At 41.7% G+C, this 121,896-nt stretch overlaps 1 protein-coding gene and 1 pseudogene across 3 annotated transcripts; both read left to right on the top strand.

Annotated features, from left to right (window-relative positions):
• Positions 1-4,715: 4,715 nt before the first annotated feature.
• On the top strand, positions 4,716-109,802 carry LOC137323711 (neurabin-1-like). 3 transcript variants are annotated; one of them, XM_067987535.1, is made up of 18 exons: positions 4,716-5,116; positions 5,812-7,629; positions 45,650-45,782; positions 48,282-48,402; positions 49,414-49,518; positions 50,114-50,252; positions 50,737-50,880; positions 54,796-55,025; positions 55,860-55,956; positions 59,012-59,159; positions 63,728-63,778; positions 69,051-69,202; positions 83,725-84,082; positions 86,173-86,254; positions 89,596-89,667; positions 89,945-90,143; positions 99,295-99,483; positions 107,779-109,802. In XM_067987535.1, exons 2-18 carry the CDS (start codon positions 6,004-6,006, stop codon positions 107,947-107,949), a joined length of 4,017 nt encoding a protein of 1,338 aa, XP_067843636.1. In that variant the 5' UTR covers positions 4,716-5,116; positions 5,812-6,003; the 3' UTR covers positions 107,950-109,802. The 3 variants fall into 3 exon arrangements, with proteins under 3 accessions (XP_067843636.1, XP_067843635.1, XP_067843637.1); XM_067987534.1 differs by lacking the exon at positions 4,716-5,116 and adding an exon at positions 5,236-5,366; XM_067987536.1 differs by lacking the exon at positions 4,716-5,116 and having other exon boundaries at positions 5,769-7,629.
• Positions 109,002-114,519, top strand: LOC137324003 (GPALPP motifs-containing protein 1 pseudogene; annotated as a pseudogene).
• Positions 114,520-121,896: the final 7,377 nt, after the last annotated feature.

Here is a 121,896-nt window from a genome sequence, read left to right as displayed (position 1 = left end):
AACCAGTGGATGTGGTGTATTTGGATTTTCAGGAGGCTTTTGATAAGGTCCCACATAGGAGGTTGGTGAACAAAGTTAGAGCACATGGAATTGGGGGCAATATGCTGGCATGGATTGAGAATTGGCTAACAGACACAAAACAGAGAGTAGGAATAAACGGGTCTTTTTCAGGTTGGCAGACTGTGACTAGTGGGGTACTGCAGGGATCGGTGCTTGGGCCCCAGCAATTCACAATCTATATCAATGATTTGGATGAGGGGACCAAATGTAATATTTCCAAGTTTGCTGATGACATAAAACTAGGTGGGAATGTGAGTTGTGAGGAGGATGCAAACAGGCTTCAAGGGGATATAGACTGGCTAAGTGAGTGGGCAAGAACATGGCAGATGGAATATAATGTGGAAAAATGTGAAGTTATCCACTTTGGTAGGAAAAACAGAAATGCAGAGTATTTTTTAAATGGTGAGAGATTGGGAAATGTTGATGTTCAAAGGGACGTGGGTGTCCTCGTACATGAGTCACTGAAAGCTAACATGCAGGTGCAGCAAGCAATTAGGAAGGCAAATGGTATGTTGGCTTTTATTACAAGAGGATTTGAGTACATGAGTAAAGATGTCTTACTGCAATTATATAGGACCTTGTGAGACTGCGCCTGGAGTATTGTGTACAATTTTGGTCTCCTTACCTAAGAAAGGATATACTTGCCATAGAGGGAGTGCAACGAAGGTTCACCAGACTGATTCCTGGGATGGCGAGATTGTCGTATGAGGAGAGATTAAATAGACTAGCCCTGTATTCTCTAGAGTTTAGAAGAATGAGAGATGATCTAATTGAAACATACAAAATTCTTACAGGGCTCGACAGGATAGATGCAGAGAGGATGTTTCCCCTGGCTGGGGAGTCTAGAACCAGGGGTCACAGTCTCAGAATAAGGGGTAGGCCATTTATGACTGAGATGAGGAGAAATTTCTTCACTTGGTGAATCTTTGGAATTCTTTACCCCAGAGGGCTGTGGAGGCTCAGTCATTGATAGCAAAGGCATCAAGGGATATGGGGATAGTGCAAGAAAATGGCGTTGAGGTAGAAGATCAGCCATGATCTCGTTGAATGGCGGAGCAGGCTCGAGGGGCCGGATGGCCTACTCCTGCTCCTATTTCTTACGTTCTTATTTGAAAACAAGGTGCTTCTCTTAACTTGCGCTGCAAACACTTTGTCTTCCTGTTTTCCTTCACACCTCTGGGAAATGGTTTTTGATGTTTATTTCTTTGTTAAAGGCTCTATATAAATACGAGTTGTTGCTGTTTTTCTCATTTGTTTTCATTTAAAGACTTGAATGAAAGACCTGTGGGAGCACTTTTGAAGGCCATTGTTACTTAATACAGTGTCTTGAAATACATTTACCAGGTTTGTAAATAGAAGACTATGCAGTGACAACATTGCTGATATCCAAACCTCAGGAAAGATATATTGGCCTTGGAAGCAGTACAATGCAACTTCACCAGAATGATACCAGGGCTTAAAGGGTTAAATTATACCCTCACTGTACACACCACTGTCTGATTGTACATTCACTGTGCACACCAGTCTCTGGTTGTACAAGCTAGCCTCCAAACCAAGACTGTGTACATCAGTCTGACTGCACACACAAGTCACTGTACACAGCATCTGCATCTATACCCTGATTCTGTATATGCTGGTCTCTGTCATTGCACCCTGTATATATACCCAGTCTCTGTCTATATCCTAACTCTGTATAAGTCAGTCTATGTTTCTATACCTTGATTATATATATATCCCAGTCACTGTCTCCATTACTACTTTTCGTCTGTGTCTATCTTTCAAATTCCCGACTCTCTACGCCCTTGCTATAAGTCCCGCCAGTGTTATATCTCGGTGTATATCTCAGTCCCTCTTCAATTTAGAAGGTTGAGGGGTGATCTAATAGAGGAATTTAAAAGAATTAAGGGATTCAATAGGGTAGATACAAAGAAACTATTTCCTCTGGTCGGAACATCCAGAACAAGAGGGCATATTTTAAAATTGGAGCTCAGCCATTTAGGATTGAAATTAGGAAGCACTTTTTCACATAAAGGGTAATGGAAATCTGGAACTTGTTCCCTCAAAAGGCTGTAGATGCTGGATTAGTTGAAATTTTCAAGACTGAGATCGACAGTTTTTGTTAGGTACGGGCATCATGGGATATGAAAAAAAGGTGGGCAAATGGAGTTGAGGTACAGATCAGCCATGATCTGCTTGAATGGCAGAAGGGGTTTGTGGGGCTGAATGGCCTGCTGCTATTCCTACATTCCTATATCATATTGCTGATTGAATGTACTACTAATTTAAAACAAACATAAAAATATATAGCAAAATTCTGTGCAGTGTGGCATATGTAGTGCCTGCAATGCCTGTGAACGTGCACCCATGATCAATAGTCAGGCATTTCAGCTACATTTTCAGAGAGGGAGGTACCAGGAACTGAATCTGATCAAAACCTTCCCCAAATAGCAATATTTAGACAATGTAATGTACAAAATAAGTTTATATGTATAAGTTAAGAACTGTTCTGGCTAATATATACAGTATTTCAGTTTAGTTATGATTGCACTGACAAAACCAGTAAACTAATAAGACTAAGCAGCTACATGCTGAAATTCTTCTTTGGTCTTTCATCTGATTAATTGCTCAGATACATAGTAAATGATAATTGTAAAAATGCAGATATTTTGAAGATGATAGCCAATTCTTCAGTATTTATTTGATACTCTTTAAATGAAGAACCATACAATTAAGAAGAACTTGTTACACGTTTGCTTCATTTCATTAAAATTAGCCATTACATTTTCAAAAGTGTTAAGCAAAACATAGGTTTCAGTACACAATACAGCACATAGGAACTGCAATCATGTGCATTTGGCAGACCAGCATAGCATTTGTGAAACCACAGATCTACCCACTCAGAAAGTCAGATTCAAACCTTTCATCCTCTTGTTAGTTGGCTTCCACTTCAATATTCTATCCTATTGCCACTACATCTAAGGCTGCGCTTATACTGTGTCCTTAGACTCAGACTGGTTGCTTTGGAATCAATTTTCAGTCAGCAATGCCTGATTTATATTATGTCTGGAATCACAATCACACAGCAAGTAGGGATCCACTTCCAGCTGGGAAAGTTTGAACATTTTGAGTGTGAATGGGAATGTGGGCTTTCTCAAAACATTATAAAAACTCTACTAATGGTTAAGAAGTGCACAAGCTTGACAGCACATTGCCATTATACTCCTTGCTATGTCAAGCCCCAGATAGGTTTCACAACATTGGATTCCGTCACTTTTGCACTTCTGTGAATTGAAACCTCTAAACAGTGACTCAAAAGTGGCAGTATATTCGTCTCTCTAGATTTCTTTTCAAGTATGTTACTATATAAGTTTGCATTTTAAAATGAAATGACAACAACAGAAATTAAGACGCATGTTTATCAGGTTTATCATACCAGGCTGTTTTAACACTCAGCTTCATCTGATCCCAAAACAATTATAATTAATCTCACATGCACTTTATCATTAAAAGCTGCCTAATCATAGTTCTCTCTCCACTGAATAAGACACTTACAGACATCTGAACTAAGGTGATGGATTTTCTTTTTGTTAAATTAGTAGTGGCCCAGTTAATATCATTTGCAACTATATTTGTGACTATTCTTTGCATTTCTGGTAAATGTCATGCATTCATTGCTGTTTTGGAGTACATTAAAAGCACTACTTGATTTAGCAGACAAGGGCCAGACTGCCTTTAAAATCTGAGGAAAGGTCCATACCTGAAATGCCTTGTTCTCTGCATAGAAGCTGCCTGACCTGCTGAGTGTTTCCAGCGTATTCTACCTTTAAAAATACTCTAGCCTTTACAATTAGGTCATCAATACACAAGGGAGGTGCCACAGAAAATGGCTAATTCATCCCGCAAGGAAAATTTAAAATAGTCACACAAGCTGCACAGATTACATTCCACGTATGACTTCTCGTCATTATAATGTTATGATGATTGTAATATTAACCAAAAACTGCCATTTCAGCACCTGCATCTGCATGACAGCATTTATGGTAAGCATATAGTAATTTGAGCTATCTTAGCACAGATGTTATCAGTAAATCAATGCAAGCACAGTCACCTTCCGAATCAAATATATCACTGTGGTATGGCTACTTTTATCATTTTCCAAATTGTATTAACCATAAGAGGAAGCACTGCAAATCCAAGAAAATGGTTAAGAAAGACATACGCCACCGAACCAACATGCTAGTTTATTCACTTGCAAGCTATGGTGCGAAATGCCTGTTACATATTCCTAATAGCAATTAACATGATTTAAGCTTGCGTTAATTTAGCTCCCTCACACACCTTCACGCTCAGTAATCTTTTAAAGCGAGGAGGCCGCGACTGTTGTTATCATTCCTTCTTTAAACAGACACGTTTTTAAAAAAATGACCAAGATTGACAAAGGAAAATAATTTGATAATCAAATTTCCTCCTACTTGTTTGATTTTTAAAAGGGGTATTGACGGTGAGAGTCTCTCAAGGCACTGCTTGTTCTATACTAAACCCTTGATTGTATTTTTGTGTCACTGCTCCTTCCATCTATACTGTCGAAAATCTGTGGCATTCCATTGGTGCCCTTGACACTTCGGAGGCAAGCTTACGTCTCTGGTTCCGACTGGATTACAGACAACTTGATAAGGAAGGAATGGAGGAGCATGTTTTAAACAAAATTGGAAAAACAAATGGCCCTCATGACAACATAAGTAACTGTTTTAGCTCGGTTGCCAAAAAAATAGAATTATGAAGAAGTCCTGTATCATGGCTTTGACACGATCACCTAACTGGAGAAAGTAAAATTATTTTGAATCGAAACTTTCCTTCCAAAAATTGCAGTACTATACTTGGAAAGGTCTTTTCATCGGGATTCATTCGAAAACTTTAATGATGCCTCCTTCAGGTCTCTAAGGACAATTCCTGCCGAACTGTTGGCAAACAAAATTATCAAAGAGGAGCAACAGCCGGCCACCATCAGAAGTGGACGCGGCAAAGCAGAGCAGCTTCGTCCCCTCCGCCTTCACAGGTTCGTGGGAGTTTATATTTTTAAAATGGTTTATTTCTTGTCAACCTGATAAGCAGCAAACCAACCCCGAACTTCGCGTCTTCCCGTCCCTCGTGAGTGCAGAGTGCGGGGCTCGTGGCCGCGGCTGGCGCGAGAGCGCGCGCCTCTGGCCCCGCTCGAGAGTTGGGAGGAGGAAGCGGTAATGGCGATGGCCCGGAGTTAGAGAGTGGAAGGAAACGGCACTGGCACGGAAAGTGCGGACTAACTCCCGGTACTGATGTATTTTGAGCGGAGTGCGGGCGCGCTGTGGGGTTTGGGGGTGGGAGGGCGGTTTATAGTTTTGTTCCCCCCCCCCCCCCCAAAGTTTCGAGCTGGTTGGGAAATCGAGGAGACTTTTCCGAAGCGGTAACGGGAGCTCTGATTCTGGGCAAAGGGGACAAACCGGACCGGCAGCGGCCGAGCGCCCCCCGAGGAGGAGGAGGAGGAGGAGAAGGAGGAGGTGGGCGGTAAGAGTCGGTGCCCCCGTTTGGAGCGCGGGGAGGCGCTGCTGCCTGTCGGGACAAGGCGCCGTTTGGTTTGGGAATGTCTGAATCCGTTCGGGCCGCCCTACAGGGCTGATTTCTCTTCCCTCGCCCGGGCCGCGCAAAGCGAGTTTAACGCCCCGAAGTTGCCGGTCGTTGGTGGTAACTCTTCTTTCGGCTTTTTCCTTTCTGCAGATGGAGAGTTTCGAGCCGCTGAAGTAACCGCCGAGGCTCCAGCCGTCGTTGCGGTTTCTCGTCCAGAAGTCGTCTCTAACGTTTTGTTTTGTGGTGAAGGAGCCGATGGTAACCTCCCGGGGCGGCCGCCTAGACTTTGCGAACAATTCCCATCAAATCGTAGTTGCTTAATGGTCAAACAACTGATCTAATATGATGAAAGCTGAAGGTAAAGGAGAGAGGACGTTCCGGAGCGCTTCGCCGCACAGGAATGCATACAAGGCGGATTTTCAGGCTTTAAGATGCACTTTTGATGGAAGCAAACAGGAAAACATTTCTAAAATGGGTGTCCAAAAAACGAATAGAGAAACTGAACACAGGGAAGAGATGAGAGGAAGGCATTTCGGTAATCGTGTAAATAAAATTAAAAATCTGTTGCTACAAATGGGCAACGCACCAGATGACACGACTGAAATTAATGAAACCAGCAAGTCTGACTTGCATCCAGTTTCTCCACAAAAGCCATCAATTGGAAATGTATATAATAATGTCCATAAGTCATGTCAAAAAACATCCAGTTCTTCTGATAAAACGAATAGTGAAGATGGGGATTTGGATAAAACTAGCATGGCTGAAAAATTCTCAGAAACGAGAAAGCTTTTTGAGCGTCAGATTGAGGAAAATGTGTTTGATAAAGTCCCTCATAAAAACGAGAACAAAGTTTCAGTAAGTAGTCTTTCATCTGAGAGTAGAAGGAGTGGCTCATCATCTTCAGAAAGTGGAGGAAGAAAAGTTAAGAGCGACTTAAGTCCCAGTGCTGTGTCCAACAGCGATTTGAGAGATCGAAGTAATCGGAAAGCCGTTGGCGATTTAAAACAAAATCTACCTCGCTCGTCTCTAAATGCTGGTCCAATTTCTAGACGATTAGAAAGCTTTCTAGCGGATAGCGACAGCGATGAAACAAACAAAGATAACAAAGCAAAACCCCCTGCAACTGAGTGTCGGATTTCTGAAAGGCACCAAAAGCCACCTATCACTACATTTATTAGTAAAAGTACGTCCCCTGGAGGAGATGATATGAAATCGTCTCGTTCGACTTCAGTGAATACACCTACACAGAAAAGTAAAGTTCAGAATGAGGCAGAAATACAGACTTATAGCGGGAATTTCAAGACGCACGAAAGTCTTCTTTTGGAAGCAGACAAATGTGACGAAGATTACCTCGGTTTCTCTGAGGCATCTTCCTCTCATAAAACGATTCCTGTAAGCAGCAGTGCCCTCAACAGTGAATTGGACAGCCAGGTTCCAAATGTGGGTCCAAACAAAATAGGAGTAGTTCGTGCAGAATTGGTGGAAGTTCAAAATGAGTCTTCAGAGAGCGAAATTGAATTGGATAATGTTTTTGTTAAGCGTGAGGTAGAGAAATCACTGGAGCCGCTTTTTGCTCAGGACATTAGCCATGAGGTAGGGCAGAAATATGAAACTTCCAATTGCAAAGATGATGGGGATCAGACATTTGAAGAGATAGCAAACAAATCAGATGACAGTGTAGGAGAGGAGGATGATGAGGATGCTGAGAACATTGAAGAGGAAGAAATAGTTAGTGGAAACTTGTTCTTGGGGTCAGAAGTGTGTGGGATAGAGAATGCTGCATTTGTAGATGATAAAGATATTGAGGGATCTTTCCAAGAAGAAAATCAAAGCAAGTGTGATGGTGACTACTTAGCTGAAGAGATGAACTATGCCCTTGACGATGACTACGAGGAAACATCTGGGCTTTCTGAGGAAGAAGAGCCAAAGCTACAAAGAAAGGTTAAGTTCTCTACAGCTCCAATCAAGGTAGGTGTCTTGATTTTCTTATGTTATAAAATATTGATAGAAAGAGGAAGCAAACCTGAAAACCTTAATGTCAGGGGGAAAAGCCCTCTTCATCTTCATCCTTGAATCATAGACATTGGATATATTGGTTTAGTGACCCTTTCTGAAGTTACATTCACTTACAACTGGATTGCAACCGGCCAAGTCTATTTCTGTTTGGACCCTTCTTCCCAATAGTTTGGATTTGATTTCAGCCCTAGAGGTACACCATTCAGTTCCTTGGGATTGACAGATTTCCTCCTGGGGGAGCTTTCCATCAGCAATATTATATAAAAATAGGACCAGAATACAGGACTTTAAAATGGGGACTGAAAATGTCAATGTTTTATATTATATTTCTATATCTGATTAAAACATTTTATCTCTGTTCATCCTCTAACCCCGTATCACTTGAAAACTACACTTTGTCATGACTTTGCATGTACCATGCCATGTGAAATTGGCTAGTATAAAATATGAATTTGTTCTGCCCCAGGCATTCTGTACGGTTAACTGTGTTAAAGGTGGTTGTTACTGAACATCTGGCAAGAATGACCTCGATTAGCCAAGTGCTCATCATTTTGTTTGTGATTGAATCGTTTCAAAATCATTTCAACCATCAGAATTATATATGGCTCCTTATCATTAAAATCCTAGTGAATTTTGATGGTAGTAAGAAGATATGTGAATTTTGTAAATGTGATGATTTTGAAATTGTCAACTGAGTTGCCACTGACTTGTGACTTTATCAGCAAAATCTTTTTTTATAAACTGGTTATGATCTGATATCCAAGATGGCTGTTGGCGGCATGTTTTCTGATCAAACGTTAATCTAATTTAAATTTCAAAGATGGTTTACTTATCAAAAAATCTCACTACTTTGAAAGTGTTGCAAGATAGAATAAAATCCAATTATGACCATCATTGATGTTTTTTCCCTCAATATCTCAAATTCATAGAGGAAAAAATCTTATTGGTTCACCTTTTTCTGTTAAGTATGCCTGCACTTTTTAGAGAGGCCATTAGATAAATGTAAAGTAATTCTTGTGGTCAAAATACTAATATCCCTGCATATGTCAAGTACTATGGGTTGCCTGATGCATTATTGTGATGTTTTACAAGCTATTTCTAAATTTTGTCATAAATGTTTAATTTAATATTCTTTGTAGGGTTCTGTAATTACATTCATGTCACCGCAGAACTAATATGTGCTGACTATATCTTGAAAATATTAGATACTTTAAGTATTTTCTACCTTTTTTACTGTATTCTGTAAAATTACCAATTAAATAAAAATTCTAGTGACCCCATTTGGGAGAGGTTGCCCTAAAAGTTGAAATGCCTTAAAATGCAACATTTGAAAAGTACGTATTCATTTGAACTTTTGTTCCAAAGCTTCCACATTCTTGTGCAGTCATTTGAAAATATTTTCCTACATTTGACATGTGTCAGAAATATTTTGTAAACAAATCTGCTGCTGGTTGGAGTGAAGGCAGTGAATTCAGGTTTGTTCAGTGGTTGGCCGTGAGACCAGAATGACAGCTAATGGTAAAAAGGTTGGCAGTTACATAAATTATGAGTAGAGTGGGATTTAACCCTCAATTTTGTTTTTGATATGAGGAAATGTTCTGAACCTTTTTAAAAATGTTGAGCACTTTTAGGAAATGTAATATTTTTTGACTGAAATATGATATCTTGCAATTTAAAAAATGTAGATTGACACTTTTCCAAGTAGTTTGTGCAGATGAGGCTCACAGTGTGCATGTGTACATGTACATGTATGTAAGAGTCTTGTGAATAGTGTGGACTTCCTGCCGGTATCATGCTTGTGTTTTGCACTCTTTTTTAAACACCCTGTTGTTTAGCTCAAAGTAAAACGGCTGCAAATTAGACCTGAAAAAGTAGAAAACATGCAAATCTAAAGCGAGGAAATCAGCTAGAAAACTTTCAGTGAGAGATGACTGTTTTTATAAGTCTTCAATCAAGTCAGGAGAACTCACCTATAAAAAGGCACAAGAACCAATTGAATCATTCAATGTTTTTGAAAAAAATTTCCATATGTTTTTTTCCCCCAACAGTTACTGAAATTTCTCATGTTCAAAATAAGGTTTTAAACATGAATTGCTTATTTTATAATAGCCTGATTGAATTTACCAGTTGAATTGTTTTTGTGTCTTTTAAAGCCCTCCTTAAAGTTCATATTTCAAGGCCTTGGCCTGTCTCAAAGGAAGGGTGGCAGGGCACACGTGCATATGCAGGTCAGAAAACCTTGTGGTTCTGCTCCTGGGCCTGACCAAAACATCCATCCACAGGGCCAGGATGTGTGGAATCTGTGGGGGTGATCACTCTGACTACCTGTCTCTCTTCCTCAGTCTTGTGCGTGCCCAGGTGGCACTGGAGAGGGACCATGCGGTGTCTACCGGTATGATTGAGGCCTTCCGCGACTGATGGGCACTGCAGGACATGAACTGCATTATTGATCACGACAATGAGATTGTGATATAGTTTTATTTTGAGCTTCTGTTAGTTTGATTGAACCATTTGTTTGAATTAGTGGTGCCCTCCTCAGATTGAGGGATGCTGATTTCTGTCTCTGTGACACTGGACTACCCAGTTTTTGGTTCAATTAAATTAGTCCTATCTCAAAAGCCTAGACTGGGATTGGATATTTTTTTCTCAGAACACTTGGGAAAGTTTCCAGCCACATCTATGCATTCTGAGCATTTGTAGTTTGCAGAAATTCCCAGCATGCAGTAGTTTTCCGAGTTCAAGCAAAGGGTGTGTTTTTCTAAATTACTTTAAAAGAAGTACATTGAATTCTACAAGCTTTATTTCAGGCACGTCTCACGTGAAAATATTAACAACTGCTCCAATTCTATTAAGAGCTGCACAACACTTGTGATTAAGACACCAATGATTAGTAGCAATGCTTTCTTTGTTGACAAAAAGCAAAACAAAATTGTTTATTTAGAATATATTTCTTTTTCTCAGTCGAAAGGTTAAAAATTCAATAACATTTTTATTTTCTGAACTATTTTGGGGATTAAGGGTAATTTTGTGTATATATAAAATTTCCTCTACTCAGAAACCTCTTTGATCCCAAGATCTTGGGATTTCACTCCCCAATGTTACCAGGACTCCCCTTCAATGCTCTCGATTCTTAGGACTCTTATTCCAGGTTCCCCTCATCTGTAGTGTTCCCAGAATCCCCTTTCCTAGTGCTTTCAGTCTTTGGAACACTCCCTTAAAAATCTCAGTATAACACTTAATACAAGTGGAATATGACGCTAGTTACTGTAAATCACTCGTTATTCTCTACATGGCATTAACTGCTGTTGTAATAGAACGGAATAACCTCTGGCTCATCATGAGCAACAACATGGGTGATCTATTTTCTGTATATTAAGTCTTGCGTATGACATGCACTTCCTGTCATCCTCCCTTGCGTCCTCTGTACAAGATTTTTCTGTCAGCAATTTATAGCAATATTTATAATGGACAAATCCCATAGGAACATGTCACTTTTTTAAAGTTCTAAAATACACATTTGTCACGCTTTGTTGATGAACCAACCAAATCGCTCAAAATGCTTTTCTGGGTAAAAAAAATGCCATGTTTTTTCTTGGTAACTGAAATTTCTAAAATAAGAGTTTAAACAAAGCAAAGTTAAATAATTACATATTTCACAATAACATAATTAAATTTATCCATTGAATTGACTTTTCTGTCTTCATACAATACCTTCATAATGAAAGCCTGAACTTCTCCCAAAATCCTTGGCTTGGACTTGATATTTTTGCCATGCTCTGTCTCTGTTAGATGATGGCAGATGCTGCAGTCTAAATATGTGTGTGCTCAGCTTCCCAAGATCATCAGTGGAATTTAGTTAGCCCCAGTGTTGGAATGTTTCTCTTTGGTTTCCAACAATTTATGCTTGGTTGTTTTTCAGAATTATTTGAAGAAAGGCTAATTGAGACCTTTCAATAATTGTATTCAGATAAAGTTTATAGTGATTTTTTTAAATAGAGACACTGTGTTTGGGAGGGAGAGAAAATAAAAGCCCAATTTCAAACATGACCTCATTGATTACATAGCCCTATTTCTTATGATCAAATTTGAAACATTAAATTATTTTTCTCAGTGGAAAGTCAAATTATGTCTATTATAGCTTTTGTGCTTTTTGAAAATTATTTGAATGCAAACTGGATGATGAATTTGAATAGGTTTTCAATTAACTTTATAAATACAAGCTATTCATGTTTTACTTCGGAAAGGATACAAGCTCAGAGACTTATATCATGGGCCGTATCTTACTTGAAAAATAATGGCATATTAACGGCACACGCCGTTATTAACGTGCCAATCGGCCAGCAAATTCAGGGGATTGAGATGCACTGCGAGTTGTGAATCTCAAGAACTTGCTGGTCGATATATGCCACTCCACCATTTGCTTCACACAAACGGCATCTTGCCCTCAGCATCCTTGTTTTTAAGAAATTTGCTTTATTTGCACATTGTCCATTAAACTCGCCACAAAGTTAATTCTGGTAATTAAGCGCGTAAGTACTCTTTTAATGACGTGATAATAGTTAATGCAATGCCAATCAACCTCTCTGGCCCAGATTTAAATGGCGCAATCTCATTCCTGCATGTAGCCAAATGTTGTTAAAGATTTTAAAAATGTCATATTTTAATTTTTTTTCTTTTCCTGTCTGTCTCTTTTTGCTCGCTCTCATAATTCAATCTTTCTTGTCCTCTCTTTATTTCTCTTTCTGTGCCTGATTTGACTCTAATTCACCGACTCTAATTTATCCTCCTTCCTGTTTCTTTCGCAATCCTTAAAGCTCATTGGTTGAGGAGATACTCTGTTGCTCCCATCGTTCACTAATGTCCTAGATGCTCCTTTGCCCTCGCCACGCCATTATCAGCTTGCACTTCCAGCAAGTTATGGCTCAAAACATTTTTGAGCTGAAGGGTGCAGAAAAAAGTCTAACTAATGGCGCACACTGAGATGCCCCGCTCCAGCAAGATCTGGCCCAATCTTTCTTTATTCTAACACTTTCTTAACAAACGAATTGCATTTTGAAATATTGTCTGGCAAACAAGCTATGAATGGTGTTACCTATGTTTTGTTTATAATTAGGAAATGTCGACATTATTAGGGACACCTGCCTGAGAAAGAGAAGACACTGAATTCATTTTTTTTTCTGATTGAGACATGTGCAGAACCAATTAGAAAAAGATGAATTCAGTGAATTTAGGAACTTGTATCCAGTCCCAGCCCCCTCCTCTCACTATGATGGATATCAGGAATCCAGTTGTGATCCAACCCCTTCATTCTCCTTTGCAGTGATACCAAACTTCATTTCCTATTGACTGGAGCTGGAGATTTACAAGCAGTTGCCAATCTACAAACTTCCCTCATCAGTAGTAATTATTCTGTGTCTATTTACAGCAATGGGCATTACGGCCTTAATGGGACGAGCTAGATTAAATTCAGCTCCACTCTAGCAGCAGAATAATGAACTGTGCATTACATGGTATAACACTTCTGTTATTAAACAGTGTATCCTGCAACAGTTTGCTGCTTAAGGTGTAATTCTATTCAATTTGCAAAGTGTGGCATGCAGCCGGTCAGATGTCCAGAAGCCCCGAGTCACATACCAAAGTGTAGGCCCCCAACCTGCTGATAGGGACTTTAGAGTCCTTTGAAAAGAAGGCAAGGCTGGAGCCCTCTGTGATTGGTTAGTGGGCAGAGACTTCATCTCACAGATTGATATTAGCAGTTCTCGGTAAAATACAGATGGTGGTCACTGTTTGAAACTTGTGCCCAGCAGCCAAAAGACAGATTTTTAAACGGCTTAACCAGGAGGAGTTAAGCAAGTATAAGTTTACAGTAAATGGTCTTTTGTTTTAAGGCCTATGTTTAGAGAGGAAGTGAGATGTGTCTGTGTTATTTTATGTATTGGGAAATATGTAGCTGTTAGTGTTAGACTGTACCGTTTATGCATATACCTTAAATAAAACCGCTGATTGGTTCAAGCCTGTGTCTCAATTTGGTTTGGGTGATTATCCAGTCTGCTGTCCATAAAGAAAGGAAAATTCATGTGTCTGCATGTAGTGCATTCCAGTAGCTGGTGTATGGCTTTGGTTTTCTGTTACAATCCCTGGATCATGCTATAGTTAATCTAGATAATTGGGCTGAATAGAGATACACTTGAGTTCTTCTTACAGGATTGACCTGAAATACAGAACCCGAGAAAATATCTAGCGTAAAAACACAAAAACATGAATGTCCTCCTGACTATTGTAACCCAATATTGCTAGTATCCCATACAATTGCTATGATTGGCAAAGCTTCAAGAAAGCTAGAGTGTAATTATCCATGAAGAGTGAGATGAGGTTGAGTATCAGAATTGTCTAATGCCGTTGAGTCATCGCTGCAATTATTTTTTTTCTTTATCCCTTGTTAAGGAAAATATATAACATTTATTAGGTTAATATTCCCTTATCAGGTCTTTTTTTATTCGTACATGGGATGTGGGCGTCGCTGGCAAGGCCAGCATTTATTGCCCATCCGTAATTGCCCTTGAGAAAGTGGTGGTGAGCTGCTGCTTTGAACTGCTGCAGTCTGTGTGGTGAAAGTTCTCCCACAGTGCTGTTAGGTAGGGAGTTCCAGGATTTTGACCCAGCGACGATGAAGGAAAGGCAATGTATTTCCAAGTCGGGATGGTTTGAGACTTGGAGGGGAGCGTGCAGGTGGTGTTGTTCCCATGTGCCTGCTGCCCTTGTCCTTCTAGGTGGTACTGTCGAAGCAGCCTTGGTGAGTTGCTGCAGTGCATCCTATGGATGGTACACACTGCAGCCACGGTGCACCGGTGGTGAAGGAAGTGAATGTTCAGGGTAGTGGATGGGGTGCCAATCAAGTGGTATTGCTTCATCTTGGATGGTGTTGAGCTTCTTGAGTGTTGTTGGAGCTGCACTCATCCAGGCAAGTGGAGAGTATTCCAACACACTCCTGACTTGTGCCTTGTAGATGGAGGAAAGGCTTTGGGGAGTCAGGAGGTGAGTCACTCGCTGCAGAATACCCAGTCTCTGACTTGCTCTTGTAGCCACAGTATTTATGTGGCTGGTCCAGTTAAGTTTCTGGTCAATGGTGACTCCCAGGATGATGTTAGTGGGGGATTCAGCGATGGTAATGCCATTGAATGTCAAGGGGAGGAGTTTAAACTCTCTTTTGTTGGAGATGGTCATTGCCTAGCACTTGTCTGGCGCGAATGTTACTTGCCACTTATCAGCCCAAGCCTGGATGTTGTCCAGGTCTTGCTGCATGCGGACACCGACTGCTTCGTTATCTGAGGGGTTGCGAATGGAACTGAACACTGTGCAATCATCAGTGAACATCCCCATTTCTGACCTTATGATGGAGGGAAGGTCATTGATGAAGCAGCTGAGATGGTTGGGCCTAGGATACTGCCCTGAGGAACTCCTGCAGCAATGTCCTGGGGCTGAGATGATTGGCCTCCAACAACTGCTACCATCTTCCTTTGTGTTCGGTATGACTCCAGCCACTGGGGATTTTTCCCCGATTCCCATCAGCTTCAATTTTACTAGGGTTCCTTGGTGCTACACTCGGTTAAATATTGCCTTGATGTCAAGGGCAGTTATTCTCGCCTCACCTCTGGAATTCAGCTCTTTTGTCCATGTTTGGACCAAGGGTGTAATGAGGTCTGGAGCCGAGTGGTCCTGGCGGAACCCAAACTGAGCATCGGTGAGCAGGTTGTTGGTGAGTAAGTGCCGCTTGATAGCACTGTCAATGAGACCTTCCATCACTTTGCTGATGATTGAGAGTGGACTGATGGGGCGGTAATTCGCTGGATTGGATTTGTCCTGCTTTTTGTGGACAGGACATACCTGGGCAATTTTGCACATTGTCTGGTAGATTCCAGCTGTACTGGAACGGTTTGGCTCGAGGCACGGCTAATTCTGGAGCACAAGTCTTCAGCACCACAGCTGGGATGTTGTCGGGGCCCATAGCCTTCGTTGGATCCATTGCCCTCAGCCATTTCTTGATATCACGTGGAGTGAATCGAATTGGCTGAAGACTGGCTTCTCTGATGGTGGGGCTATCGGGAGGAGGCCGAGATGGATCATCTACTTGGCCCTTCTGGCTGAAGATGGTTGCAAACGCTTCAGCCTTGTCTTTTGCACTCACATGCTGGACTCTGCCATTGTTGAGGATGGGGATATTTACAGAGCCTCCTCCTCCCGTTAGTTGTTTAATTGTCCACCACCATTCACGACTGGATGTGGCAGGACTGCAGAGCTTTGATCTGATCCGTTGGTTGTGGAATCGCTTAGCTCTGCCTATAGCATGTTGCTTCCGCTGCGTAGCAAGCATGTAGTCCTGAGTTGTAGCTTCACTAGGTTGGCACCTCATTTTTCAGTATGCCTGGTGCTGCTCCTGCTCCTGGCATGCTCTTCTACACTCCTCATTGAATCAGTGTCGATTCCCTGACTTGTTGGTAATGGTAGAGTGAGGAATATGCCGGGCCATGAGGTTATTACAGATTGTGCTGGAATATAATTCTGCTACTGCTGATGGCCCACAGCGCCTCACGGATGTCCAGTTTTGAGCTGCTAGATCTGTTCTGAATCTATCCCATTTAGCACGGTGCCACACAACACTTTGGATGCTGCCCTCAGTGTGAAGACGGGACTTCATTTCCACAAGGACTGTGCGGTGGTCCAATACTGTCATTGACCGATGCATCTGCGACAGGTAGATTGGTGAGGACGAGGTCAAGTAGGTTTTTCCCTCTTGTTGGTTTGCTCGCCACCTGCCGCAGGCCCAGTCTGGCAGCTATGTTCTTCGGGACTTGGCCAGCTCGGTCAGTAGTGGTGCTACTGAGCCACTCTTGGTGATGGACATTGAAGTTCCCCACCCAGAGTACATTCTGTGCCCTTGCTACCCTCGGTGCTTCCTCCAAGTGGCGCTCAACATGGAGGAGGACTGATTCATCAGCTGAGGGAGAGCGGTAGGTGGTAATCAGCAGAAGGTTTCCTTGCCCATGTTTGACCTGATGCCATGAGATTTCATGGGGTCCAGAGTCAATGTTGAGGACTCCCAGGGCCACTCCCTCCTGACTGTATATCACTATACTGCCACCTCTGGTGGGTCTGTCCTGCCAGTGGGACAGGACATACCCAGGGATGGTGATGGAAGAGTCTGGGATGTTGGCTGAAAGGTATGATTCTGTGAATATGGCTATGTCAGGCTGTTGCTTGACTACTCTGTGGGACAGCCCTCCCAATTTTGGCACAAGTCCCCAGATGTTAGTGAGGAGGACTTTGCAGGATCGACTGGGCTTGGTTTGCCATTTATCGTGGCAGGTGCCTAGTGGTCCATTGCCGGCCATTGTTCTTATGACTTTTTTTAGCGAGATTGTATAACTGAGTGGCTTGCTAGGCCATTTCAGAGGGCGATTAAGCATCAACCACATTGCTGTGGGTCTTGAGTCACTTGTAGGCCAGACCGGGTAAGGACGGCAGGTTTCCTTCCCTAAAGGACATTAGTGAACCAGATGGGTTTTTACGACATTCCGGTAGTTTCATGGCCGCCATTACTGATGCTAGTTTTTTTTATTCCAGATTTTATTTAATTAATTGAATTTAAATTCCCCAACTGCCGTGGTGGATTTGAACTCATGACTCCAGATTATTAGTCCAGGTCTCTGGATTACTAGTCCAGTAACATAACCACAACACTACTGTACCCTCATCTATCCTATCACCAGCTGCTGGGAGGGGTGTAAGAATTATGAAAGACTAATCCATGTGGTGATGGTTTCAAATACAAGGGAACACAATTTATAAATTAGCAAGTTAAGAGCTAGAAGGGAAGTCAGGTGGGACTTTTGTTTTGCAAAAAGGTTACTAGATTTGTGGAATAGATTATCTTTGAGGCAAATAGTATAAATGAATTTAATACGGTGTGTTTCAGGAGAGAGACAGGATGAGAGAAGGGCAAAGAGAGCATATCAGAATAGATTGGTGGGTAAGAATATAAGAACATGAGAAATAGGAGCAGAAGTAGGCCATAAAGCCCCTCGAGCCTCCTTCGCCATTCAATCAGATCATGGCTGATCTTCAACCTCAACTCCACTTTCCCGCCCGATCCCCATATCTCTTGATTCCCCTAGAGTTCAAAAATCTATCCATCTCCGCCTTGAATATATTCAACGACTGAGAATCCACAGCCCTCTCAAGTTGGGAATTCCAAAGATCCACAACCCTCTAAGTGAAGAAATTCCTCCTCATCCGTCTTGAATGGCCGCCCCCTTGTCCTGCGAATATGCCCCCTCGTTCTAGACTCTATAGCCAGGGGAAACAATCTCTCAGCATCTGTCCTGTCAAGCCCCCTCATAATCTTAATGTTTCAATGAGATCATCTCATTCTTCTAAACTCCAGAGAGTATAGGCCCATTCTACGCAACCTCTCTTCATAGCACAACTCTCTCATCCCAGGAATTAATCTAGTGAACCTTAGTTGCACCGCCTCCAAAGCAGGTACATCCTTCCTTAGATAAGGAAATCAAAACTGTATACAGTACTCCAGGTGAGGTCTCACTGAAGCCCTGTACAACTGTCATAACACTTCCTTACTCTTGTACTCCAACCCCCTTGCAATAAAGGCCAACATGCCATGTGCTTTCCTAATTGCCTGCCGCACCTACATACTAACTTTTTGTGTTTCTTGTACGAGGACACCCAAGTCTCTCTGAACACCAACATTTAATAGTTTCTCACCATTTAAAAAATATTCTGTTTTTCTATTCTTCCTACCAAAGTGAATAACCTCACATTTCCCCACATTATACTCCATCTGCTATTTCTTGCCCACTCACTTAATCTGTCTCTATCCCTTTGCAGACTCTTTGTCTTCCTCACAGCTTACTTTCCCACCTAGCTTTGTATAGTCAGTAAACTTGGATACATTACACTCGGTCCCTTCATCTAAATCATTGATATAGATTGTAAATAGCTGAGGCCCAAGCACCGATCCTTGTGGCACCCCACTAGTTACAGCTTGCCAACCTGAGAATGACCCGTTTATCCCTACTCTCTGTTTTCTATCCTTTAACCAATCCTCTATCCGTGCTAAATATTACCCCCAGCCCCATGAGCCCTTACCCTGTGTAACGACCTTTTATGTGGCACCTTATCGAATGCCTTTTGAAAATCCAAATATACTACATCCACTGGTTCCCCTTTATCTACCTGTTAGTTACATCCTCAAAAAACTCTAATAGATTTGTCAAGCATGATTCCCCTTTCATAAAACCATGTTGATTCTGCCTAATCATATTATGATTTTCTAAGTGCCCTGTTACCACTTCCTTAATAATGGATTCTAGCACTTTCCTGACGACCGATGTCAGGCTAACTGGCCTGTAGTTCCCTGTTTTTGCTCTCCCTCCCTTCTTGAATAGCAGGGTAACATTTGCTATCTTCCAGTCCACTGGGACCGTTCCAAAATCTAGAGAATTTTGGATGATCATAACCAATGCATCCACTATCTCTGCAACTGCTTCTTTTAGAACCCTAGGATGTAGGCCATCGGGTCTAGGGGATTTGTTGGCTTTTAGTCCCATTAGTTTGTCCAGTACTTTTTCTCTAGTCATATTAATTGTTTTAAGTTCCCCACTCTCATTTACCCCTTGGTTCGCAACTATTTTTGGGTGCTTTTTGTGTCTTCAGCTGTGAAGACTGATACAAAATATTTGTTTAACATATCTGCCATTTCCTGATTCCCCATTATAATTTCTCCTGTCTCAGCCTCTAAGGGGCCAACGTTTACTTTTGCTACTCTCTTCCTTTTTACATACTTGTAGAAGACTTGCAATCTGTTTTTATATTTCTTGCTAGTTTACTTTCATATTCTGTTTTCTCCCTTTTTAATCAATTTTTTGGTCGTCCTTTGTTGGTTTGTAATACTTTCTCTATCCCCAGGCTCATTACTTTTGGCAACATTATAGGCCTCTTCTTTCAATCTAATACTCTCCTTAACTTCTTTAGTTAGCCACAGGTGGATCACTTTTCCCATGGAGTGTTTATTTCTCAATGGAATGTATACTTGTTGAGAATATTGAAATATTTCTTTCAATGTTTGCCATTGCTTTTCAACTGTCAAACTCTAATTTAATTTCCCAATCTACCTTTGACAACTTGCCCCTCATACCTATGTAATTGGCTTTATTTAAGTTTAAGATTCTAGTTTCTGACTTGGGTACGTTACTTTCAAACTCAATGTGAAATTCTATCATATTATGATCGCTCTTCCCCAGGGGTTCTTTTACTGTGAGATTACTAATGACCTGGACTTGGGTATTCAGGGGCATAATTTCAAACTTTGCAGATGACACGAAACTCAGAAATGTAGTAAGCAGTGAGGAGGATAGTAACAGACTTCAGGAGTTCATAGACAGACTGGTGAAATGGTCAGACACCCGGCAAATGAAATTTAATGCAGAGAAGTACGAAGTGATTCAATTTGGTCGGATGAATGAGGAGAAGCAATATAAACTAAATGGTACAATTTTAAAGGGGGTGCAAGAACAGAGAGAGACCTGGGTGTGCACATATGCAAGATTTTGAGGTGGCAGGACAAGTTGAGAATGCTGTTAAAAAGGCACACGGGACCCATGGCTTTATAAATAGAGGCGTAGAGTACAAAAGCAAGGAAGTTATGCTAAGCCTTTATAACACACTGGTTAGGCCCCAGCTGGAGTATTCTCCTTGGAGCAGTGAAGTTTAAGAGGAGATTTGATAGAGATGTTCAAAATCATGAAGGGTTTTCATAGAGTAAATAAAGAGAAACTTTCCAGTGGCAGAAAGGTCAGTAACCAGAGGACACGGATATAAGGTAGTTGGCAAAAGAACCAGAGGTGACGTGATGTCAAAAATTTTACGCAGCGAGTTGTTATGATCCCGAATGCACCCCCTGAAAGGGTGGTGGAAGCAGATTCAATAATAATTTTCAAAAGGGAATTGGCACGTGTTTTTGCCCAGCTGGTTTGCACACTTCATCTACTCCCCTTATGACATAGCAAGTTGCAGTACCAATTGTGCTGTCCTGCTGTATTAGTTTTGTCCAGCATTCTGGCTTGCATGCTACTGAGGCCTGGGAAATTTGAATTATTACAGATGTTTCAAATTATGCTGCAGTTAGGGTTTATTACATCACAAATTGCTATGTGACCTTAAATCTTTTCCTTTCATATCATGGCAGTACTGTTGAGAGTCTCTTGCTTCAACAATGAAGCAAGTGTGAAGGCTTGCTGCTAAACTCTAGGAATGTTCAGTTTAAAAAAAGATTTGTTAATGACAGTTTGTGCAATAAAATAAAATGTTTACCTCTCAGCTCAAAACTTGCAGGAATAGCACCTTTAAAATCTGTTATTTGAGACATTTGATGGGCCAAATGGCCATTCATGGATTATGATCCTATGACATTTTTTCTTCTATGGGAAGGGGTAAAGAAACAAGAAAGGAAGCTGACTGTTGCCTATTTCAAATTACATGCTTATACCAGAAATAAGCTTGGTGGTTAGCCTTCTAAGGGGTTTAGCCAAACTTGAATTTGGATCCCTGTACTGCCCTCCCTAAACCTCTCCCTCCAAATAAACTGTCCTCCATATTCATGGCCATCTCCTCAACGATATTATCTCATGTGGTCTGTGCCGGCTGAAAAAGAGCCATCCAGCCTAATTCCACTTTCCAGCTCTTGGTCGGTAGCCTTGTAGGTTGCAGCACTTCAAGTGCATATCCAAGTACTTTTTAAATGCGATGAGGGTTTCTGCCTCTACCACCCTTTCAGGCGGTGAGTTCCAGACCCCCAACACCCTCTGGGTGAAAAAAATTCTCCTCAACTCCCCTCTAATCTTTCTACCAATTACTTTAAATCTATGCCCCCTGGATATTGACCTCTCTGCTAAGGGAAATAGTTCTTTTCTATCCACTCTATCTAGGCCCCTCATAATTTTATACACTGCCACTTCCTTGTATCCCTCACCACCCATATACCTCTTCTACCTTTCAACCCCATTTCCATTTACATCTGCCCCTGCAACAAATTCTTCCTCCTAGTTGCTTGCAGCTACACTTTCAAACTCGGCTGCCTACCATTTGGCCCGGCATTTGCCACAATACCTCTGCAGTTGTTGTTTTACTCAACCACTCCTGCACCTTCACACTGAGTCCCTTGTCCCCAACAAAACTTTCACCGTCTCCCATCGTGGTTCCCTCCCTCGGTATAGCTTCTAGCTTTGCTCCCTTGTGTCCAAGGGGCATGAGGCTTCAATGTATCTTGTGCACAACTGGCTTAGTGATCAATCATCACTTCTGACTGGATCACAAGAAACTCTAGTGGGCCTCATTCTCCTCTGGCAAAACTGCCCACTACTCTAGAATCAAAGATAAAAGAACAAATCCTTGCCTTTGTTCTCTCCAGACTTGACTATTCCAATGCTCTCCTGGCCGACCTGCTACCTGCTCCACCTACCCCCACCCCGCCCCCATAAAATTTAGTTTAGCCTATCCAGGAAGCAGAGAGTTGGGATTAATGGTTCATTCTCGGACTGGCAACCAGTAGCCAGTGGTGTTCCGCAGGGGTCGGTGGTGGGTCCCCAACTCTTTACAATCTATATTAACGATTTGGAGGAGGGGACCGAGTGTAACATATCAAAGTTTGCAGATGGTACAAAGATGGGAGGGAAAGTAGAGAGTGAGGAGGACATAAAAAACCTACAAGGGGATATAGACAGGCTGGGTGAGTGGGCGGAGATTTGGCAGATGCAATACAATATTGGAAAATGTGAGGTTATGCACTTTGGCAGGAAAAATCAGAGAGCAAGTTATCATCTTAATGGCGAGAAACTGGAAAGTACTGCAGTACAAAGGGATCTGGGGGTCCTAGTGCAAGAAAATCAAAAAGTTAGTATGCAGGTGCAGCAGGTGATCAAGAAGGCCAACGGAATGTTGGCTTTTATTGCTCGGGGGATAGAATATAAAAACAGGGAGGTATTGCTGCAGTTATATAAGGTATTGGTGAGACCGCACCTGGAATACTGCATACAGTTTTGGTGTCCATACTTAAGAAAAGACATACTTGCTCTCGAGGCAGTACAAAGAAGGTTCACTCGGTTAATCCCGGGGATGAGAGGGTGGACATATGAGGAGAGGTTGAGTAGATTGGGACTCTACTCATTGGAGTTCAGAAGAATGAGAGGCGATCTTATTGAAACATATAAGATTGTGAAGGGGCTTGATCGGGTGGATGCGGTAAGGATGTTCCCAAGGATGGGTGAAACTAGAACTAGGGGGCATAATCTTAGAATAAGGGGCTGCTCTTTCAAAACTGAGATGAGGAGAAACTTCTTCACTCCGAGGGTAGTAGGTCTGTGGAATTTGCTGCCCCAGGAAGCTGTGGAAGCTACATCATTAAATAAATTTAAAACAGAAATAGACAGTTTCCTAGAAGTAAAGGGAATTAGGGATTACGGGGAGCGGGCAGGAAATTGGACATGAATTTAGATTTGAGGTTAGGATCAGATCAGCCATGATCTTATTGAATGGTGGAGCAGGCTCGAGGGGCCGATTGGCCTACTCCTGCTCCTATTTCTTTTGTTCTTATCCTACACCAAGTCTCACTCGTTCATCACTGCCTTCACCGCTCTCTGTTCCATAATGCCTAAAATTTAAAATTGTCATAATTGTTTTTTAAATCCTTCCACAGCCTCACCCCTCTCTCTCTCTAATCTCTGTTAATTGTATAATCCCACCCCTACACTCTCTCTTCCTCTGATACTGGCCTTTTGTGCATCCCCACACTTACTAGGGCCTATCATTGGCGGCCATGCCTTCAGCAGCTTAGGTCCCGAGCTCTACTATTTCATCTATCTATTTCATATGCTGCAAAATACTGTTCTTGCTCTTTTTCACTGTGTTGAAATCATGACTCATTGTTTCTCGGTACCCCAAAAATGTGGAATTGCTAGCCTCCCTACATTTTTTTTTTCCTTCCACAATCTTTAGGTTTTCAAAACTCAGGCTTAGAATCAGCTAATCACTATTTCCTTTAATGTTTTTTATTTTGTCCTGCGAATGCTGCTTGTACGCTCTGGGGAGTTATGCTGTGCTAAGTTTTGAAGGATAGTGACATTGGCTCAGTGTAATAGCTGGAAGAAGGCAGAACTACCAGATATGCTATCCAATGAGGTCTTTGTTTACCAGGAATCCTGACATAATGGCAAGCAGTAGGCTGCTTTTTGAACCCTCTTGGGTGCGACAATTTTTAAGTAGTGTTTTTGGATAGAGTACTTAAAAAAAAAAAAGTATTTCTCTCTTAAATATAGACTGATGGAGGCGAGGAGTGGCGAGAGAGTATCCCCAGACTTACCAATCATGTTTGCATTAGATGTTCTAGGCAGAATGTGGCAATAGATGCATCAACATGTTGGGGATGCATACAGGCTAAAACTGTGAAATATATGCAGCTGGCCACTTAAAGATCACGTTGTGCCACCTAATTTGTTTTGCACTACGGCACATAAGATCCTGCGCACAGTAGAAGCAAATATAGAGTCCAGCTCGTGGTCTGGTATACGAAACCATTTTAGATATCTAGGGGTTTGCCATTTTACGTTTTTTTTAAGGATATTATTTTGTACTGTAATGGACCTGTATTTTCCACACACAAGGCACAATTGTAACCCTTTATAACTTCAGCTTGAATGAAACTTGGTTTTCCATTGTAAACATTAGTTACACCTACTGCATTTTGGATATAAATGGGCATTGTTCAAATTAAGTTTCCATGGTAACTTTCTTTAAGAATGCTGAAAGGACTTTATCTCTGGGCCACACAAGCTCCAATATCCAAAGCAAGTCATTGTAAATGCATGATATAGTGTGTTATACAGTAATTTCCAGTATACTGTACACAGATGCACATCACAATGCATCCAATGTACTATAACCCCCGGATGGAGTTCAAATTTTGTTTACTTTGTATAAGTAACTTAAGTAAAGTTTACTGAACATTGATCATTCCTTTGTTTGTTTTTACTGCAATAAGTCGGCAACTGTTAAACCAAATCTAGGAGATTATTTGAGGCCTGGTCATGAATAGGAAGTATCAGTGCAACACTGGAAGTTAAGACAAGGATTGAACTAATAGCTGTAATTAATTGATGTGACATTTAACTTAAGTTTTTATTCAATGCATGGGAAGAAGATTGCTCATAGAATTGTTGGGTCTGCACCAGGCAGCAATTTGATGTTTGCTTGTGAAACAACGTGATCAAGAATTTTGCAAGAATAAGCTTAAGTCTGACATTTTTTTCTTAATTTAATAAATTACGTTAAACGGAAAATGTGCAAACTAGGGCAGTGATATTATAACATAGTAAACATGCTAATCTTGGTGAAATGTATAATTCCCACCTTTAACTGGTGTAAACATTTCTTTATATTAATGTTCATTTCAGTCATGAAAACAAGAATCAAAAATACAGAGCCAGGTCTATGATTTTAAAAAAAAAATTTGCTTGGCATCCAATTTTACAATCATCCCCTTAAAATACTTCTTTCAAAATCATTTTTAAGGATTTCTGAAACATTTTTCAAGTGTTCGAATGCTTTTAAAGTAAAATATAATAAACTATACTATACACATTGTTATAATTTCTCAGACTTGCTGAGTTGACATGTCCTGGAATAAATAGACTACAAATATATAATTGTTTTAGAGCGATAAAGTTAATAAAGTCTAGGGTTAAAATTTTAATTATAATCTACACAATATGATTCGAGGTGTCTTTTCAACAAAAGAAACTTTCCCAGGATTTTGACAGAAACGCTTGCGGCGGGTTTTTAAAAAAACTATACATACTCCATTGGGGGTAAAGTTACTTGGTCTCTTTTTCTGTTGTCTCCTGCTCGGGCTCTTCCTCCTCCTCTTTCTGAGAGGTTGGAAATTTGTCCTTGTTTTCTTTTTTCCATTTCATTCTCCTATTTTGAAATCACATCCTCACCTATCTCTCAGTCAGTCCCAGAGCGTGTGAAACCTCGATCCTTTGCTTTTGAGTCAGATACGGATTGAACAGGAATTCCTTTGAGTTTGGAGTCTGGTGTAAGTTTGTCTCCCTCTGCGTCTACCGGGTGCTGCTAATGCACATGAGAAACATGAGACAGTAAATATCGGATAAATGCACACAATCAAATAACGACAAACTAGGAATAAGGGCACAATAAATTTAAAACTTCTGATTTAATATATGGAATTGTATTGGTAATGTTAGCAATTGCATACCAGTTTTGTATACAGAGGAGGTTTGCTGCAATCAAGTAGTGCAGGGGTGTTTGCTTTATATTTATCTTTTAAACTTCCTCAAGTTAAAGGGGGGGGGGGAAACTGCAGATGCTGGAAACTAATAAAAACAGAAAATGTTGGAAATGCAAAGCAGGTCATTCAGCATCTCTACGCTTCTGGTATAAGACCCTTCTTCGGTAAGGTAAGCAAACCCCTTTGTTGGGTGGAAGACAAAAAAGGGAAGTTGGGGGCGGGGAGGGGGGTTGGTGAAGAAAAGACAACTGATACTACAGTCCCCAAGAGGAGTTCATGGATTGAAGCACCTGCAAACTGCTTTAATAGAGCAGCAGGAACCTATTAAGTGATATGGGAACATCTCAGTAAGGTAGGAACAAAAGAACATCCAAATAGCTTAATGGTGAAATAATGAGAAGCACAGATAGGAGATCTGAGATGAAAACAAAGTATTGGAAGCACACGATAGGTTGGTTAGACCTGAAAAGAGAGAAAACAGGCCAACGTCCCTGGTGCAGAACCCCTGCCGGAGCTGTGTTTTGATGAAGTAGCCAAAGCGTCAAACTCCATCCCTTTCCCCGGATTGTCAACATACCTACTTCAGATCCCCAGAGCCCCCAGTTGAAAAGAAATGGGGGATGTAGCTAAGGTCTGAAGCTACTAAAGAAAGAACTTGCATTTATATGGCACCTTTTACAACCTCAGGATATCCCAAAGCGCTTCACAACAACAACAACTTGCATTTATATAGTGCCTTTAACATGGTAAAACATCCCAAGGTGCTTCACAGGAGTGTTTTCAAACAAAATTTGACACCGAGCCACATAAGGAGATATTAGGACAAGTGACCAAAAGCTTGGTCAAAGAGGTAGGTTTTAAGGAGTGTCTTAAAGGAGGAGAGAGAGGCGGAGAGGTTAAGGGAGGGAGTTCCAGAGCTTAGGGTGTAGGCAGCTGAACGCACGGCCGCCAATGTTGGAGTGATTAAAATCGGGGATGCGCAAGAGGCAAGAATTAGAGGAGTGCAGAGATCTTGGAGGGTTGTAGGGCTGCAGGAGGTTAGGGAGGGGCAAGGCCATGGAGGGATTTGAAAACAAGGATGAGAATTTTAAAATCGATGTGTTGCCAAACCGGGAGCCAATGTGAGTTAGGATACGGGCAGCAGAGTTTTGGATGAGCTCAAGTTTATGGAGGGTGGAAGATGGGAGGCCAGCCAGGAGAACGTTGGAATGGTCGAGTCTAGAGCTAACAAAGGCACGGATGAGGGCTTCAGCAGCGGCTGAGCTGAGGCAGGGGCGGATACGGGCGATTGTTATGGAGGTGGAAGTAGGTGGTCTTGGTGATGGAGCGGATATGTGGTCGGGAGCTCATCTCCAGGTCATATAGGGTGCCAAGGTTGTGAATAGTCTGGTTCAGCCTCAGACAATGGTCAAGGAGAATGATGGAGTCGGTGGCTAGGGAACGGAGTTTGTGGCGGGGACCAAAGACAATGGCTTCAGTCTTCCCAATAGTTAGTTGGAGGAAATTTTTGCTTATCCAGAACTGGATGTTGGACAAGCAATGTGATAAATGAGAGACAGTGGAGGGGTCGAGGGAGGTGGTGGTGAGGTAGAGCTGGGTGTCGTCAGCGTGCATGTGGAACTTGACGTGTTTTTGAATGATGTCGCTGAGGGGCAGGATGTAGATGAGAATTAGGGGGCTAAGGATAGATCCTTGGGGGACTCCAGAGGTAACAATGCGAGAGCGGGAAGAGAAACCATTGCAGATGATTCTCTGGCTACGACTGGATAGATAAGAATGGAACCAGACGCACCCAGCTGGACGACGGAGGAGAGGCGTTGGAGGAGGATAGTGTGGTCAACTGTGTCAAAGGCTGCAGACAGGTCGAGAAGGATGAGGAGTGATAGTTTAGCACAACCAATGAAGTACTTTGGAAATGTAGCCACTGTGTCATGTAGGGAAATGCAACATCCAATATTTGCACAGCAATGAGATAAATGACCAGCCAATCTGTTTTCGTAGTGTTGGTTAAGTGATCAATCTTGGCCAGGACATCGGGAGAACTCCTCTGCTGTTCGAATAGTGCCATGGGATCTTCTACATCCATCTGAGGGCAAACAGGGCATTGGTTTAATGTCTCATCCCGACCACCACCACCCCCCACCCCTGTGGATTCTGGGTCGATTGAAAGTTTCAAAACTGAGATTGATAGAATTTTGTTAGGTAAGGGTATGAAGGGAGATGGAATAAAGGCAGATAAATGGAGTTGAGGTACTGATCAGCCATGATCTAATTGAATGGCAGCACCGGCTAGAGAAGCTGAATGGCCTACTCCTGTACCTACATCCCCATGAGAGTGCTACCAACTGAGCCAAGGCTGACAGATAACAAGACAGTGTGAAAACCAGAGTGCACAGAGAAAGATGAGATCCTGTTCCTGATGTTTGTGTTGAGTTTGGTTGGACGATGGAGAGTTGAGAGTTTGAATGAAGGAAGATTTGAAGTGGAAAGCCACAAGGAGGCCAAAGGCACACTTTCGGACGGAACGGAGGTGGTCAACTAATCTGCATTTCATAATCCCAGTTTAGAAGAACTATCCAGTGAGCAGCAAATACAGTATTCTGCATTGGAGGAAGTACTCTTGTGTCGCTGTGTCACATGGAGTGTTTGAGGCCCTGGATAATGGTGAATGGATAGATATTGCAGCTGCTACAGTTGCATAGGAAAGTGCCAGAAGAAGGGCAGCTGGAAGTTGGGGTACCAGAAGAATGAACAATGTGTCCAAAGAGGGAATGGTTCCTCTGGGAAACAGGGAGGGGAAGGGAAAATGTGCATGGTGTTGGGACCATGTTGTAGATAGTGGATGATAATCTGGTGAATGTGGAGGTTAGTGGGGGAGGGGAGGGGTGTGAGAGCAGAGACATGGGAAATAGGATGCACACAATTAAGTCACTGTTCAGAGGGTACCTTGGTTGATGTGACAAAATGATCTCCTTTCTCAACACAACATTAACAGATGAAGGGGGTTCTGCACCTAGCATAGTAGTCTGCATTTTCTCTTTTTGGAACTGGTGGACCTACTGTGTGTTTCCAGTGTTTCATTTCAGATCTCATGTTTTTCACCATCTTACCTATTTGCATATTTTCTTATGTTTTTTCATTGGTTCACTGTGATGATCTTTTAACAGGCTCCTGCTTCTCTATTAGAAGTTTGCGGATCACAGAACCCATTAACAATTTCTTAGTGATTGAAGTATCTGTTTCTTCTTCACCCTCCCTTCTCTTTTCTTTTCTTCTTTAACCCTATCTTTCAGTTCTGAAGAAGAGTGTTGTACCCGAAACATTAAACTGCCTTTAGTCTTTACAGCATTTTCAGATTTTATCTCTTAATTTCCTCAGTTTTTTTTCAAAATCCAATATTATCTTCCCAGCCTGAAGTTAGCAACACACATCTGTTCAGTTGGAAAGGTTTATGATCCAGTCGAGAGAGCACATCCATGCCTCTTCATAACCTCCCAAGAAATGAACTTGATTAAGTTGAGAAATGATCCAAGAGTCTTCTCAAACTGATCACCTGAGGGAGTTAAAGATTGTTGAAACTCTCAACCAAGTCTGCATGGCTGCCATTAGTGTGACATTAGCTTTGGTTTTCTAGATGGACGTGTAGTGCTTTAGGTCTGTAGTTACTGGCATTCCTAGTATTGGTCATTCAGCTGTTAGACAATCATAGAATGGTTATAGCATGGAAGGAGGCCATTCGGCCCGTTGAGTCCATGCCGGCGCTCTGCAAGAGCAATCCAGCTGGTCCCATTCCTCCGCCCTATCCCTGCAGCCCTACAGATTTTTTCCCTTCAAGTTCTTATCCAATTCCCTTTTGAAAACCACGATTGAATCTGCCTCTACCACCCCTTCAGGCAGTACATTCCAAATCACAACCACTCACTGTGTTTAAAAAAAAAGGTTTTTCTCCTGTCGCCCTTGGTTCTTTTGCCACTCACCTTTAAATCTATGTCTTCTGGTTCTTGACCTTTCCGCCAATGGGAACAATATCTCTCTATTTACTCTGTCTAGACCCTTCATGATTTTGAACACCTCTATCAAATCTCCTCTCAACCTTCTCTGCTCTAAGGAGAACAACCCCAGCTTCTCCAGTCTATCCATGCAACAATTGTTGCTTTTTTGCAAAACCTTTGCAGAATACTGCAATTTATCTTTGGCACTTTAATCTGCTTGTTAGTATACAAAATGTGCTAGTGAAAGGGTGTTACTGTACATCTTTCTGATTTGAATTAAGCTGTAATAAAGCACTGTATAGGAAATTTAGAAATAGGGATAGGCCATTTGGTTCAGTACATAAAAACATAAGAAATAGGAGCAGGAGTAGGCCAATCGGCCCCTCGAGCCTTCTCCGCCATTCAATAAGATCATGGCTGATCTGATCCCAACCTCAAATCTAAAGAACACAAGAAGTAGGAGCAGGACGTTTGCTTGTTTTAGTTGACGTCTGCTTTCCTGCCTTCCCGCCATACGTCACTATATCCTTTAAAATGTGCTTTTCTTAATTTGAAGTTGCTTAGATGAATTCTCCTGATAATTTATATTTTTGAGTTTGAAATTCCACTTTGCTGTATTATTTACGTTGCTTAGTTCAAATTAGTGGATAATTTGATTTTTTTTATTGCTAAAAATGACGTCAAATTATCAGGTACTAGACAGATTTGTAAATTATACCACTTAGTTTTTGAATCTTTCATCAGCATGAAAACTTTTCAAAGTTTATCAATCCCTTTCATAATTTTGGGGAAAAAATGGTTGGATCACCAAGCTCCCAGTAAGATTGCCAAATTTGGAATATTTTGTACAGACTTGCTAGGATCTTGTTAGAAACTTCCTTAACTAGCTTTACTTCTGAACTGTGGAGATGAAATTATGTTGAACCTTTACACAGGTTCGGCCACATCTAGAGTATTGTGTCCAATTCTGGGCACCGACTTTAGGAAGGATATGAAGGCATTAGAGAGGGTGCTGTAAAGATTTATTAGAATGGTTCCAGGGATGAGGGACTTCAGTTATGTGGATAGACTGGGGAAACTGGAGTTGTTCTCCGAGCAGAGAAGGTTGAAAGGAGATTATATAGAAGTGTTCAAAATCATGAAGGGTTTAGATAAAATAATTCTTTATCTAAACACAACTGGTACTGTGGAGGCATTTACGCGTATGCACTCCAAACCCATCTTAGACTGCCTTGCATTTATCTCCTGTTTGATCTCTCCTATTTCTGAACTATTTTTTACTCTAATGCTGTCTGTCTATCCCAGTCCTCTTTGCATCTTGTTTCTCCTCTGTAATACTTCATCCTGGTGTCCTTCCCCCTGCCAAATTAGTTTAAACATTCCCCCCACAGCAATAGTGAAGCTCCCCGTGAGGACGTTGGTCCTAGTCCTTTTTAGGTGCAACTCGTCCATCTTGTACAGGTCCCTCCTGCCCCAGAACTAGTCCCAATGCCCCAGGAATCCATCATGCATCCTCTATAAATAGACCTAAAATCTAATAAGAACCTTGAGGTTCTAAGAATTTTTAGCTCTGTTTGCTGTACTAAAATATGTATTGAACATTTTTCCCGCTAATAAACATAATTAGTTAAGGATGTCCTAAAGATGTCGAGGTATACTTCAAAATATCTTAGGTTTAAAAAAAAGTGAAAATGGCAAATGTGAAAAGTTGAGGTACTTCGTCCTCCAGTGAAAGTGATAAATTTCTACTTTTCTTGCTCAAGGCTCTGCCGGGTAACTTTCCTCATTCACCGAGAGGGTGAATGGTCAGCTCCTCCACCTGAATCAGTGGCACTCTTTAGTCAGCTGTTAGGAAGCATGTGGCAGCAGCCTGGCAAGGGTACACTTGAATTTTCTTTCTTTCCACAAGAAGATGCAATGTTGTCCCCGTGGCATTTCTGTGTGTAATGAAATTCAAATGGGAAACTGAAAGGATCTGCATTCTCCCATTTGCTGTGTCACTACATGTTGATGCGCCACCATGCCGACAGGATTACCTCTAATTAAAACATACATAAGGAGTGGCTATGTAATGTAGCAATTCTGATGCCGCTGTACTGATAACTATACTGGCAGGAGTACAGAATGTTGCCTGTAACTGCATTAAAGTTAAAGCCATGTTTTTTGGATTTGTGTGTCATTCTGATTGAGTAGTTGTTTACTAAACTAAATTAATTGTATTGTGTTGTAATCTTTTTACCTTTTTTAGTGTCTATTCCAAGAGTGCAGGTAAAGAACACTTGTTCAAATTTTGCACTTGCATTTAGTTGTCCTATTGGGCATTTTACTGTGGTCATATTAGCCATTCATTTGTATCTTTGGTGGATCGTTGCCATATTTATCTGACCTATGGGCTTGGCCCCTTTAAAATAGTTGCCATAAATACCCTATTTTTGTATTTCAGCATTTTTTGAATGTTTTGGTATTGTTGGACCAGTAGTACTTTGAGTTAGATGGCAAAATGTTTGCTACTCTTTTTAATAAGAAATGCGTGTACATTAACATTTCTTTATATTATCAAGATGATTCTTCCAAAATATGTTGGGAATCCATGTTTATGTTTGTACTTTTAAAACTCTGTTTAGGATCTTACAGAAATCTGGAGAGGAAAAGTATGAAGTAAAACATATGCACCAGGTCTTAACTAATGTAAGGAAATAAAAATCAAAACAAATTTAAACATGAGAAAAACAAAGTACAATAAACCAAGATAGTCTTTTTTTAAAAAAAACTGTGGTAAAAGGACTTTGAACTCCTTGGTTGCAGGGACAGTAGCAGACAAGTTATTGGCCTGCAGTAAAATTGAAATACAATATATTAAGAACTGGGGGAGAAAACCTTGCTGTATCTTTACACATGCATGTGGCTGGAAGAAGTTTTTTCAAGAAGTATTGGAATACATCAACTGATCCATCAGACTGCACATGCACCCTTACTGGCCTGTTGATAAATGTAATTATCTCACTTTTGTGCACCAGTGTTAACTTTAACATTTTGTTATTTTACTTTGAGTGTAATTCACAGTACAGCATAGTTAATTCTGTAATTTGATTTTCTTTGATTGTTCTTCCCTTATTTCCATCCAGTTTTCTCCCTCTTCCCTCCTTTTTCCAAGCTTGTAGGCATTAACAATTTTGCTGGAGTACAGTTCTGTGGGTTCTGGGAGCTCTCCAGTATGTCACTCAACTGGCCATTTTTCATGTGTGAGCCAAGATGATGAGTGCCAGCAAACTATTCAATTATGGGGAGCATCACAGTACAGCCCAATCTTTTCCTCACCTGACATCCACAAAAGTACTTCCAACAGAGATCACTGGATAGCAATCAAAAGTGGGATCCCTGGTCACTTTCACTGTCCTTAATCCAGGGGTGCTAAGGTTCTGCCTCTGCTGCTGTCCTGGCTGAGTTCAGCTAACTCAACAAAGACTGGAATCAAACCTGGGGCCTTTCTGGTCTGTGTGGCCCAGTTACTCACTGCCTTAACCAACCATTTAAATAAGCTAAGAAAAATGTTGTCGATCGTCAGAGCAGTCAGTTTCCAGTGGAGTGTTTAATACAATAATTCTGTTGAAAACCCTCAGCAGCTGAGTTAAAGTTTATTTAACTTTTTAATTGAAAGTCCCCAAGGAAGATTTTTGTGAGTGTTACACATTTTTGTAGTTGAAAATTCTTCCCATTTTGTTTGATTTTTGTATCAGTCAAAACTGAACATCACATGACTGCCATTAACATTTTCTGGCATTGTTACTGGTTCTACAGCAACTGCCGGTTTAATACAATAAGCTTACAGTTCTGCTCGGGCTTATTTCACTTGATAGTGAAATAATTGACCTGAATAAGAAGGAAAGTTACAGATCTTGGTATACACATGAACACTGCATAAATTCAGTCAACTACTATATTTTAATCAAATACGGTCTAACATTTTGTGGTTAAATTTTAAAAAAAGTTGCCTACATCATTCATACATCATTCATACATCATTCATGCATCAGTTTGCATCGGGATTGCCAAACGAATGTAATCTTCCAGGATTTATATTAAGGGCTCCCTAGATTCATTTCTTGTGCCATCAAGATTAAAATATGTTCTTAGTCTTCATTTTCCATAGAAAACTCCAGAATTTTCACAACAACCATCCATACCACCTTGATGTGAATTTCCTGCTTTATAGCCCAAGGTCAAAAGAGTGGAAGTTTTAACTGTATATGGAAAAGCATAGTTCAAATAAATAATTCTTCCGTTTATATTTAATCAATTTTGAGAGGTTAGCTGCAGATTTGCAACAAATGAGAATCCATAGATAATGGGACTACACATTATATATAGTTGATTTCTTGGTAATGAAAGAACTGTGTTTGGCAATCCCGATGCAAACTGATGCATGAATGATGTAGACAACTTATTTTTAATTTAACCACAAAATGTTAGACCGTATTTGATGTATGTTGTTTATGTTTTAGTAATATGGCAACATCTTGTGAACCTGAACCTCCAGATCCCTCTGCTCTTCCGCATCACCCAGCATCCCCCATTCAAAGTATAATTATTACTTGTTTTTAACCAAAATATACCACCTCACATTTATTAACACTGATTTCCATCTGCCACTTTTTTGTCCCATTTTATCCATATCCCCTTGCAGCTTCCTTTGGTCCTCATAATTATTTACTATGCCTCCTATTTTAGGTTTGCAAATTTGGATACCATTCCCCCTAGCCCCACATCCAAATAATTGATGTACACAGTACACATAAGCAGACCCAGGACAGAACCTTGTGGGACACCGCTACCCACGTTATTTTGAATCTTTGCAATCTTTTTTAAAAGCACTCCATTGTTGATCTACAGTCCTGTATGCCAATTTCTCTTTCCACTTCACCTCAGCTAGGTCACTCCTCATCTTTCTAAAATCAGCCTCATTCCAGTTTGGTGCCCTTATCTTTGTACTAACTTTTCCCCTTTTATTTTAACTTTAAACCATACCATATCATGGTCGGTACCCCTGAGATCTCATCTACATTTAATTTATCTACCTGATCTATTTCATTACTCCTAACTCGATTATAGCAACACCTCTCCCTTTGCAGGCATATGAACATACTGTGTGAAGAAGCAGTTCTGCATACATTTTAGGAATTCCATTCCCTTTTCTCTGTTTATTTCCTCCCTGTTCCAACCAGTGAGTGAGTAATTCGCTTAGAAGACTAATTGTTCCTATTTGTCTCCCTGATCTGTCTACAGGTTTCCTTTTCCACTTTCCTCCAACAATTAGGGGGTCTGTAGAACAATCCAAATAATGTAACAATCCTGTATTTATCTTTTGATCTCTAACCATATTGACTCTGAACCTTTTTTTTGTGTACACCACTCCTCTGTATAGAAGTACTCCCTCCTTCAGAAGTATTGCTGCTTTTTTTAACCTATTCTGTCTATCCTAAAAATATTTTAACCTGACTTGTTTATTTTCTAATTCTGCCAGTCTGCAGCCAAGTTTCTGTTTGTGCTATTAAATCTATATCTTCCTGTGACATGATTCCTTCTAATTCCCCAGTTTATGCTCTGAGTATTGCAGTGCATGCATTTTATCTTTTTTTGGCTTGTATTTAATGCTATTCCTTTTCCCTTTTCCCTTTTTTTGTACAAGCTGTTTTATCTCAGTGTTTTCCGTGCTTAGAACTGATCAATTGGATTTTCTTCCTCTACTGATGACTTAGATGAAAGGACTGAGACGTATCCAAGTTTGCTGACGATATAAAGCTAGGTGGGAAAGTAAGCTGTGAGGAGGACGCAAAGAGTCTGCAAAGGGATATAGACAGGTTAAGTGAATGGGCAAGGAGGTGACAGATGGAGTTTAATGTGGGGAAATGTGAGGTTATTCACTTTGGTAGGAAGAATAGAAAATCAGAATACTGTTTAAAGGGTAAGAAACTATTAAATGTTGGTGTTCAGAGAGACTTGGGTGTCCTTGTACATGAAACGCAAAGTTAACATGCAGGTACAGCAAGTAATTAGAAAGGCAAATGGTATGTTGGCCTTTAATGCAAGGGGGTTGGAGTACAAGAGTAAGGAAGTCTTGCTACAATTGTACAGGGCTTTGGTGAGACCACACCTGGAGTACTATGTACAGTTTTGGTCTGCTTACCTGAGAGAGGATATACTTGCCTTAGAGGCAGTGCAACAAAGGTTCACTAGATTGATTCCTGGGATGAGAGGGCTGTCCCATGAAGAAAGATTGAGAAGAATGGGCCTATATTCTCTGGACTTTAGAAGAATGAGAGGTGATCTTATTGAAACATAAGATTCTGAGGGGGCTTGATAGGGTAGATGCTGAGAGGCTGTTTCCCCTGGCTGGGGAGTCTAGCACTAGGGGATATAGGCTCAGGATAAGGGATCGGCCATTTAAGACTGAGACGAGAAGAAATTACTTCACTGAGGGTTGTGAATCTTTAGAATTCTCTACCCCAGAGGGCTGAGTATATTCAAGGCTGAGATCGATAGATTTTTGGACTCTAAGGGGATCAAGGGATATGGGTGTTAATTGCATCATATGATTTATATCAATTAGTGTTAAATGTATACGGGTGGTGCGTATCAATTGGGAACTTTTGTATCCATTTATGAGTGCTTATTTAGGGGATGCATGGTGGGTAATGTGGATTTCTGTGAATAAGGGCTTGGAAACAGTGAAGACCAGGCTCTAGTATTCTATCCTTCACCACCTGGCTATCCAACTTATTACAATGGGGATCGGGCGGGAAAATGGAGTTGAGGTTGAAGATCAGCCGTGATCTTATTGAATGGCAAAGCAGGCTCAAGGGGCCGTTTGGCCTGCTCCTCCTATTTCTTATGTACTCTTTTTATTCCTCTGCATCCTGTCCCTTTTGCTAAATTCTTTTTGGATAATAACCTCATCTATTTCTACTTGCTCTTTCTAATTGCTTTTATTTTCCCTGCCCCCTTTCTTCCTAGTTGAAATTGCTCTTCACTTGCTCATTTATTTGTCTTCCCAGTACATTAGCTTCCTTCCTGTTCCGATTAAGGCCATCCTTGTGGGATAGCTCCCATATTCGCTAGAACTGGTGTGAATGGAAACCCTCTTGACACCACCCCTTTAGCCATTTGTTGAGCTCATTAATTACCCCTAGTGTACCACATGGCTGAGGGATTAATCTGGAGATAACAATACTTGAAGTCTTGCACCTAATGTCTCAAACTCTTTTTGCAGCACCGTAGGCTTTTTCTTTCCTACATCGTTGGCTCGCGCCTAGGCCATGATGACGAGCTCCTCTCCCTCCCCTTCCATAACATTTTTCCAGTCTTTCCGTAATGTTTCTTTCCACATCTTTACCTCTAGAATCCACCAAAGATCTATCTTTGGCTCCCACCTATTGCTCATTTACTTGCTGCCCCTCGGCGACATCCACCAAAGACTTGACATCAGGTTCCTCGTGTATGCTGACGGCACCCAGCTCTACCTCACTACCACCCCTCTCGATCCCTCCGCTGCCTCTGTGTTGTCAGCTTGTTTGTCTGACATTTAGTCCTGGATAAGCTGCAATTTCCTCCAATTAAACATTGGGAAGACCAAAGCCATTGCCTTCGGCACTTGGTACAAACTCCATTCTCTTGCCAGCAATTCCATCCCCCTCCCTGGCTACTGTCTCAGGCTGAATCCGATTGTTTACAGCCTCTATGTCCTATTTGACCCTGAGTTGAGCTTCAATCCTATATCCTCTCCAGCACAAAGACTGCTCACTTCCACCTCTGTAACGTCATCCGACTACCCCTCTGCTTCAGCCCATCTGCTGCTGAAACCCTCATCCATGCTTTTGTTACTTCCAGACTCGACAATTACAGTGCTCTCTTAGCTGGCCTCCAATTTTCCACCCTCCATAAACATGAGCTCATCCAAAACTCTGCTGCTTTTATCCTAACCAGTACCAAATCCCACTCACCCATTACCCCTGTGCTCACTGACCTACATTGGCTGCCAGTCCATCACTGCCTCAAATTTAAAAATCTCATCCTCATGTTCAAATCCCTCCATGACCTCCCCCTTCCCAGGGTCTGTAACATCCTCCAGCCCTACAATGCTTTGAGAATTGTGTTCCCCCAACTCCGGTTTGTTGCGCATCCTCCACCCCTTCATCCCACTATTGGTGACCGTGCTTTCAGTTGTGTAGGCCCTAAGCTCCGGAATTCCCACTCTAAACCTCTCCACGTCTCTCTCTTTTAAGATCTTTCTTAAAATCTACCTCTTTGACCAAGCTGTTAGTTACCCCTTCTAATAGCTCCTTCTATGGCTTGGTGTCAATTTTTTGTCTGATTACGCAGCTGTGAAGTGCCTTGGGACGTTTTCTTATGTTAAAGGTGCTATATATATGCAAATTGTTGTTGTTCTTTGCCCTAAGACCTGGACCTGGAAGGCAGCAAAGAATCTGGGCCACCCTGTCCGGAATGCAAAAGATAATGTCTGTACCTCTTAACTATCGTGTTTCCTATGATAACTGCATTCCTAACTGTAATGCTAATCACACTTCTCTTTCCCCCCCCCCCCCCCCCCCCCCCGGCTTTGATCGTCCTGCCAGAGTCCTCATCCTCTCCACAGGAAGCAAGTGCTTTAAACTTGTTGGAGAGGATAATTTGCTCTAGGTGTTCCTGCTCAAGCCTGTTGCTTTCTCTGACCTGTGGATAGTCGTCACTGCTTCCTCTAACACCGCTGGCTTCCTACCTCGGTGGGGTGAGTACCCACTGAAACTCTTACTCCTAAAACTTCTCTCCTTTCCTGATGTTTTGGACTGTCTCCAACTTCACCTCTGCGATCTTGAGCCCAAGTAATTTCAGTTGGAGACGCTTCCCACAGATGTGTTTGTCTGAGTCAATGTCTGCTACTGAAAACTCCCACATCCTGCATGAACCGCACATCAGTGTCCCTTCCTGTGATGCTCCACTGACTATTAATGTTAATTAAGCTATAGTTAGGTTTTAAGTTTATATTCTTACATTTCAATTCATTTACAACGACTTGCATTTATATAGCGCCTTTAACGTAGTGAAACGTCCCAAGGTGCTTCGCAGCAGCATTATCAAACAAGATTTGACACCGAGCCACATAAGGAGATATTGGGACTGGTGACCAAAAGCTTGGTCAAAGAGGTAGGTTTTAAGAAGCGCCTAAAAGGAGGAGAGAGAGCTAGAGAGGTTTAGGGACGGAATTCCAGAGCTGAAGGCACAGCCGGTAATGGTGGAACGATGAAAATCGGGGATGTATAAGAGGCCAGAATTGGAGGAGCGCAGAGACCTTGGAAGGTTGTAGGGCTGGAGGAGGTTACAGAGATAGGGAGGGGCAAGGCCATGGAGCGATTTGAAAGCAAGGATGAGAATTTTTAAATCTAGGTGTTGCCGGATCGGGAGTCAATGTAGGTCAGCGAGTACAGGGGTGATGGGTGAACGGGACTTGGTGCAAGCTAGGATCCGGGCAGTGGAGGTTTGCATGAACTCAAATTTATGGAGGGTGGAAGATGGGAGGCCGGCTGGGAAAGCATTGAAATAGTCAAGTACTCTTCTCCTTCTCCCTCTGCTCATTCTAGCTAAATTCCTGTTCTAGAAGTACTGTTTTCACTCCGTTGCCAGCCCTGTGCAGTGCTTTCTGCTGTTGCTTTTCTACTTTAATTATCACAGTAGGTACAGCACAGGAAGAGGCCATTTGGCCCATCGCGCCTGTGCTGGCTCTTTGAAAGAGCTATGCAATTAGTCCCGTTCCCCTGCTCGTTCCCATAGCCTTGTAATTTTCTTCCCTTCAAGTATTTATCTAATTCCCTTTTGAAAGTTACTACTGAACCTGCCTCCACCACCCTTTCAGGCAGTGCGTTCCAGATCATTACAACTCGCTGTGTAAAAAAAAAGTTTCCTCATGTGGCCTCTGGCTCTTTTGCTGATCACCTTGAATCTGTGTCATCTGGTTACTGACCCTTCTGCCACTGGAAACAGTTTCTCTTTATTTACTCGATCAAAGCTGTTCATGATTTTGAACACCTCTTTAAGTCTCCTCTTAACCTTCTCTGTTCTAAGGAGAACAACCCCAGCTTCTCCAGTCTTTCCACATAACTGAAGTCCCTCATCCCTGGTACTATTCTAGTGAATCTCTTCTGCAACCTTTCTAAGGCCTTGACATACTTCCTAAAGTGTGGTGCCCAGAATTGAACTCAATACTTCAGCTGAGGCCTAACCAGTGTTTTATAAAGGTTTAGCATAATTTCCTTGCTTTTGTACTCTATGCTTCCTATTTATAAAGCCAAGAATCCCATATGCTTTTTTTAAACCGCCTTCTCAACTTTTCCTGCCACCTTCAAAGATTTGTGTATGTGCACCCCCAGGGGTGTTCATGGTTAAATGGTTAAAATGTATAATCCAGAGCATCTTAACCATAATTGTAGTGTTGCTTCTCATCACTACATTTACGTTGAACATATGCATTGTGGCTAGGCACAATAACATGGTAACTTGTAGCACCAGAACACGTCACCACAGAGTGGACGCATGTAAGTTCATAGCTGTGATCTAATTTGCTGAAATCAGAATTATGATCTGAAAACACTGGAGAACATTATAAGGAAAACAATTACTGATAGGAATTATCAGATGACTAGAAAATGATTAATATTTCAGAAATTGTTTTGGCTGTAGGAATTATGGGGCTGTTTTGATTAATTATAGTATGAAGACAGAGGATATTATAAAAGAGCAATCAGAATGCATATATTAAGTATTCATGATCCTGCTTAACAAATTTATTGGAATTCTTTGAGGATTCAACAGAATTGATAGCTCAATATTATGTGTGGATTTTTAAAATCCAAGTTGTATATAAATAAAATTTTATATATTTAAAATATCTTTTAACTTTCACAAGGTAGTGGGTAATGATGAATGGCTGAGATTCTATTTGCAGGAGTGTGACCACTTTACTATCTTGAGGATTATAACATTTTCAGGAAAATAGAGGGGGGATAAAAGGGTCTGGTTGGCAGTGCTGGAATGTGAGAATGCTCTTGGGACTTGCGTTAAAAGAGAATCCATATAGATAGAGCTAAGGAATAGGAAAGAAGATGGTACAATTGTAAGTGTGCACTACAGGCCACCAAGCAGTGGAGATAGAGGAAGCAATTTGTAGACAGTTCAGAGTGATATAGAAGAACAACAGGACAATAACATTGAGTGCTGTTAACTATCCCAAAATAGACTGAGATAAAGGTAATATAAGTGAGAAAGATGGTAACACTTCTTAGAATGCACAAAAAGCAGGACAAATCCAATCTGGCCAATTACCTCCCCATCAGTCTACTCTCAATCATCAGCAAAGTGATGGAAGGTGTCGTCGATAGTGCTATCAAGCGGCACTCACTCACCAATAACCTGCTGACCGTTGCTCAGTTTGGGTTCCACCAGGACCACTCAGCTCCAGACCTCATTACAGCCTTGGTCCAAACATGGACAAAAGAGCTGAATTCCAGAGGTGAGGTGAGAGTGACTGCCCTTGACATCAAGGCAGCATTTGACCGAGTGTGGCACCAAGGAGCCCTAGTAAAATTGAAGTCAATGGGAATCGGGGAAAAGTCTCGAGTAGCTGGAGTCATACCTAGCACAAAGGAAGATGGTAGTGGTTGTTGGAGACCAATCTTCTCAGCCCCAGGACATTGCTGCAGGAGTTCCTCAGGGCAGTGTCCTAGGCCCAACCATCTTCAGCTGCTTCAACAATGACCTTTCCTCCATCATAAGGTCAGAAATGGGGATGTTCGCTGATGATTGCACAGTGTTCAGTTCCATTCGCAACCCCTCAGATAACGAAGCAGTCGGTGCCTGCATGCAGCAAGACCTGGACAACATCCAGACTTGGGCTGATAAGTGACAAGTAACATTTGCGCCAGGCAATGACCGTCTCCAACAAGAGAGTGTCTAACCACCTGCCCTTGACATTCAATGGCATTACCATCGCCAAATCCCCCACCGTCAACATCCTGGGGGTTACCATTGACCAGAAACTTAACTGGACCAGCCACGTAAATACTGTGGCTACAAGAGCAGGTCAGAGGCTGGGTATTTTGCGGCGGGTGATTCACCTCCTGACTCCCCAAAGCCTTTCCACCATCTACAAGGCACAAGTCAGGAGTGTGATGGAACACTCTCCACTCGCCTGGATCATTGCAGCTCCAACAACACTAGAAGCTCGTCACCATCCAGGACAAAGCAGCCCGCTTGATTGGCACCCCATCCACCACCCTAAACATTCACTCCCTCCTCCACCGGCGCACCATGGCTGCAGTGTGTACCATCCACAGGATGCACTGCAGCAACTCACCAAGGCTTCTTCAACAGCACCTCCCAAACCCATGACCTCTACCATCTAGAAGGACAAGGGCCGCAGGCACATGGGAACAATACCACCTGCATGTTCTCCTCCAAGTCTCACACCATCCCGACTTGGAAATATACCGTCGTTCCTTCATTGCCCTTGGGTCAAAATCCTGGAACTCCCAACCTAACAGCATTGTGGGAGAACCTTCTCCACATGGACTGCAGCAGTTCAAGAAGGCGGCTCACCACCACCTTCTCAAGGGCAATTAGGGATGGGCAATATATGCTGGCCTTCCTGGCGACGCCCACATTTCATGAACGAATTTTTTTAAAAAACAGGACTGCTTCCTAGATCAGTATGTTTCTAGTCAAACAATGAACGAGGCATTGCTTGATTTTGTTCTGGAGCAATGAAGTGGGGTAAATAACTGATGAGAGTAGGAGAACAATTGGGAAATAATGACCACACCATAGTTAGGTTCAATGTGAAATTAGAAAAGCATAATAAAGAGTAAAAGATATGGGTGCTGGACTGGAAAAAGGCAAAAGTGAGTTAAGAAGGGATCCTGCTCAAACTGACTAGGCAGAAAATCTGTTGAACAGGATGATGGAGCACAGACACAGTGGGCCAAATGACTACCCCCTGTGCTGTAAGCTTCTATAGTTCGAAGGGTTAGCCTCAGGCCCTTCTTTGTATAGAATGTCCAAGTTGTTTGGGATAGCTGATCGTTTGAAGAAAATAAGTAAAATATAGCGATCTACAAAACTTAACAACCAGGCTGATGAATTACAAATGGAGTTTGATATTTGGTACTAAAAAATATCAAAAACATGGTTACAAAATTAAACATAATATCATTTGATAAGGTGAATTGGGGGAAAAACTGTAGTGGTTGACTGAAGCATTGAAAATATCACGGTATATGGCAACAATTGTAAAGGAAAAGAAATGTTAGGTTGAATAAGTAGATTTGTAGAAGGCCAATCCAAGAAAATGACATAACACGAAAGGATTAATAAGATCAGACATGGAATATTGTGTTTAGTTATGGTTACTGTATTAAGGAAATTATGTATATTTTGGCAGTATAAAAACTTAGTGAAGGATCATAGAATCATAGAAATTTACAACATGGAAACAGGCCCTTCGGCCCAACATGTCCATGTCGCCCAGTTTATACCACTAAGCTAGTCCCAATTGCCTGCACTTGGCACATATCCCTCTATACCCATCTTACCCATGTAACTGTCCAAATGCTTTTTAAAAGACAAAATTGTACCCGCCTCTACTACTGCCTCTGGCAGCTTGTTCCAGACACTCACCACCCTTTGAGTGAAAAAATTACCCCTCTGGACCCTTTTGTATCTCTCCACTCTCACCTTAAATCTATGTCCCCTCGTTATAGACTCCCCTACCTTTGGGAAAATATTTTGACTATCCACCTTATCTATGCCCCTCATTATTTTATAGACTTCTATAATATCACCCCTTAACCTCCTACTCTCCAGGGAAAAAAGTCCCAGTCTATCTAACCTCTCCCTATAAGTCAAATCATCAAGTCCCGGTAGCATCCTAGTAAATCTTTTCTGCACTCTTTTTCTAGTTTAATAATATCCTTTCTATAATAGGGTGACCAGAACTGTACACAGTATTCCAAGTGTGGCCTTACTAATGTCTTGTACAACTTCAACAAGACATCCCAACTCCTGTATTCAATGTTCTGACCAATGAAACCAAGCATGCTGAATGCCTTCTTCACCACCCTATCCACCTGTGACTCCACTTTCAAGGAGCTGTGAACCTGCACTCCTAGATCTCTTTGTTCTATAACTCTCCCCAACGCCCTACCATTAACGGAGTAGGTCCTGGTCTGATTCGATCTACCAAAATGCATCACCTCACATTTATCTAAATTAAACTCCATCTGCCATTCATCGGCCCACTGGCCCAATTTATCAAGATCCCGTTGCAATCCTAGATAACCTTCTTCACTGTCCACAATGCCACCAATCTTGGTGTCATCTGCAAACTTACTAACCATTCCTCCTAAATTCTCATCCAAATCATTAATATAAATAACAAATGATGACAAAGATGATTCCAGAAATAAAAACAGAAGGCTGGAAACGCTAAGCAGGTTAGGCAGCATCTGTGGAAAGAGGAAGATTGGGTTAACGTTTCAGATCTATGATCCTTCGACAGAACCTGAAAAAATGATTCCGGTTTTTAGATTGTTGAGCTATGAATAGAGACTAAATAAACTAAATCTATCAGAGGCAGAAGAAGCTATATAAAAAAAATCTTCATAGTGATGCTAGGCCCCAATAGGCTTGCCAGTGCCAAACTTTTAACTTGCTTAGCTAGACAGACTATCGTGTAGATGATAAATATAAGTTGGAATGCACCCCTCACTTCAGTCGAAAAAAAGAATGAGCTTGCATTTATATAATGCCTTATCCCATTGTCCAGATATCCCAAAGTGCTGAGGAGGCTATCCCAAGGACTGAGAGGGAAGTGTAAATTAGAGTGGGTTAATTCAATGTCAAATCAGGTACAGAAAGAAATAAAGGGAGGGAAAGGAAGTTTGGATTAAGAGAGAGCGAAAAGAGACAGAAAGGAAAAGTTTTTAAAAAAATTTACATTTTACATTTTTAAAATCTCCAGCAACAATTAAAACCAGAAAGAATGAGACTCCACACTTGTAATCGTTACTTTTCAGTGCCAGTGGGTTTACTGGCAGTAATTAACACTTATTACGTCGTCAAAAGGGTACTTAAGCTGAAATGGACAAGACTTAACTTTCTTTAGCTAGTTTAGTTCGTAATTACCGTGAAATACAGCAACTTCACGTCATTCAATGCATTTCGATGGCGAGGCAGACAGTGAGATGCGGTTTTCGCGAAGCTAACGGCGGAGTGGTGCACCTCGGACAACAACTTTTGGATTTTCGGGTTTAACCATGCATCTGCCCCTTGTCTGAAATTGCTGTAGCATTTGCGCATAAATAATAGCGAGCGCCATTAGCCTCAGTTATTTTGACAGCAAATTCTGGCCCAATGTTTCAAGCAGAATTATCCTGGGAATTGTAAAGCTGGTTAGCATAATTACAGTATGAAAACATTGGAGGGGATCTGAAATTAGTTGATTTTGATATGAAATGGCCCTGTGGAACATGCGTGCAATTTCACTGTACTTTATCTTTATCAGGTTTATAGTACCTACTCAAATGATGACTACGATAGGCGTAATGAGGAAGTTGATCCTGTGGCAGCATCAGCAGAATACGAGTTGGAGAAGAGGGTGGAAAAAATGGATGTTTTTCCAGTTGAAATTGAGAAGGGTGGGTATTTTTTAAGTAGCTGCTTTGTTGGTAGAAGCTTTTCTGCATCTGGATCTGGTTTCATGTTTTTATTATTTAAAAGAAATGTACTTTTGTTTAGAAAATATTTAACAGAAATGAAAATATGTAATTAACATGTCAAGTAATAGTTGAAATTGGAAAAATATTTAAATCCTTTCCAATACCTTTAATTGGCTATTGTCTATCTAAAGTGAAATTATAATATTGTTTCTTTCTCACTCATTTAACCTCCACATTCTTATACAATGTGCTACAATCTAATGGGGAGAAAGCAACCTGGGTTGCTGTCGCACAAAGTCGCAGTGGTGTTCTGTTGGGTGACATGAAGATCTATTTGAATGTTTAGGTTGTTAGCCATTCAAAGAATAAGGATGGCTACATTTTTGGTAGGGAATTAACATTCTATATTTGTTTTAGTATTTTCTGTATGTAAGCAATTCCTGAAGAGGAAAGAAATGTGTGTAAAATACTAACCTGTGGTTGCACACTGCCTGTCAGTAGTGAGTTAGGTTTGAATAGCTTTTATGTGGCCAGAGCTATCCTAAATGTTCCAAATCTTCAACCAAAATTATTTTTAATGCTCAGCGCTATAATCAATATATTTTTTTTAAAAAGTGCAGAGCTTCTACTATTACTAACTGCTTTCTATCTGCACGATTACAACCAGTTTTTATCCTACCCAAAATCTGTGTGCCAATCCCACAAGGCTCAACCTTGCTTCGTGGTCTTAAACATTGGTGTCTCAGCTTTCAGCCATCAAGCTCCTTTGTTCTAGAATTAACTTTCTAACCCAGCTGCCTTCCTACATCTCTTTCCACCCTCAAAATTCTCCTCAAAACCTATTTCTTTGACACTGCCTTCAGTCACATTACATAGAAACATAGAAAATAGGAGCAAGAATAGGCCATTCGGCCCTTCGGGCCTGCTCCGCCATTCAAAAGGATCATGGCTGATCGTCTAACTCAGTACCCTGTTCCCGCTTTTTCCCCATATCCCTTGATCCCTTTAGCATTAAGAAATATATCTATCTCCTTCTTGAATACATCTAATGACTTGGCGTCCACTGCCTTCTGTGGTAGAGAATTCCACAGGTTCACCACCCTCTGAGTGAAGAAATTTCCCCTCCTCTCAGTTCTAAATGGCATACCCTGTATCCTCAGACTGTGACCCCTGGTTCTGGACTCCCCAGCCATCGGGAACATTCTCCCTGCATCTAGTCTGTCTAGTCCTGTTAGAATTTTATATGTTTCGATGAGATCACCTCTCATTCTTCTAAGCTCTAGTGAATATAGGCCTCGTCGACCCACTCTCTCCTCATACGTCAGTCCTGCCATCCCAGGAATCAGTCTGGTAAACTTTCGTTGCACTCCCTCCATGGCAAGGACATCCTTCCTCAGATAAGGAGACCAAAACTGCACACAATACTCCAGATGTGGTCTCACCAAGGCCCTGTATAATTGCAGTAAGACATCCCTGCTCCTGTACTCAAATCCTCTTGCAATGAAGGCCAACATACCATTCGCCTTCCTAAACTGCTCGCTTTCAGCGACTGGTGTACAAGGACACTCAGGTCTCGTTGCACCTCCCCTTTTCCCAATCTATCACCATTCAGATAATAATCTGTCTTTCTGTTTTTGCAACCAAAGTGGATAACCTCACATTTATCCACGTTATACTGCATCTGCCATGTTCTTGCCCACTCGCCCAACTTGTTTAAATCACATTGGAGCCTCTTTGCATCCTCCTCACAGCTCATATTCCACCCCAGCTTTGTGTCGTCTGCAAACTTGGAAATGTTACATTTAGTTCCCTGATATATATCGTGAATAGCTGGGGCCCAAGCACTGATCCCTGCGGCACCTCACTAGTCAATGCCTGCCACGTGGAAAAAGACCCATTCATTCCCACTCTCTGTTTCCTGTCTGTCAACCAATCCTCAATCCATGCCAGTATATTCCCCCCAATCCCATGTGCTTTAATTTTGCACACTAACCTCTTGTGTGGGACCTTATCAAAAGCCTTCTGAAAATCCAAGTACACCACATCCACTGGTTCTCCCCTATCTATTCTACTAGTTACATCCTCAAAAAACTCCAGTAGATTTGTTAAGCATGATTTCCCTTTCATGAACCCATGCTGACTTTGTCCAATCCCGTTAATGCCTCCAAATGTTCTGTTATCACATCTTTTATAATAGACTCTAGCATTTTCCCCACTACTGATATTAGGCTAACTGGTCTGTAATTCCCTGTTTTTTTCCTCCCTCCTTTTTTAAATAGTGGGGTTACATTTGCCGTAACCCTTCCCCCTACTAATTCTTGGTATCTGACTCCCACTGCCTCCCACTGCCGCCCACCCCCCCCCACCACCTTTTGAAGCACCTTGAGATATTTTACTACTTTAAAGGTGTCATATAATTGGGCATTGTCATTGATTTACAACAGATGAACACTGTTTATAAATTCATCTGAAATTTAGGTGAAGGTGGTCTTGGAATTAGCATTATTGGAATGGGTGTTGGAGCAGACCAAGGACTCGAGAAGCTGGGGATTTTTGTGAAGACTATCACTGAGGGTGGAGCTGCATATAGAGACAAACGGTAAGATGTTGACCAGTGAATTTATCTCCTTTATATTTTGGGGTATCTACATTTGGATTGATGAGAGCATAAAGACCTTCATGTTATAGCATCTGTGAAAGAATATTAAGAAATTAAGAGTAAAACATGTACATTTTTTTGCAATTGATGCAAAAGTTCAATTTTTTGATCAAATACTTTATACTTTTTGATTGATTTACACTGTCCTGATGTCTAGTTTTTTTTCATAAACTGTTATGATCTCATTTATCTTAAAATTGCAGATCATTTTCTCAAATGAAACTAGTAAACTTGTATAAACTTGTGTAAGTGGTAACTACTTTTAAGATGTTGATACTTGGAAGAAGGAAAAGCATTGCAACAATTGTGAAATTCAATCCAGCCTCATTCAACTATTAAAAACCTGTCATTGTAACATATATTTTTCTCAATCCAACAGAAGCTCGATTTAAAGCTAAGAGATTCAGATCTCAATAATATGACATCATTCCCCTGAGAAGGAATTCTAAATTTACAATGAGGTTTTCACCGTACTATATTTGTATAGTGGATTCCATTATCTTTCATTGCTGCTTCTTACTTATAATTGCCACTAAAATTCCAGATCTCTTCAGTGGATCCACTTTAATTTCCACACCCCTGTTATTGTCATTTCCTATCTTCTGTCAATGTTCTGGACATTTTCATAATTTGTAAACTTTTTATGATCATTTTCTTGTTGTGACTCAGATTTAAGTGTGATGCACTTCAAAACAGCAATGTAATGAGTGTCTAAAACTGCAGGATCAGTTATTACAAAAGGTGACTGAAGTGAAAATAGCTGCCTCTTTTTATACAGTTTGCTTAACCTAAAATATTTCTCTGAGGAAATCTGCCTCATTTTGGAGAATCATACTGGCAGGGTTTCAGTAACCATAGCTTATTCATTGGAGCTGTTTGCAATTCACATACAAGTTAAAATATATTGTATCATAGATGATAAGTATATATGTTCTTGTTGTTTTATTGCAGAATCCAAGTGAATGATCAGATAGTTGAAGTGGATGGTGTTAGTTTGGTTGGCGTTACACAAATTTTTGCAGCTACTGTATTGAAGAACACTAAAGGCATGGTTCGGTAAGTGGTTATAGTAAAGGAAATTTGAATGTGTAGCATAAATTAAGCAATGGCACTGAAGATTGAGCACCAACACTGATAACTTTTCATTTATGTATTTAATGTAGATATATCCGTATCATCAAGTACCTAGATTAAATTGGAGAGTGTCTGTCTGTCTGTCAGTAATTTCAAACCAGTACCACTTGATCTTCCTTTACTATATTAGACTATCACTTTGCTACATTATTGCCTTTGTTTTCTCCCACGATAAGCAGCAGTCATAACTAATTGTTCCAGTTTTTATCTGATTTTAACCAAACTTCATAAGTGCCTTCTCATGAAATGCTTTTTGTCCATGAATAAAACCTAAGCAATAAAATATCTAGTTTGCAACTGGACTTCCTTTCACTAAACTCTGTTTCTTTCTTTCAAAAATAGACAATCCAGGGGGCAATGCAGTGCTGTAATATGTATCAATGTGCTGTGCCAGAGTGGTAGAATATTGGTGTGAGGTTGTGTGTTATGCATTTATTAATGTATCATAAGAGGAGAAAAGCATGTGTTATGAAAAAAATCAAAAATATAAACAAAAACTGTGAAAATGTTTATATAGATTCCGGATTGGTCGAGAAAAACCTGGACAACAGAGTGAGGTTGCTCGGCTCATCAGTGAAACATTAGAACAGGAAAGATGCCAGGAAGCTCTTTTGGAGCAGCACTGTACTCGGTATAGTTCAAGCGATAATGAGCAGGTAAGATGATTTATCTTTTCAGTGGTATGCATGTGATAATGCGTTTAATCCCTTTGCTCCTTTTCATTTAAACGTCTTTGTCCAGAATTATTAGTATAAACTTAAAACTACAATTTCCATGCAATTTGGTTTGAGGATTTTAGTCCAGATGAAATCCCAGTACTAACAGTTAATTGTGCTTACTTGTATCTTTGGCATGTTCTGGCTAAAAGAATTTTGAAATCGAAAGTAATAACATGCGAAAAGCTAATACATGTACACTTATTGGTGTTAAATATTTAGGGAAGGTGGGGAGGCAAGCAAAACGGCACTTTTTGTGGAAAAGATAACACTAAAACATGACCCCTTACAAATACCTCATTAGGTACTTGCATACAAATACCTCATCAGGTATTTGTGGGGGTTATGTTTAAGTGTTATCTTTTTCACAAGTCATGTGATTTTGCTTGGCATCTCATCTGTTTATCCCTGATTTTTTTTTAAGTCTGGAGAGTTTCCGGAAGATGAAATAATGACTTCAAATGAAGTTGGAGCTGGAGGGACGGTTGAAGTTTCTGAACTACTTGAAAATGAAAATACATATTTGCCATCGGACATGGATTCACAACTTGCTCTTAAACTGAAAGAGGTAAAGATGTTGCATTTTTTCCTTTGATATGTTTCACATTTTCACAGTTAAACTGAAACATCAGGGCTCAGTTTTTTTTTATATCAATACAATGCCTGTACTGGGTGATTTATATAAAATATGATGTAATTCTATATGCACATTTACTATGGGCATCTAGATTTTGTTTTTTGAGGCGATGGAATATAGCTTTCTATAGTGCATATTTCACGAAAACATGATAAATTTATACATTAAATTGTCTTTTATGTCTTTCATTAAAGTTTTTACGTGAAGGCCTCAGCCTCTCCCAAAAGCCTGAGCTTGGAGTTTATATTCTTGTCAACGGCTGAGAGTTGAATTTGAATTGTGTAGTCTGAGCATGTGAACCATACCTAATTTCCCAAGATGTTTCTGTACCAGTCAATCAGTTGTACTGAGGAATATTTTTTTCCTTCGCTTCTAGCAGTTTCTGCTCAAAAGTATTTCAAAATTATTTGAAGAAAAATTTGAAGACAAATTTCAAAAGCCTTATTGAGGTGAAAGTCACTGAGTGTTATTTTGAAAAAATATTGAGGGTGTGTGAGTCTGTGAATGTGTGAGAGAGAGAAAATGATGACAGTCTTCTGATTATGCATCTGTTGTAGCTTTTGATTTATGTGCTTAAATTTTAGGGAGAGAAGGACGGGTCATAGAGAGTGACAGAAGGGGAGAAAGCGTGTCTTGTAACGTTACTTAAATTTTCAAAAAAAATCATCAATTGAAGCCAACTAATTGTGTTTTGTTGAGTTAGAAAAGCTCAAAGCCAATGGCTTACACCTCAGACAGATTCTAATTTGTATAATGCATATGATAGAATGTGAAAGAGTTAGAAAGAAAGGCAGACTCAGTTTCTTTTTCATTCTAATTTGAATTTTAAAGAAGAAACAGTTGCATGTTGAAAGCAAACAAAGCCTCTTTAAAGAAACAAGGAAGGGGAAGAGGGAGGTTGATTGAGGGTGATGGGACCTGAAGCCTCTCGCCACCTGCCCTTGGGGGTAACGAGTGGAATGAGCGTTAAGAGTGATCTAAATTACAGCAGAGCAAGGGGGAGGGGAGGATAAATGGTAGTTCAAAGGGTGAGGTAAGGGTAGTGATGGGATAGGAAGGGGAATAGGACACAATGGGAGCGAGGGGGGAGGAGAAAGACAAGTCACTGGGGGAGAGGATGGGAAAAGAGCTGCAGTGGGTCACATTTTTCCTGCAGTCCTCACCCCAAATGCAGCTTGCAGCCATTGACTCCTTTACCTGCAATTACACCCACCACCTCCCATCTGAAAGGAAAGAATAAAAAGAGTTATGGGGAAAGAAAGAGACACAAGCAGAAGTGGAGAGGCGAGAGAAAGAAACAGCAAAATAGATAGGTAAGAGAATGATCATATTCTCTGATTTACTGTGCAATGCCATGAGAGATTGACTTGTTATATTTAAACTTCACAGCATCAAAAAGCAACCGTGCCTAATAATCAGATAAATTATTTTAAAAATCTTACATTTACATGCCTTTCCTGTTATACTTTTGTCATTTTTTCCATTATAATTTCCTGTGGCCACATTTATAATGAAATTGCTTATATAAAATTGTCACATTGTAATTACACCCTCCCACCAGTGGTGACAATATCGCCTCAGTTTTGCATCTCCCAGCTGCTCAGTATGTACTACAGAGAAATTCCTATGCTACAACCAACTCTAATTCTCTGTTTCCTAAATTGCTATAATAAACTCGGGGGGCTGATTTTTGTATCCCTTAAATAAGGGGTAGTAGCGGGGCCAAAAGAGCATGTGGAACAGAAGCACTGTCTTACCGCTAAGTTCCTATTCATCCCAATTTTGAGTGGACCTTAATCCAGGTGGCCGGAGCTCCCACCTGAAACATATATATGCCAATTGGGGTCAGATGACGCAGTTAGGACCGCCAATGTCATTTTTGCACCTGCCTGTGTTGCTACTGCCACTTCCAGCGATATTTAAAGGCATGATCAGCTGCTTTTGGGTAAAGCTGTAGAAAATTTTGGGAGACATTTTGCTGGCATTCGCTTATGTTTTTTTTAAACCTTGGATGATTTCTAAGTGCTCGCAGTTGCTGTAGAACATTCTGAATTGTTAAAGGGCTTCTGGCATTGCACTTATTTCTTCATGGGGGTCCAGCAACTCATTGAAGGGTGTTTCAACTGAACAATTCCTGCACCATTGTGTTAATATCATTTGTGCTGAGGGATTTATTAGTCTTGAGTCTGACTACGACCTCCATGCAAGTGATGTCGGTTATTAATTTGGTTTGTACAACTTCCTATGATGGGTGGAATGTTAATAATGTCTTCTCTAGTGACCTTTTTGTTACAATAATGGAAGAATTTCTTATTGTTGCATTTGGCTTCTGTACTTGTAGTTATTTCTAATTTCCTCTTTGGGTCTCTGAGTGACCTTTTTTTACATTTTTTTGGAAGTTCTTTTATTCCCAGTGGTTTCCCTCCCCTTTCTTCCGACAGGCTCTAGGTTTTCAAACTGGAGCAGTTGGAGACTCTATAATTATTAATTTCTATCTGTTGATCGTTAGATTTCTGTAATTGTTGGCACAACATGCTATTTATATTTCTATTATGATTAAAGGTATCCTGCAGCATTAGCAATATTTTCTTTACAGTAGCTGACACTTTTTCTGAAGTTAGAATAGAAGTTCTCTGGAGTATGGCATTTTTTTCCTGGGAGTGTGTTATTGCTGGGCATCCCTACACAGAAAAAAAAAATTTAAAACCACTGGTTTAGGCTGTCATAATCAATAGTAGGTCATTACAAGAGGTGGAGGGGACAGAGCCATAATTATATCCAGAATATAGAAAGCAGTTTAAAACTACATAAGAAAAATTTACATGTCCATATTACTCACAAAAAGATGAAAATCATAGTTTTAAAATCTTGTACCATATTTGAAGAATTAAGATATGCTATAATCTCTTATGTTTGGCTTTTCAGCAGTGTGTTTCCTTTGACATATTATTGTGTCAGGCAGGGTCACAGAATTTACAAGCACTGAGAATTTTTTTTTTAAAAGAGCTGAAGAGCAAGCAAATAAGACAAGAGAAACCCTCCATTCCATTAACTGGAACATCTCATTGTACTTTTATTCACCTGCTTTGCTAGGAACGAGAGAGATTTGTGTTGTACTGCACTCATGTTTGTACGTAAAAAATAACAAACTTATTGCCAGATTTGTACTAGCTACATAAAGGCGCTAGATATAGAGTTCTATTAGAAGGCAGATTTACTTGGAACTATATGTGTATCCCATCTATTGGATTTTAAAAAAACCCAATGATCCTTTAGTAACTTAAAACAGCACACAAAAATGTGTTCTAATTCATCCCATTTTACTTAAAGGGCTCACTTGAACTCCAGCAATTTGTAATGTATCAGATGTAGGGCGATGCACCTTTTAAACATAAATTGTCCGACATAAATTGGCAGATCTTTGGCTATGAACCACCTGTTATCCTTGAATATGTCATGTGCTACTTGATTACAGATTGTTTTTAACAAAAAAAGTCCAACTAGAGACTTGAGTAAGAAAATCTGCTTCGGGCAATCCACCTTTCAGATAGCTATGGAACATTTCACAATGTCAGCAGTATTGTAAAAGTCATCAGTCCATATCTGTATATCAGGTTCAGTTTTCCTATGCAGTAATTTGTAGTATCAGTTTAATTGTGTTTTCAATTTGTATAGTTACCTCCAGCTTCAAATTAAACGCACCATAACTGCATCAGAAATTAGTGAATTGAAAGAAAGATGTATAGGATTTTCTACTGAAATTGTTTAAGAATGAAAAACACTTCTGAAATTTACAGGCATATATGGACTGTTCTAGTGCTTACAGATGTTCTTCATTTACATTAGCTGAAAGTCGCTGAAGCAGAGAAGATTAAATGGGAAACTACAAAGATGCACCTTCAACAGAGTGTTGAAGAGAATAAGGAGAAAATGCAAAAGATGGAAGGATATTGGTTAGAAGCACAAAATCTTTGCAAAACAGTAAATGAACACTTGAAAGAGACCCAATCTCAGTATGATGTTTTGGAAAAGAAATATAACAAAGCTAAGAAGCTGATAAAGGAATACCAACAAAAGTAAGCTTTTTATGTATCTAAACAGTAAAATGGCAATACTTGTGAACTGTTGTAGTAAATACATTGTGAAATAGCATTATGCCTGGTTTATTGTATTGTATTTTGGTTTTAAGTCCCTCCCCCACCCCCCCCCCCCCCACCCAGTGGTAATTCACTACTGAGATAACAAATAATAAGAATAGACTAGTATGTACCATACAGTGGGCTTTAAAGCAGTCCTAAAACCCAAGCCCAAGAGTGCCCAAAGAATATTGCATGGGCTGATCAAGTGTTAACAATCTATCCACTATAAAGGAAAGTGATACTTATTTTTTTTTAAATTCTTGTGATACCAAGCTATATGCCTTGGTGCTCAGTGCAGATTGGTACAAGGAAGGTTGATAGCACTGAAAGGGATCTGGTCAGAAAAGTTGATATGGAATAGATACCTAGCAAAGACAATGAATTATGTATTGATTTAACACTTTTTAAGAAAAGAACAGGATGACTATCTGGTTGGGAGCAGGATTGAGGAGCATAAATGTAAGTACAGTTATATATGAAATGCTCTGAGGAACCTGATCATTGATGAGCTGTTGGAAATGTGAAAATCTTATGCCAAGAAAGGTAACCAGTCAATGATGAATAATGTAGATTATAAGGTTAGATAAATATTCTGGGTTTTCAATTGATTTTCCTTTGCGGGGGGTAAGGAAACAATTAAACCCTTGCAGCTGGTGTATTTGTGCTGTGCTTTGTGCAATAAAAAGACAAAACCCGTTGAATTTTTTTTGCAATATAGTTATAAAATCAATATTGTGCTAAAATGATCTCAGAATTTACTTTTTATTTTAGAGAGATTGAATTTATTAAAAAAGAAGAGGATCACAGAAAAGTTCTGGAAGATCAAGAAAATGAACATGCAAAACAGCTGAAAGCATTACATGATAAGGTTAAAACTACAATTAAAATTCAGTTGCTCTTTGTGTAGAGTTTATGAAAGAAATGATAGCTGAACATAGGCACATGAAGAGGAGAAACAAGGTGTGCAGAGGACTGGGAGGGACAAGTAGCACTAGAGTAAAGAGTAGTTCAGAAATAGGAGGGATCAGACAGGAGGCAAATGCAAGGCAATCTAAGATGAGATTGGAGTGCATGTGCATAAACGCACGTAGCGTGGTAAATAAGGTTGGTGAGCTGCAGGCTCAAGTCGCCACTTGGGACTATGATAGTGGCAGTAACCAAGACCTTGCTTAACGAAGGGGAGGATTGGGTACTTAATATTCCTGGCTACAAGGTATTCAGGAAAGATGGGGAAGGAAAGAAAGGAGAGGCCGTGGCAGTATTGATCACAGAAATTATTCTAGCACTGGAAAGGGATGACGTAGATGAGGTGGGGGGGGGGGTCAAAGACAATCTATTTGGTTAGAATTAAGGAACAATAGAAGAGCTATTATGCAACTGGGTGTGCACTATAAGCCACCAAATAGTGGGAAGGAGCTAGAGGAGAACATTTGCAGGCAAATTACAGAAAGATGCAAGAACTATAGAGTAGTGATAATGAGGGACTACAATTATCCCAATATAGACTGGGACAGTAACAGTGTAAAGGGCAAAGAGGAGGAGGAATTGCTGAAATGTGTTCGAGAACTTTCTGGATCAGTGTGTTTCCAGCCCAACCAGGCAGGAAACAATGCTGGATCCAGTTCTGGGAAATGAAGTGGGGCAGATGGAGAATGTTTCACTGGGGGTGCATTTAGGAAACAGTGATATGAATATCATTAGGTTTAGAATAATTATGGCAAAGGACAAGGAACAATCAAATGTAAAAATGCTTATCTGGAGGAGGGCAAATTTCAGTGAGTTAAAAAGGGATCTTGCCCAGGTGAATTGGAATCAAAAATTGGTAGGCAAAACAGTAATTGAACAATGGGAGGCCTTTGAGGGAGGAGTTAGTTTGGGTACAGAGTAGACACATCCCTATGAGGGGGAAAGGAAGGGCATCCAAAGCTAGAGCTCCCTGGATGTCTAAAGACATCGAGATTAAAATGAAACAGGAAAAGGAGGCTTATGACAAATATAAGGTTCATAATGCAGTAGATAATCAGGCTGAATACAGAAAGTACAGAAGAGATCTAAAAAAAAGTGTGAGAATAGATTAGCGGCTAACATAAAAGGGAACCCTAAAGATTTTTATAAACATAATAGTAAAAGGGTAGTCAAAGGAAGAGTGGGACCGATTAGGGACAAAAACGATCATCCTGTGGAGGCAGAGGGCATGACTGAGGTATTAAATAAATACTTCGCATCTGTCTTCACTAGAGAAGAGGATGCTGCCATTGTAGCAGTAAAGGAGGGGGCAGTAGCAATAATGAATAGGATTAAAAAATGATAGAGGAGGTACTTAAAAGATTGCCAAAGTAGAAAAGTCACCCGGTCCGGACAGGATGTATCCTAGGTTACTGAGGGAAGTAAGGTTAGAAATTGTGGAGGCTCTGGCCACAATCTTCCAATCCTCCTTAGAAATAGGGACAGTGCTGAGGACGGGAGGATTGCAAATGTTACACTCCTGTTCAAAAAAAGGGGAGAGGGATAAACCTGACAAGCCTAATGTCAGTGGTGGGGATACTTTGAGACAATAATCCAAATTATTTTGCACTTAGGAAAGTATGGGCTAATAAATGAAGGTCAGCATGGATTTGTTAAAGGAAAATCGTGTTTGATTAAGTTGATTGAGTTCTTTGATGAAGTAACGGAGAGGGTTGATGAGGGTAGTACGGTTGATGTTGTGTATATGGACTTTCAAAAGGCATTTGATAAATTACCACATAATAGACTTGTTAGCAAAATTAAAGCCCATGGGATTAAAGGGACAGCGGCAACGTGGATACAAAATTGGCTAGGGAACAGAAAGCAGAGTAGTGGTGAACGGTTGTTTTTCAGAGTGGAGGGAAATGTGCAGTGGTGTCTCCGAGGGTCAGTATTAGGACCACTGCTCTTTTTGATATATATTAATGACCTGGACCTGGGTATACAGGGTATAATTTCAAAGTTTGCAGATGACACGAAACTCAGAAATGTAGTAAACAATGTGGAGGATAGTAACATATTTCAGGAGGACATAGACAGACTGGTGAAATGGGCAGACACATGGCAGATGAAATTTAATGCAGAGAAGTGTGAAGTGATGCATTTTGGTAGGAAGAATGAGGAGAGGCAACATAAACTAAATGTTACCATTTTAAAGGGGGTGCAGGAACAGAGAGATCTGGGGGGTGCACATACACAAATCTCTGAAGGTGGCAGGACAAATTGAGAAGGCTTTTTTAAAAAAAAAGCGTATGGGATCCTGGGCTTTATTAATAGAGGCATAGAGCACAAAAGCAAGGAAGTTATGCTAAACTTTTATAAAACACTGGTTATCCTCAGCTGGATTATTGTCTTCAATTCTGGGCACCACACTTTAGGAAGGATGTCAAGACCTTTAGAGAGGGTGCAGAAGAGATTTACTAGAATGGAGCCAGGCATGAGGTACTTCAGTTATGTAGAGAGATTGGAGAAGTTGGAGTTGTTCTCCTTAGAACAGAGAAGGTTTGATATAGGTGTTCAAAATCATGACCGATTTTGACAGAATAAATAAGGAGAAACTGTTTCCAATGGCAGAAGGGTCGGTAACCAGAGGACACAGATTTAAGGTGATCAGCAAAAGAGCCAGAGGCGACATGAGGAAACATTTTTTTACACAGCGAGTTGTAATGATTTGGAATGCACTGTCTGAAAGGGTGGTGGAAGCAAATTCAATAGTAACTTTCAAAAGGGAATTAGATAAATATTTCAAGGGAAAAAATTTACAGGGCTATGAGGAAAGAGCAGGGGAATGGGACTAATTGGATAGCTGTTTCAAAGAGCCGGCAAAGGCACGATGGGCCGAATGGCCGCCTCTCGTGCTGTACCTACTGTGATACTATGATGTGTATTCTTCTGATACTATGATGTGTATTCTTCAGATACTGGAACTGAAAAATGAACTACATTCCACTGGACAGATGCTTCCATTGCACAGCAGCAATGAACTGCACAAAGTGAAACCTGTGTTTGGGAGTCTAGAGCAGTTTGAAGATATTTACAATAATGAGGGAGATGACTCAAACCAAAGTAAGTCAGAATACATAAAGGGGAAAAGACCTTTTGTAGTGTTGCCTTTATTCTCTGAGGAGCAGACTCCACACACCAATAGAATGGGGCACGTTTTTGCTGTGATTAAATTGCATAAGGGGCAATCTTATTTTTCACATTTTATGTTGTCATGATATAGGAGATGTCCCCATGTGACTCTTCCCATTCTCATGTAGCATGTAAGAGACCATTCCTGATGTAGTGCAGTATCAGTTCATTTCATCCAAAGTTATCTCAAAACATAAAGTAGCTGTACTGTACCTTCTGCAAAGCCTGAAGGGATAGCTGATTGGCAGCATATTGTGGAGTATACCACCGAGAATGAAGAATGCCCTACAATGTACATAATCTTTCTGTCTTCTACATATCACATTCTCCACACATTGCTGAAGACTGTAATAAGTAGGGCGCAAGGTAGGGTGATCCTTGTGTGGGAATGAACTCCAGCAGTGAGGACAGATCTGCCCAAATTTGGTGTCTTCCATGGCTGCTAAGTCCAAACAATAATGTTTAATAAAAGTATGTGGATCATTCAGTAGTTGCATACTATCTATGAAAACTTGTCTCAAAGATACCCATTGGGCAACTGTAAAACCAGTGGAATGACCTTTCATTGATCCCAAGTGTCTTCTGCCAATAAGATGATGATGATGCAAACTTAAAGGTACAAGCTGAAACTTGGTGAATGGCTTGAAGCCATACAAGATAAGTAACTGCCATGATTATTGGAGGAGTTTACATAGAATTATATAGCATTTTACAGCATAGAAACAAGCTGTTCGGCCCAACAGGTCTATGCCGGTGTTTATGCTCCACGCAGGCCTCCTCCCACCTTAGTTTATCTCACCCTATCAACATATCCTTCTATTCCTTTCTCCCTCATGTACTTATCTAGCTTCCCCTTAAATGTATCTATGCTAATCGCCTCAACCACTCCGTGTGGTAGCAAGTTCCACATTCTCACCACTTTATGAATAAAGAAGTTTTTCCTGAATTCCTTATTGGATTTATTAGTGACTATTTTATGTTTATGGCCCCTAGCTTTGGACTCTCCCACAAATGGAAACAATCTTCTCCATGTCTAGCCTATCGAACCCCCTTCATAATTTTAAAGACCTCTATCAGGTCAACTCTCAGTCTTCTGTTTTCTAGAAGAAAGAGCTCGATTCTGTTCAATCTTTCCTGATACCAGAACAGAGAGGGTAAAGCTATCAGCCTTGTAAAAAATTTTTACACTTTCTTCAGTGCTTCTATATCCATTTTGTAACATGGAGACCATAGTTTGGTCGAACCAAGGTTCTGTAATAAGTTCAACAAAATTTCTCTGCTTTTGAATTCTATTTCTCTAGAAATAAACCCCGGTGCTTTGTTAACCTGCATTGCTACTTTTAATGATTTGTGAATCTGTACCCCTAGATCCCTTTGTGCCTCAACCAATCTAGAATCTTATTTTCCAAGGAGTAGGTGGCCTCCTTATTCCTCCTACCAAAATGCACCACTTCTCGATTATCTATATTGAAATTCATTTGCCATTTACACGATCATTCTGAAAGTTGGTTCTATCTCCCTTTTTGCAATAGGAAGAATGTCAGTCCTCTGGCACTGCTCCATTGAATATTTATATATACCAGTGCCTCTGCTATCTCTTAGCTTCTTTGAGTCTGTGTGGATGGAATCCATCCGGCCCTGTGGTTTTATCCTAAGTTTGTCCAGTTTATCAATTATTTCCCTCCTGTCTTAAATGTCTTCATATCCTTTTTGACCTCTTCTAATGTCATGTCTGCCATGTTAGTCTCCCTGGTAAAAACTGAGGCAAAGTAACTATTCTAGGTAGACTCATTCACCGCTGCAGGAGTTCCTCAGGGCGGTGTCCTAGGCCCAACCATCTTCAGCTGCTTCATCAATGACCTTCCTTCCATCATAAGGTCAGAAATGGGGATGTTTGCTAAGATTGTACAGTGTTCAGTTCCATTCGCAACCCTCAGATAATGAAGCAGTCCATGCCTGCATGCAGCAAGACCTGAACAACATCCAGGCTTGGGCTGATAAGTGGCAAGTAACATTCGCGCCAGACAAGTGCCAGGCAATGACCATCTCCAACAAGAGAGTGTCTAACCACCTCCCCTTGACATTGAACGGCATTACCATCACCGAATCCCCCACCATCAACATCCTGGGGGTCACCATTGACCAGAAACTTAACTGGACCAGCCACATAAATACTGTGGCTACAAGAGCAGGTCAGAGGCTGTGTATTCTACGGCGAGTGACTCACCTCCGGACTCCCCAAAGCCTTTCCACCATCTACAAGGCACAAGTCAGGAGTGTGATGGAATAATCTCCACTTGCCTGGATGAGTGCAGCTCCACCAACACTCAAGAAGCTCAACACCATCCAGGACAAAGCAGCCCACTTGATTGGCACCCCATCCACCACCCTAAACATTCACTCCCTTCACCACAGGCGCACTGTGGCTGCAGTGTGTACCATCGACAGGATGCACAATAGCAACTCACCAAGGCTTCTTCGACAGCACCTCCCAAACCCACGACCTCTACCACCTAGAAGGACAAGAGCAGCAGACACATAGGAACAACACTACCTGCACATTCCCCTCCAAGTCACACACCATCCCGACTTGGAAATATATCGCCGTTCCTTCATCGTCGCTGGGTCAAAATCCTGGAACTCCCTACCTAACAGCACAGTGGGAGAACCTTCACCGCACGGACTGCAGTGGCTCAAGAAGGCAGCTCGTCACCACTTTCTCAAGGACAGTTAGGGACGGGCAATAAATGCCGGCCTTGCCAGCGACGCCCACATCCCATGAACGAATAAAATTCACTGTCCAATGTGCCCTAAGTACAGTTATCCTGTATGTGTGCCACTCTTTCTTCCCACCAGCCCCCATTTTGATATGGTGGTATCTGTCACTATTTGAGTAGCTGGCTGTTGTAGCCATATGCCCTTTTGCTCCTCGGACCATCAGTGCTGAAACTTAATATGTCAATGCAGTTGGAACACAGGAAACCAACGCCAAAAAAAGCTCAACTCCAGTGATCTCATAAACTGTCAAGGCTTCTAAATGGTGAAGATAGCCATCACCCACAGACCATGGTAGTGATGTGATCTTCAACTAATGAAGAGGCTCAAGGGCTACAAATCACTCGTGGAAGGGTAAGAATGTCATGAGACTTTTTATAGTTGATAAAGCCATACTCTGTAATATGGTGAGCATTTGCTGGATCACCATGTGAGCAACCTCTTGGTAGGAAATTCAACAATCAATAATGTTAAGTAGCAAACATCCTGAAATTCACTGTGCTGATAGACAGGCATTTCATGAAGACCCTGGGATTCGAGGAAAAGCCAAAAAGGTGCACCCCGCACTCATAGCTGAACCTGCAATGATGTGGCTAAATGGTGATGTGAAACCCGGCACCCTTAAAGTTTGTTGTGGCCAGCCAGTCTTTGGGAGGCATGACCTGAGGCAGTGACCATTATCTTAAACTTTCCCTTGTGGAGGAACCTATTCAGTTCTCTGAGATCGTAGATGGAATTAAATTTGTTCGACACTCTCTTCCGTTTCCTGATCGGGTGAACGCCCTTGGTTGTCGCAGGTGACAGAAGATGTTATCTCACCTGCCAGTGGACCATGTGGCTGTATTTTGGGCATCGATTGTAAGTGGCTGCTGCATTGAGGCATTCTGAAAAAAGGTCCTCAACTAAACGTTAGAGAAGTTTGCCACTGCTTCAGCAGGGATACCTGCTGACAAGAAATCCTATGTGAACTTGTACGACGACTTGTCCAAAACATCGTCTGCCCTAGGAGTTCAGCTGCTTGGACTTGTGACGTTGAGGAGTGAGACCAGTTTACCCCAATACTGGGAAAAGCAAATTGATGCTCCAGGGTGTAGCAGTATGTGGGGGATGCCTCCAAAGGCTTGATGTCGTAAAATGCCCTGGAGATGTTGTTCTTTATTTTGATTTCTTCCCATCCCTAGTAAAGTGTGAAGGATGCAATGTGTAGAAGAAGTACGTTTCTAAATTTACTCTTTCTAAAATGTCTGTATCTTTTTTTGACTACTTGTGCTCAACAAGCAGTGAATACCAGTACTGGGGATGGAGCACACTTTTTTAACTTTTGGCATCAAGAGTTTGCTTCATGTGCTCCCAAATCAAGCACAACACAGCCAAATGCAGTGTTGTCTGCCCCAAAAATATGTCTCTTTCCACTTCTCATGCCTGTCGAGTATGATAGCCAAATTGTGTGTAGTTTTGCGCTACGGGATCTGTGCTTGGGCGCTAGTTTGAGACCACTCAAACTTATTTAACAAAGGATCCTTAGAGCTACCAGAGAATGATTAATTTTGTGCCCTTAGTTTGAATCAACCCCAGATTTAAGAACCCATAGGTGAACAGAAAATATGGTAACTGTTCTATCCACTCCAAATTATTATTTTTTCTATAATTAAACATTTTGATCAATAGTGTTTCTAATCATTAAACATGTCACCATTAAAATATGTTTTCTCTTTTTTGAAAAGCTCCAAAAGCTGCTGTGGAATGGGAATGTAGCAACACTTCCAAAATCTGTGGTAAGTTGGTGCACTAAGATAAATTGTTAAACAGTTTCTCATAAATTTATATATTACCGTTTGAGAGCAACCGCAAACATTAATTACATTTATATGTCTGCATATATGTCTTCATGTTAAAGTAAGCTTAAATCATGTTGGTGGGCTTTTGGAGTGCTTAAGATATTTATCCACTGATCAGCCCTCCTCAGCTTGCCCATTGTGTACTGGAGTCGTCTTGGCCCTCCTGATGTGTTTTGTAACAGTAAGAGTAGGAGAAAGCAGCACTATTTTATCAGAGAGGGATTCAGAGACCACTAACGAGATCCAAAAATCTCTTGGGTAATAGATGAATTTCACGCCATGAAAGATGCTAGGATAGTCTCGTCTCCCAATACCAGTTCCAAAAAAAATCTGAAAGGAAAATTTCCCGATAACATATATATTCCACAGGCAAAGCCATGTACGCACTATGATTTTGCCAGTTGGATAAAGGTAGTACACAGAATTTGTTTTGGCTAATGTAAGAGCACTAGATGGTAGTGTTGTTTCACCAAGGCACAATAGATGGGAGGGGTGGGCATGGAGTTACAGGTACCAAAGATAGTTGTAGTATTGGACAAGGTGTCTCATGGTGATTTGGTCTGTACTGTACTATCTAGGAATACACACAATGTGGTCCTAAAATGGCACTGTAACATCTATGGTATTAACCTGTACTCCTTGAAATATACTGTAATATGCTTTGCAAATAGCTATAAGTTGCAGAGTGTTTTTATTCCATTTTCAGCAAGCTGACCTTTTTTAAGTTAGTAGCATTTGCCATGGCTGTCAGGAGCAGATAGTTATCTCTGGTGATATCATGTCATTTGAGTTGAGATTCTTCTGTATTATGTGATTTGAACTGCAGTGATGTGTTTCTTTCGTTGTATGCTATGGGCATAATATATGTTACAAAAACGTAGCATTGAGCCCTGATAAAAGTAAAATAGGTAATCCTGTAAACATTGCTTTGCCCATATCCATATATTGAAACACAGAATTAAATGTTTATATAAATCTTGGAACAATTGTTATGCAGAAAGATAGAACATATAATTACTCCACCTTGTGTACAAAATGACCTTATAATAGAATCATAGAAAGGTTACAGCTTGGAAGGAGGCCATTCGACCCATCGAATCCGAGCCAGATCTATGCAAGAACAATCCAGCTAGTCCCACTCCCCCGCCCTTTCCCCGGAGCCCTGCAATTTTTTTCCTTTCAAGTACTTTTCCATTTCCCTTTTGAAGGCTATGATTGAATCTGCCTCCACCACCCCCTCAGGCAGTGCGTTCCAGATCCTAACCAGTCATTGTGTAAAAATGTTTTTCCACATGTCACCTTTGCTTCTTTTGCCAATCACCTTAAATCTATGTCCTCTGGTCCTTGACTCTTCCTCCAATGGGAACAGTTTCTTTCTATCGACTCTGCGTAGACCCTTCATGACTTTTGAATACTCTATCAAATCTCCTCACAACGTCTCTGTTCCAAGGAGAACAACCCCAGCTTCTCCAGTCTGTCCACATAACTAAAGCCCCTCATCCCTGGAATCATGCTAGTAAATCTCTTCTGCACCCTTTCTAAGGCCCTTCACATCTTTCCTGAAGTGCGGTGCCCAGAACTGGACACAATACTCCAGTTGTGGCCGAGCCAGTGCTTTATAAAGGTTCATCATGACTTCCACACTTTTGTACTCTGTGCCTCTATTTATAAAGCCCAGGATCTCGTATGCTTTTCTAACCACTTTCTCAACCTGTCAGCTTCAATGATTTGTGCGCACATACCCCCACATCTCCCTGTTTCTGTACCCCTTTTAGAGTTGTGCCCTCTAGTTTATATTGCCTCTCATTCTTCTGACCGAAATGTATCACTTCACACATTTCTGCGTTAAATTTCATCTGCCATGTGTCCCCCCCCCATGCCACCAGCCTGTCGATATCCTCTTCAAGTCTATCATTATCCTCCTCACTGTTTACTACCCTTCCAAGTTTTGTGTCATCTGCAAATTTTGAACACCCAAGCCCAAGTCATTAATATAGATCAAGAAAAGCAGTGGTCCCAGCACTGACCCCTGGAGAACACCATTATACACCTCCCTCCATTCTGAAAAACAACCGTTCACCACTACTCTGTTTCCTGTCCCTTAGCCATTTTGTAATGTTTATATATTCTACACAAAAAGAAAAAAATCCTGTCGCGCTTTAGCTTGTAAGCAGTGGCTGTAGCAATGGGCAAGGAAACCGCCTGCTGATTACCACCTACCGTCCTCCCTCAGCTGATGAATCAGTCCTCCTCCATGTTGAGCACCACTTGGAGGAAGCACTGAGGGTAGCAAGGCATAAAATATGCTCTGGGTGGGGGACTTCAATGTCCATCACCAAGAGTGGCTCGGTAGCACCACTACTGACCGAGCTGGCCGAGTCCTGAAGGATACAGCTGCCAGACTGGGCTTGCAGCAGGTGGTGAGCGAACCAACACGAGGGAAAAACTTACTTGACTTCGTCCTCACCAATCTACCTGTTGCAAATGTATCTGTCCATGACAGCATTGGTAGGAGTGACCACTGCACAGTCCTCGTGGAGATGAAGTCCCGTCTTCGCACTGAGGACACCATCCAACGTGTTGTGGGGCACTACCGCCGTGCTAAATGGGATAGATTTAGAACAGATCTAGCAGCACAAAACTGGGCCTCCATGAGGCACTGTGGGCCATCAGCAGCAGCAGAATTGTATTCCAGCACAATCTGTAACCTCATGGCCTGGCATATTCCTCACTGTACCATTGCCAACAAACCAGGGGATCAACCCTGGTTCAATGAGGGGTGTAAAAGAGCATGCCAGGAGCAGCACCAGGCGTACCTAAAAATGAGGTGCCAACCTGGTGAAGCTACAACTCAGGACTACATGCATGCTAAACAGCGGAAGCAACATGCTATAGACAGAGCTAAGCGATTCCACAACCAACAGATCAGATCAAAGCTCTGCAGTCCTGCCATATCCAGTCGTGAAAGGTGGTGGATAATTAAACAACTAACGGGAGGAGGATGCTCTGCAAACATCCCCATCCTCAATGATGGCGGAGTCCAGCACGTGAGTGCAAAAGACAAGGCTGAAGCGTTTGCAACCATCTTCAGCCAGAAGTGCCGAGTGGATGATCCATCTCGGCCTCCTCCCGATAGCCCCACCATCACAGAAGCCAGTCTTCAGCCAATTCGATTCACTCCACGTGATGTCAAGAAACGGCTGAGTGCACTGGATACAGCGAAGGCTATGGGCCCCGACAACATCCTAGCTGTAGTGCTGAAGACTTGTGCTCCAGAACTAGCTGCGTCTCTAGCCAAGCTGTTCCAGTACAGCTACAACACTGGCATCTACCTGACAATGTAGAAAATTGCCCAGGTATGTCCTGCCCACAAGAAGCAGGACAAATCCAATCCGGCCAATTACCGCCCCATCAGTCTACTCTCAATCATCAGCAAAGTGATGGAAGGTGTCGTCGACCGTGCTATCAAGCGGCACTTACTCACCAATAACCTGCTCACCGATGCTCAGTTTGGGTTCCGCCAAGACCACTCGGCTCCAGACCTCGTTACAGCACCAAGGAGCCCGAGTAAAATTGAAGTCAATGGGAATCGGGGAAAACTCTCCAGTGGCTGGAGTCATACCTAGCACAAAGGAAGATGGTAGTGGTTGTTGGAGGCCAATCATCTCAGCCCCAGGGCATTGCTGCAGGAGTTCTTCAGGCAGTGTCCGAGACCCAACTGTCTTCAGCTGCTTCATCAATGACCTTCCCTCCATCATAAGGTCAGAAATGGGGATGTTCGCTGATGATTGCACAGTGTTCAGTTCCATTCGCAACCCCTCAGATAATGAAGCAGTCCGAGCCCGCATGCAGCATGACCTGGACAACATCCAGGCTTGCGTTGATAAGTGGCAAGTAACATTCGCGCCAGATAAGTGCCAGGCAATGACCATCTCCAACAAGAGAGAGTCTCACCACCTCCCCTTGACATTCAACGGCCTTACCATCGCCGAATCCCCCGCCATCAACATCCTGGGGGTCACCATTGACGAGAAACTTAACTGGACCAGCCATATAAATACTGTGGTTACAAGAGCAGGTCAGAGGCTGGGTATTCTGCGGCGAGTGACTCACCTCCGGACTCCCCAAAGCCTTTCCACCATCTACAAGGCACAAGTCAGGAGTGTGATGGAATAATCTCCACTTGCCTGGATGAGTGCAGCTCCAACAACGCTCAAGAAGCTCGACACCATCCAGGACAAAGCGGCCCGCTTGATTGGCACCCCATCCACCACCCTAAACATTCACTCCCTTCACCACCGGCGCACAGTGGCTACAGTGTGTACCATCCACAGGATGCACTGCAGCAATTCGCTAAGGCTTCTTTGACAGCTCCTCCCAAACCCGCGACCTCTACCACCTAGAAGGACAAGAGCAGCAGACACATGGGAACAACACCACGTGCACGCTTCCCTCCAAGTCACACACCATCCCGACTTGGAAATATATTGCCGTTCCTTCATCATCGCTGGGTCAAAATCCTGGAACTCCCTTCCTAACAGCACTGTGGGAGAACCATCACCACACGGACTGCAGCGGTTCAAGAAGGCGGCTCACCACCACCTTCTCAAGGGCAATTAGGGCTGGGCAATAAATGCCGACCTTGCCAGCGACCCTCACATCCAATGAACGAATAAAAAAAAAATTATGAATTATTTCTTTAAATGTTTGCCATTGCTTATCTACGGTCATATCATTTAATCTGATTTCCCAGTCTACGTTAGCCAACTCGCCCCTCATGCCTACATAATTGGCCTTGTTTAAATTTAAGATCTTAGTTTTGGATTTAACTACAACACACTCAAACGCAATGTGAAATTCATCATGTTATGATCACCCAGAGGATTCCCAGAGGATCTTTTACATCCACCTAAACCACAGGAGAAATCATATGGGGTCTCATTTATTCTCTCATGCAAAGGTTTATGTCTCCAACAGTGCAGCCCTCCTGTGCTTCACTGGAGCTTTGATTATATGTTTAAGTCCTAAAGTCAAGTTTGAACCCACAACCCAGACTCGGGGAAGAATGCTACCAAATAAATAATAGCAGTAGGCTAGATTAACTTTTTTTTCCCCTTGAGATTAACTCTCAAATGCCCTGTCCAAAAATTAGGTATTTTGCTGAGTTCTAAAATTGTAAATATCTTTACAAACTATTTTAACATTTCAGATTTTGATGAGGCTGTTCCAGAAACCAAGCGATTAGATACAAGTTCACACAAAGCAAGAGCGCAGCTTGCTTTGAAAGTTAAAAGACAGCCTCCATCTAGATTCAAACTAAAGGAATCTTTTGGAACTGGTGATGATTGTGAAACTATACAGGTAAACACTATCATTTATGATATATTTTTGACATATCATTGTGAATACAGTCAATTTATTCATGTTTTGCACTAAAAAATTCATTATCCAACAATTTGAAGTAGATAAAACAAATTGGGAATTTAATGCTAAAAATGAATTATCAGATAATTTAAAATCAGAGAAGTTTGCCACACTTGTAAGTTCACTTGTATCTTCCTCTGCTTCAAACATTTATCCAATTTTCCTTCAGAAAATACAATGGTTTCTGCCTCTACCACTCCCCGTGGCAAAGTATTCTATATTCCAACAAACCTCTGTAAAGACATTTCTCCTAATTTCTCTCTTCACTCTGTGATAATTTTAAATTGATGACCCCTCTTCACTGCCTCTCCAAACAGGAAATAGACCTTCCCTATTCACTTGATCAAAACTCTTCATTATTTTAAAAGCCTCCATTAAATCTCATCAGTGTTCTCTGTTCCTGTGGAAATAGTCCTGGTGTCTCAAGTCTCTCCTTGGTTTCCCATCCTGGTGAATCTACACTTCCATTATCTTTAATGTCCATTCTATAATAGGGTACCAAAACTAGACACTTAGCTGTGGCCTAGCCAATTTTTTGTAAACTTATCATTATTTCATTACTCTTGTATTCTATGCCCCTAGTTGCATTTGTCTTTTTAATGGATTCATCTACTATACTCATTCTTTTTTGAAATTATATATTTGAACAACAAGGTGTCCATGTTTATCCACACCCTTCAGTGTCTTTCCATTAAGTGTATACTCCCATTCCTTGTTTATTTTCCTCCAGAAATGCATTGCCTCATATATATCCACATTAAATTGCATTTGCCAGTTGTCTGCCCATTTTGCCAACCTGTCTGTCTTCTGTCTTCTTTTCCAGCCCTCCTCAATGTTTGCCAAACCTCCTATTTTTATGTCATCAGTTTTTGAGATTTTCCCCCCTAAATCCATGTCCAAATCATCTGTATACACTGGGTACAAAAGTGGATCCAGTACTGACCCTTTGGGTATACCACTTCCAACCCTTCTCCATTCTGAGCAACACCCATTTACCCTAACTGTGTTTCCTGTCTGTCAATCAACTTTCTATCCACACTGTTACATTTCCTCTTATAAGCCTGAACTTTTCTATCAAGGCTCTTGTGTGACAACTTTATTGAAAGCCTTCTGAAAATTTGAATTTATTTGATCATTGGTTTAAGAGGAGCAGGCTGTAGTGCATACATATATATAAGCTGACTTTTTCATCTGCCAGTTTCAGAACTTGCAAGTGATGGGATGAAGTTCAAGGCTGGCTGCATATCTTGCATTTCTATTTTCTGCTGGCTACAGATCATGTAATAGGATCTCACCAACATGTGCCATTTTTTTCTCAAAACTAATAAACGAAAAGAACAAAAAGTAAAGAAACAAACCTGCCAGTTTAATACACTTGTTCTGGTGGTGTGCTGCACATGTGAAATTAATGTCTGTGCTAATTAAGGTCAGTGTTTTTCTAAATATCATCATAGACAAAAAGCATGAAGGAACTATAGTCATATCTTGTGCTTTCCTTCTGAAAGGTATTAGGAACAATCTTATTATCTATATCATTTCCATATCTGAAAAATTATTCAACTTTTATAAATAAATGTCCTTAATAGTTAAAATTCTCAATGGGCCTGAATTTGCTGAAAACTTGCACCATTCCTTCATACAGCATTATTATGGCATGAGTGACTTATGCCATTACGTATGCCATGCATAATTTGCTGGGACTTTTGCGCTGCTCCACAGTGACCCGCACCGAAAATCTTGAACAATTAATTATCATAGCTCTGCCTCCCCCCCCCCCCCCAAATTAAAATTAAAATCAAAGGCAAAATCGAATTTGCTGAATTAACGCCACTGTGACCGCCCCAGCCACTTTGACCATTACAGAATGTTGCTGGAGGGCTCAAAATCAGTAACGTGTTCAGTTACTTAGCATGTTTTGATGCAGTTTGCATGAAGTTGCCACTAAATAAAATTCACTGGGTCTAAAATGAAGGAGCGTTATACTCAAATGCAGCTATTTTAGCACAAACTGATTACAGGTCAAATTATTGTATTGATTTATTTAAAAATATAAGTGTAATAACGGGAGATGGAAGGACTTCCTGATGTTCAGTGTGGGTTAGAGGAATCTGCTTTCATGCTATTCCATCTTATCAAGAAAGGAAATATAAACAATTTTACCAAATAAATTCAATCTTTGATAGAAGTGCAGTATGTAAATAATTGAACTCTAAGCATTCGGCCAATAAAGCGTCTGGCACACTAACTTCAAGTCAGGTCGATGCGGCAACCCTGTTTGAGGTGGAATGGGAGTGAAATAAACCGTTATTATATGGAAGCATGGGTTGCATGTGCGAGGAGCTAACAAGTTCAGTTTCTCCATCAGCCTTTAATGTCACAACTTTGTTAAACTAAAGCAACCAGCCACTTATTGATAAGATGGACTGTCAGAAATGAAATTTACCAGACTCCAGGATTTGCAACAACAATAAGCGGCCCTTGCTTTAGCAGATTGGTGTCCTTTCGAGCCGTCCCGATTATAAACAACGAGAATTAATTACAAAATAAGAAAACTAACTTAATTAATGCCAATCAATTATTAAAATATGAAAATAGGTAACCTGCACGAATTACTCATCTTTTACTTTTATGGAAACATTAATTAACCTGTTGTTCTGTTCTGGGTCAGACCCTGGCACCTTGGATATGTACCAGACATTGGGTGTGCAGTTCCAGATCCGCTGCAATGCTCGCAACGGCGTATTCTAATTAGTTTCCAGCAAATTGTGGCGTGAATTCGTCACTGGAGGTTCGGGGAGCCCAACGGTCTAATTTATAGCCTTTGTCGTCATTTTCATGTGGTCTCATCAAAGCCCTGTACGGTTGCAGCAAGGCTCCCTTACTGTTGTACTCCAACCCCCTTGCAAAAAAGGCCAACATACCATTTGCCGCCTTAATTGCTTGCTTGTACCTGCATGTTAACTTTCTGTGTTTTGTGTACAAGGACACCCAAACCCCTCTGAACACCGATATTTAGTAGTTTCTCACCATTTAAAAAATATTCCGTTTTTCTATTTTTTCCTACCAAAGTGAATAACCTCACATTTACCCACATTATACTCCATCTGCCACCTTTTTGCCCACTCGCTTAACCTGTCTATAATCCCTTTGCAGACTCTGTGTCCTCACATCTTACTTTCCCATCTAGCTTTGTATTGTCAGCAAACTTGGATACATTACACTCTGTCCCTTCATTTAAGTCATTAATATAGATTGTAAATAGCTGAGACCCAAGCATTGATCCCTGTGGCACCCCACTAGTTAAAACCTGCCAACCTGAAAATGACCCGTTTATTCCTATTCTGTTTTCTGTCCGTAAACTAATCTTCAATCCATGCTAATATATTACCCCCAATCCCATGAATCCTAATCTTGTGCAACAGCCTCTTATGTGGCATGTTATCGAATGCTTTTTGAAAATCCAAATGTACTACATCCACTGGTTCCCCCTTGTCTACCCTGCTAGATACACCCTCAAAAAAAAACTCTTAATAGATTTGTCAAACTCAATTTCCCTTTCATAAAACAGTGTTGACTCTGCCTAATCATAATTATGATTTTCTAAGTGCTCTGTTACTGCGTCCGTAATAATAGATTCTAGCATTTTCCCTACTACTGATGTCAGGCTAACTGGCAAATAGTTCCCTGTTTTCTCTCTCCCACCTTTCATGAATAACGGTGTTACATTTGCTACCTTCCAATCAACAGGGACCGTTCTAGAATCTAGGGAATTCTGGAAGATGAAAACCAATGCATCCACTACCTCTGCAGTCACCTCTTTTAAAACTCTAGGATGTAGCCTGTCAGGTCCAGGGGATTTGTCGGCTTTTAGTCCCATTAATTTTCTAAAACTTTTTCTTTACTAGGTTTACTACTTTAAGTTCCTCCCTCTCATTAGACCCTTGGTTCCCCACTATTTCCGGTATTTTTTTTGTGTCTTCTACCGTGAAGACAGATGTAAAATATTTGTTTAACATCTCTGCCATTTCCTTATTCCCCGTTATAATTTTTCCTGTCTCTGCCTCTAAGGGACCCACATTTACTTTTGCTAATCTCTTCCTTTTTACATACTTGTAGAAGCTCTTATAATCTGTTTTTATATTTCTTGCTTGTTTACTCTCACATTCAATTTTCTCCCTCCATATCAATTTCTTGGTCAACCTTTGCTGATTTCTAAAACCCTCCCAATCCTCAGGCTTACTGCTCTATTTGGCAACATTGTAAACCTCTTCTTTTAATCAAATACTTCTCTAGTTAGCCACGGTTGGATCACTTTTCCTGTGGAGTTTTTATTCCTCAAGGGTATGTATATTCGTTGGGAATTCAATGGGTACGGTAGCATAGTGGTTATGTTACTGGACTAGTAATCCAGAGGCCTGGACTAATAATCCAGAGTCATGAGTTCAAATCCCGCCACGGCAGCTGGGGAATTTAAATTCAATTAATTAAATAAAATCTGGAATTAAAATACTAGTATCAGTAATGGTAGCCATGAAACTACCGGATTGTCGTAAAAACCCATCTGGTTCACTAATGTCCTTTAGGGAAGGAAACCTGCCGTCCTTACCCGGTCTGGCCTATATGTAACTCCAGACCCAAATGTGGTTGATTCTTAATTGCCCTCTGAAATGGCCTAGCAAAAAAAAGTCACAATAAGAATAAAACCGGACGGACCACCTGGCATCGGACCACTAGGCACCGGACACGACAAAGACAAACCAAGCCCAGTCAACCCTGCTAAGTCCTCCTCACTAACATCTGGGGACTTGTGCCAAAATTGGGAGAGCTGTCTCACAGACGAGTCAAGCAACAGCCTGACATAGCCATACTCACAAAATCATACCTTTCAGCCAATGTCCCAGACTCTTCCATCACCATCCCTGGGTTTGTCCTGTCCCACCAGCAGGAGGTGGTGGTACAGTGATATACAGTCAGGAGGGAGTGGCCCTGGGAGTCCTCAACATTGACTCTGGACCCCATGAAATCTCATGGCATCAGGTCAAACATGGGCAAGGAAACCTTCTGCTGATTACTACCTACCGCCCTCCCTCAGCTGATGAGTCAGTCCTCCTCCATGTTGAATACCACTTGGAGGAAGCACTGCGGGCAGCAAGGGCACAGAATGTACTCTGGGTGGGGGACTTCAATGTCCATCACCGCAAGTGGCTCGGTAGCACCACTACTGACCGAGCTGGCTGAGTCCGAAAGGACGTAGCTGCTAGACTGGGCCTGCGGCAGGTGGCGAGCGAACCAGCACGAGGGAAAAACTTACTTGACCTCGTCCTCACCAATCTGCCTGTGGCAAATGCATCTGTCCATGATAGTATTAGTAGGAGTGACCACCGCATAGTCCTCGTGGAGACGAAGTCCCGTCTTCGCACTGAGGACACCATCCAACGTGTTGTGTGGCACTACCACCGTGCTAAATGGGATAGGTTCAGAACAGATCTAGCAGCTCAAAACTGGGCATCCATGAGGCGCTGTGGGCCATCAGCAGCAGAATTGTACTCCAGCACAATTTGTAACCTCATCCCCGGCATATTCCTCACTCTACCATTACCAACAAACCAGAGGATCAACCCTGGTTCAATGAGGAGTGTAGAAGAGCCAGCCTGGTGAAGCTACAACTCAGGACTACATGCATGCTAAACAGCGGAAGCAACATGCTATAGACAGAGCTAAGTGATTCCACAACCAACGGATCAGATCAAAGCTCTGCAGTCCTGCCACATCCAGTCGTGAATGATGGTGGACAATTAAACAACTAACGGGAGGAGGAGGCTCTGTAAACATCCCTATCCTCAATGATGGCGGAGTCCAGCACGTGAGTGCAAAAGACAAGGCTGAAGCGTTTGCAACCATCTTCAGCCAGAAGTGCCGAGTGGATGATCCATCTCGGCCTCCTCCCGATATCCCCACCATCATAGAAGCCTGTCCTCAGCCAATTCGATTCACTCCACATGATATCAAGAAACGGCTGAGTGCACTGTATACAGCAAAGGCTATGGGCCCCGACAACATCCCGGCTGAAGTGCTGAAGACTTGTGCTCCAGAACTAGCTGCGTCTCTAGCCAAGCTGTTCCAGTACAGCTACAACACTGGCATCTACCTGACAATGTGGAAAATTGCCCAGGTATGTCCTGTCCACAAAAAGCAGGAATCCAGAGGCCTGGACTAAAATCCAGAGTCATGAGTTCAAATCCCGCCACGGCAGCTGGCGAATTTAAATTCAATTAATTAATTAAATTCAATTAATTAACTAAAAATCTGGAATTAAAACACTAGTATCAGTAATGATGGCCATGAAACTACCGGATTGTCGTAAAAACCCATCTGGTTCACTAATGTCCTTTAGGGAAGAAAACCTGCCGTCCTTACCCGGTCTGGACTATATGTGACTCCAGACCCACAGCAATGTGGTTGATTCTTAATTGCCCTCTGAAATGGCCCAGCAAGCCACTCAGTTGTAAAATCTCGCTACGAAAAGTCATAATAAGAATAAAACCGGACGGACCACCCGGCATCGGACCACTAGGCACCGGACACGACAACGGCCGAACAGCACTGTGGGAGAACCGTCACCACATGGACTGCAGCGGTTCAAGAAGGCGGCTCGCCACCACCTTCTCGAGGGCAATTAGGGATGGGCAATAAATGCTGGCCTCGCCAGCGACGCCCACATCCCATGAACGAATTTTTAAAAAAACTTACTCACCAATAACCTGCTCACTGATGCTCAGTTTGGGTTCCGCCAGGACCACTCTGCTCCAGACCTCATTATAGCCTTGGTCCAAACATAGACAAAGGAGCTGAATTCCAGAGGTGAGGTGAGAGTTGACTGCCTTTGACATCAAGGCAGCATTTGACCGAGTGTGGCACCAAGGAGCCCTCGTAAAATTGAAGTCAGTGGGAATCGGGGAAAACTCTCCAGTGGCTGGAGTCATACCTAGCACAAAGGAAGATGGTAGTGGTTGTTGGAGGCCAATCATCTCAGCCCCAGGACATTGCAGCAGGAGTTCCTCAGGGCAGTGTCCTCGGCCCAACTATCTTCAGCTGCTTCATCAATGACCTACCCTCCATCATAAGATCAGAAATGGGGATGTTCGCTGATGATTGCACAGTGTTCAGTTCCATTCGTAACCCCTCCGATAATGAAACAGTCCGAGCCCGCATGCAGCAAGACCTGGACAACATCCAGGCTAGGGCTGATAAGTGGCAAGTAACATTCGCGCCAGACAAGTGGGCCAGGCAATGACCATCTCCAACAAGAGAGAGTCTAACCACCTCCCCTTGACAGTCAACGGCATTACCATCACCAAATCCCCCACCATCAACATCCTGGGGGTCACCATTGACCAGAAACTTAACTGGACCAGCCATATAAATACTGTGGCTACAAGAGCAGGCCAGAGGCTGGGTATTCTGTGGCGAGTGACTCACCTCCGGACTCCCCAAAGCCTTTCCACCATCTACAAGGCACAAGTCAGGAGTGTGATGGAATACTCTCCACTTGCCTGGATGAGTGCAGCTCCAACAACACTCAAGCTCGACACCATCCAGGACAAAAGCAGCCCGCTTGATTGGCACCCCATCCACCTCCCTAAACATTCACTCCCTTCATCACTGGCGCACCATGGCTGTGAACCATCCACAGGATGCACTGCAGCAACTCGCCAAGGCTTCTTCGACAGCACCTCCCAAACCTGCGACCTCTACCACCTAGAAGGACAAGAGCAGCAGGTACATGGGAACACCGCCACCTGCACGTTCCCCTCCAAGTCACACACCATCCCGACTTGGAAATATATCGCCGTTCCTTCATCGTCGCTGGGTCAAAATCCTGGAACTCCCTTCCTAACAGCACTGTGGGACAACCTTCACCACATGGACTGCAGCGGTTCAAGAAGGCGGCTCACCACTACCTTCTCGAGGGCAATTGGGGCTGGGCAATAAATGCCGGCATCGCCAGCGACGCCTACACCCCATGAACGAATTTTTTAAAAAATTATGAATTATTTCTTTAAATGTTTGCCATTGCTTATCTACCGTCATATCATTTAATCTAATTTCCCAGTCTACGTTAGCCAAATCGCCCCTCATACCTACAGAATTGGCCTTGTTTAAATTTAAGACCCTAGTTTTGGATTTAACTACAACACTCTCAAACGCAATGTGAAATTCATCATGTTATGATCACTCTTTCCCAGAGGATCCTTTATTATAAGATTACTAATTAATCCTGACTCATTACACAGTAGCAGATCGAAAAAAGCTTGTTCCCTAGTTGGTTCCTTGACATATTGTTCTAGAAAACTGTCTCGGATGCATTCCATGAACTCGTTCTCCAAACTACTTTTGCCAATTTGGTTTGCCCAGTCTATATGACTATTAAAGTCCCCCATGATTATTGCATTACCCTTGTTATATGCTCCTCTAATTTCCTGATTTATACTCTCCAACACTATAACTACTGTTAGGGGGCTTACTCCCTCCAGAGTTTTCTGCCCCTTGTTATTTCTTAGCTCCACCCATACTGATTCTCCATCCTGATTTTCTGAGCTAAGATCCTTTGTCACTACTGTCTTTATCTCATCCTTTATCAGGGCTACCCACCCTTCTTTTCCATTTTGCCTATCTTTTCTAAAAGTCAAATACCCTGGAATATTTACTTCCCAACCTTGGTCACCCTGCAACTACATCACAGAAATGGCTACCAGATCAAACCCATTTACCTCTATTTGTGCCATTAATTCATCTATCTTGTTACAAATGCTTCGTGCATTCAGATACAGCGCCTTTAATTTTAACTTTTTTTCCCTGATGTGACCTTAGTTACTAATGCCCTATTACCTTTGTTAAACTCTCTGGGCTCGAATTTAGCAGGCCTGCGGGTTCCCAGCGGGTGGTCCTCCGGGAGGGTGGTCAACACGCTCGGCAAAATTAGTGGGTTGCCCACGCGATCGTAGCAGGCAACCCACTAATAGGAATCAATTACCTGCTCCTCCGGGGTCCACGGCGCTGGCCTGCGCGTCGGTCGGGCTGCGCATGCGCAGTACGATCTGTCAGCTGGAGGCTCTCTAGTTAAAGGGGCAGTCCTCCACTGACAGATGCTGCAACCAATGGAACAAATTGCAGAATGGAGCAGCCCAGGGGGAAGGCTGCTCCCAGTTTAATGATGCCTCACCCCAGGTATCATCAGGTGGGGTGAGGAGGAGGGGGAGGACACAGATCTTCCCCCCGGCGGGCGGGAGGAAGCGGCCTGCCTCTGCCACCAAGAAGGCCTGGCTCGAGGTGGCAGAGGGGGTCACCTGCGCCACCAACATATGGCCCACCTGCATACAGTGCAGGAGGTGCTGCAATGACCGCAGTAGGTCAGCCGCAGTGAGAACACGAAGTCTTTCCCCTACACTCCGTCTGCCACAACACTGCCCCCACCCCACATCTCCTTCGGCACCGCCAACACTATTCTGTCACATCACCCTTCATACCCACTCAAACCCCATCCTCATCTTACCTCCACCTACTCACCTCGCCAGTACTCATCCTGCCACTAACACGCAACCCAATCCTCATACAATCTCATTGCTCCATCCCATACTCACCCTCCCGTGCATCTCCCTCACGGCCAGCCTCACTCAACCTGGCACCACCTGTGCTGCAGCCACAGGGCATGCATCACATATGTGCAGTAGGCAGCGTAAGGCAAACGTGTCGTCAGCATGAAGGGGGTGCACAAGGGTGTCTGAGGGTTTGTCATGGGTATTACCTATATTGAATTTCAGAGCAACAAACAGCACACATTATATTGACACCACCACTGCCATGTCTCCGCGAATCCTGTCCGTTGTGTCCAATAATGGCCGCTCCTGGGTATCACTATGAGGACCCACCACTGATGCCACCCATCGTGTTACTGCAGAGTAGGTGCAGGTGTATTTGCAGGGCTCGTCCGCGCAGACGACTGAGAGACATCGGCGGTGTAGCCGGCTGCACCTTGGAAGGATGCGGAGGAGAAGGTGTGGAGGGCAGTGGTGACTTTGACAGCAACAGGTAAGCAGTTGGTGCTGGGGCCAGCCAGGAGCAGCTCGGCATGAAAGAGGCTGCAGATCTCCACGACTACATGTCGAGCGAATCTGCGCCTCCCTGTGCACTGCTGCTCGGAGAGGTCCGGGGAGCTGCGCCTCGGTCTGTGGACCCTGTGGCGAGGGTAGTGCCCTCTGCAACGCGTCTCTCTCTGCAGTAGCCCTCCCTCCTGCTGTGCAGGTGGGCGTGCAACAACACCGTGTTGGGGGGATCCACGTCTCTGCGGCGGACGGCGTGGACTGCGAGGCTGCTGGGGCTGGTCATGCTCTTCGTCCTCCGAGGGTGTCCACACACCACCCATCTGGCAGGTGTTGGTCTGAGGGGTTGTGCAGGGTAGGTGGGTGGTTCCTCGGACTGGGGCTGCGGTTTCGTGTCGGTCTGTCCTCTGGCTTGGCGGGGGGTGGTGGAGGGCAGGGGTTGCCCTATGTGACGCGGTGGCCTCCTGCGTGGGTGAGGGCTCTCCCCCGTGGAGCGCACCTTGGCACCTGCCACAGGCTGCTGGCTGCAACACGCCTGGTTGAGAAGGGACTGTTTCCCCCAGTGTGGGAAACTCACTGCCTTGAACCGAAAATCCCACACTTCCTCTTTTGACAGCTGCTTCAGCTCATTAACTGACCACAACGAGCAAGGTAAGTACTCTCAAGTGGAACCCCGCTGGCTTTAATTGCCTGCGGGATTCCCACCAGCGGGGCTTGCGCGCGCAGCCCCGCACGTCAGCGCGGTACCCGGAAGTGGCCGGGATTTCGTCGCGATCCGGTCACGTGACCGGATATCGGGATTTTCGGGGCCACCCCGCTGGGAACCCGCCGGAAACACGATCCCAAAATCGAGCCCTCTGTCTCTTCCTGACACACTCTGTTTGTTTTTACCAAATCTCTACTCTGCTCTACAGCCTTGACTTTTTTCTTTTTAGATTGATAAAATTACCCTTACCTGAACCCTCCTCCCCCTCTTACTAGTTAAAGCCCTATCTACTGCCCTAGTTATTCATTTTGCCAGTACATAGGTCCCAGCCGGGTTTAAGTGGAGCCGGTCCCAAAGGAACAGCTTCCTCCTTCGCCAGTACTAGTACTGGTGCCAGTGCCCCATGAATTGAAACCCCTACTTCCCACACCACTCTTTCAGCCACGCAATTAGCCATCTAATCTGTTTGTCCCTATGCCAATTTGTGCATGGCTCAGGTAGTAATCTAGAGATTATTACCTTTGAGGTTCTGCTTTTTAATTTGGCACCTAGCTTCTCAAACTCCCTCAGCAGAACCTCATTCCTAGTTCTACCTATGTTGTTGGTTCCTACGTGGACAATGACAACTGGATCCTCTCCCTCGTGCTTCAAGTTCTTTTCCAACAGGAGGAGATGTTCTTAATCCTGGCACCGGGCAGGCAACACAGCCTTCAGGACTCCCGATTGCGGCTGCAGAGAACAGTATCTATCCCCCTGACTATAGTATCCCCTACCACTACCACATTCCTTTTTACTACCCCCCCCCCCAACTTGAATGGCCTCCTGTACCACAATGTCGTGGTCAATTTGCCCACTCTCCCTGCAATCTTTGATCTCATCCATAAAGGTAGCAAGTACCTCGCACCTATCGGACAAGGTCAGAGGCTGTGGCTCCTCCATCACTGCATCCTGTCTGACTTGCAGTCACATCCTCCTGTCCCTGACCACTGACCAAATCTAAACCACTACCTGACCTTAGGGGTGTGACTGCCTCCTGGATCAAAGTGTCTAGATAACTCTTTCCCCCCCCCCCCCTCCCTGATGCATCGCAATGTGTGCAGCTCAACAACTCTGAGCCGAAGTTCCCCAAGCTGCAGACACTTACTGCAGATGTGGTTTCCTGGGATCACTCTGCTCTTCACAAACTCCCACATGCTGCAGTTACAACACTCCACCTGCACTGCCATCCCTTTCAACCTTGTTTTATTTATTTACTTAAAGTTTTTATTCACTCGATATTTTTAGTTTTATCAACTAATTAGTTTATCTAGTTTGTTATTAATTTAATAAAGTAATAGCAAGTTATAGTTTCCCAGCTCTTAGTTTAATCCACTGCCCTAACTTAGAGAGCAAATAAAAAGGGTAATATTCACCAGCCAATCTTCTACCTGCTGTCCTCTGATGTGTCTCCTTCAAATTTCTGCCTGTGTGAGTTGGTCCCAACTGTAAGTGAAGGGGTCCCTCCTCCCCGCTCCCATGTCCCTCCTCCCCGCTCACTCTTCAAATTCCAACCCTCTGGATATTTCCTGTCCTACTTAATTAGGAACCATTTTTTGCTTGTAATTAAACCCCAACTGATTAATGGCAAACTACTGAGGTTAAAATATCAGACTTGTGTGTATTAGTACCTGTAATCCACATCTGTGTAATTTCAGTGTGTATTTTTTAAATAGGCTGTCTTTACCTTGTGTCCTCTATGTAATGACATACATACAATGTTGTATATTCATATCTGAAGTAGACTGCACAAATTATGAGCAAGAAGTTGAGTCAGTTATGCAGGTTTCCTTCATGTAAATGTGGAACATTTCAGATACTCTATGAAAAGCTTTTTCTTGTTTTGTTGAAGGCAAGTTGTATTTTCAGCTTGTTGCGCCTAAACTTCATTCTTTTATTTGTAAAAATCCTTAGGACTTTCTTATACAACACACAGGAAGCAGTTTACTGCCGTTGTTGTCTACAGCTGGTGTTTTCTCTCCCTTCCCACTCTAACTTTTGCCTCACGAAATTTGTCAATACTTTATAGGGAAAGGTTTGACTACAGTGTTTCTACAAAATAACACCAGAAGGATAAGCAGACATGAGCTTGTGCATGAAACAGCACCAACACGAGGTATAGGAATTGATCAGCCCCATTTAGCACCTTGCTTGTTTGCCTATTTATCATATTTGATAAAACAGAAGCAGCAGCAAGAAAACCCTATTGTAGGCCAGATTTTGCTGCAAAAATAACGGCGTCTGAATGACGCACGCTGTTATTAATGTGCAAATCGTCCAGCAACTTGTAACAAGGAAGAGATACGCCGTGAATTGCGAATCGCTGCAAGTTGCTGGCCAATTTGCGCAGCTCCACTATTAGCTATGTAAAAACGACATCTTAACCACCCCGTGATTTTCATGAAATTGCTGCATTAATTCCCCATTAAACTCACCGCAGAAAGTTAAGTCTAGTAATTAAGTAAGTACCTTTTTAATGATTGGCAATCAACAATTATCACATCAACCTCTCTTGCCCAGAAAGTAAACAATTATAAATGTGGAGTCTCATTTCTTCAGGTTGTGAATTGTTTTAGGAGATTTTAAAAATGTCAAACTTAAAAATGTTTTAAAAATTCTTACTTTTCCTTTCTGTCTCTTGTTTTCTCTTTCTCACAATCCAATCTTTCTTTCCCTCTCTTTCTTTCTCTTTCTGTACCTGATTTGACATTAAATTCATCCACTCTAATTTACCCTTCTTCTCAGTCCTTCCTCTGTTTATTTCTCAATCTTTAAATCTTATTATTTAAGAAGATACATTGCTTGTCCCGTTGTTCACCAAGGTCCCAGATGCCCTAATGCTCTATTATCAGCTTGCACTTCCAGCAATTTTGTGGGCAAAAAAATTTTAAAACCTAAATATGCCCGAACAAGTCTAACTAACGGGGCACGCTGCGAGATGCCCCACTCCAGCAAAATCTGGCCCATTGAGTTTAGAAATATGCAATTAAACTAGTGCTTGTAATTCATTTCCCCCAACACTATCCCCACAAGGTTGTTTTTTAAAAATTTTCTCCGGTACGTTTGGAATTTTGGGACTTCTCAGCTGAGGAGAGAGAAGAGGTCGTGGTATCAGGTCATTGGACATCATAGTGAATCCAATTCAGAGCAGATACTGCTTTAGAGCTTCAGTGTTGTAGGATGGCATCAGATCACTGGACACCCTGTTATGACCCCAATTTAGAGTTGCTATTGCTTGAGATCTCCATTGGTGCAATAGCATCCATTTTTCAAATTAATTTTTTCAGCATTGAGTTGAAAAAGGAAATTAGTATTTTATATTGGCCTGCTATGTGCCTCAATAGAAGTTTACTTCACTCTTGGTCTCTGGAGAGAAGCATCTGGTTTTCCTTAAGTAGCTTGATTTCCCTTTTTGCAATGTTTATAGGGAGAAATTGAATTTTGAAGTGGCACACCTCTGATTTTCTTATTTGGATGAGCCAGCTATAGTATGTGCAGTGGCATACCTTTCTTTGAAGTATGAGTATTTTACCTAAAATTAAGTGATTTGTTATTTTTTTAATTCCTCTTTGTAAATGTTAGTATACTAGTTAACACTATTTCACTTCAATTTTCAGAATAATGAGGAGGAGGAGGAGGAGGAGGATGAAAAAGTTCAGCAAGCAGAAGCTTCATGTGTTCTGAGTAGCTTGAATTCTTTGCAAGCTATTGAAAATACATCTGTCCCTCTACCTGAGACATCTATTAAAGATGAAGCATTAGATGAAAAGTCTGACATGGAGAGCACAACCAGCTTGCATGATCAAAGCTCATCTGCATCACCGTGCTCCTCTCCAGTTCACAAGATAGTCACTGACAGCGGTACAAGCTCTAAACAGTTTCTTTCCAGAGTGACAGTACCTTCAAGTTCTCCCACATCATTTCTTACAAAGATGAAGAAGCGAGAAACAAAAGGCAAAGGAAAAGAGACCAATGGTAAACCAACATAATGCTCTGTGATCACTATATAACTGAAACATTTATGTAGAAATTTCACTGACTTTTTTTATGAGCTGTCCAGTAATTCTGAGATAGTTGCATACTAATTAAAATAAATTGCTTTTCAGTTGCACTTCCTAAATTGTGAATAATATACATAATGCATACATTATCCTTGTGGTCAAGTTGGATGATGCAACAGGGAATTATTATAAGGGTGTGCCTGGCACTCTTTGAAAAAGATTTTAATTCTAGACCATCTGATTTCTCCACTGTTCACCCTTTATTTAGCATAGGGTCTATTTAAAATTTTGCTTCGTTATGGTTCTAATCCTCTTAGTTGAGAGAAATGTTGTTATGGACAGTAATGTTCTTTCAACCTATGACCCAAGAATTTTCAGTACTTTCAGTTTGAGCTTTGGTGAAGATGAGGAAGAGGGAGAAAAACAACATTTTGAAAATCTTCCACTTTAAAAGACGTATATAATACTGAGGAAGTGATCCATGCTGGGATGATTTTAACTCCTAAATCTTTACTTTATCTACAGTCTTTGCTCAGACTCCACTGGTGTTCATTTGGCACCATTTCAGCCTGCTGATCTTTTGGTGGATATAAAATTTGAACATACCCTGCTATTGAAGTACAGAAAGGTTACGAGGAATATTGTACCCTTTATTTTTTGATATCAGTATGGAATTTTGGTTTCATTCTTTGTGAACTAATATAAGTTCCTTTTGAGCATATGTTGTCATGTGACCTCCGGATTTTTACTTGCAGAATCATAGCCATAGAATTTGCTAATTGCAAACAGTCTACCTTACATGTAGCCACATGGGTTAATATATCCACTTTTACCAAATATTGGAATTGCACCCAAAATAGGACATGTAGAGCTCCCTTAATGGCTCAGTTGGTACGGTTAATGTGCAACAATGTTAGCCGTGGCTCAGTAGGTAGCACTCTTGCCTCTGAATCAGAAAGTTGGAGGTTCAAATCTCGCTCCAGAGACTTGAGGACAAAATCAAGGCAAACCCTTCAGTGCAGTATTGAGGGAATGCTGCACTTTTGGAGGTGCTGTCTTTCAGATGAGACGTTATACCAAGGCCCCATCTGCCCCCTCAGGTGGATGCAAAAGATCCCATTATGCTATTTCGAAAAAGAGCAGGGGAGTTCTCCCCGGTGTTCTGGCCAATATTTATTCCTCAACCAATATCACTAAAACAGATTATCTGGTTGTTATCACTTGTTCGTGAGACCTTGCTGTGTGCAAATTGGCTGCTGCGTTTCCTGCATTACAACAGTGACTACACTTCAAAAGTGTTTCATTGGCTGTAAAGCGCTTTGGGATGTCCTGAGGTCGTGAAAGATTCTATATAAATGCAAGTCTTTCTTTCTCACACCAGAAGGCTTCAGTTTCAATTCTCGATCTGAGCAGAGTAGCTGATCTCAACCAAGATGGCACTAGAGACATTTCAGTTGGCCTCAGTACTTCTAGGCTAGTGAGAGGAAAGTAAGAACCATCTTTCTCATTACTATCCAGTGACGCTTGTTGGAAAGTGTGCATATAATGATAGAAACGGGCTTGGCTGTGATGCTCTGCATGATTCAGCAGCCTGTCAGCATTCATTGTCTAGGTTCACCCACAAAAAATGGCCACTTGGGTAAGATACTGGAGAGTGATTGGTGCCAGTGGAATTATTTTCCAGCATGCGTCATCAACTTCGGGAGAAGGGAAAAACTATACAATTGAACGTGCAATTAACTCTCTCTGCACAGGATCCCAATCAGTACCCTTTTCCTCCTAAAGAGTTGTTGCAAGGTATCTCTTGTGGTTGTCCTAAAACCTATTCGATTTGTAGTGTTTGATTTAGTGATCATTAATTTTATTAACTGCGTTTGTAATTTTTAGCCTATGAATCAGAATGTAATTTGAAGCATTTTTTCAAATTGTACTTCTCTTAACTTTGGTTTTTGATAACCATACACAACTGCCTTGTGCATGTTCTTGATTATTACATTTATAACTTTTAAAAACAAAATTATAAATTGGGGAAAAAAATTAGGCCAAATTATTTTATATTGACAGAAGCCAAGAAAAGTGAAGACGAACCATCCTATGGAAATGAAACCACATCAGGAAAACCCAAAAGAAGATTTGCTGATTTTGGGTATGATCTCCATTGCTTACGGGAAATCTTTTTATAGGATTTTATTGTCATTTAATATTGAATACAATTAATATTGGCTTCAGAGTCCAGACAACATTTCAGGTTGAGTCAGAAAGTGTTGAACCTTGGTCTGCTTGACCCCGAGCTTAAGTTTCCCTCTCCACATCCATCTGTGACCAAACTTAATTTCTTTCAACTAAAGAGGTAAGAGACAGTATAAGACATAAGGAAAAGGCATACAAAAAGGCAAAAAATGGCACAGATCCTGGTGAATGGGAAAGATACAAAGATCAACAAAAGGTCACAAAACAGATAGTAAGAGCTACAAAAAGAGAGTATGAAAAGAAACTTGCAAGGGATATCAAAACCAATATGAAGAACTTTAATAGTTATATTAGGAAAAAGAGGGTGATCAGGAGCAGTGTTGGCACCTTAAAATCTGAAAGTGGGGATATTGTCATTAACAATGGGGAAATGGCGGACATGTTGAATAATTACTTTGCGTCAGTAGGAAAAGAGGATAGCATGCCAGAAATCCCAAGAAAACTAATATTGAATCGGGGACAGGACTCAATAAAATTAACATAAGTAAAGCAACAGTAATGAAGAAAATAATAGCACTAAAGAGTGACAAATCCCCAGGACCAGAGGGTTTTAAAGGAACACATTGCAGATGCCCTAACTATAATCTTTCAAAGTTCTCTAGATTCAGGAACCGTCCCTCTAGATTGGAAAATTGCACATGTCACTCCGCTTTTTAAGAAAAGAGAGAGGGGGAAGCCAGGGAATTATAGACTAGTTAGCCTAACATCTGTTGTGGGGAAAATGCTGGAGTCTATAATTAAGGATAGGGTGACTGAACACCTCAAATTTTCAATTAATCAGAGAGAGCCAACATGGATTTGTGAAAGGTAGGTCATGCCTGACAAACCTGATTGAATTTTTTGAAGAGGTGACTAAAGTAGTGGACAAGGGAATGTCAATGGATGTTATTTATATGGATTTCCAGAAGGCATTTGATAAAGTCCCACATAAGAGACTGTTAGCTAAGATAGAAGCCCATGGAATCGAGGGAAAAGTACAGACTTGGTTAGGAAGTTGGCTGAGCGAAAGGCGACAGAGAGTAGGGATAATGGGTAGGTACTCACGTTGGCAGGATGTGACTAGTGGAGTCCCGCAGGGATCTGTCTTGGGGCCTCAATTATTCATAATATTTATTAACGACTCAGATGAAGGCATAGAAAATCTCATATCCAAGTTTGCCGATGACACAAAGATTGGTGGCATTGTAAGCAGTGTAGATGAAAACATAAAATCACAAAGGGGTATTGATAGATTAGGTGAATGGGCAAAACTGTGGCAAATGGAATTCAATGTAGGCAAATGTGAGGTCATCCACTTTGGACCAAAAAAGAATAGAACAGGGTACTTTCTAAATGGTAAAAAGTTTAAAAACAGTGAAGCTGATTTTGGGTATGATCTCCATTGCTTACGGGAAATCTTTTTATAGTCCAAAGTCTTTTTATAGGATTTTATTGTAGTCATTTAATATTGAATACAATTAATATTAGCTTCAGAGTCCAGAGGGACTTAGGGGTTCAGGTACCTAGATCATTGAAGTGTCATGAATAGGTGCAGAAAATAATCAAGAAGGCTAATGGAATGCTGGCCTTTATATCGAGAGGACTAGAGTACAAGGGGGCAGAAGTTATGCTGCAGCTTTACAAAACCCTGGTTAGACCGCACCTGGAGTACTGTGAGCAGTTCTGGGCACCTTCGGAAGGACATATTGGCCTTGGAGAGAGTGCAGCGTAGGTTTACTAGAATGATACCCGGACTTCAAGGATTAAGTTACGAGGAGTTTAGAAGGTTAAGGGGTGATCTGATTGAAGTTTATAAGATATTAAGGGGAACAGATAGGGTGGATAGAGAGAAACTATTTCTGCTGGTTAGGGATTCTAGGAGTAGGGGACACCGTCTAAAAATTAGAGCCAGACCTTTCAGGAGCGAGATTAGAAAACATTTCTACACACAAAGGGTGGTAGAAGTTTGGAACTCTCTTCCGCAAATGGCAATTGATGCTAGCTCAATTGCTAATTTTAAATCTGAGATAGATAGCTTTTTGCCAACCAAAGGTATTAAGGGATATGGGCCAAAGGCAGGTATATGGAGTTAGATCACAGATCAGCCATGATCTTATCAAATGGCGGAGTGGGCTCGAGGGGCTGAATGACCTACTCCTGTTCCTATGTTCCTAAGTAGCAATGCCTGCTTCCGCCCCACCTCTTCCCTCCTGCCTCCGAAACTTTAGTCCATGCCTTCATTAATTCCAGGCTCGACTTTTCCAACATCCTCTCACCCTCCACAAACTTCAACTTATCCAGAATGCCACCGGTTTAATTTTCATCCGCATTCCCATCACCCCATCTTATCCAAGCTTCCCCTGTCCTTGTGTGTCAATTTCAACTTTCTTGTCTTCATCCAGTTCAGGGAGGTGAAAATCAGCCACAGACCCTATTTCTGATCCCTTTCCAGAACCTTTGTTGTTAGTGCATGTGTGTGGCCTCGGATGAAAACAGATTCAGAATTGGCTGTGTTCAATCCTGCAGTTAAATAATTGAATAGTCTGCCAGTATTCACCGTTGGCTCTCACTATAAGAGTGTTGTTTGATCTCTTGTCTGATTTTTCAAAGTCTGGCTTCCAATACTAAATGAATACACTGAAGTTAGCAAATTCAATTCAAATAAAATATATAAACAAATAGCTTGGTATTAGGCCTCGGTCCTCAACCTAAGTTTCTTGATTTTTAAAAAAACTGATCAAAACCTGCTGAGCTGTCAGAGGTATTGGGTTTTAGAAAAAAAATCAGAAGGTGGGCCACTTTCACAGAGTAGTGTTGCTGGAGGCTCAAGGGCAAGTACCTACTCACACACAGTGGCCCTCACTCTCAGTGGGTGAGAAGGGTGTTGACACTTGGTTAGTTAGGATTGTGGGGACCGCTGTCTGTATTCTGGCTCTCTGTGACTTGCACTTCTAAATCCGACACGGTTATCTCAGCAGCAGAATCATAGACCCACTTTTTCTCCTGTGATCCAAACCAAGCAAATACCAATGTAAGAGCATCTTTAGGTAGAACCTGATTTCAGGCACAGGAAACTAAAGGAAGGGAGACAATTTTTTTTTAAACTTAAAAAATGCAGAACATTTAAAAAAAATTATTAATAGTCAATATCCGTTGATCTGCAATCCTTTTGAATATGTACAATGATTTTTATTAGTTTAACCATTGTTTCTTCCTTTCCTCCACCCCCCCCCCCTCCCCCACCTTTTTTACAAAAAGTGGATTAAGAAAATCTGGCGGAAGAGGCAAGAAATTAGATAAAGAAGATCGTAGAACTTCACTCGATAGCAGGTATTCTGCTATAATTACACAACAGTTATTGTTTTAAAATCTAAATTTATGATGCAGTTAATGTTCAAATTTTTGTGAAAATTGTGTAACCTGATGGTTGACTAAATCATTAACAGTAGAGTTTGTGTGCATTTTGCATTTACAAAGCTGTTAATAGTTTTGGTAGGGTCGGGGGGGTGGGTGGTTGCACATAGTTCCCTCGTCCTGTTCAGTAAATATTACTAACATGTAAAGGATAGTTTCTATACATTATCTTTTTTTGTTTTATGTATGACAGGGGATCAAAAGAAATGCTTGAGAGCTCAGGTGGTAACCTTTCTGCTGCAGATTCAGTCACGTCCATACCAACTTGCATGCCTTTTTCTTGGTTTGGGGATAGTCGTAAGGAATCTGCCTCTTCCAACAGCAGCCTTCACTCACCTTCAAGTGCACATGACATCTCTTGTGAACAGGACAAAGAGAAGCCTAGAAATAAAGTAAGTTGGAAATAATTGCTACTTGTCCCTTTTTTACAGTGAAGGTGCAGAAATGATCAGATCTGTATTTGAATAATTAACAGAATATTGGTCCTGATGTCTTTACTACTGGTTTTAATACTGCATTGTAGCACTGGAAGGAATATATAGGGGACTTAAAGACACCATAGTTGTCATATAACTTCACTTACTTTGCAGAAATAGTTTATGCATATAAATGTGAAATGGTGCCAGCTTTACTCCCATAGCAGTTTAATTAGATTGATGCTGGTACCACTGTTGTTCTCAATTTACATTAACGATTTGGAAACACAACTTCAACATTTGCAGATGACACCAAATCAGGTTAATACAAAGAAAGAATGCTTGAAAATGCAAGAAGATATTAATAAACTTGGAGAATGGGCGTGTAATTGGCAAATGAATTTCAATATAGTTAAGTGTGAGGTGGTCCATTTTGGTAGGAAGAATAAGGAAGCCACATACTGCTTGGATAATAAGAATCTAAATGGGGTAGAGAAGCAGAGGGATCTGGGGGTACAGATACACAAATCACAAAGTAGTGCCGCAGGTTAATAAGGCCATAAAAAAGGCAAACCAAGTACTGGGGTTTATTTCTGGAGATAAAATTGAAAAGCAGAGAAGTTATGTTAAACTTGTATAGAACCTTGGTTAGACCACACTTGGAGTACTGTTCACAGTTCTGGTCTCCATATTATGGAAAGGATATAGAGGCAATGGAAAAGGTGCAAAAAAAGATTCACAAGGATGATACCAGCACTGTGAGGATGTACTTATCAGTGAAGGCTGAACTGGCTGGGGCTCATTTCTCCAGAAAAATGAATGCTGAGGGGTGACCTGATAGAGGTCTTTAAGATAATGAAAGGTTTGATAGGGTAGACGTAGAGAAAATGTTTCCATTTGTGGGAGAGTCCAAAACTAGAGGTCATAAATATGAAATAGTCACTAATAAATTCAATAGGAAATTTCTTTACCCAAAGAGCGGCTAGAATGTGGAACGCACTACCACAAGGAGTAATTGAGGCAAATAGCATAGATGGATTTAAGGGAAAAATAGATAAGCACACGAGGGAGAAAGGAATAGAAGGGTATGCTGATAGGGTTAGATAAAGACGGGTGGGAGGAGGCTCATCTGGAGTATAAACACCGGCATGAACCAGTTGGGCTGAATGGCCTGTTTCTGTGCTGTATGTTTTAAGTAATTCTATGCGGGTTGTCAACATTTCAGTGCAAATTATGTCTGTTGTCTCACACTTCATGGTGGAGAAACCTCAGTACTAAGGCCGATCGCTTTTGAGCTACCCAAATACAAGATCTCAACATTAAGCACCAGTAGAATTTTTTTTCTTGAACAGAGAATAATGAGTAACAGGGATGGCAAGAAAATAATCTGATTTGTTTTTGTAATCCCTTGTTTTTTTTTAATTTGTAGTGTTATTTTCAGTGATTTAAAAAATTAAGACTGACCTTCTGCAAATGTGTGTTGCAGTCCTGTTTTCTACTTGGTCTCATATCTGTAATTAAGAAAGCTCTCCTTGTACAGCTGAAAGACGGTAAATTGGTAGGGCATTAAATTTCCAGTGATGAGCATGCATCTCTACAACATAACGTCGTAATGTTTAGGACAGGAGTAGACTATTGCTTTATCGAGCCAATCCTTCCAAATCACCTACCAGTTTCCTTACTATGATTCAGGAACTAATAGTAGCCCTATAGCCCCTTTCCTAATAGGACATGTAGTCCTTTTTCAAATTCTGCCATGGCTTTTTATTGTGCTACCACCCCCCCCCCCCCCCAACACACACATAATCTGATTCACAATTGTTTCACTACCTTGCTTTTAAAAAAAAAGTTGCCTAAATTTCCTATTTTCTTTGACGCTCCTAGCTTAAAGCTATTTTCCCTGGCCCTCAACTCCTGAGCCTATTAGAAGTAGTTTCCTGGGACCAAATTCTCTACACCTGTGAAAAATTTTAATGAACTCTATCAAGTGTTCCTTCATTCTCCTTTTATCGAGAGAGTAATGTCCCAGGGTAAGCTATAATTCTTCAGCTTTGTAATCCTCCTCCTCTGGACTCCTTCCAATAATTCTGCATCTTTCCTGTAACATGGAGACCCAAAACTGAGCAGAACTGTTCAGATGTAGCGCACCAAGATCAAATACAACTTCAAAATCACCTCCTACTCTTGTGCCACACCTCAAGCTATACATCCAAACATTTTATTTTTTTCCACGGCCTGCGAACACTGAACCAAATTGTATCTAGCTTACAGAAAACAGATTGTCGCACGTTAGTTAACATCATTAGCCGCTGCACCCAGTTAGGCATCATCTGTAAACTTTTGACACTTTGAATAATATCATGTCCTATAAATTATTTATAAAAGTTATTAACAACAGTGACTCAACACTGACCTGTAGCCCTCCAGTGACCCCACCTCTTCTTCCACGTAACACCAACCTTTGTTGTCTAACTTTCAGCCACGCATTAATCAAACCTATTTTCTTCCCCCATGTATCCCCTGGTTACATATTTTGTGAATTAGTCTATTATGTGGATCTGGATCAATCTTGAGGATGCTCAATGGCTTAGAAGTAGCAAATCTGGTAGACAGGTGCTGGCCTCCTGTTGGATAACAGTGTGCTAGGAGGATGCTGACTTTTGCGGAGGGAAGCAGTGATAAAAATGAAGCACTTTTGTCTTTGTTAGCTTATCTGTTGCAGGCCACATTACACGCTGAAGATTAAGGTCAGTTATTGCTGGTGGTTTGCTGAAAGCTGAATAGAATTTGCATTACAGTCTGCTCATGTTCACACACCAGGGAAAGCCAGAGACTTGCATAGTTTGGGACGACCTTGGTATGCATGGTTTTATCGTATTATATCTGGCTAGGAATCCATCTGGCATATAATTCAAAGTACATGGCACAGATCAATGAAGTAAACCATCTCATTCAATTTCAAACTTCCTAGGTGATTGACATCCTGGGCTAGTGGTTTTGGTTGACATCTGTGTCTGGGGTGAAGATGTGGGTTGAACCCACATGTGAGGGACAGGGCCAAAGATTCTTTGTAAACAGCTCAGTGGCCAGGGGCTTCCAATTGTGAGTTTATATTTGGCTGTATGAACATAGTGAATCAGAGTCTGAAGCCAGTAGAGAAATAAAGCTAGATCACTGGTTCTAGGAAGTGAGCAATTGTGTTTGAGATCAGTTTTATGTTGAAAGATAGCACAGAAGTGTCATTTATGGTTTTCATATTTCAAGGTGAATAATAAAGGTTGTAACTACTGTAAATATACTATTTGTACTAAATGTTGTTCATTTACTGTTCATGTTAAATAAATTAATTTGTTGCTTTTATAACCTGAGCTTCTGTCAGATTAAATAGATGTTCAGGGGTTTCTTTCTCAATCTCCAAAACGGGACATAATAAAGTCCCATCTTTATATCTCAGTATATGTAGTGCATTTGACAAGATTCCCTTAAGGAAGAAAAATAACATGACAGCCTATTGAAATGGACAGTCATTTTTGATTCAATTCCAATAATTAGTGGTGTCTGAACTACGACCCATGGTCTGGATCCTGCCCAGAAACCTGGACTTTTCCATTGCATAAACAGAGCATCGCTGCTCTTCCTGGTCCTACTTTCTTGACACCACTGCTACTTCCCGCCACCTGCTGCTCCAAGTGATTGCATGCTATGAGCAATAATTATTGCAATATCACAGATTCCCTCCCATAGTGTACAGCAGCGCTCAATTGCTTGGAGTAGCTGGAGATAGGAACTGATAATGGCACTGAGGGGGATGAGCTTGGAGCTGCAAGGGGGCAGGAGATTGCCAATGTGAAATTGGACATAAGTGCTAGCATGAAGTGGACAGGGAGGAAACAAAACCAGCTTGAAATTGAAGAGGGGGTGGGGGGACGGTGAGGAGAAGAGTGCAGCATGAAATGGAAGGGGATGGCTGGAAAACAGTGCCAACATAAAATTGAAAGGAAAAGAATGCCAAATGATGGCGGTGGCAAGGGGCACAAGAGTGCCATCTTGAACTTGGGGGGTGTTGGGCAGGAAGAAGATAAGAGCAGCAATATGAAGTGGGAGAAGAGAAGCACCTTGAACTTGGGAAAGGGAAGGAAAAGTGCCAGAGTATCAGGATGTAAAAAAAAGAGAAGAAACGTGAGCTATCTCTGGGTAGTGTTATTAATGGTATACAGCTTTCTGAATGCAGTCCATGGGCCCTATGATGAGCAAACTGTGTAGCCCACAAGGAGAAAATGTTTGGATACCACTGTCTTAAATGGGCAAAATAATTTGCCATCTATTCAAAAATGGTTTTGTGATTGCATAACTAGTATCGGATGTGCAATTTCTGCTATATTAGAAACAGCTGTTTTCAAACTAAATTTAAGCTTGACTCAGTGGTATTAGAATAGCTAATTTATACAACTAAATGAAGTACTTTTTAAAAAAAAAACTGTAATGCTGCAAAATTAAACCCAATGCTTTTATCATTTTTGTAATATAAATGTTAATTTTTTTCTTGAATTTTTATACTCATCAAAGTGAGGGATATTAAAAGAAATGGAACATGTTTCTGCTTTTGTCATCCAGTGTCAGCATTTAACAGTCCCAAAGTCAAGTTCCCTCTGGTCTGCCCCAATAAGAACTATTTTTGGTCAATTTTGTCCAATCTAAATTCCTACGTCCACATATATAATGGAAACTTGACTGTAAACTTGTGACACTGTAAAATTATAGTCTTCCCCCTCCCAGTGAAGATACTGCACACCATCACTGTCAGAATGGTGAAATAGTGATCAAGGACTGCCAGGTTCAATGTGATACAGGACTGGGGATGGGTGATCTAAAAATGCATAGAGAGAGAGATGGGATGAGAGCAAAGCTCAGAGTGCAAAAACAATCCAAGTTCAGATAATAGTATAGGAATTAATAATATACCTGATATAAATAAAACAGGAACTTTGAAAAATAAGAAAAAGTGTGATAAGTTTTAAAACTGAGAAAAACACCATCAGCGCATATGGACAGAGTGGGGACCGTTAACCAAATCAGAGTTCTCTACACATGCGTGTAGCATAAGAAAACAAGCAAATTAGAAGCACAGATTCGGCTCATAGGGTACAATGCAGTGGTCATTACAGAGACCTAAATGCAAGCTGGGCATGAATGGGAACTTAATATTGGACATATCAGAAGCTCTGGTGTGGAAGGTTGCATCGTCGGAACAGATGTATCTGAGAGCATGGAATAGAGTCCTTACAGGAAGTGGGGTGGGAGGAAGTGTAATCAAGGAAAGCTGTGGGAGCTGGTGAGCCTTGTGTAGATATTGGTGGATAGCCTATCCCCAGCAATGAAGATAGAGAAGTCAGGGAAGGGAAGAGTCTGAGATGGACCATGTGAAGTCAAGGGAGAGCTGGAAATTAGAAGCAAAGTTGATGAAATTTTCCAGTTCAGGGTGAGAGCAGGGAACTGGCTTTTTAGTCCTGATCTTGGTTTTGTGTCTTTTTTTTAAAAAAAAGTTCACACATCCTGAAACCTTCCTGGACTCCCCTTCCCAGTGCTTACAAATATAATATTTCTGACTTTCCACTCTTTTTCTTCACCATCCTCTTCAATATAACTATCCTAACTACCTCTTTCCTGCTCAAGCCTCATCCCACTAACTGCTTCTGTGGTCACTGCTAATCACCAAATTCTCTGGAACCCCTAATTTTCTCGAATCTTTCAACACTTCCTGTTGCACCAACTAGACATTTAGGCACTTTCATCCTGCAGACGCTGATCCTTAACGGCTTCCTGAGTGCATTCAACTAGTTTATTAGCTGATATGGTTGAAATGGAGTGAAGGGAAGGAAAGCAATTTCAGTTTCCAGATGCTGAAGATGGTGTTTAGGATTTAACTGAAAGGCCCAGATTTTGCATTGAACCATAGTGGAATGACAGAGTAATGGCATGAGCAAGGATTAATACAGTTTGTGTTGCATTTTGTCTCAATTGAAATTATAAATATCCAGTTTCACAAGTTTTATATTGTATAAAATTTCTGACAAACTGATATAGTACAATAGGAGTAGCAATATGGAGCCCTAAGCAGCAGAAATTCCTAATTAATTTCGAGACAACAGTCCAGACCAGAAGGGAAGAAGATGATGTAGTTGGAATGTGGAGGATAAATTCATTTGAAGAAAATGGAATATTACCAGGAAGGGCAGTGATTGGCGACGCACCTATTTCCTCCACAAATTTCATGCATTACTCGACCAAGACTGAGATCGATGGATATTTGGATACTAAGTGAATCAAGGGATATGGGGGACAGGGTGGGAAAGTGGAATTGAGGTAGATGATCAGTCATGATCTTATTGAATGGCGGAGTAGGCGCGAGGGGCCGTATGGCCTACTCCTGCTCCTATTTCTCACATTCTTATGAAGTGGTACTTCCAGGCAGGATCCATGTGCAGTATTATATGTTGTTCTTACGATTGATGGTGGCAACCATTTCTGTGTTGTCCAGTACAACACACTTCATGAACTATTTTTATACTCTGATGAATTCTTGTTACTCTGAGAAAGTAGCATATTTCAGGAACTGGTCAACACCCTAAGATGGAAGTCTCAAGACAAAACAGTCTTCACTGATTTGTGGTTGCAGTCTCTTGCCCCATTTCTTCTGACTAAACCCCTCCTTACAGAATGGGATAGCACCTAGAAGAAGCTGGAACTATGCAATATGGTCCCAACTATAAATACACTTGACACAAATACACTTGAGTTTCAAGTAGTTGGTCAACTTTGTTCTTCAAAGGGTATGTCTATAGCAGTTCAATTACAGCAAGGACAGAAGACAAAATGTTAGTAAAATAAATAAGCAATAAGGAACCTCAGCTGCTGGCTTTGGCTCACTCTGATAATAGTGCCAATCAAGCACCAGATATTTCTGCTGAATACCTTAACTAGATACACAGTATAACAGTGGGCATCCTCAGCTGGGACAAGATTCAGGCTTATAAGAGAACTTGTCATGCTGAGTCAATGTGCCTCAATCTAAAAAAATCAGGGACCAAGAGCTATTCTGCAACTTTCCAGAACAAATGTTTCACAGGATTTTGCTGCAGGATGTAGGACATTAGCCCTTCACAGACTTTCACTTCTCCTGGAAAGGGATTCCTGTATGCTTTTGCTGCATTTGTTTTCATTCTAAGGATTCTTCTCAAGATTCAAATAGAGGACATCTTGGTAATGTGCATAATTTCTTGCTGGCTGAAAACATGATTCTATGCTCAGCTGAAGGGCCAACTGGTATGTCTATTGAGCAGGCAAGCTCAGTAATATTGACTTTATGTATCCAGAATACTGAAAGCTTATAATGTTAAATGGAAAACATTCTTCCAACTGTCAGGATCATTATTACAACTCTTTGTGATATGATAAAGTAATTTCAAATATTTTGCAAATGTTGCTGTAGCTAAGTACCTTTTCCTAGCTTGTTAAGGGTTCATATGGTTGTCATCTTTATTCATCTGCCTAGGGCAGGAATGGCAGTTGGCATATGCCTCTTACTGTCTAGTTCTATGAAAGGTGTTTGCAGAGTCAATTCCAATCTGTATTTTGAACAAATTGATATCATAAATGCTGGTATCTATATGTTAAAATTATCATAAATTTCTTGAAACTTTTACCTTACAAGCCCTTATTTTGGTGATTAGTAAGCTGCATGCCTTAGTGAACCCATCTTCCCTTGGTTGGGATTTATATAGGGCAATTCTTCAACTTCATGTTTTGCTGAAAGTTACATTTCAGCATCACCTGTCTCAGGAAATCAGCAAACACTTTTTGTTTTTCACATTGGAAGTATAATTTGGTTAATGTGTAGAGCTTGAGCTTTCTGTATAGATAAAAATGAATGTTTACATGAATTTTGGTATTTTAGTTTCGGTATCTTAGTTCACTTGAAGTTTTGTTCTCGTAAAAGCAATTACTAAAGAGGGGTTAGAAAATTGGGTGATAGGGTAGCATCCGCCTGGAAAAGTTATAGTGCAGTCTACTTGAGTGGCTATTTCATATTATCAACATGTTAATGTCCTGTGAAAGCTAACTACAGCTGTTGGCTTGGGTCAATTGCTAGCACTCTTGCCTCTGGGTCAGAGTTTATGGGTTCAAGCTCCACTCTAGGACTTGAGCATATTTTCTAAGTTAATATTCCAGTGGAGTTCTGAAAGGGTATTAAATTGTTAGAGGTGCCATCCTTTGGATGAAATGCTAAACTGCTTGTTTGGATAGTTCAGGTGGATGTAAATAACCCTATTTGATGGAAGAAGAATAGGGAGTCCTTCTACCATCCGGTTAATGTTCTTCCTTCAACTAAAAACTGATTAACTTGTCATTCATATTGCTTTTAGTGGCATCTTGCTGTGTGCAAAAATGCCTGCCACATTTGCCTGCATAAGTTGATGCCTTTCAAAGTAATTAATTCAAAAGTAACATACTTTGAATTGTTTGAGACCTGATAAGGCACCATATAAACACAAATTTTTCTCTCTTTATCTGGCAGTTCAGGATTACAAAAGCTTTGGCACTTGCTGCTCCTGAACTGAGTATGCAGGTCTTTAGAGTCCCACCTCCGGTGTCAACAATGAGTTGGTATACTCCTATTTCTATATAAGATGTTGCATGAATGAGAGAATTGTGGATAAATGGTACATTACTTTCCACCAGCACATACTTTACCATTTTCTTTTGCCTTTGAAGTAATACCATAATGTATAGTCTTTTAACATTGCTAGGTATGTAAAAAGGATGTAATAGTCTAAATGTTTCAAGATATACACTAATAGAAGTACTGTAATTTGTAGCCCTATATGTTTTATATCAATTTTTATCATTGGTAGCGGTATCTATATAAAAATATAAAAGAAGGGAATAGCAGTGAGTTTGGTCCGGAGTACTCAAAATGAAAAAAAATTCCATTCCCAGCACTGACTTGTCTCAATTTCTGCTGACCCAAAACTTGGTAAGTGAGAAGCTTGGATTTGCATTGTGCCCCATTTACAGGGTGAAAAGACTATATGCTTAACCCATGATTTTATTTACCTTGTCCAAACAGATACTTGAAGATGATCAAGCAACAACAGGGAAACAAAACCAATGGCAAAGTCGAGCTGTTTCTGAGTGGACAACCCAACAAGTCTGTCATTGGCTGATGGGAATGAATTTAGAGCAGTATGCTACAGAATTTGTTTCTAAAAACATCGATGGAGAGCAACTAATGCAGCTAGATAGTAGTAAACTTAAGGTACAGTATTACAAGTTCTTCCATAATACCTGCTAAATCTTATTGGATTTATTAAAGATAAACTGTGCTACAGTAGTGGATCTACTGAATGCACATTAAATATTACATTACTGGAATTATGAAGTGTAGCTCTATGGACCAGTAAACTCCTAGGCTCAATCCTTCCATCCTCGGGGCAAGGAGTAGAGAAAATTAGCCTGGTTGTTGCTACTGATAGCTCTTCATTGATTCATACTAGAAAATGGTTATGTATGGACATCAATAGGATTAGGCTTGGCTGTGATGTTCTATAGTCAGATATCCTGCCAGCATTCATTGTATAGGCTCTGGGTAACTGCTTGGAATTGTGCTCCAGCATACCTCACTGCCATCAGAAAAAAAGGTGTGTAAGTTGCACCTTAATTTTATTTTTGGTCAGCCAGGTATCTAGTATTTGGAAACTCATCATCATAGTCTCAGAACCAAGCTACTGAGAAATCTATTCCTGTAGAATTCCTGTCTGCCCAATGCAAAGTGCATAAGGACATATCCCATTTAGCTAAATCCAGAGATCTTGTGCACATGCTGGCAGAGCCAAGGCCTAGAGACCCCCAAGTGTGTACAATTAAAATCTCAAAATACAGAACATTAGTAAACTTCCTGCTGTTTGTCCAGGTAGGACCACTCTACCCATTAGGTTATTGGTTTGTAAGGTTAACTGGAGCTAAATGGAAAGAATACCAGTCTCCATGATAAGTCTACCTCTTCAAAGTACATAAGTGAGCCAGACTGGCCCATTCAACAAAACAAAAAGGAAAAATTGCAAATGCTGGTAATCTGAAATTAAAAACAAAAAAATGGTGTAAATACACTGTAATGAGAAAGGACAGGTTATATAACATTTCAGATGTTACCCTTCATCAGTTCTGATGAAAGATGCATATCTGAAGTGTCATCATCTGTCTTTTCTCTTTACAGCTGCTGACTGACCTGCTCCATTTAATCAACAACAATCCATGGAGTGCTGAGTACCTATTTGGTTCAGGTATTGGATTAACTCTACCATAAGAGGGTTGACTTAATTAAAACTTCTATTGCCAGATTTCTCAAAGAACCCTATTTACCAACCCCCCGCAGCGCCCCCCCCCCCCCCAGAAGAATACTCACTAGTTGGTCATTAGGCAGCTAACAAATGTGGGTTCGAGCCCTCGCAAGGTGAACAACAGCTACCAGAAGTTCTTCACGAGCACCTAGGTGAACAGGATAACTTTGCATAAAATGTGCGAGTGCATTGTGATCATCTTGCTGACCACAGCATGGACACACATCATACTCCAAGGAATGGTGGTTCCATTAATTGGTGGTGTGGTCCAGTGCTTCCTACAATATCATTAGGTTTAGAGTAGTTATGGAAAAGGACAAGGAACAATCAAATGTGAAAATACTCAACTGGAGGAGGGCTAATTTCAACGAGTTGAAGGGATCTGGTCCAAGTGGATTGGAATCAAAGATTGGCAGGTAAAATAGTAAATGAGCTATCAGAGGCCTTCAAAGAGGAGATAGTTCGGGTACAGAGTAGACACATTCCGATGAGGGAAATAAAGCCATAAAAAAGCCAATAGTAGTTTCAATTTTATAAATGGGGGCATAGGATACAAAAGTAAAGAAGTTGTTTTTTAATCGTTCATGGGACGTGGGCTTCGCTTGCAAGGCTAGCATTTATTGCCCATCCCTAATTGCCCTTGAGAAGGTGGTAGTAAGCCGCCTTGAATCGCTGCAGTCTGTGTGGTGAAGGTACTGTTAGGTAAGGAGTTCCAGGATTTTGACCCAGCGACGATGAAGGAACGGCGATATATTTCCAAGTTGGGATGGTGTGTGACTTAGAGGGGAACGTGCAGGTGGTGGTGGTGGTGGTCCCATGTGCCTGCTGCCCTTGTCCTTCTAGGTGGTAGAGGTCGTGGGTTTGGGAGGTGCTGTCAAAGAAGCCTTGGTGAGTTGTTGCAGTGCATCCTGTGGATGGTACAAACTGCAGCCATGGTGCGCCGGTGGTGAAGGGAGTGAATGTTTAGGGTGGTGGATGGGGTGCCAATCAAGTGGGCTGCTTTGTCTTGGATGGTGTGGAGCTTCTAGAGTATTGTTGGAGCTGCACTCATCCAGGCAAGTGGAGAGTATTCCAGCACACTCCTGACTTGTGCCTTGTAGATGGTGGAAAGGCTTTAGGGAGTCAGGAGGTGAGTCACTCGCTGCAGAATACCCAGCCTCTGACCTGCTCTTGGACCAGCCGCATAAATACTGTGGCTACATTTAAGTTTCTGGTCAATGGTGACCCCCAGGATGTTGATGGTGGGGGATTCGGTGATGGTAATGCCGTTGAATGGCAAGGGGAGGTGGTTAGACTCTCTTGTTGGAGATGATGTGGAGATGCCGGTGATGGACTGGGGTTGACAATTGTAAACAATTTTACAACACCAAGTTATAGTCCAACGATTTTATTTGAAATCTACAAGCTTTTGGAGCCTACGCATTTATAAATCACAGAACAATACATGGTGATTACAGACTGCCTTTGCAATTGCCCGTTGCCAAGGCAATCACCGTGTTCAGACAGAGAGGTGTTACCTACAGAACCCCCGAATATACATTCAACAAAAAAAACAAACAGGGAAAAAAAGAGAGAGAGAGAGAGGCAGAAACATCCGGAAGGCAGAGAAAGCCAGCAAATGACCCGTTATATTAAAAACCGATAGCTTTTGTTCGCTGGTGGGCTTACGTGCAGCGTGACATGAACCCAAGATCCCGGTTGAGGTCGTCCTCATGGGTGCGGAACTTGGCTATCAATTTCTGCTCGACGATTTTGCGTTGTCGTGTGTTTCGAAGGCCGCCTTGGAGTACGCTTACCCGAAGGTCGGTGGCTGAATGTCCCTGACTGCTGAAGTGTTCCCCGACTGGGAGGGATCCCTCCTGTCTGGCGATTGTTGCGCGGTGTCCGTTCATCCGTTGTCGCAGTGTCTGCATGGTCTCGCCAATGTACCATGCTCTGGGGCATCCTTTCCTGCAACTTATGAGGTAGACAACGTTGGCCAAGTCACAGGAGTATGAACCATGCACCTGGTGGGTGGTGTCCTCTCGTGTGATGATGGTATCTGTGTCGATGATCTGGCATGTCTTGCAGAGGTTACCGTGGCAGGGTTGTGTGGTGTCGTGGACGCTGTTCTCCTGAAAGCTGGGTAATTTTCTGCGAACGATAGTCTGTTTGAGGTTGGGTGGCTGTTTAAAGGTGAGTAGTGGAGGTGTGGGGATGGCCATAGCGAGGTGTTCGTCGTCATTGATGACAAGTTGAAGGCTGCGGAGAACATGGCGTAGTTTCTCCACTCCGGGGAAGTACTGGACGACGAAGGGTACTCTGTTGGTTGCGTCCCGTGTTAATCTTCTGAGGAGGTCTATGCGATTTTTCGCTGTGGCCCTTCGGAACTGTCGATCGATGAGTCGAGCGTCATATCCCGTTCTTACCAGGGCGTCTTTCAGAGTCTGTAGGTGTCCATCCCGTTCCTCCTCGTCTGAGCAGACCCTGTGTATTCGCAGGGCCTGTCCATAGGGGATGGCCTCTTTGACGTGGTTGGGGTGGAAGCTGGAAAAGTGGAGCATCGTGAGGTTGTCCGTGGGCTTGCGGTAGAGTGAGGTGCTGAGGTGCCCGTCTTTGATGGAGATTCGTGTGTCCAAGAAAGAAACTGATTCTGAGGAGTAGTCCATGGTGAGCTTGATGGTGGGATGGAACTTGTTGATGTTATCGTGTAGTCTCTTTAGTGATTCTTCGCCGTGGGTCCAAAAAAAGAAAATGTCATAGATGTATCTGGTGTATAGTGTTGGTTGGAGGTCCTCTGCAGTGAAGAAATCCTGCTCGAACTTGTGCATGAAAATGTTGGCGTATTGGGGTGCAAATTTGGTCCCCATGGCTGTTTCTTTCTTGGACACACGAATCTCCATCAAAGACGGGCACCTCAGCCACTGACCTTCGGGTAAGCGTACTCCAAGGCGGCCTTCGAGACACACGACAACGCAAAATCGTCGAGCAGAAATTGATAGCCAAGTTCCGCACCCATGAGGACGACCTCAACCGGGATCTTGGGTTCATGTCACGCTACACGTAAGCCCACCAGCGAACAAAAGCTATCTGTTTTTAATATAACGGGTCATTTGCTGGCTTTCTCTGCCTTCCGGATGTTTCTGCCTCTCTCTCTCTTTTTTCCTGTTTGTTTTTTTTGTTGAATGTATATTCGGGGGTTCTGTAGGTAACACCTCTCTGTCTGAACACGGTGATTGCCTTGGCAACGGGCAGTTGCAAAGGCAGTCTGTAATCACCATGTATTGTTCTGTGATTTATAAATGCATAGGCTTCGAGGAGTTCCTGACATTTACCTGAGGAAGGAGGAAGCCTCCGAAAGCTTGTAGATTTCAAATAAAATCGTTGGACTATAACTTGGTGTTGTAAAATTGTTTACAATTGTTGGAGATGGTCATTGCCTGGCACTTGTCTGGCGCAAATGTTACTTGTCACTTATCAGCCCAAGCCTGGATGTTGTCCAGATCTTGCTGCATGCGGGCACGGACTGCTTCATTATCTGAGGGGTTGCGAATGGAACTGAACACTGTGCAATCATCAGTGAACTTCCTCATTTCTGACCTTATGATGGAGGGAAGATCATTGATGAAGCAGCTGAAGATGGTTGGGCCTAAGACACTGCCCTGAGGAACTCCTGCAGCAATGTCCTGGGGCTGGGATGATTGGCCTCCACCAGCCACTACCATCTTCCTTTGTGCTAGGCATGACTCCAGCCACTGGAGAGTTTTCCCCCTAATTCCCATTGATTTCAATTTTACTAGGGCTCCTTGGTGCCACAATCGGTCAAATGCTGCCTTGATGTCAAGGGCAGTCACTCTCACCTCACCTCTGGAATTCAGCTCTTTTGTCCATATTTGGACCATGGCTGTAATGAGGTCTGGAGCCATATGGTCTTGGCGGAACCCAAACTGAGCATTGGTGCGCAGGTTATTGGTGAGTTATTGCCGCTAGATAGCACTGTCGATGAGACCTTCCATCACTTGATGATTGAGAGTAGACTGATGGGGCGGTAATTGGCCGGATTGGATTTGTCCTGCTCTTTGTGGACAGGACATACCTAGGCAATTTTCCCACATTGTCGGGTAGATGCCAGTGTTGTAGCTGTACTGGAACAGCTTGGCTAGAGGCGCGGCTAGTTCTGGTAAAGTAATTTGTGTAAAACATTGCTTAGGCTACAGCTGGAGTACTAGCAGTTTTGGGCACTCCATTATAGAAAGGACATTAAAGGCACAGAGCATTCAGTAAAGATTCACCAGGATGAAGCTGGAAATGGAAAAATATAGTTAGGAATATTGAGATAGTGGGACTATTTCCCTGTAACAAAGAAGCCTGAGGAGACTTAGATTTTTCAAATTATGAAGAGTTTTGATAGGGTGCAGGGAGAAAGACTATTTCCTCTGGTTGGGAAGTCTGTGACGAGGGGCCATCAATTTAAAACTGTCACAGAATGAGGAGAAAGGTCAAAAGAAACATCTTTATGCAGAGGGTTGGAATGCTTTGCCATGGATTGATTGAGGCAGAGACCGTTGCATCTTTTAAGAGAAAAGTGGATGAATATTTGAAGCAGAAGAAGAAGCAGGGCAGTGGAATTAGTTTTGAAGTGCCCTAGTAAAGAACTGGCATAGATATGGACCGCATGCCCCCCTTCTGTATTGTAAACTTCTATGCTTCTAGGTACCACATTAAAGGCCTTTTGCTCTCCTTCCTTTTGCAGTAACCTGAACAACAACTTTCACTTGTATAGCATCTTTAACATAATAAAACATCCCAAAGGTGTAAAATAACCAGAGACTGAGAAATGGAAGAACAACAATTGGGGTATTGATCGAAAGCAAGACTAATAGGTTGGTGTCGAAAAGGGTTTTGAAGGGGAAGGACTGCCAGGCAGAGGAACTTAGATTGTTCAGAGTATGAAGCTGAAACGGCTGAAGTTTAAGCTGAAAGTAGAGCAGGGGGGGTACAAAGGACGGCAGAATTAGGAGCAGATTGTTCATACAGGAACAGGTTGCAGAGGTAGGGAGGGGCATGGCCATGGTAAAATTTGTAGATGGGGACACAGATTTTGTACTTGATGCTTAGATGGATAGAAAGCCAGCGAATGTTGGCCAGCACACAGCCCAGTTGTATTTTGTAAAGGGTAGAACTCAGGAGACCTTTTATTAATTGAGTTTGGAGGTCGCAAAGCATTTCAGCAGCAGTGGGGATGAAATAAGGGCAGAGGTGGACAATGTTGCTGAGGTAGAAATAGGCAGTCTTGGTGTTGGCAAGGATATGGGGTTTCAGTTTAGGTTCTAGCAGGATACAGATTGCAAACTGTCTGACTCAATCTCACGGAATTACTAGAGAGAATGAGTCAGTTGCTAAGATGTGGAGTTTTAGGCAGGAGCTGAACATGATGCCTTTGGTCTTGCCAATGTTGAGTTGAAGGAAATTATTGCTTAACCAAAACTTCATGTCGACAGAGCACTCAGACAGCACACTGTTGAGTCAAGAGTGGTAGCGGAGGGGTAAAGCTAGATGATGTCAGCATATTTCTGAAAGCTGAACCCATGCCTAAGACTGATGTCACGAAGGGGCAGCATGTAGTCGAGGAAAAGATGGGGGCTACGTATAGAGCCTTGGGGCACACTCAGTGTTTCCATAATGGGATGTTGAAATGCCATTATAGGAGATGTGATGATTATGTTGGGACAGGCAGGAATTGAATTAAGCTAGGGCAGTGTCATGGAGGTAAACCACAGAGGTGAGTTGGTGGAGTGGTCCTGCTTAGTGGATATGTGACTACCAGGTACCAGCCTGTTCGTTTGACTTCAGTTGCAGAGACCAGGAAATCATTTGCGATTGAGACTGCCTATTAGCAGACACAAAAGTCCAGTTCTGGGCTTCATGCTTAGCAATATCCTTTTCGTGGCTGAGTGTCTTGGCCTGATCACTCAGCATAATTGTCATTAGTCACTCCAACTTGGCAGTCACCCTTTGTCATAAGTTCACCCTCCACCCTCTTGCCGAAGATAGCTAAGAGTTGCCTTCTGAACAAAGAAAGTAACTGGCCACTGGTGTCAAGTTTCCAGCAGTGTCAAACATATGGGCGCAATATGCATAAGAGTGTGACTTTTTTAAATGCAGTTATTAATCATTAAATAGAAACTGATTAGTAAGCAAATGTAACTTCAGATTTTACTGAAATTATTAATAAATGTAGTTTGTTAAATGTGGAGTTCCAATTTTCCTAGATGGAACATTTCCTAAATCTATAATATATTACAAGTGGTAGGGTAACTGCATTCCATTTTTTAAAAAAAACATAACGAGTTGATTTTTTTCTGACAAACTCAACTGGGAGCATGAATTGTATGCCAATTTTAGGAAGACAGGCAAGCGGAATCAAAACAGAAGGTCCCCTGTTGCTATGGTTTCCTAACCCCCCCACACACACAACTAAGCGAGTTTGCTGGCTCAGCCTCATCCTCACCCCCTTTCCCAAATTGAAAGAGCATGCACCTCCGCCACAGTGTTTGACAGGCCAGATCTATTAAATTCCCCTGTACCAAGATAGCTTCCCTGCCTTTGCTTCCCCCCCATTTTCCCCTTTCCTGTTGGCCCTCCCCATCCCCCTCTCCCCACTCCCCCGGTGGTTGTTGTTGTTGTTGTTGTTGTATTAGTAGTAGTAAATCTGTTCTTCATTCATCTACGTACTGTAGGTGGTTCTTTCCAATTAGCAGGTTATTAAGGAGAGGGGATGAGTAGCCAAATCTAACCACAGAGGACACTGTAGGCATGTCCTATTGTATATCCTAATTTGTGGCAAAATTTAGACTACCCTGCTTGGTGATGACTTGTGCATTACTTCAGACTGCTGCCTTACATCAATTTTAAACTAGCCTACATTGTGGTTGTTGATAGTGGAATGGTCTTTTACCTTTCCTGGAAAATTTTGCGCCACGAGTTGATGGCAACAGTTGGTGCACCCACCTGAGAGATTTTGCATTCAGTAGATGCAGCGTATACTGGCCTAGGCTTTTCACATTGTGAATGAAGAACCTAGTTTTTACTTGCACCACTAGCCCTGTCAACGTAAAAGTATAACACTCAATTTGTCGAGAGTGTAGTCTGATGTATAGATTTTACATGCAGTAAGAGCACGCGTTACAATAAGATTACAATTTACGACATTTTGTTACACTTGGATTTTGCAGGCTTTAGGTGTTGCCAGTCAAAATGATCGTGCCACCATAAAGAAAAAGCTCAAAGAAATTAAGAAAACACAAGAGAAAATAGAAAAGCAAAGAGAGAAGATTCAAAAGAAAGAAAAAGATCAACAAAGAAAAGCTGGTAAACCGGCCATCTCTGTAGAAACAAGCTGCTAAATGGGACTTTAAGTGTGATTGAGAACACATATTTTAGACAATTGTGCTATTTCAGTGTTGTAGTATATTGTATACTTGACAAAATAATTGATTCTGATATACAAAGAAACTCAAATGTATGTTAGTTTGATGTTTTTAATTAGAGATAAATTTATGGTACATTTTCTAGTGTGTTTAGTGGTGTAGGTAATTTTCTGTATATATTGTTAATACAATTTTTGTAGGTTTGTAATTCTATGCAGTTTTAACTAGCACTGGCCTTATAATGGTAGTAAATGAAATTAATATTTTAATAAAACCTAGCATACCATTAAAGTTCCATAAAATACCTTGATAAAGGGTATTGAAAAGTATCTTGAATTTCTGAATGTGATGCAAACTTACATTGCAGGAAACACTACACAGTCATTTATGTACATCGGTTTAGAGAATATGGTGCAACAGTGAAACACTTAATGTTCTGCCTGTGAGATAAATGGTTCTAGGGTTTAACATGCATTTCACAAAGGGGTAAGATTACTATAGATTTTTGTACTTACAGTGCAAACTGTACAATGTTACATTTTTATAATTCTGTACTTTATAAATCCATTGCATGGAAGGGGCGGCACTTTTGTATATGTTCTTTAATCCTCTCCATTGAATGAATATGAGCAATCAATTTTTTATCCATAGAGTAATGGGTGATTGGGGAGTGATTACAAGAAAATCACATTGAAAGTTCTAATATTGTAAACCACAAAGGCCAAGCTTTGAGAGGGTTGTTATCCATTGAATCTCGGGGGAGATTACTTTAATTATCATCTCTCCCACTGACCAATTTTTATAATGTGTATAGCTATGTTACTTTTATGGTTCTTTGATTTCAGTTTCTACACTTTTTTCTGATATTTTTCACCCAAGAATTGCAAAACTTCGCAACTTGTGCTGTTCCCTGAAGTGTTACGATTTTTGTGAATGTCCCAAGATTTTGTTTTGTGCACCTCTTTCAGCTGCACGTCAAGATAGCATCCAGTATAGTCTGTAGTACTTTTGCTCGTTTTCTCTCCAATATGCAATCAAAAGGTAAGTCACAACGGATGATTATTTACTTACATCCCTCTGTTGCCTGTTTGATCAACTTCCCCTCCTCCACTGGAATTTCTGGTTTTTCCATATTGCCTCATCTTTTTCTCAATCTCTCTGTATCTCAACTGCATTCTACTCTCCACTGTATCCAGTTAGAATTTAGTACTAGCTTGATCTAATTCAAAGTTGGTGGCCTGAAGCTACCTGGATTCCCTTATCAGACATTAGGGATTTTTAAAAAATATTAAAACAAACTAAATTTAGAGAAAATATTTCTTACATAATTTTGTATTTTTCCAATTTTATTTTAAAAGAATTTAAGTAAGATTAGAAGAAAGTATTTTAAAAAGCACTGTCTAACCAGGAAGATACAATGCAAATAAGCATGCAGTAATTTTGGCAAAGGTTTGGTAACATTGACTTTTCACCTGGAAAATGTATCATTCATTTTCTTGATTTTCACTTGAATTTAACTTTTCAAAGTAAAGACTGAAAGCAAAGAGCCATTAATCATTAAAAATCAAGTCTGAATTGTTGCTGTGTGGAAAGCGTTTTTTGGCGGTGGGTGTTATTGCCAATATCTGCAACCAGGAAACTGCTTTCAGTGTATGACATAATTACTGCAAAATTTAATAGTTTTGTATTATGAAACATATATTTGTATTCTTCTGAAAAGTTAATGTTTTTTCCCCTTTCGTTGCTAAAAACTTTTAAGTGACAAAAAGGAAGGGAAAATGGTTCTTATTTGTTATCCACTGAATAAAAATGAATAATCATCCAAATAAGGATTTGTAGGATACTGTTCCTTTAAGACTTATCCCCATAACAGTCATGTGCTTGCCACCTTCTCTTCCCCCAACCCCATAACTGCATACAAGGATTTGCACCTTAGTTTTTCTCATGCTATGGCAACACTTCTACAGCAGGGAAAGATTCAACTTGTCATTTATCAGCTATTTTTCCACAATTCCAATTCAGCATTGTTTTGATTGAAATCTGATTTTGGCTTTCCTAATTCTAGCAACATATTTAAGTTATATAGGGGGAAATGATTCTCACTTTGGCTATCTTTTGTATGCAGAGTATTATCTAAATAACGATTTGTAGGACACTGTCCCTTGAAGACTTTTCGTCCTCACAGTAGTCCTGTGTTCTCCTGTTTCCTACCCATCCGCCCCCCCCCCCTGAAATTAACAAGTTATGTCATGCTCAACTCTTTATGAAGGCTTGGTGTGAATGCTAGAGAATGGTCCTGGAAGTAAGGATGGCATCTCTCTATCCTCTGTGTATGACCAGTGAAACCTTATAGTCCAGCTTGCATTTGTATTACAACAAATTTTGCTCTTTGTAGAACTTTGGACTTTTTACAAGGATGAAATCAAGGAAGCCTTGCAGTTATTTATTTGGTAACAAACCTTCAGGAACGCTCATTGCCAAGCATTGGATTTCTGAATGGGTAGTGGAATATGTTTTCAAGATCCACCAGGCAAGGTAAAGGCTTATTCTGCTTATGGTATGACTTCATCATGAGCTATTGTGCAACTATGTGAGCGGCAGTTGTAACAGAGTAAGAGGGGGACGATATGTAAAGCATAGGATGTTTAGAGTTCTGTATCCGAGATAGGACTGCCACTTTAAAAAGTTATATAAAAGGTGGTATAGCTTTAAGAAATTAGCGATCTTAATTGCCTTTAATGACTCCCAGCCTGCAAGAATAAAAGGCTGGGCAATGGTTCAGTTAGAGAGGGGAGTTCGAAGAGGAGGAAGGAACGGGGGGGGGATCGAAGAGGAGGAAGGAAGGAACGGGGGGGGGGGGAGATCGAAGAGGAGGGAGGAACGGGGGGGGGAGAGATCGAAGAGGAGGGAGGAACGGGGGGGGGAGAGATCGAAGAGGAGGGAGGAAGGAACGGGGGGGGGGGGAGATCGAAGAGGAGGGAGGAACGGGGGGGGGAGAGATCGAAGAGGAGGGAGGAAGGAACGGAGTGGGGGGGGGGGGAGATCGGAGAGGAGGGAGGAAGGAACGGGGGGGGGGGGGGAGATCGGAGAGGAGGGAGGAAGGAACGGAGTGGGGGGGGGGGGGGGAAGATCGGAGAGGAGGGAGGAAGGAACGGAGTGGGGGGGGGGGAAGATCGGAGAGGAGGGAGGAAGGAACGGAGTGGGGGGGGGGGAAAAGATCAGAGAGGAGGGAGGAAGGAACGGGGGGGGGGGGGGGAGATCGGAGAGGAGGGAGGAAGGAACGGAGTGGGGGGGGGGGAGATCGGAGAGGAGGGAGGAAGGAACGGAGTGGGGGGGGGGAAGATCGGAGAGGAGGGAGGAAGGAACGGAGTGGGGGGGGGGGGAAGATCGGAGAGGAGAGAGGAAGGAACGGGGGGGGAGAGATCGAAGAGGAGGGAGGAAAGAACAGAGCGGGGGGGGGGGAGAGATCGGAGAGGAGGGAGGAAGGAACGGAGTGGGGGGGTGGGGGGGAGATCGGAGAGGAGGGAGGAAGGAACGGAGTGGGGGGGAGATCGGAGAGGAGGGAGGAAGGAACGGAGTGGGGGGGGGGGGGGAGATCGGAGAGGAGGGAGGAAGGAACAGAGCGGGGGGGGGGGGAGATCGGGAGGAGGGAGGAAGGAACGGAGCGGGGGGGTGGGGGGGAGATCGGAGAGGAGGGAGGAAGGAACGGAGTGGGGAGGGGAGATCGGAGAGGAGGGAGGAAGGAACGGAGAGGGGGGGGAGATCGGAGAGGAGGGAGGAAGGAACGGAGCGGGGGGGGGGGGGGAGATCGGAGAGGAGGGAGGGAGGAACAGAGTGGGGGGGGGGGGGGGAGATCGGAGAGGAGGGAGGAAGGAACGGAGTGGGGGGGGGGATCGGAGAGGAGGGAGGAAGGAACGGAGTGGGGGGGGGGATCGGAGAGGAGGGAGGAAGGAACGGAGTGGGGGGGGGATCGGAGAGGAGTGAGGAAGGAACGGAGTGGGGGGGGGGGGGAGATCGGAGTGGGGGGGGGGGGGAGATCGGAGTGGGGGGGGGGGGAGATCGGAGTGGTGGGGGGGGCGATCGGGGTGGGGGGGGGGGAGATCGGGAGGGGGGGGGGGAGATCGGAGCGGGGGGGGGAAGGATCGGAGTGGGGGGGGAGATCGGAGAGGAGGGAGGAAGGAACGGGGGGGGAGATCGGAGAGGAGGGAGGAAGGAACGGGGGGGGAGATCGGAGAGGAGGGAGGAAGGATCGGAGTGGGGGGGGGAGATCGGAGTGGGGGGGGGAGATCGGAGGAGGGTGAAGTAGTGATAGGCTGAAAAGTAATACACACCACTCTTGTTCATTGTTGTAAGTAAAGACTGAATGTGGGTGAATTATCCGTACTAGTTTGGAGATCTAGTCTGCGTGTCTAATTGACCACTCAGTCCTGAAACAACATCAACTTGTTACACATGTAAGAAGTGGAGATCTTGGCACTCTGAGAAAGGCCAAGACCCACCATCATGGAGGAAATGCTGAGAGCATTCATACCATCCACATTGGAACAGTGGCTTAACAAGATTCAGGGACTCCACCTCAAAACAAATCAGATCATAAGGGCAAAAGTGGAAGATGAGGTAGGAAAGCAAGCACCCGAGAAGGAAGAGGGAAGGCAGTTGGTGAACAGCAAGATGGCCGCATGGCCCAAGATGGACAATCACAGAATTGAAGAGGATGTACAAAAGATGGCAACCGACAATGATAAAATAGCACAGGAGCAGTTCACTGCAGTCGAGTTTGTGCAACAGATGGTTGAAGCCAAAATCACGGGGAAGCTTGCTGAGAATATGGACACTGAAATGACGAGGAGACCCTGATCGGTCCGTGCCCTCAGCAGGTGCGGCTGAAAGCAATATGGATATTGAGCACAGACCAAGCAGAATGAAGGAAAAGCTGGCCCCGGGATGGGGATGATGCCCAGAAACATGCCAGAGTGTCTTGGATGACAGAACTTCCACTGGAGTTACAAAACATAGGCCTGGGCGCAAGAATGCTTAAGAGGTGTGCAAACGGTGGGTCATCTGACCAGTCCATATGGACAGATACCCTGGCTGTCAAGGAAAGGAAAGCTCAGGGAATGTTAGAAGCCAAAGACTCTCCTGGAAAGGAACCTGAGCGTTCCAGTCTCTCCAAAAGAGACAAACGGATAGCCAGGGAGGTTGCAACGTATAATGAGTTCAAACAATCGGTGTCCCTTCTCGAAATGCACAGCAAGAGGTTGAAAAGAAAAGATGAGAAGGACAGACCCCAGGAGCAACGGGTGTTTGACTGCGAACAGGATCTCCAGGTTCACCAGTTCAACGAGGCCCAAAAGAAAGCCTTAATCAAGAAGTCCAATGAGCTGAATGCCAGATTGTTCACATGGGAATGCGAATGGGCTCTCCCGAATGTCGTGCCTTATGAAAGGAATCGCTCCAGCTCCTGGCTCTTTGCTGCCAGGGGATATATGTAACTGAGTGAGAGAGGGATGATATCTAAAGCATAGGATGTTGAAAGCTCTGTATCTGAGATAGAGATACCACTTTAAGAAGTTATATGAAAGGTGGTATAGCTTTACGAAATCAGTGACGTTAATTGCTTTTAACGACTCCCAGCCTGTAAGAATAAAAGGCTGGGAAATGGTTTGGTTAGAGAGGGGAGTTCGAAGGGGAAGGCTGAAAAGTAGTACCTATCCCTGTCTTCATTGTTGTAACTATGTGAGTGAATAAACAGTACTAGTGCGGAGATCTAGTCTGCGTGCCTAATTGACCACTGGGTCCTGGGCCAGCATCATCTTGTTACGCAGTATAGTGTAGTACACATGCTTTTGCAAACATTACTCTTTTTCTGAATGTTGAAAATGACAAGTAATTTACAATTTCTATACCTCTGATGAATTGCCTACCTTTTGGTATGGCCATCCTCATCTCTTGAATGTAGTTCATCATACCCATATAAAACTCTCTCCTTCTCTGACCTGTAGTGCTTGGAGCTTTGTCACTTTGCATGTTGCGTGCATATGCACCTTGCTGCTACCTTCATCAAAGAGCCCAGGTGAGAATTCAGAATAAGGTTTTGTAGACAACACAAATGGCTACTGTGAGGCTGGCGTGTCTTAGAACAGTCTCTCGTGATTCCCCATTTTGGAGGATGAACTAGACTCAAAGAATGAGAAGGATCATAATGAAGATTAGTAACATTTCTGTGATGCACTGTTTATAACTGGATCGCAACATTTAAATGATTGCATTGATGATTATTTTAACCTTCCTAATTCACACTTCACTAATCCTGCTTTTTTGGTTGGTACAATGTTCTAGGAATTGTTTCTGGTAAGAGACCTTGATAATTATAAATAAGTTCATTCTTTTGTCATGTTGGGGATGCAACTAAAGTCCAAATAACTTTAACCTTTTAGAATTAAAATATGAGGTAATGCATATGGTAAATACTAAAATGGAAATATTTTAATAGTATCTAAAATAAAGTCGTTGTGATGATGCAGCTGTAATAGTATTTTTTTAAGGAAGGCTGGCTAATGAGACTACATAAAACAATTTAAACAGATTTTAAAATGCATTGGCTGCAATCTCAATGTACACTGGATTGAATGGTTAAATGTTCTGTAGAAGATAATTAACTGATGGATGAGCATTAAAATTGGTAACCTGGCTATTAACATTTTAAACAAAACTAAGTGTTTTAAAATGTAAAATATTAATTAGATTTTCAATGTCTACCTGTTTAGTTTCACGAACGGATGTACATTTATGGGATCTACATCAAGAAAATGTCACAATGTTTCTGGCTATGATTTTATAAATCTCCTCATAGAATAAAGTGGTTTGTAAAATTTCTTTTTAAAGCAGGACTGATAGGCTCAGGAACTGATAGGTTAGAGTTCATCTGAGAGCACAATTTAGCCAGGGTAGTAAGGCAATCTTGCTAACTCTACTTCATAATACTATTGGGCACAGTTATTTATTTAAATAAATTACCCTGATGTTCTCAGCATTCAATTTAAAGAAAAACATTGGCTTAGTGCACTGGCCAGTGTAGTACTAAACCATACGGACCTTGGGATGTTTTACTATGTTAAAGATGCTATATAAATGCAAGTTGTTGTTGAGGATTCCAGGTTCAAACCATGGTTTGTGCTGAATTTGCTGATCTCATTGAAATTCTTTGCCAATTACATGCCCATTCTGCAAGTTTATTAATGTCATCTTACATTTTGACGCAAACTTCTTTTGTATTAAATACACTCTCCAATTTCGTGTCATTCGCAAATTTTGAAATTGTACTTCCGATTCCTAAGTCCAAGTCGTTGATGTAAATTATGAACAACAGTGGTCCCAACATCGATCCCTGTGGAATACCACTTCCCACCTTTTGCTAGTCTGAGTAGTTATCTTTAACCCTACTCTGTTTTCTATTTTATAGCCAGCTTGCTATCCATTCTGCTAGCTGTCCCCTGACTCCACCTTAGTCATGAGTCTACATTGCAGTACCTTATCGAAGGCCTTTTGAAAATCCAAATTTATTACATCTACTGCATTGCCCTTGTCTACTCTTTCTGTTACTTCTTCAAAGAATTCAATAAGGTTGGTCAAGCATGACTTACCCTTCTGAAATCCATGCTGACTACTCTATTATATTTTCGGTTTCTAGATATTTTTCTATTACATCTTTGAGTAAAGATTCCATTATCTTTCCTACCACCGACGTTAAGCTAATTAGTCCATAGTTTCCTGAATTTTTATCTCCCTTTTAAAATATAGGAATAACATTAGCTGTCCGCCAGTCCTCTGGCACTATTCCCTTTTCGAATGAATTTTTATATATATGTAATCATGGAATCATAGAATAGAATCATAGAAAGGTTACAGCATGGAAAGAGGCCATTTGGCCCATCGAGTCTACACCGGCTCTATGCAAGAGCAATCCAGCTAGTTCCACTCCTTCGCCCTTTCCTCATAGCACTGTAAATTTTTTTCCTTTTCAAGTACTTATCCAGTTCCCTTTTGAAGGCCATGATTGAATCTGCCTCCACCACCCCCTTGAGCAGTGCATTTCAGATCCTAACCACTCGCTGTGTGTAAAAAAAAAAAAAGGTTTTCCTCATGTCATCTTTGGTTCTTTTGCCAATCACCTTAAATCTATGTCCTCTGGCTCTTGACCCTTCTGCCAATGGGAACAGTTTCTCTATCTACTCTGTCTAGACCCTTCATAATTTTGAATAACTCTATCAAATCTCCTCGCAACCGTCTCTGTTCCAAGGAGAACAACCCCAGCTTCTCCAGTCTATCCACATAACTAAAGTCCCTCAAACATAGAAACATAGAAAATAGGAGCAGGAGTAGGCAATTCGGCCCTTTGAGTCTGTTCCGCCATTAAATATGATCATGGCTGATCCTCTATCTCAATACCATATTCTCGTGCTCTCCCCATACCCCTTGATGCCTTTTGTGTCTAGAAATCTATCTAGCTCCTTCTTAAATATATTCAGTGACTTGGCCTCCACAGCTTTCTGTGGTAGAGAAACCCTGGAATCATTCTAGTAAGTCTCTTCTGCACCCTCTATAAGGCCTCTGCTATCTCTTCCCAAACATTTTATATGCGCAGATGCAATCCATCCAGACCAGGGGTTTTATCCTCTCTATGTTTGATTAGTTTATCAATTATCTTCCCCCTTTCTATCTTAAATGTCTTTATATCTTTTTTTTGATTTCTTCTTCTAATGTCACACCCAACTTGTTAGTCTGCCTGGTAAATACAGAGGCAAAGTAACTGTCTAATATTTCTGCCATTTGGCTGTCATTACTTGAGTTTATCTTATGCATCCCTTAGTGGCCCTATCCCTATCCTGATTTTTCTTTTATTATTTATGTGTCTGTAGAATACTTTATTTCTTTTTATGTTCATTGATAATTTAATTGCATAGTTCCTCTTTGCTTTCCTAACTTCTTCATATTCCGTTTTGTCATCCTCCTTTATTGTCTATGTATTTAGAGTATGCCTTTTTTCTTTAGTTTCAATTTTATTCTTATCTCTTTATTCATCCATGGTGTTTCATTATTGCCTAGTTTGTTCTTGTTTTTTAACAGGAATATATTTCTCCTGAACTCTTGATCACCGTTTTAAATATTTCCCACTGCTGTTCTATCTCTGTCAAAAAATTTTCTAGTTTACCTTCCCTAGTTCCATTCTCATCCCCTCAAAATTACCTTTCTCCAATCTATTACTTTGGTCTTTGTCTTACTAATGTCTTTCTCAATCATTATTTTAAACCTTATTATGTTGTTATTGTTATGCCTAGATGTTCCCCTATGCTCACTTCTCTCGTCTGCTCCGGTTCATTTCTCATTACTAGATCCAGTAGTGATTCCTCTCTTGGGCTTCTCACATTCTGGGTAAGAAATGAGTCCTATGCACACATTCAAGAAGAGACAAAGCATTCATTTTCTTCAATTTGTTAACTTTCTTTTCTGAACTGCTTCTTTCCTATTTAGATTTCATTTTCCTTTTATTTTGTCTTGTTCTATTTTCTTTCCCCTTTTTTTTAAGAGAAACTCCTTTTGACAAACAAAATATGCTGTGGTGCCGTACCTGATTCCAAGCAATGGATGTACAGAAACCGTAATAGTGCTGCATGCTGCCATCTAGTGGCAGTATATGGGTGCAATTACTTTTCAACAGATGTTTGTTATCATACCCTCCAGTAGTATGGTCAACTTACTCGCAAAGTCATAAGTAATTCTGATATCACAAAACAGTACAAACAAAGTTTGGTTGGCTTAGAAACGCTGACATATCCAAGACTGAATAGTTGCTTTGTAACTTATTCACAAATATTTGATATTCTGTACAATATAAAGCCTCAAGGTGGTAGTTTCTTTAACATTTCCCTGCTAAGTATACCAAGCACACACTAATTAATTAGCAAGTATATATATTAAGTGGCTTGCATTTCATTAATTTGTGTTTTCATTTATTCTGCATTATATTTGTAAACTTCCAATTATGTACTGAATATTTAAAAAATAATTATCTGCAAATAAATCATTATTGATAATGACAGCATCTTCCCTTCCCTAATATCCCCCTCGCCCACATGATTACATGGGTACATTTTTGAAGGTACTCTGGCACTGACCAGAACAGTCCAAGGTTTGATCCCTACATTGTTAGCTGATCTCATCCAGGGAACCAAATGAGGATGGGGACTTGCTGAGGATGGGGAATCGAGGGAAAAGTACGGACTTGGTTAGGAGCGAAAGGCGACAGAGTAGGGATAATGGGTAGGTACTCACATTGGCAGGATGTGACTAGTGGAGTCCCACAGGGATCTGTCTTATTCACAATATTTATTAACGACTTAGATGAAGGCATAGAAAGTCTCATATCTAAGTCTGCTGATGACACAAAGTTTGGTGGCATTGTAAGCAGTGTAGATGAAAACATAAAATTACAAAGGGATATTGATAGATTAGGTGAATGGGCAAAACTGTGGCAAATGGAATTCAATGTAGGCAAATGTGAGGTCATCCAATTTGGACCAAAAAAGAATAGAACAGGGTACTTTCTAAATGGTAAAAAGTTAAAAACAGTGGATGTCCAAAAGGACTTAGGGGTTCAGGTACATAGATCATTGAAGTGTCATGAACAGGTGCAGAAAATAATCAATAAGGCTAATGGAATGCTGGCCTTTATATCTAGAGGACTGGAGTACAAGGGGGCAGAAGTTATGCTGCAGCTATACAAAACCCTGATTAGACCGCACCTGGAGTACTGTGAGCAGTTCTGGGCACCGCACCTTCAGAAGGACATATTGGCCTTGGAGAGAGTGCAGCGTAGGTTTACTAGAATGATACCCGGACTTCAAGGGTTAAGTTACGAGGAGAGATTACACAAATTGGGGTTGTATTCTCTAGAGTTTAGAAGGTTTGGGGTGATCTGATCGAAGTTTATAAGATATTAAGGGGAACAGATAGGGTGGGTAGAGAGAAACTATTTCCGCTGGTTGGGGATTCTAGGAGTAGGGGGCACAGTCTAAAAATTAGAGCCAGACCTTTCAGGAGTGAGATTAGAAAACATTTCTGCACACAAAGGGTGGTAGAAGTTTGGAACTCTCTTCCGCAAACGGCAATTGATACTAGCTCAATTGCTAATTTTAAATCTGAGATAGATAGCTTTTTGCCAACCAAAAGTATTAAGGGATATGGGCCAAAGGCAGGTATATGGAGTTAGATCACAGATCAGCCATGATCTTATCAAATGGTGGAGCGGGCTCAAGGGGCTGAATGGTCTACTCCTGTTCCTATGTTCTTATGCTCCTAATCAATATCTAATAATCTCTTCTTCGTGGACATCAGGTAAGGACACGATTAGCTTTGGTTCCAACAGCTTATATAGTTGAATTTCTTATCAACAGTTATCTCGCAATTTGGACAAGATATTAAATGCTGTTGCTACCAACACAACCAGTACCATACTCTTTCCTCTCTGGCATCGAGAGAAGAGCAATTTGGTACGCTAAGGCCTGTCAGCCTCAAAAGAGACATCTCAAAGGGGATTATGACAAAATTGAAGCTTTTTTATTAATTTTGTATGGTATTGGTTTCTTTAATTCTGTCACAATATATAGTTTAAAAACCAGCTTCATGCAGAAAAATATTGTCCCTTAACTTAATACAATTGTTAGTTTTTAGTCATTTTGTCTATACCTGATATCTGAAGGAAGGGATCAAGCCATTCAATTCAAATACAAACCTTTTGGACAATTTGTTCAAAAATGTGTTCAGTTGGCAGCTTTTATTTTTGATTTAAGTTTGTTAAATCTGCTTAGTCCGGATCACTTTTTAAAAAGTATTTATCAGCCTGTCTTGTTCAAATGGGTGAGTCTTTCTGTAGCCTCTGAAGCAAGCTAGTCAAGACAGATAACTTGCATAGATGGAGAGAAAAGGAAAAGAACCTCTACATAAGAATATTAGTTGTATCACTGGTCAGCCTCCCATGGCATTGCACTCGGGGGTTAGAAATTGGACCTTGTTGAGCCCATTTGGCGCTCGTAAAATGGCCACAAGAGCCAATTTCGGGGACCAATGCACCACACCTAAAGTACACCTGAAAGATGTATGACCCAATATTGGGTCAGGCCATTTTTCAGGCATCCCCGGGTGCTGTCTAATCCAGGCGTTAGGCCACTTAGATATGTAAGTGAGGTCCCTTAGACGAAATTAGATAAGAATGAGCAGAGCAGGTTCTGGGCCTGTTCTTCGGCGACCAGTAAGTTTTAAAATATCATTGCTGTGGAGCCAGGAGGTGCAGGAGCACTTTCCTGACTCAACAATACTCCCGATCAGCCCCCTCCCCCATTGCCGCGGTACCCCCCTCTCTGAGGACTTGCCTCGTCTGCAGCAGCCCGGACATAAGTGGCCCAATATTCAATTTCTTAAAATGGGCAAGCCGCCTGTGGAGGCGCAACAAACGGCAGTCACTCACCCAAATAATAATAATGAGGCCCAATTTCAGGCCGTCCTCAGGCCTCCCAGTTGAGACACGTGCATGATGCTCATTTTAGGCCGAACAACGGGCCTGAAAGAAATTTCCACCTCGGGAACTTGAGTTTTGTAGACTTCAGTGAAGCAGGTTTAGAGATGGTCCATCACCGGCATCTCCACATCAGGTTTAGAGAGTAAGAGATAATTGGACTAGGGCACACAGATGTAATTCAATTCCCATTTTAAAGTCCTACATTCTGTCTTTATTTTTATGTAATAGTTTAATTTATTTTTAGTAAAATAGCAAAATTTGGGAAGCACATAAGTAGAGTGGTTGGGGACACAGGAGTATTTCTACAGTGCAGGCTAAGGAACTGAGATGCTACAGCATCAACATGAGCTGAAGGATGTAATTACAGCATGACTAGTTTACTTATGCAATTTCCATTATAAATGTGGACATGGGAATTTATAATGGAGGAAAAACTTAACACAAAAGTATGACAAAAATGTGACATGGTTTTGTAGACAAGAAGTGCGCATAGATGTGAGGGTTTAATATCGATTGTTTAGCACAGCAGTTGTGAACTATACTGTTTTCTACACAGGATATTCACTATGCTTAACTGCTGTAAATATATGTTGTGTTACTGCTACTATTTGCTGCTTTTAACATTTAAATTTGTTTAGCAGTTAAAGCATAAATCAAAGTCTAGGCTAGTGTTATTCTGCTGCCTTCCAGAGACTAGAAGGTTCACGTAACAGCATATAATAAGAACAGTAGGTGAAATAAACCAATAGGGGGTTCTTTAATTCCTGGGGCAAATGAAAACACTCAGACATAGAGAGCTAGGGATCACATACAAGAGTAGTCTGAATCATAGAAGCCAAAAATAGAATTAAGAAGAATGAAGAAACAAAAATGTAGCACGGACGTAGTCAAAGTGTATCAGATACTTAGGGAGTAAATAAATTAAACCTGAGAGCATATGGCCAAGTCAGCAGGACAAGAAGGTACAAGTATAGTGTTTATCAATAGTAAATTCAGGACATGTTGAGCATTTCTTTAAGCAGAAGGTAATCAACAACTTGTACAAATGTCCAGGACAGTGATTGGCTGAGACCAGGACACTGGACTCATTTTAGAAAGAGTTCGACACTATAATGGGAAGACTGTAGGGTTGATATTCTGGAAGGATGAAATCAAATGGGCAACAGTGAGTGATCTGTTAAATGGTTCAGTCTTTAATCAAAAAGGTTAGGAGGTGTTTTGTTCCAAAGTATGATTGCTTTATTAAGAAGTTATAATAAGTAGTAAAGATGTTAAAATACAAGAGTACAATTAAACATGCTAATAAGATGTTGGGATACAACCTGGCAAAGTTATCACTGTACAAGGTT

Source organism: Heptranchias perlo, chromosome 7, assembly GCF_035084215.1.
Source record: "Heptranchias perlo isolate sHepPer1 chromosome 7, sHepPer1.hap1, whole genome shotgun sequence".
Lineage (NCBI taxonomy): Eukaryota > Metazoa > Chordata > Chondrichthyes > Hexanchiformes > Hexanchidae > Heptranchias > Heptranchias perlo.
This window is presented reverse-complemented; position numbering and strand designations above follow the sequence as displayed.

Bases quoted from the DNA above. Each gene is read 5' to 3' on its own strand.
- LOC137323711 (XM_067987535.1), top strand. From the start codon at position 6,004: ATGATGAAAGCTGAAGGTAAAGGAGAGAGGACGTTCCGGAGCGCTTCG. The intron at 48,403-49,413 runs GTAAGATGTTGA...GTTTTATTGCAG, and splicing joins GCTGCATATAGAGACAAACG to AATCCAAGTGAATGATCAGA. The intron at 89,668-89,944 runs GTATTCTGCTAT...TATGTATGACAG, and splicing joins AGAACTTCACTCGATAGCAG to GGGATCAAAAGAAATGCTTG.